The sequence below is a fragment of the Chenopodium album genome, chromosome 3, assembly GCF_948465745.1.
Source record: "Chenopodium album chromosome 3, dcCheAlbu1.1, whole genome shotgun sequence".
Taxonomy (NCBI): Eukaryota; Viridiplantae; Streptophyta; class Magnoliopsida; order Caryophyllales; family Amaranthaceae; genus Chenopodium; species Chenopodium album.
Genome location: NC_137836.1, coordinates 55,181,066 through 55,325,244, shown reverse-complemented (window position 1 = coordinate 55,325,244; position 144,179 = coordinate 55,181,066). Strand labels below are relative to the sequence as shown.

Below are 144,179 nucleotides of genomic sequence, written 5' to 3'. Positions count from 1 at the left end.
AAGAGGCCCCTGAAGGTTGGGGACGTTGTGCTAAGGAAAACAAAGGCAATTGATAGGGCGAATGAGCAAGGGAATCTAGCTAACCCTAAATTGGAAAGGTCCCTACCGAATCTATGAAGAATTAAGACGCGGCACCTACCGTCTAGAGATACTAGACGGCAGGCAGCTACCCAGAACTTGGAATGTAGATAGCTTACAAAAATACTACTTCTGAAATATTGTAATTCTTGAATTATTAATGAAAATCTGCCTTCATTTCCAAACTTGTCTTTTAAATATTCATAGAGCACCGCCTGCATGATGCGCAGACGGACCAAGCTCAACATATTATAGAGAGTCGCCTGCACAGGCTCTAGACGAAAATTTCTCGAAATGGTAGAACACTGTGCAGGCGGACCACATTCAAATTTTATGAGGTATCACCTGCACAATATGTAGGTGGCCTCATTCGCTTAAACATTTTGTTTAAAGGGACCGTATGCCCCCAACAGCAGACGTACCAAACCTATCAAAACGCATCGACTGCACAAGAGCATTCGTTCCTAACATTATTAACCATTAAAAAGCTAAGTCCCAAAGATTTAGCGGCTATCTATCCTTCAAAAAAGAGGACCAAGGCTGCATATAGTCTATTTAAACAGTCGTCTGCTCCAACCTGAGTACGATTTGTCTACTCTAATATGAGTCAAACAACCGGCGACGTCCATTCGGGCGAATTCGTCGAAGACAACATCTCCCGTTTGGGTAGAACATTATTACTCTATAAACAAAAAAAACAAGCGGCCCTACCATCTACGTTAAGGCAATGCTCACATTTGTTTGATTCAATCTAACTTGAAATCTAAAAAGCGTTGAGTTTTTCGGACTGTTCTAGTATAGGCGGAAAGCGGCTTCATTTTAGAGGCTATGATATACAAATTCTACAGCCTGTTGTTTCTCTGGAGCAATCCAGACGAACAGATTAATTCTTGAGAATTATAAGTGTTGACACCCAAACGTGTCTCCCCAAAACCAAACCAAATGATGAATACGTTTCACGTCATTTGATTTTCAAACAAAAAGAAAGTGTGAAAAGTCTAGTGATGTGGATGTTTTTTATTGAAAGATCTCTCTTTCTGTTTTCAAAAATATTTATTCTTACACTCTATTTATGAAAATAGCCAGTCCAATTTAGTTTGGTCCATGATAATGGACCAATAATAGTGTAGTTCGATTGGGCTCGAAAAGAGCTTTCCAAAGATATATTATTAGCCCAATTCCGATGAATAAAGAGGAAGTTATGGATTAAATTAAATTAGGCCCAATGGTTTTATATGTGGCCTAATGATTTAGAGGAGGGCCTATTAATAATTATTCTTAAAGTTATTAGGATTGATTTTAATTTTCTAGAAATATCTAGAAGGTTCTTTTTAGATTCTAAAGAGATTGGGATTGATAATTATATTTTAAAGATGTTTTACTTTGAATAAAATATGTGATTTGTAACGAATATAATTTTAATTAGCTTAACGCGGAAATAGTTGCTTAATCATATTACGAAGATGATTTTGCGTACAAAGCGCGTTTTAATTCTGGCTTAGCGCAAGACGACAAAGTTGTTGCCTGGCGCTGCTCCTGTCGTCTAGCGCTAAATCCTGTCGTTGGCGACAAGAGGAATTTTATTCCGAATATGACTTGATTTTATTCCGAGCTATTTTTTCTATAAATAGGGGTCGAATCTCCCCGATTTTGATCATTCAACAACCATCATCTTTCTCTATTTTCTCTCTAAAATCAAGAAGCTTTCTCTCTCTCTTTTCTTTTTTTAAACCTTACCCTCTCAAAATTCGTCATACATTAGCTTTAGAAACACCTAGCCAAGTTCGAAGTTGCCTTCGCCCTAGACGTTAAACGTTTAATATTTCTAAGGGTTTGGTCCCTAATCCCTATTTCAATTATTTAAAATAATTGTTTGATTTATTATTTTCCTTGAAGTTACTAACACGTGTATTTTGTTATTAGAAAGAGGTACGAGGCATCAAAGTAAGTAATTTAATTGATGTATTGATCTTTTGATATAGAAATCATGCTTAGATTATTTTGTTAATTCCTAGTATCATGTTATGATGTTTTATTGCTTCCTAATATCATGTTTAGGGTTAACTAATATTTCTGATATGCTTATGATGCTTCCTATTCCTTTCCTAATATCATGTTAGGCTAATGCTTTGATCTTTATTGTTTAGTGAAGAGCTAGGTTTTGTTATTAATCTTGTTAGTAACATGCCTAGGATCTTGCTATTATCATGCTTTTATTGTTAACATGATTATTATTATTTTGATGATGATTGTTGCTTGATGTTTATTATTTTTATGGCTTGATCACGCCTTTTATGCATGTTTAAAGGGAATTTGTACTTGTAATCACGCTAAATAAGATGATTCATCATCTTGTTTAGGCAAATATGATTATAATTTAAGTAATCGCAAATAATAGATTTGTTTGTGCATTAAATTCAACCAACAAAGATTAAACAGGTTTAGGGTTAACATATTGATTGCATGTTAGTCAAAAAGCGCACATGAATATGAGAAAAATAAGTAGAGGCCTATTATTAGGGCAGATTCAATCTTTTTTAGGTTGGATTTGTACCTTCATTCCCGAACTTTAAGTCATGGTTCCAGACCTCTTGGAGTTAACGATCTCTTGGATTGTTAAGGGGTGTAACCTTCACCCTGTGAATGGTTTACAAGTTCTTAAAAATTGTTGGAGACTCTTTTACTCTAGGTTCCTTTCCTTTGGACGCTACCATTTTTAGGTGTATGATCATAGTGGGGCTTAAGTGTTGGATGCTTGAAATATTCTCTACAATAAGCTAAATCCAAAAGCTTAGCTGCTTAAATAAATCCTCAAGAGGCCCTTAGCCGGATGCTCTCAGGCCATTAACCGTCTGCTCTACATGGCTGTCTGTCGCTTGGTTTGGGGCAATCACTATAGTGATTGATTGAATTAGAAACCATGCATACTCCCAAAAGTATCAATAATATCTAGTATACATGGTCTCTAAGACAATCAATCCATTTTTTGAAACCAACCGACATTCGGCTAGGGGCAAGGACATTTGCATAGTACATAGGTTAAATATAAAACTTAGAAAAAATATCTATGCATAAAAATTTGAAAGTTCTAAGAACTTTAGAGAAAAACACTAATATAAACGAAACGGTCAGAATGACTGCATGCTTCATTCACATAAATAAACAGCCGTCAAAATTGACGACTGCAAAAGTAAGTTGGTTGAGCTAGAAAGTGTACGCGTCGTTTGAAGTGCGCCTACGTTAAAACATGTGGTCATTATTCTTGGCACTCATAGGAAGTGGGAATTGACATAATAAGATTAGGGACAAGGAAAGTAGGGAGCCGCCAACAAGTTTATAAGGAACTTGTAAACCGTTCACGGATTATAAAAGGCAACCACGAAGAAAGGGACAACAAAAGGCAACAACGATTAACGCGTGACGGTTACACCCCATTTATAATTCATGAGATTACTAAATCCATATGGTTTGGAAACACAAAAGGAGGATCGGGGATGATGGTACAAAGTGAGTCATGGAGTCACATTCACCCGTATTGGCCTCTACTCGATTCTTATAGTGAAAAGTGATTCCTGCGATCTCAAAGGCATGCAAACAAAGATTCAATTTTCTCCAAACTATTATTATGAAAATTGGTTTAATATTAATGCAACATATAATTATAAAATATTAGTGACCACTTGATTAAACAACAACATTAAAAAGGAACCTAAAGCGGTCATCCAAATTATCTTATTAGGCGTGATTTTCAATTACATATTCCCTTTAACATGCTATATAGTGATCAATAAATATAATATAATAAACATTAATATTGGAAGTAATTTAACAATAATAGTGTTAGTCAAATCAAATATAAAACAACCAAATCATGATGCTAGAAATATTAAAATAAAATAAGAGTGATTAAATTAATTAATTACTAACATTCCACGCGTTCCTTAAAATTGCTATATCATGAATAAATTGTTAGTAACTTCAATAAAAAAATATAAATCAAATGAAAATTAAATTAAATAAATGTAGATTTGATTTGGTCCAAACCCTAAGTTATTTGTACCTTTCACGCCTTGGTTTAAGGACGGAATCTCGGGTTAAGTATGGACTCCTTTGAGTGCTTAAGGGAAGAATGGTGTAATTAGGAATATAGGTTTAAGGCTTAGAATATGAGAGAGAGAGAATAAATGATTTTTGGTGTAAAAGAGAGGAATAGAGAATGATTTGATGATCAAGCTTGTTGATGATTTAAAAAGGGGAGATATGACCTCTATTTATAAAGAAAAAGAAGGGTCGAAGAATTAAGAAAGATAAGAATTCGAATCGGAATAAAACTCTTGCGATAGATAGCAGTTTTGCGGTTTTTGTTTTTATCATATCTTTTGATCCAGATATTGGAATAAGATAAATAAGATATTGTTGGAAATATCTTGAAGTCTACCTTCTAACCCAATTGGATTCAGATTAAAATATTTTGTAGAATAAAATATATGGCCGAAATAGTAAGACAGGGTTTGTTTTGGATAGAGGTTGATATTCTCTTCATATCTTTTCTGTTATAGCTCGGAATTGATATTATAATATATCATTGGAAACTTGATTTCAGCGGCTATCCAACCATATAAAATTGAAAAAAAATGTGAGGCACGAAAATCATATCTGACTATCTTTGAACGTCTTTCAATTCGGGTAGAAATAGGATTTTCAAAAAGAAAAATTTTATTCAATTTCAAACTCTTTAATCTTATCTTTTCACAAAGGATAATTAAGATATTTTTAAAAACTTATAAAAGCTTCTAATTAATCCTAATTGGTTTAGTAATGGGATTAAATAATTTGGACCCTCCACATGATCATTGGGTCGAAGGTAAGGTGGGCTTAGGTTCGGTTTTGGCTCAGTTTAATATTTTGGTCATAACTTATTCGTTATAACTCGGATTTGGGCTTATAATATATCGTTGGAAAGATATTTTCAAACCCCATCAAACTATAAAATTATTGGACACAGATTATGGACCAAAATAAACTATATTAAACGTTTTTTTTATAAAAAGGACACAAAATGAATGATTTTAAAGGACACTAAATGAATTATTTTGGGTTTAAAGGCACGAAAAGAGGAAAATAAGTTATGGTTTGGGGAATGGGCTAGGAGTTGGGTTGGTTTATGAAATGGAAATATGGATTTAAGCACTCCAAGGTTAAATACTCAACCCGACAAATAATGGCGGTGAAAGGTTGTTCATCATCGGGTTTGATTTTGGGGAGACATTTTAAGGTGTCTTCAATAAGGATACATAATTACTTAGCACGCATGCCGGAAAAGCAAAATACTTGGCCAATAGGCCATAGAAACTACTATAAGCTTAAAAAGATCAGGGAAGGTCTTCAGCAGCAGCCGCCTCATCCTCCGACGACTACTCCTCATTTTTCTCCCCCTCCTTCTGATCCTCATCATCGCCCGAGAACGACTCATCTGAGGACTCAGACTCTTCATTGCCCTGGGAAACCGCCTCCTCTGCTTCCCTCAGTTTCCGGTTGTTAAACTCAGTGTTTGCCTCATCAAACTTGGTCTTCCATATCTGATAATCGGAGGCTGGGTGCAATGATCCCCATGCCATTCGCAAGATGGACTCATTGTCCTCCATCATTTGTTTAACTAGGGTCGTCTTCTCCTTCTCAGTCAAGGACCTGTACTTAGCCTTAAGTTGAGTGTCTTGATTTTGCAGCCGACCCTTGAGTTTCTAAACCTAGCCCTCCAAGCGGCCATCTTTATCTTCCGCTTCCTTGAGGAGCTCCAACTTGTCCTTGAGGCTCTAAACCTCATTCTAGAGCTCGAAGATCTGCCCCCTCGCTGCATCTAAGTTTTGACAGACTTGCAAATTGGCCAATGCTTGGAAATACATCATATCAAGAGTCGGAATCTCATTTTGGGCAATCTCAAATTGAGCTTTGTCTTACCTCTTTGGACTTGTCGCTAAGTGGCTTCTTAATCCCACTCACCCGTAGTATAGCCTACATTCGGCCAAAATAGAATAAGAAATCGGTATCAATCGGCCAAGCAATCACTCAAATGAAAAATTATAAGTCTTACCTCGCAGAGAAACGCAAGAATGGCGTCCATGTCGAGGGTCCCGACCCCCTTCACGGATGCCTTTTCATTAGGATCAATCGTCCTAAGCATTCATTTGGCCATCTGAAGGACAGTCGGCCTCTCCAAAACCTCTGTCAAATCAAGCAATATAAGTTAAGTTAATAATTCAGGAGAGCTAGTTCCCTTATTGGCAAGTGTAAGTGGGAGTTCGGCCGAATGATATTACCTTCCTCCTCCCCCCTGGCGGCTTTGCTGCCGCCTACTGCTGAGTCGATAGTAGTACTGAGTGGCTTGTCAATCTTCAATATTCCTTTGGGATCATCCGGCTTCATGGATAACTTGACTGGGGTGGAGGCGCCTGTGCCCTTCTTTGGTTTGGAGGCGATGTGCTTCCTGCTCCTGCCTGAAGCGCTGATATCGCCGCCCGTCTGATTTCGCAGCTTAGGGTCCGGCTGTTGGGAGGGAGAAGGCTTGGAAAAACCACCCTGCAAAGAGTTCACATGTTAGTTGTGACTTCAAAAAAAAAGAGAAGAAAAAGATATATGTTTCACCTTAGGAGTTCCGCCTGATGGCTGCTCCTTATTCGTCCGTTTACCCAAGATGGACAAACGGTAGAAAGCCGCAGAACGGTGGAAACATACAGCATGTTCAACCGGCTTTTTTCAGGGGGAAGCGTTGACATTGCTTCGTCTACACAACGCAATAATAGAATAAGAAACTTAGACAAAAAATAATGATTATAATGAGCAGCTAAGGAAAAAAAATCCACACGGCCTACTACCTCTCGGCTTCTCAGAGCTAAGGCCACAAGCGGCCAGATATGTCCCATCCGAGAGCCACTCGAATCGGGGAATATAGCTTAGGGGGTTACATCCTTAACCCCCATTTACTCATTGTTTTGAACGGCCACAAAGAAAAGGCCCTGATCCAATATTTGCTCCTACGCCTGCCTTGGAACAGGCGGAAAGGCTCTCTTCCCAACAAGGAGGGGAGGTTCTTTGTTCCAGCAATTGTACCGCCTGTTTAGCTGGAAGTGTGGGAAAGAGACTATGTAGAACTTTGCTCTCCACTCCTTTCATTTGTTCTCTTTCCCCAGCTTCATCATAAAACCTTTATGGCTAGTAAGGGTAAACCCGTCGGCCACACTTTACTAGGGAGTCCTGTTCAAATAATGCATATGAGCGAATGCCTCGAAGTTGGGGTCCACCTCCAGCATCTCACAGGCGGCGACATAGCCCAAGATGTTTACCCATGAATTGGGGGCTAGTTGCCAGATACCTAGTTAGTATCCTTTAAGGATCCTCTCCACAACCGGATGGAGAGGGAAGCACATGCCTGCCTGTATGGCCGCTTCGTAGCAACCGAAGCACTAGTCGCCATAGTTGGCCTTCTCTGGCCAGACGACTGTGTCCTCAGCATCTAGCACAGACAACAAAAAGTCATGTCCTATGACATGAGTGGAGATGAACTTGCCAAAGTCGATTGTCATTTTCTTCCGCCTATTTTTCGGGAATATGCAAAAAACAAGGAGCATCTTCCAGCCAACGCAAAGCAGACGGCTCCGCCTTTCCTTCGCCCTTTTCCACTGAGAGGGACTCTAAGGCATCAATTAATTTGGACTTCCCTCCTCCGAATCAACGGAGCCGCTAACAGAAGATGATGAGCTAGTGTCATCATTAGAACTTTCCTCTAAGTTGAGGGCCTGCTGACTAGTGCCTGCAGTGTCCTCCCCCATTTCCACATCCGGCACCAAATCACTCGGCCCGGGGGTTTGTTGATCATCATCCGACTCCTCTAGAATTGAGGTTCTCGGGGTACTAACGTTTCTAAGAGGATCTTGGCGAACATCCACTACTACAAAAACAAGCAAAGAGATCCGTCCAAATATGCCTTATAACCCCTTTTGAACCGGTCTTTATCTCAGAGGTCTGTTTGATAAAGAGACCTCATTTACAGAGAGGGTCTATTTTAAATAAAGAAAAGACCCGTTATCAGTGAAAGGGGGTCTGTTATACTCATTACTCAAAGAATATTTTAATGGGGGAAGAGAGCCGTCTTTGGAAAGATATGGTCTCTCATATTTTAATATGGGGTCTCTTTGCCTCCACAATTTTTTAAAAAAAAAAATTATATTTATTATATTTTACAAAACCCATAATATTTAGAATTATAAATATCAATATAAAAAATAATAAAATAGCTACGATATACGACTAAAATTTAATTGCTACTATACTTTACAAATATCAATACATACTTCACAAATATACGACTAAAGTTTATTTAAAACAAAGATCAATTAATATATATTTGCCACTATACTTTACAAATGTCAATACATACCTTCATCACCATTCATAAATCAAATCAAGAATCAGGACCTTTCAAAAAAAAAAAAATAATAAAATAATAAAACAAAATCAAGAATATAAAATCAAGAAGCAATTTTGGTCATACTTCCTCCAATCCGTTAGTACCACTTTTGATGGACGGATTCCTGGTGAAGGCGTTCACATCATCTTTACTCTTATACTAATTGTGAACAACCCACTTCTTCCTATAGACACGGTCAACGTTTCCCAAACAACCCCTAAAATAAACCACGAATAACCTGCTGGAATTTGGCATCTTTGAGCATAATTAAGCATTGATTGGATGTAACACTTGCTTCCAAGATCAAAATGAAAGAAGCGTTCAATCACGCAATGGACGCTCGACGAATCTGTGACACGAGTCGTTCTACTTTCCAGCGAGAGTTGGAGAATCTTCGTTAATGTCTTTTCTCTTTTGTTTCATCGAGATTCTATGGTTTTTTTACATGAGTGTGGCAGGGAAGTTGAATCCCATTTGCTCATGTAATATACGAAGCAAACAAAGATAGAAAGAAGTGCCCGCTACAACTGCTAATTTAAATTCGACTATTTGCAGATCTTTATGGAGTACAATAGAGGAAGGACGAGAAACGGCGGAGTATTATGAAAGTTTTTGGGTGGAGAGGTGAGGTGAGAGAATGACAAATGAAGATGATAAATAGAATATAGGAGAGCATCAGTTCGTTCGTGAACAAAGATAAGAGACCCGTTAAGTTATCTATGGGTCTATTATTTCTCATATTTTAATCCCATAGAAGGTGTGGGCCCTAATTGATTAACATAAGAGACCTGTTATATTTGTCGACAGGTCTAGTATCTCTCCTTTTTTTTTTACTATATTCAAAGATGTGGGCCCTAATACACATAACAGACCCGTTATTTTAAATATTGTATCTCCTAGATTAAACAAACCCAATATTTAAATAACGGGTCTCTTATTGAGGATTTCTTTTCCAAGTTTTGTAGTAGTGCTCAGAGACAGGCACCCTAACAGAGCCTTCTAAGTAGACTGTCGAACTCTCCAAATGGTACCAGGAACAATCCATCCTATACTTCCGCCTGGATTATTTAGTCCTTGCCATGGTGTCCTGCAAGGGCACAAACACTGTCGGATTGAAGAAGTTCTCAAAGGGGAGTCCTCGGACGAGCATTCAGCACTCCTAGTTCTAGATTCAGCCGTCCCTGGTGATCGGATGATCGCTAATCTAGGCCGTGCCTAGTGCGTTTGGGAAACCATTTTTGAAAAAGAAAAATGCAAAAATAAAAAAATGAAAGATTAGACAGTTACCTTAGAAGACGGTACTAGAGTTGCTTGGTCAGGATGTCTGCTACAGGCGGACGAACGGCCGAGTGTCGGATGCTGTCAGGAAGAAGTCAAGTTCTTTACAGTCAAAGATTCAATATTTTCTCAAGATTCACGCAAGTGTGAATCTAGGGGGAGGTTAACCCCTATTTATAGGTGAAAATCTAGGGTAAAACCCTATATTCCCCCAAACATTAAAAAGTAAGAATCCGACCAATGAAAGGACGACACCTGTCACAGGCGTCCTGTGGCGAGCCACGTCACCCCTGTGAGGAGTAAATGATTTGGGTATTTATAACCCTCCGAGTGGACCAATGAGAGGGTGACACGTGTCGCTCCAAGAGGTGTCCAAATGGACTCCCTAGATGACGAGACGTGTCACTTAGATATGCCTCCTGGGAATGGCGTCTTTCAAGACCCAAATCCCAAGGTGAGCCACAAAACGGCACTGCCCTAATTCCTAGGTCATCAAACCCTGGGACAGGGCACACTTTTCTAGGATCCTATAAATAGGGAGATTCCCCCAACAATTGGGGGACATTGAACTTTACGTCGTAATCATTAGGACATTTATTGCTCTAGAAAACAGAAAATGCCTGATCACGGAATCAAAGATGATACTTTCTTTCCGCACGTTTTTTTCCGAATCTGTACTAACTTAATCTTCTAATGTGGACCTCTGTTTGTTTTGCAGGTAAAGGCGCCCTTGCCCGATCTAGTCTTCGAGTTGTGACTCTCCAAAGGGACATAAAAACACCCGATACAACAGGTTTTTTTTTATTTCCTAAACTCTAACACATACTTGTACAATTTACTAGGCTTGGTAGTAGTGCCAACCCATATATGAATAATATCATCATAAGGGAAACACTTAAACATTTTGAACAAGTCACCATCATTTAAGAATGGCCAATGTCTCTCTTTATAGGCATAATAAAAGGTGGGGTTAAGGAGATCAAGTAAACGAACCGAATTAAGAGCACAATCCTCATATTCAATTACCAAATTCTAAAAGGAATGGAGTCCTTCAAACAAGTGTATTATTCTGATAGCGGGTTCAGAATTATTAGAAAGCTAATATATTCAGTAAGGTTAAGTGATCGGAATGCATGCGTGGAGGCCGCTTACGATCAGTAATATTAATGTATAATTAATATTACAGCTTAATCTTGACTGAACCCTTTGGGTCACACCCTAGCAAATATACGAACCGACTCGACGAATTAATTCGGAAGAAATTAATTCGTCGCCCGAGTGTTAAATATTTAGACGTCGGAAATTCAAGCTTAAAGCGTCGAAATCGAGCGTCGGAGAATCTCGAATGTCAAGCCAAAATTTAGGATTTGGCGAGACGGGAAAATGCTTCAAGTAACAAGTAAAATCCTAGCCACGCGAAAGGCTAGGAAAGCGCGCCCAATAGGTGCGTGCCACGTGACAGCACACATGGCAAAGCGCCATGTGGCAGCCACCACGTTGGTAGCCGCCAAGTGGCGGCGTGCCACATGGCAAAGCGCCATGGTGGCGACACGTGTGGCAAGAGGCTGTGGACCCGGGTGACGGGTCGGGCCAAAATAAAATGGCTTAACTGAACCCAACTTGGGGCTCAAGGTTGGGTGACATATGGTGAGTTAACATTGCATGTGAAATGCCTTGGGGACCAAGTGGGAAAGTGGTCGTCACCTTACCATGTGACACTTGTTACTTATTCCTTCGTTTATTTAACTAAGGATTGAATTCATCAATCTTTCCATGTGGGATCTTTTTGTGAAAAAGTCCCACATTGAAAAATGAGTGGAATTCACAAGCTATCCTTCCTTATAAATAGCCAAAGCATGGCTTGAGAATTCTTTGCTTGAGTGGGAGTTAGAAAGAGCATTGCATTTTGGTAAAAACTCTTAAACTCCATTAACACTTGGGTTTGGTCGGACCTTGCTACCTCCAAGGTAGCGGGCCTATAAAGTCGGTGTTCGTCCTTTGTGGGTGGATACTGTTGGAGGCTCGGTATTTTTGGAGCTAAAGCTTTCAAGTAAGAGCCCATTAGGTAGGGCGAAGCACGCGTCAAAGGTAAATTACGATTTTATCCTTTTATGTTTATTTGTTATGCTTTATGGTTTTATTAATTTCGAGTGGTTCTTTGGGTCGGGGTCGTTTCTGCGGTAATTTGGACTTATCAAACCCCAACAGCGGTATCGGAGCCACGCTCGTTTATTTTTAAAATCATAATATTTTTCAAGGTGATTTTTATGGCTTAATTTTTCTGGTTTAAGTTGCTAATTAGATTAGTAGCTCGTATTATCTTTTTTAACCTTGTAATTAAGCTACCTTTTTCCCCGAACCCAGATTTTGACCCAAAAATAGTGAATTTTGGGTGGAAAAGGAGTTATGGAAATGGTTTTACCCTTTTTAGAGCTCGGTATTTAGCCAAAAAAACGAACAGAAATGCACCTTTCGAGGTATTTTTCGTTTTGACAAAAAAATTTAAGTCTTTCTAACCTTGAAAATTAAATGCATATTTATGGTGGTTATGTAATTGGTTCAATACATATTTTATATGCTATTTTAAACCTCTTTAGGCATGATTACTTGGTAGTAATTTATGCTTGAATTCTTGGTTTTAATTTTTCACATAATTGCAAACTAATTGCATTAAGTGTGAAATTGTTGTTCTTTGAGGCTTCCAAGTATTAAAGATTCAATCTTTAATTATGTTAAGTGATTGAAACTTTATATTACTAAATTCCATGAATTTTTGTTAAACTTTGATTTAATAATTTTTTAGTTGATTGGAATCAGAAAATTTGAAACTTTGTGATAGAAAAATTGTTAGAACAATTGTTTATCTTCATATTCGAAGATATAATTTTTCAAGGATTCACAAGTATTAAAGTTAGAATCTTTATTGAACTTATGTTCATTTTTCCAACTCCTTCATATTTTGTCAAAAACTCAAGATTAATTTAAACTAATTAAATTAATAGTGAGTAATTTCCCTCTTATTATTTTTGTTGCACCAAGTTAAAGCAATTTAATTAAAGAATGGTTCTTGGGAATTATTTTGGTTAGATGCACTTTGAAAATTTTATTTTAAGTTAGACCTGTTTAAATTTTCATTTTTGCTCAATGAATTAATTCTAAAATTAATTTATAATTGATTAGAGATGTCACACAAAATTAGGAATTAATCCCGATGCACAAGCACACAAACCAAGGCACAATAGCCATGTGCATCCCTCGGCCAGCTGGGCTCGCACGGCCCGCATGTGGCTGCCGAGGGACGAGGCTGCTGCGCTTGGTGCGTATGGTGCTAGGAGTGTGCGAGGAGCTGTGTGCTGACTTGGTGCATGGGGGCGTGTGAGATGATGCTAGGCGTAGCAGCAGTGCTAGGAAAGTGCAGCTAGACAAGCATCAGCATCACAGCACGCAAGGCCGAGGCTGCTAGGCAAGCGCTCAGCACTTGCGTGCGTGTGAGTGCTCAAGGGTGCTAGCCTTGGGTAGTCAATGCACTTTTCTCTCGTTTTTAATTTTGCTTTTTGGCCGTTTTTTTATTTTAATTAATTTTAATTATTTTAATTAAAATTTTGGAGGCTAAGCCTCGGGTTTTGAGCGGCATTGGCAAAATTTATTTTGACAAATTTTGGGATTTACCGGCTTAATTAATTGGATTAATTAAGTTGGATGCAGAATTTAGTGGGAGCTTCAAATGTTAATTGCGCTTATTTACATAACCGGTTATTAATTGGATTTATTTAGGCGTGTTAATTGGATTAACCATCTAGATTAGTTACTAGTTCACAAGTGTTTTTGCATTGTTACTTGTTTATCGTTGTAAAATGCATGGGCCATTCACAAATATTGAATGGATGAATGGAATGTATATTCTCTCACAGGTTTTATGAAATGGCAAGTAGTGGGGCCCAATTAGGATAGAAAATACGGACTGCGATCCGTAATGTATTTTTGTAAATCTAGTTACGGTCTGCGTACCGTTGAGTATTTTTGTACCTTAATATTTAGATTAGTCCTAGTCGTAGATACTAGAAGTTGCATCTAATTATGGTAAAGTCTTGAAGATGGAGGTTCTTGGAAGACGTAGCCATGAAGTTGCAAATGAAGACCTTTTGAAGATTAGAAGATCTCAAGGGGTCATGCTAGTTGCCAAATGCATCTATATTTATGTTTTTCGATATATATATATATATATATATATATATATATATATATATATATATATATATATATATATATATATATATATATATATATATATATATATGTTTACGTATGGGAATTTTATGTTAGATGCATGTTTAGGATTTTGAATGTTGTGATGATTAATTAAGTTCACTTAATCAACCAACATAGAAACCCTAGGTCCCTAAATATTGAGTAAAACTTTCCATTCCAAAACAACACTTACCGGCCGAACGAGGGTGGTGGTGGGCTACGCCAAAGCGAGGCATCACTACCTCTCCTAGGAGCGTAAGGCATACCGGGTATGCATGTTGGTTTTGGTTGTACACAACGACATGAGTGATGGAGTCCTAACATGTCGTCGAAAAGTTAATAAATTGTTGAGAGAGCATTAGATGCGACGATTTATTCAACCAAGAGTGGCTTGGAGCCATTAACAAAGCATTGCTTACCTTAGAAGATTGAGTGTTAAGACAAGCCAAAGCATGCTTAAACACTCTTTATTTCTTTGGATCTTGGAATCGAGTTATTCTCGCTAAATGGGGACAATTTTAATGCGTGGATAAGACGTTTAATAAGATTAAAAATTTGCATGAATACCTTTTAATTTTCAAACTTATTATGTATTTACTTGATAAATGGTTATACTTTGCAGTTATATTTGTAGAATTCCAAATCAAACTTTATTGTTTTCCAAGATTGGTAAAGGAAATCTTTGAGAATGGTTCTCAAAAGAAAAGTAAAGCATTTCTAAAATACAATTCTCATAAATGACTTTTATAAAGTCCGAAAGGACGGTTGGACAGCATGTATTCAAAATACTAGGTAGTTTTGATAAAACATGAAGTATTGAGTTGAAAACTCAAATTGTGAATATTGACAACCAACATATCTTTTCGCTTAATTCATAGATGAGTAGGACTCATTGATGTAGTAATTCAAGCGTGAATTAAAGGAAAAGATGGAACTTCGTTTTACGGCGCATAAGATGCTTAATTATGTCTAACAAAGTATAAAAGTCAAAGACTCTTAAAGAAATGCTTCTTAAAGATTATGAGATAAAGTATGATAAAAAATATAGGAAACGAGGAACGAAGAAAAGGAATAAGATTCCATTTCAACCCATGAGTTCATGTTATTGTAGTTAACTTAGCAATTCGTTATCTTCACAAGTATCGGATACTGCTTGAATTTTCCACTTTGAAAGTGACCTCAAACTATTGAAGATAAGCTAAGTTATCGACTTACAAGCTAAGAATGAAGCAAGTGGTGCTACATCAGCTGTAAGGTCGTGTGCTTGGTTTAAAGACCTTTAAGCTAAGGTTGGAACAAATAAATGGTTATTGTGTTCCATAATCAGCAATTGATCCGTTTACACATGGAAAGACTCACATTCAAAGCAATGAGCAATAGTTGCAAATTTATTTAAATGTCATGGTTGTCTAAACCATGAGTCAAGAATGCTTGATTATAAACAAACATTATCTTAACATGATAAACTAGCAAAAGCTCAAATTCATGGGCATGATTTGCGTTCCGAACATCTTTAGCAATGTCACATCGACAAGAACGTACTCAAGGCTCTATTAGATATATAGGCTCTTGATAGTTAATCAATTTGGAATCGTTCTAAAACAAGCAAGTCTTACTTGTTGAAACCGACAAAGTAAAGCGTTATTGTTTTTGGTATAGACAATTGACTCTGAAAGCTAAAGAGGATTCATTTACTTCAACGTCTCACAAAGATTTTGAAAGAAATATGGCTATATTCATAAAATGTGAACAAAATTGACCTTGAATAGTTCAAGAGTCAGTGAAGTACATAATCGACTTGGCAAGATATCAAAACGTCTAGATTAGATCGAGTGATGTTTGCTTGAGCCAAGTGTGAACATCACAAAGAACATAGTATGTCTTCACGGAGACCTCGATGCCATTTAAAATGACTCGAACAATGATGGATCACATCCCTTCCTATAAAGTTCTTAAGATTAGCACGAAGGAATAATGTTACACTAAACAAAATGTCGAAGCTAAGCAAGGACATCATATTAAGTTAAGGATAGAATTATCTTCTAAATCTCTTTTCAAGTATATGTCTAAATTTCTTAGCCACAGTGGGAGTTCATTGGCTTAGTGGGAGCTAACTGACTCAGTGGGAGCTCACCAGCTTAGCAAGAGCTAGGTGGTTGAGTGGGAGCTTAATGGCTCATTAAAGGCTAAGATAGCTCAAGTGGGAGCTAACTGTTTGTTTCACAACGAACTTTTACCCAAAGACAATATACATGTCTCTTTTTAAACATTCTAGTGAGACCATGGGCATTACCTCCAAAACCTAATTGAGAACATAGTGTTTTTTGCTGAAAGTGGTGTCTTTTAGGAAAGTAACACGTTTCCAAAACGACAAGTGGGAGGAAAATGAACTCGATGACCATCGAGCTTAGCAACAAACTAGAACTGAGAATCTCAGAAGACCTTAAAAAGACTTCGTGAGAATGCTTGATCAAGAATACTCAAAAGGACTTTACAAGTGCCTTAAAAGAGAGTTCATTACTCACAAAACATCAGAAATGTTGGAGTAAGATCAACATAATAAAAGGGCTTTGGAAGCGCCTTGAAACTCAGTGTTTTATGCAATAACCCCGTGTATGTATAGAATTCACCAAAGGCATGGATTGAATCCTATAAATTTTCTATTAAGTTAGAAATAAACCTAAGACTTACAAGCATACTATTTACTATTAGATAGTAAAGGAATAATGTCTTGTAAGATAGCTACGACAAATCCAAATTCCGAATAATGGTTAGAGGCCATGAAAATCCGAAACAGGCCCCATGTTTGAAAAACATGTTTGAAACATGATTAATTTGCATAAAGGGTGAAAGACCCATCGATTGCAAATAAGTTTTCAAGTAGAAAACTAACAAATTTGGAAGTGTATATGCATACATAGCTAGATTGGTTGAAAAGGATACAATTAAATTCATGGAGTTGATTTTAATAAAAACCTATTCACCAATCGGAATGCTAAAGTCTTTTCGTGATTGTTTTAGCGAAATTGCTCATATGAAATATGGAAAAATAGATACCAACACTACCTTCCTAAAATAGGATTTTGGAAATGACTATGAAAATAGTCTAAGGGTTTTGAAAATCTAAATAATTCTTGTAGGGAATATTTCAAGCATTACCCAAAACATGAACCCCACTGTGATCATACACTAAAGTACGGTGGCGTCCAAAGGGAATGAAGATAGAGCAAAAGAGTCGCCAACAAGTTTTAGGAATTTGTAAACCGTTCACGAAGTGAAGGTTACACCCCTTAATGATCCAGGAGAACGTCAACTCCAATAGGTCTAGAACCATGACTGGTAGTTCGGGGATGAAGGTACAAATAATCCAACCTAAAAGAGAATGAACCTACCCTAATAATAGGCCTTTACTTTATTATGATCGTATTCATGTGCGCTTTCTGACTAACATGCAATCAATAGGATTACCCTAAACCTGTTTATCTATGTTGGTTGAATATTAATGCACTAATAAATCTATTATTGGCGATCACTTGAATTATAATCAAATTAACCCTAAACAAGATTATTAATTATCTTATTAAGCGTGATTACAAGTACCAAATTCCCTTAAAACATGCATAAAAGGCATGATCAAGCAATAAATAATAAATATAATCAAGCAATATAATAATAATAAAAAACAATTATTATAACAATCATAAAAATAATCATGTTAAAGCATAATAATAGCAAGATCCTAGGCATGATACTAACAAGATTAATAACAAACCCTAGCATGTCACTAAACAATAAAAACAAAGCTTTAGCCCTAACATGATACTAACATGAATAATAGAAAGAAATAGGAAGCATGATAACAATCATACTTGATTTAAGGAACTTATTCTTTATCCTAAACATGATACTAGGAAGCAATTAAACATCCGAACATGATACTAGGAATCAAAATAACAATCTAAGCATGATTTCTATATCATAATATCAATTAAACCATTAAAGTACTTACTTGGATGCCTCGTATTTTATTTCTAATAACAAAATACACGCGTTAGTAACCTCAAGGAAAATAATAAACAACAATTAAATTAAATAATTTAAATAGAGATTTAAGACCAAACCCTCAGAAATATCAAACCTTTCACGTCTAGGGCGAAGGCAACTTCGAACAATGCTAGGTATGTCTAGTGCTAATGCATGAGGAATTTTGTTTGTAAAAGGCTAGGATAGAAAGAGAGAGAGAATAAAGAAATTCTTGATGAGAGTTGATGATTTAAAGGGGGAGATATGGCCTCTATTTATAGAGAAAAAAGAGGGTCGAAGAATACGAAGAGAATCCGAATTCGAATCGAAATAGAACTCGATGGACAGCAGTTTTTGCGGATTTTGTTTTTATCATATCTTTTGATCTAGAACTCCAAATAAGGCATATGATATATCGTTGGAAAGATCTTGAAGTCTAATTTCCAAAACAATTAAAATCGGATTAAAATATTTTTTGATAAAAAGATATGGCCGAAATAGTAGGACGGTGTCAGTTTTGGATAGAGTTTAATATTCCATTCATATTTTTTCGTTATAGCTCGGAATTAATATTATAATATATCATTGGAAAGGTAATTTCAAGATATATCCAACCACATAAAATTTGGATAAAGATTATGAGGCACGAAAATAAAATCTGATTGTCTTTGAACATCTTTAAATTCGAATAGAATTAGGATTTAAGAAAAAGGAAAGTTTTTATTTAACTCAAATTATTTAATCTTATCTTTTCAAAAAGAAAAATTAAGATATTTTAGAAACTTATAGAAGATTCTAATTAATACTAATTAGTTTAGGAATAGGTTTAAACCTTTTGACCCTCCACATGATCATTGGGTCGTAGGTAAAATCCGGTTTGGGCCCAGTTTAGTATTTTAGCCATAACTTCCTCATTATTTATCGGAACTGGGCTTATAATATATCGTTGGAAAGGTCTTTTCAAGCCCCATCCAACAACACTATTATTGTACCCTTATCATGGACCAAAATAAACTGGAATGCACGTTTTTCAAAAATAGGGTAAGAAAAAGAAATATTTTCAAAAACAGAAAGAAGAGATATTTTAATAAAAACATCCTCATCACTAGACTTTTCACACTTTTCCTTGTTCGATAATCAAATGACATGAAAGGTATTCATCACTGGGTTTGGTTTTGGGGAGACACATTTAGGTGTCTACAATGCTAGATTTGAAAGCAAGCTCAAGGAATCCGTTATGGGATTTAAGGAAGCATTGCATATAGGAATTGGAACGTGTTTTCTCATAAAGTTAATAAGAGGATTGGCTTATGGAGAAAAATACAAATTCTTATGAATAAGAAGTTTAGTGGGAGCAAAATTAAAGGTCCAACGAGAAGTTTACGAACTCTATTGTTAAATAACTATCTAATGCTAAATGCTTTGATTTGAAAGTATTTTCGACAATGGACCAAACAAAAGACGATACTTAGTACGTATTTGGTATTAAGTTCTATTGTATAGACTTAGTAAAATGTTTGAACGTGTAAAGGAGTTTACCGTGTTAAATATGAATTGAAGGACTTTGAAAGACTTTCGACCCGTATGTATAAAACTAAGTAAATGTTTGAACTAAGTATAAGCTAGGCTAAATACTAATTCAAACATGAAGGAATCTAATAGAGACTTTCAACCATATCACACAAAAAACAATTTAGCAAAGATTCAGTGAAACTGAATGAACTAAAATGACAAACTGATGGAATAAGATTGAGAATTACTCTGCAATTTAATCCATCATGTACGTTGTGATATGGAATCGTCGCAGGACTTACTTGCTTAGAGCATGTGAAGTATGTATGTAGTACCAATAAACCTGAATCTATGTAATAGATCGTTAGATTATGGCCAAGAACATCCAAAATACTTGGATTGTGGAAACAAATACGATTTGAGAATTGATGTTGCAAGCACAAATCTTAACAAGGATTAGATCCTTAACAAGGAAGCCGTTTATGAGCACGAGCTAACAATAAGTCATGGCTTGAGAATGGTAACATGGACGTGGATCCATGTGTAATGTGCAGGAATTTAAGGAAAATTTTCCATGATCACAAGTGATTAGGGTATCCCAAATCATTGTGAGCCGTTTAGAATGAAACCCAAGCAAAGCATCATCAGGAAGTCTACTAAAATATATGTTGAGAATATTGTTGCCTTAATGGCGATAATAAAGAAGATGTTCTATGGAAAGTTCGTTGCTGAACGTTAATGATTGTAGGTTGACAAGTTGAAGGTCTCAATCTTGGAAGTGAGTGGGAGCCATCACTTGGACAATAAATCCTTAATCACATATAATCCATGACACTCTCAAATTTTATCATCCTATTATGAAAGTGATCAGTAATGAAGATGCTAAGATTAGCAAAGTAGTTATAACTAAACCTATGCAATGAGTGAACGACAACATTCACAATTGCATGAAAGAAATCAAGCATATTAGATATGGGTATGATTTCTGTAGATGTTTTATAAACTGTGATACTCTTAAAACATTTGGAAAAACCATTTATCATAAGATGAACCATTTAGGTTTTGGAGTAGTTTAAAATTTCATACAATATTATCACTCTGTTTGCTATTTAATTGTGGTTTAGAATTAAATAATGAGTCCATTCGATTCTTGGAATATTCAAAATATGGTATCAAGACCAGTCTTGGTAAGGAAACACGTATTAAGTGAATGTTGAATATTATATTGAAAATTATCCCTAATCGAGATCATTTAAACGATGGACGATTAATGACCAATTGAGATTAGTGTGTAGTCTGATTTATAGCACTGTTTCTTGTGCTACGAGGACATGATTGTCATAAATCATTTGCACAGGTATTGGTTTAGAACCATACTGGATCGACCTATGATAATACTTTAAGAGATTAAAATTCGTCATAAGTATACTTCTCATTATGGATATCAGAATCTATTTCCTTGACCATGAGTATTGTGAGTTCTCTTGTTTGAGTACTAGTCCGCTTTGATGTTGTCAAACGTCTGCCGTAATAGGGGATTATAACGGCAACACTCGGACGGCTAGGTCCTCTCAGTAAGAGCAGCTACATTACAAGACTGGAAATGTCCCCCTACTAAAATAGGGAAGATGTCTTTGTTGTATACAAGGCCTCTTGTAGAGCAAGACCGTAAAAATGCATGGTCGTGCTCGGATGGATTTTAGAAATCATCTGTTTATTGACAGTCGGACTCGGAATCGAGAAACACTTGTGGATGTAATAAGGATGACGAAATAATCTAACCTTATAGTTCATGAAGAGACATGAAGATACATAGGAAAGGGGCTATACATTAAATGCACACTTGTCCCGAAGGACTAGTGGGAGATTGAAAGAAATGGTGTCCTTCGAACAAGTGTTTTATTCTGATAGCGGGTGCAGAATTATTAGAAAGCTAATATATTTAGTAAGGTCAAGTGATCGAAATGCCTTGGTGGAGGCCGCTTCCGATCAGTAATTTTAATTTATAATTAATATTACAGCTTAATCTTGACTGAACCCTTCGGGTCACACCCTAGCAAATATACGAACCGCCTCGACGAATAATTTCGGAAGTAATTAATTCGTCGCCCGAGTGTTAAATATTTAGACGTCAGAAATTCGAGCTTGGATTGTCGAAACTGAGCGTCGGAGAATCTTGAATGTCGAGCAAAAATTAAGGATTTGGCGAGACGGGAAAATGCTTCAAGTAACAAGTAAAATCCTTGCCACGCGAAAGGCTAGGAAAGCGCGCCCAATAGTTGTGTGCCACGTGGCAACACACATGGCAAAGCCCCATGTGGCAGCCGCCACGTTGACAGCCATCTAGTGGCAGCCGCCAAGTGGAAACATGCCACGTGGCAACGTGCCATGGTGGCGACACTTGTGGCAAGAGGCCGTGGACCCGGGTGACGGGTCATGGACACGGGCCAAAATAAAATCGGCCAACCGAACCCAATTTGGGGCTCAAGGTTGGGTGACACATGGTGAGATCACATTGCATGTGAAATGACTTGGGGACCAAGTGGGAAAGTGGTCCTCACCTAACCATGTGACACTTGTTACTTATTCCTTGGTTTATTTAACTAAGGATTGAATTCATCAATCTTGCCATGTGGGATCTTTTTATGAAAAAGTCCACATTGAAAGATGAGTGGAATTCACAAGCTATCCTTCCTTATAAATATCCAAAGCATGGCTTGAGAATTCTTTGCTTGAGTGGGAGTTAGAAAGAACATTGCATTTTGGCAAAAACTCTTAAAATCCATTAACACTTGGGTTTTGGTCAGACCTTGCTAACTCCAGGGTAGCGGACCTATAAAGTCCGTGTTCGTCCTTTGTGGGTGGATATCGTTGTAGGCTCGGTATTTTCGGAGCTAAAGCTTTCAAGTAAGAGCCCATTAGGTCGGGCGAAGCACGCGTCAAAGGAAAATCTGATTTTATCCTTTTATGTTTTTTTTTATGCTTTATGGTTTTATTAATTGCGAGTGGTTCTTTGGGTCGGGGTCGTTTCCGCGGTAAATTGGACTTACCAAACCCCAACAAATCCAACAAACAACATGTATCCACATCCACATTAATATTTATATCTTTTACCATATAATGAAATCTGAACACCACATTACTGTTAACCATTTTGCAAAACAAGAGAACATCCAAACTCTTATAACATGCACCAACACATGATAAAAAATAACAACAATCAAATATTCTATGTTTTTTTTTATCATCATCATCATTTCAAATTCACATCATCAACTAACACTTCATCATTTACTATTTAGATCATCAACCAACCCAAAAGATTCTATTTTTCTATTATCATCATGCTTTATAACTTAATTTGCAACATAATCATCAAGCAAACAACAATTTGACTAGAAACATTATCCATAACATCGAAGTTTAACAACAAAACAAGAAAAGGGTTATGAATTACCTGGTAAGAGAGCAGATTTTCCTAGGATCTTGACACAATTCACGAATTCAGCATGCAACTGTTTATGCTAATTTTCGTTAGGTGGGATTGAGTATCAAAATCTAGGCTACGGATCAACTAAATAAAACTGTGAAATGAATAAATGCTGAAAATAAAGAATCGACACACGGAATTGTTGACGCGGAAAACCCAATGAAGGTAAAAACCACGGGTAGAATGAGGATCTACCTAACTTTCACTATGCAAAAACTACTTTTGGAAACGGTTTACAATGTAGGTTTAAAGTGTTCTAGTAGCTAGGTTGCGATATCCCCTTCTTCTGTTGATCCTCCTTCTTATATAGATTTTTTCTAGGGTTCTACCCTAGCCGTTGCAAAGAGATAAGCTTTGATACCTATTTTTTCGGAGCTTAGTTGCCTCATTCTCTTTTTAAACTCACCCACTAACGGTTGCCATTAGCTGATTATGACTTAGTCAATTATCCTTTATCTTCTCCTAGAATATAGGCTTCAGTTATTGACAACGTCTACCGTTTGGAGTTGTCATCTTTTCGTGCCAAGTCTTGGTCTTCGTCATAGTCTGGTTCCGTCGTTGACCAAGGCTGACTATCATTGACTTACAGAATTTTACCCATAACAATTTGCCCCTAATTGCTAAATATGAACATCTATGTACATTTTTTGCAATTAAAAATAAAATTCAAAAGAAAAACGAAAATAAGAAAACAGAATACAAAATGCATGAACTATCCTAAAGGGCATAACTGTCTTTTTGCTTGGGCGCACTTTATTACCTTTGAGAAGTTACTTCAACTTCCCACTCTTCTTCTAACCGTCATTTCAAGCCTTTATTACCGCTGCTAGTTTTCGCGCTTCCCCAAATTTCTACACACTCTCTCTCTTCTTTCTCTCTCATTTGGTCAAGCTTTCTGGCGATTTTAAAAGCGAACAGCGGTGTCCTTGCGGTTTCTTTCTCTTTCTTTCAAGTAATTACTTCAATTTCTTGCCTTAGTAGTTTGATTTCAGCGAATGTCGCGTAGAATTCCTAAAAATAGATCTAGGTTTACACTTAGATTTGTTGAAAAAAGGGGGTCAATTGTTTCAAAAAAAGAAATGGTGACAACGGTAGAATCGTCGATATCTCCGGCGATGAGAGATGAGTTAGTGAAAATGGCAGGGTTTTCCGATAGTGTCTTTGCTCATATTCCGGGGAAGGGTAAGAGAGTAGAATATTGTCCAGAGGGTTTCGTTGTGTTCTTTAAATACCCATTTGTGGAATTGAGAGCGACATTTCCTTTCAAGCCCTTAATTAAGTCATTTTTTGAATTACTGGGGCTGAGTCTAAGGCAGATTATGCCATCTAGATGGAGAATTCTGTTAATCGTGGAAAAGGTCACTAAAGACTGGGGAGATAAGTTTACATTAGAGGATTTGGTGGAAGCCTATGATATAAAGATAATGAACGGTCATTTTGTGAGTTTGTTTAAGAAAGGGGAGCCACTTGTTTTGAATACTGATGTGAATGATAGGGGCTAGGCTAACCACTTTGTATTTGTCAGAAAGACTTCTTTGGGTGTCGAAGGAGCATGGTTGACGGAAGGGTGACCAGAGGAGGTTAAATGGATTTTTCGTGATTTGGTATGCTTGGTCTGATGTGTTCTGAATGTTATATGGCTTTTGATTGTGTAGATCTTGCTCTTAACTTCCTAGAACCATCTGAGAAGTCTCAGGACAAAATTCGACAATTCCTCGAAGTCGACATTAAGAAGAGAACGTTTGTGAGGGTTAAACCATCTTTAGGTGACCCGTCGGGAAATAAGCAGAAGGATTCTCCGGTTGTGTCTCAGGGGATCGAGGATTCGGAAGAAACGATGTCCACTCGTAAGTTGTCGACATCCCTTCTGTCATCGCAAATGTCATTGTCAATTGTTTCTTTTAATGAGCTATTTGTTCATTGTATTTCGTCAGACTCAACAGTACATGGAACTCATCGTGGACGGAGCACATCTCTAGTTAAGCAGGATCTTAGGATGAGGAGAAAGCGGGGTCTTGCGCCTCAAGAGCAGACACAATCGTTGGCGGGCGATAGGACGAAGCATCCTCATACTTCGTCGCCAAAGGAGGTCGGAGATGCATCTGCGACGATCACTCTGTCTCCCCCTTGCAAATAACAAAAGAGTGAGGATGCGCCTGTAGTTCCTATCGTCGAAGCTCGCTTTCCAACAGACTTCTTTAGCCTTCACAAGGAGAAACATCAGTCCTTGTTCCCGCAGCTGGAGCAACTTTTGTTTCCTAGGTCCAGGGAAGGTTTGGCTGGGACTTCTGCTCTGGAGATAGCTTCAGAGGCTGCTACTTCTCACCTCTATGTACGTGTTGGTTCATTTTTCCTTGGTTTTCCAGTTTATTTCATTTTTCGTTCGTGACTTAGTGATGTGGGAGGTATTTGATCAGTGTTTGCAGAATTCACTGGTTTTGAGAGAGAGGGTGATTGGGTTGGCTAGGGAGATGAGAAGGTTATACAATGCTGCGAAGGATGCTGAGTCAAAACGCCAAACTGCTGTGAGGACGCTTCAGATGACCAAGACGAAGCTTGACGATGTAAAGAAGAAGGTGGAAAAGCTGGAAGGTTAGTTGGGGAAAAATCTAAGAAGGTGGATGAACAGGCTCAGCAGCTGGATGATATGGACAATCAATTAAAAGAGCAGGCTCGACAATTAGTAGACAAGATCACTGTGATCAAGGCGAAAGAGGAGGCTTTATCGTTGGCAGAGGAAGAGTTGTCGTTGGTGAAGCAGGAATTGGAGGATGTACTGGCTGATTATGCTGAGCTGGAAATTAAGGTTAAGGCTAGATTGATGAAGCAATATATGGACGGGAAGGCTTTAGAGTGGTGTCCTCAAGAGGAAGTTAATCGTTTCTTGGCCAATGGAGGTACCCTTGACGAGCTGAAGGACGATGCTGCAGTGGTTTCGACTGCAGACTTAGGGTTGGTTTCGCTGACCATTGTTCCTTTAGTTGTTGCCGTCATCGAAGCTCAACTTACTGTTGTCAAGGATCAGCTTGAGGGAATGCCGAGGTGTTACCTTTGACAACCGAGGGCATTGATGTCAATGTTCGCGCTAACGAGATCGCCAAGGACGTCATCGACGGGTTGAATGTCGACGGGGCTAATGTCGCTGATGAAGCTGGTGCTGATGCCTGAAGGCCATCTTTGGTGATGGTTCCAGTTTATGCTTGTACATTTCAATTAAATTTGCTTTTGCTGAAAAAACATGGTTTCTCTTGTCTTTTGCTTTTGTACTTTTTTCCACTTGATGGCAAGTGGTTCTTCGACTGTATCGTTGACGTTTGCTTTTTATGCTAAGAACTTTTTCTTTTTATTACATGGTATCGTTGCTGCGTTATTCTGTGAACTTGGGCTAAAAGCATAACTCAAAATTTAGTTTGAAAATATGATTAAGTAAACATGTTAAGAAAAAAGATGACATGTCAAGATTTCGCAAAAAATTTAAAAAGCTTCAGAAATGGCAATCTTTATTAACACTAGTAGAAAAAATGCTATTTGTAACGCCCTATTTGTAACCAACAATTTTTTATTAGTTACAAGTATTATATTTGTAACCAACATTAGCTTATGTTGGTTACAAACACATCCTATCTGTAACGGACAACATAATGTTGGTTACAAATACATATTATTTGTAACGGACAACATAATGTTGGTTACAAATACATTCAATTTGTAACGGACAATATATAGTCGGTTACAATTAGCTAGGATATTTTTCTATAACCGTCCAAAGCCCATTATTTTTTCCCTAACCCTAAACACGACTATTCTCTCTCCTCCTCCCTTCTATAGCCGCCACCCCCTCTTCTTTGTGATCTCTATTCTCTCTCCTCCTCCCTTCTCATCTTTCTCTTTCATCTCGATTCTCTCTATCCTCTTCCCCTCTTTCACTCTTCCTTCATTCCTTTTTCCTCTTGAATTTCTCTATCCTCCTTACTCTTTCCTCTTTCTCTAAATGAACCGATCTCTTAGCAATTATTCTTCCACGAGCATCCACGAGAATCATCAAGCACAAACCGCGCACCGCCCATGTATTGTTTCATCAACAACGTAACCAAGCTTCACATACTGTCAACCCACGAACATATATCCACCGTCAACGAACAACCGTGCTCACGACGCTTAACAACCAAGCATCAACCTACAACGCAAGCCTTTATTGTCAACCCAAGGTTTTTTGTTTTTAGATCTATCTTATTTTCATTTAGATTAGACATTAGATCTAGGTTGTTTAGTTTAAATTTCTAATTGTAATTATTATTTTTGTATGAAATTGCAATTTTAATATATAATTTATTGATAATTGTATAATTTTTATTCCTTTCGAATTTTTGGATTTTTTATGTATAATTTCGATTAATTATTGAATTTTTTGTTCAATTTTTTAGATAATTGTGTATTAATTACTTAATATTTGTGTATAATTTTAATTTTTTGTTATTGTATGATGGTTTGTTGTTTATGTGTGTTTGATGGTGGCGTTTGGTGTTTATTAGTGGTTTTTGTGGCGGTCATGGGAGGGGATCGGAGAAGGGGTACGATTTGTAGTGGGTGGCTGGTGGTGTGGGTCACGACCTCTCGAGGTTGGGGCCTGGTGATGTGGGATAGTGTCGTGGTTGGGGTAGTGTTGGTGGGTTTGGGTCATGGGTAGGGTATTTTCGGATTTGGGTTCAAGTTCAACTAGGACGTCTTAACCTAGCATTTTTGCTAGGTATTTTTTTTTTTTTCGAAAACAAGCATTTGTAACTAACAATTGATATGTCTGTTACAAATAGGTGCCTATTTGTAACGGACATATCAATTTGTCTGTTACAAATAGATGCCTATTTGTAACTGACAATTGATATGTCCGTTACAAATAGGTACATATTTGTAACCAACAATGTCCGTTACAAATGATTGGACTATTTGTAACCCCAGTAGTTGTAACCCCCAATGTTGGTTACAAAAAGCCCGTTTTTGTTAGTTACAAATAGCATTTTTTCTACTAGTGTAATCTTCGAAAAGTACTTAAACAAAAGAAATTATTAAAAACGAATGAGAATTTTTATAGCTATACAGTACTGTAGGGAATATTTCAAGCATTATCCCTAGCTTGAACCCCACTGTTATCATACACTAAAGTACGATGGCGTCCAAAGGGAAAGAAGATAGAGCAAAAGAGTCGCTAACAAGTTTTAGGAACTTGTAAACCGTTCACAGGGTGAAGGTTACACCCCTTACCGATCCAAGAGATCGTCAACTCCAATAGGTCTGGAACGAACCATGACTAGTAGTTCGGGGATGAAGGTACAAATCCAATCTAAAAGAGATTGAACCTGCCCCAATAATAGGCCTCTACTTTATTCTGATCGTATTCATGTGCGCTTTCTGATTAACATGCAATCAATAGGATTAATCCTAAACCTTTTTATCTATGTTGGTTGAATATTAATGCACAAACAAAACTATTATTGGCGATCACTTGAATTATAATCAAATTAACCCTAAACAAGATTATTAAATTATCTTATTAAGCGTGATTACAAGTACAAATTCCCTTTAAACATGCATAAATGGTGTGATCAAGCAATAATAATAAATATATGTATCAAGCAACATAATAAACATCATAAATGATAACAATAATAATCATAATAATAATATTTAAAATAATCATAATCATGTTAAAGCATAATATTAATAGCAAGATCCTAAGCATGATACTAACAAGATTAATAACAAACCCTACCATGTCACTAAGAAATAAAAAATCAAACCTTCAACCCTAACATGATACTAACATGAATATTAGGAAAGAAAGTAGGAAGTATCGCAGGAAACACAATTGTCATATTTGATAATAGAAATTATAGTTATTACCCTAAACATGATACTAGGAAGATCAAAACACCCTAACATGACACTAGGAATCATAATAACAACCTAGACATGATTTCTTTATCATAATAACAATGTAAACAACTAAAGCACTTACTTGGATGCCTCGTACCTCTTTCTAATAACAAAATACACGTGTTAGTAAACATGGGCACGGGCCGTGCCGGCACGCGGGCGGCACGGGCCCGGCACGACTCCGGCACGGCCCGGCACGGCACGGTCGCTGGCACGGCACGACAAGGCGGCCCACCTGTGGGCCGTTGGCCGTGCCGTGAATAAATTTGTGGGATTTGGCACGGGCACGGCACGTGGCACGCCGGGCGGCACGTGGGCCGGCACGCTGGCACGACCCGGCGGCACGGCACGTGGCACGGCCGGGCACGGCACGGCACGAGCCTGGCCCGGCACGGCCCGGCACGACACGGCCCGTGCCAAATTACCATTGGAAAACTAGCCGTTTATGGCCGTTTTCCAACAGCTATAAACGGCTAGTTTTCCACCCCTTTTCCCACCCAAATTCCCTATAAATACCTCATATTTTCCTCCAAAATTTTCACACTTCATCAACTCATCTCTTCTCTCTTATTCTCTAATTTTCTTACTCCCAAGTCCCAAATTCTCAATTCTCAAATTCCTACAAATCCTACAATCTTGCTCTCTTTTGTGAAAAAAAAAAAAAATTCCTACTCTCTTATAAATTTTACATTTTTACTATTTTACCTTTATTAGTCTAATACCAAAAAAAAAAAAAAAATTGTTATATTTACATTCGGGAAATTATAAATTCGGAAAATTATAAGTTCGGGAAATTATAAATTTGGGAAAGCATTGAAGCGTCATTGTAAGATCTAACTCAACTTTATTTTAATTTGTTATTGTTAGTTGTTAATCTTGTTATTATTATTATTATTATTATTATTATTATTATTATTATTATTATTATTATTATTATTATTATTATTATTATTGTTATTATTATTATTATTATTATTATTATTATTATTATTATTATTATTATTATTATTATTATTATTATTATTATTATTATTATTATTATTATTATTATTATTATTATTATTGTATTCTTGGAAGTTGGAACTACTTAATTATATAAAAACTACTTTCTATTTTAATTGTGGGTTATTTGGATTGTTGAAATCTGTCTAAGGCGGGACTTGGGCTCTGGACAACGTCGCTCCTAACCTCTCCTACCTGGGATCTCATTGATCCAAGTAATCTACTATTATTATAATTATTTTTAAAAATTTAATTTATATAAAAACTACTTACTAATTCTTATTGTTATTGTTATTATTATTGTTGTGAATTGTTATTATTATTGTTATTGTTACTTTGTTATTGTTATTGTTATTTGTATTATTATTATTATTGTTATTGTTACTTTTATTGTTATTATTATTAATTAATCATGGCATCAAACCCGAACGCTTCCTCCTCCTCTAGAAAAGCCAAGTCAAAACGTAGGGAATCACCAAATCCAAACACTTCAATGCCTATGCCCCCCCCCCTAACATGCCCTTTCCCTCCCCTAACATGCCCTTTCCAAACACTTCCACCCCTTTCTTTCATCCCCAAAACACGGGAGGGCAAGAACAAATGGATGATATGGCTCCTTGGACCCAATTTCAACAAAGCCAATTTCAACAACATGAATATCCTTTTCCTCCTCCTTCCCAAGGTAGTCAAACACAAGCCTGCGGGTCGAGTGAACCATCCACCCAAATGCCCAACACCCAAAATCCTAACATATTAGAGTGGTGTACCGAAGAGGATTTTGCTCAAACCAAAAGAAAGAGTGAAGTTTGGTCACATTATCAATTAAGTAAAAATGGACAAAAGGCCAAGTGTCGGACTTGTGGTAAAATTTTCTCGGCCGATACCAAGGGAGGGACGGGACACCTTAATAGACATACAAAAAAATGTGGTGGACCATCTAGTGATCCAACCCAACCCAAAATTTCTCAATTCCATCCACAAGGCTTCATTTACAATTACGAGAGAGATAGGGATGAACTTGGGAGAATGATTGTACATGCGGAACAACCTTTTCTTTTCGCCGAAAATGATGCCTTCAACAACTATATTAACCGAGCACTACAACCAAAACACAAAAAAATCTCCCGAAAAACCGTTCGATCTGCTGCCATGAAGAGTTATCTAGAGTACAAATTGAAATTAGTAAATGAATTAGCTAATCTTCCTAGTAGAGTTTCTTTAACCGCCGATGCATGGGATGGTGGTTACGGACTCCACTATTTATGTGTTACTTGTCATTGGTTAGATAATGAGTGGATGTTACAAAAACGCATCATTCATTTCAAAATGCTTGAATACCCTCATACCGGTCTTAACATTTCACATCATTTAATGGAAGCCATTGATGCATATAGTCTTAGGGATAAAATCATGTCAATGACTTTCGATAATGCAACTTCTATGACATATAGTGCGAATTTGGTCAAAAACCAATTGACCGATGTTATATTAGATGGAGATGCACTTCATGTTAGATGCATTTGTCATGTTCTTAACTTGTGTGTGAAGGATGGAACACAAGTAATTGGTCCATTTTATCACAAAATAAGGAATGCTATTATGTCTATTAATAGCTCTAACATGAGATATCAAGAATGGAAAGGTTTTTGCAGGCAACAACGGATAAAAACCATAAAAATAGCACCGGATTGTCCAACTAGGTGGAACTCCACCTATGAAATGTTGAGTCGGGCAATCGAGTACAGGGTTCATTTAACACTTTTTTATAATAATAAATTTCCACAAAATGCTTTACTAGAAGATGATTGGGTTAATTGTGAAAAATATATGCAGTTTTTACAATTACTATATGGTATGACACATTGTTTTTCTTCTGTATATAATCCTTGTTCTCATTCTTTTCTTAGTAATGCATGTTTACTTGCACAACTTTTTGCTGAACACCGATCTCAACATGTTTATCGTGGATATCTTCCATCCATGGAGGAAAAATGGCGTAAATATTACACCGATATTCCTATGATTTATATTTTTGCTTCTATTTTAGATCCTAGGCAAAAATATGATGGCACCTTTTTATTAATTGATATTTATTATAGTAACATGAATTTTGAAGATGATGTTGAAGCTTTTAAAAGTAAGGTGACAAATGATTTTTTTTCTTTATACTCCACCTATGAAAGTAAATATGGAACCGTGTCTCGATTTTCCCCTTCTCAAACATCCAAAAATGTAAGTAAACGGGCCAAAGGTTTATTTGCACAAGCTGCTAACATGATGTCCAAGTTTTCAGGTACGGAATCATCATCAAGTAAGAGAACACAAAGCGATGTTTCGGAGTTGCAAATGTACCTAAGTTACGACTTCATGAAAGGCATGGACGATGAAGAGAAGTTTGGTCTCGACATCCTCGATTGGTGGAAATCACAAACCGTGAAACATCCAATTTTGTCGACAATGGCTCGTGATATTTTTGCAATCCAAGTCTCCTCCGTTGCCTCCGAAAGAGCTTTTAGTGCGTCGGGACGAGTTTTAGACGATAAAAGAACAAGACTAAAATCCGAAACACTTGAAATGTGTGTTTGCTTCAAGGATTGGTTGGATGCCGAAACTCGTTCTCAAGATCGTACTTATGCACAAAACGACGACGATGAAGGAACGTCGACTTCTTTTAGTTCTCATACTTCTCAATCAACTCAATTGGCGGATGAACTTGAACCTCTAGAAGACGAAGACGAAGACGAAGATGAAGACGAAGGCGAAGACGAAGACGACCAATAATAATTACATGATTACATATTTACATTATACACTATTGTATTCTTTTTGTATTATCGAACTTCGTATTCCGTATAATAAATGAAGTTATTCAATATTCATACACTATTGTACGATTTTTAATTATCATTACTTATTTTGTATTATTGTATTATCGTACATTCGTACCGGCTACCGTCATATAATAAAATAAGTTATTCTTCAATTTTTTGTGTTTTCGGATTATCGCACTCGTATTTTTTTTTATTATATGCATTGTTGTTTTTTGCTAAATTAATAAAATTGTTTTTATTTTTTTAAATAAACTTAAACATAATTATTAATTAGATAAATAATTTATATAACCTAAATTAAAATAAAGTTGTTCAAAAAATGAAAACAAAATATATTAACATTAACATTTAACATAAACATAAATTAATCACATATATTAAGTTGTACTACAAAAAATATATATCGTTTAATTCGTTTTTTTTTTCATTTATTAAAAAAAAAAATAAATAAATAAATAAATAAATAAGCTGGCACGGTTTGGCCCGCGGCCCAGCACGGCACGGCCCGCAAGGCACGTGGGCCGTGCCGTGCCGTGGGTTGGGGTGTGCCAAATTCAGGCACGGCACGGCCGCCACCCCGGCACGGCCAGGCACGGCCCGCGGCGGCACGGGCACGACCCGTGCCCATGTTTACGTGTTAGTGTAGACACCTAAAAATGTCTCCCCAAAACCAAACCCTCAAACAGTTCTACCTTTCATGCCTTGACGTAAGGACAGAACCACGAGTAAAGTATGGACTCCTTGGAGTGCTTGAAGAAGGAATTTTGAAAGAATAATGGGTAGGCTAGTGCTTAGGCTAGAGCATAGAAGAGAGAAAAAACTAGAGAATTATTTGATGCCCCGTACATCATAAATGAGGGGGTATTTATAGAAAAAATGTGCTGAGGGAACACACGGAACCCTAAAATGATAAAAACCCTAAAAAAGTATCCCGCGACACAGCAAACTGCACCGTGACACGGGAAATCCCACTGTCAGACAGGAACCATTCCCGTGACACGGTGAAAAATTTGTGTGACGCTGGAAATATTTAGTAAACGGGGGAGAAAACGCGTTAAGGGTTTACGCGGAAAGGACACGGAAATTCCTGTGTCACAACAGATTTCCCGTGTCACGGGAAATCCCACCGTCAGACGGGAAAGTTTCCCGTGACACGGTGGAAAGCTGCCGTGGCGCGGGAATTTTCAGTCCGCTTTTCCGTCTAAATTCATTTTTCACCCTAATTTCGTTCAGCATTTTAAGTGCCGATTGATAATTTCGAGCCTTTTTCTGATTTATTGTTATTTGGGCTAAAATAAGGAAATAAGTAAATAAAATATATAAAAGGTTTGGGCCAAAAATAAATAATAAAACAATAAAATAAAAAAAGTTTGGGCTAAAATTAAATAATAAGTTTGGGCTGAAATTAAATCTATGCTTTTACCAAACATCAAGACTAATCCATGGACTATTCAAAAATACGAATTTAATTCAATACGATTTTTTAAGCACTCTCGGGATTAAATACTGAACCCGACCAATAGTGGCAGTGAAAGGTTGTTCATCATCGGGTTTGGTTTTGGGGAGACATTTTTAGGTGTCTACAGTTAGTAACTTCATGGAAAATATTAAATCAAAACAATTAAATTAAATAATTGAAATAGAGATTTGGGACCAAACCCTCATAAATTAAAACCTTTCACGTCTAGGGCGAAGGCAACTTCAAACTTGGCTAGGTGTTTTTTGGTCTTGTGAATGCGGAATTTTGTATGCAAAAGGGTTGGTTTAGAAAAAGAGAGAAATAAGCTTTAGCTTAGAGAGAGAAGAGAATTAGAAAACTAGAGAGTTGATGATATTTAATTAGAATTGATGATTGAAAACAGAATTTTAAGAGGCTATTTATAGAGAAAATCAGCCGGATGGATAAAAAAATGAATCAGAGTTTCAACGAGAATAAAACACGATTAGCGCCAGACTCTGGTCATTAGCGCCAGGTGCTGAAGGTTAGCGCCAGGCGCCAAGCCTTAGCGCCAGGCGCTAATGCTTGTCGTCAGACGCTAATAATCAGTTTCATGCGTTTTTGTTTTTATCATATCTTTTGATCCAGAAGTCCAAATAAGGCATATGTTATGTCGTTGGAAATCTCTTGAAGTTTTTTTTTCAACCCAATTATAGTAATATTAAAATATTTTGTAGATAAAAATATATGGCCCAAATAGTAGGACGGTGTCAGTTTTGGATAGAATTTCATATTTCATTCATATCTTTTTCATTATAGCTCGGATTTAGTATTATAATATATCTTTGGAAAGATAATTTCAAGATCTATCCAACCATATAAAATTTGGATAAAGGTTATGAGGCACAAAAATAAAATCTGAATATATTCCACTTCGTTCAATACAAGGATTCTAAAAAGGAGTAGTTTTATTCAATTTCAAACTCTTTGAAACATAATTACCAATCCTAACTCCATTAGGATTTAAAAGAACCTTATAGAATATTCTAGAAGAATATAATCAATCCTAATAGCTTTAGGAATGATAATTAATAATAGGCCCTCCTATAGATCATTGGGCTGCATATAAAAACCCAACGGGGCCCAGTTTAGTATTTTGGCCATAACTTCCTCATTATTCATCGGAATTGGGCTTATAATATATCGTTGGAAAGGTCTTTTTAAACCCTATCCAACTATACTATTATTTGACCCTTATCATGGACTAAACTAAACTGGAATGCACGTTTTTCAAAAATAGGGTAAGAAAAGAAATATTTTCAAAAATAGAAACAAGAGATATTTTAATAAAAACATCCTCATCACTAGACTTTTCACACTTTCGCTTTGTTTGATAATCAAATGACGTGAAATGTATTTATCACTGGGTTTGGTTTTGGGGAGACAAATTTGGGTGTCTACAGAAGCCCCCACTTTAACTGAGTTTGGAGAAACGCAAGTTTCGAAAACAGAAGTCAAAGTATCGATAGGGACGGAAACTGATTCAGAACGTTCTGCGATTCTAAATCATTTTTGTAACGCCGATACTTGCAAACTAGCATTAGTTAAAACAGATTAGAGAGTTAAGAAATGCGTATCTCGCACCGTCAAGCACACGTCTCTGGGGTAACTGATTTGCTGCTGTATTGCTGTTGTGACAACCTTCCGCAAGCTATGGAACGCCATCTTGCTTTTTTGATGTTCACTCGTCTCTGAACAATGGAGCTTTTTTTGATATGTCCACGCGCCTCTGAACAAAGAGCTTCTTTTTTGAGGATTGTTCACTCGTCTCTAAACCAAGAGCTTCTGAATGATATGCCCACGTGTCTCTGAGCAAAAGAGCTTTGAGAGAAATGTCCACGCGTATCTGAACAAAAGAGCTTGAAATGATATGTCCACGCGTCTTTGAACAAAGAGCTTCTTTTTCTTGAATCATAGTGACAACCTTCCCAATCATAGCAAAAGTCGCTGAAGAACGCCTAATCACGAACCGCCCTTCTCAAATCTCGGTGACAACCTCCACAATCTTAGAGAATGTCGTCGAAGACCGCCCATCTCGTGCTATCTTCTTAAATCTTGGTGAAAACCTCCATAATCTTAGCAAATGCCGTCGAAGACCGCCCATCTCGTGCTATCTTCTCAAATCTTAGTGATAACCTCCACAATCTTAGCGAATGCCGTCGAAGACCGCCCATCTCGTGTTGTCTTCTCAAATCTTGGCGACAACCTCCACAATCTTAGCGAATGCTGTCTAAAATAACCTGTCTTGAAGTCATCCTCAGTTGTTGCGATAATATTCCGAAGAAAACTACCGAAGACCAACGCTTGTCGATCCTTAAAGCTCGCTTGAAATTTGCTTTAGTCGGTGCGTCGGCGCTTCTGCTACTTGTAAACCAGTATGTCGGTGTCTTGGATTGTGAACCTGTATATCGGTGCTTCTAAACCAGTACGTTGGTGTCTTCTGAACCAGTATGTCGGTGTTTTGAATTGTATGAACCATTATGTTGGTGCCTTTGCTGCTTATGAACCATTACGTCGGTGCCTTTGCTGAGCCAATGCTTAGGCGCTTTAAGCTAAGTGAGATGATCATTCATCAAGTCGATCACTTATTGCGATTGTAATCAAGCCGACTACTTAACCATGTCAAATTGATTATATGGGCTAACTAGCGTACCAAGGAACCCGAAATTGCTGAAACAGGTTGAAATAATTGCTCTAAGTGGTTGAGTGTTCTGTCGCTGCAATTTGGCTCTGTTGCCAGACGCTGGGATTTAGCGCTAGGCGCTGAAACCTATTGCCAGACGCTGGACGTCGTTTTCTGGCGCTAGAGTCGGGTCTTCTCTATTCTGCTCTTACTGCCGATGTTGCTTGATTTCGCTTTGAACTTTGAACTTGGTCGTTTATTTTCATCCAAATCTTCTCAAATCTTTTGTAAATTAAAGCTCTTCATCTCTAATTTACTGATCCATGTAGCTCCTCTTATCTTGGAGGAATCCCATTTATCATATTCGCGGTTTTTTCGAAAAAAATCTGGGAATGTCCTCGTTTGCTAGGATGCACCTGCATTTATATCATCGACTATAGTAGTTTGATTATCTTTCTTTAGGGTTGACCTAAGACTTAGTGTTGCTTGACTCACTGACTTGATATGACTCAAGGTATAAACTTGACTCACTATGATTGATTGACTCGAGGTTGACTCGACTCGATGTGACTCGTGTGTGCGTAGTGTTGACTCATGAAACTCGACATGTTCATGACTCAAAATGCAGAAAAACAAAAATTCCCGTCATTTTTGTGGAGGGTACCGACTTTCTCCCAAAAAAGAAAGACGCAAAAAAAAGGTAGAAGCGAAGTTTTTGAAGGTGCATATTGAATGAGCTTAATCTATTAATGGTGTCTCTCATAGTACAAGGATTGTAACATCTTAGACAATCCTAGTTGACTCAATAATGAAAGTATGTAGGTAACTTAGGCACGGAGGCTAAGCACTTCATACTTCGTGATGCGATAACGATTACAAGTGATGAGATATTTTGATATTACAAGGCATGCTTTAGCGTTGTGTTAAGATTTCATGACAAAGGGTTCCTAAGGGAAGTATTTTTGGTCATGTATCTGTGATGTGTGTGATGGTGATACTAAAGTTAGGCCGCAGGGGCTAAGTGTGTTAAAAAAGATATTGAAAAGAGTCAAATGGTGACTGTTAGGCTGGGTAAGCTAATGATGTAAGCATCAAGCCCCCAAGTCTAGATCTAAATGAATAGGGATGAGCATTGGAGATCCTTTGATATGATCATGGTGTGAGTGTGTGAATGTGAATATGAATGCATTTTTATTACGGTCGCACCCCAATGTGAGGTTGCCTACGTATCTGTTAGGAATCAGGCCAAACGTAGCTCTAGCCGAACCTCGCACAAGTGTGTGTATACCTCAAAAAGGTCTTTTTAAGGGTTCTAACGTGGTTAGGCTAAAGGTTGAAGAAGAAGGGGATAAAAGGCTCAAGACCCTAGATAAGCCCCCAAGGTGTGCAACTTTGCTTTTGAATCTTTGTATTTTTATGCTTGAGGCTTTCTACTCTTTTTTAAGCTCTCTTTTCTTTTGCTTTAGCATTTATTTCATTTGGCATCACTCACTTGGAATTCATGTTTCTCAGGCACGGTACCGAGCACTCGATAAGAGACGTAATCTGAGACGTGTTCTTATCAAAGACATTTTCATATCAAAGACATTGGAACACTTACCCTTTTGTACACTTTATTTATTTATTTTTCTATTTTTGGTATTTTAATCTTTTGAAGTCACTCAAGATTTTTTTTTATTTTAATTTATTTATTTATTGGTTCAATGCCATGATCATATGCAAGGAAATAAATTCTCATTTTATTTAAAAAGTGAAGGGTAAAAATCAAACTCTAAGAAATAAATTCAGGGAGGATGAAGGGTGCCTATGCTAGACTTATTGGAGAAAGGGTTTGAAAAAAAAGAAGAAGAAAGCATGAAATCTTGGTGAGAAGCTTGCCTTGTGCATTTGTCTCATCGTTACCCTCCTTTTTTTTGTTTGTCAATCACATGACTCAAACTCGATTCAACATGCATGGATGGAAGAAGGTAGGAAGAATGAAGGTTGTGATATGGAGAAATCATGTATAGAATGGAAAAATGATGTAGATGGAGAGATATGAAAAAATTAGGAATAGAATGTACCCCAACTCAAATGACGGAAAATACCGACTCATGCATGAACCTAAGACATATTCATGGTGATATATACTCAAAGTGTGTGCTAAGACTAATGAGTGTAAGTGACATGTTTGACTCGTGTCATGACCATGTGGCTAGACTATGTGACTAGACTCGAACAAAGACTAAGTTAAGACCTCACGTATATGCATTAAACTGGACATGCTGTGGTATTTTAGTCATAACTTTTAATCTGTGACTCTGATTGAGATGAAAAAAACGCCAAATTAAATATAAAACTCGGGGCTATAGATCCATAGGCTGTACGACTCGTAGTTCTTTCTACAACTCCGGCTATGATCAAAACAAGTTGACACTTGTGCAGTATACGGGAATAAAAATCCGAGTTGACTCAAATGGACTATGACTCGATTTTAAGTATATTTTTTAGCTCAAATTAATTAATTAACTAATTAAACAAAGTCCTTTAGTCATTAATTAGTTTATTTAGGCTTAATCACAAGTAAAAAAAAAAACGGTTAGTTTAGTCACATAATAAATATGCATAAGTAAGAGATGCACAAGTAGTCAAGTAGTCACAACATGATGCAATGAGTTTGCAACCTAACCATGGCTCTAGTTCTCTAAACTTCGGGATATGGGTTAGTTAAAGAGGTACATGGTTAATTGTCCGGATGAACCGCGCGGAAGCCTAACCGTGAAGGGTTGGCGCGAGTGGATAGGACACCGCGAGTTAAGAAAAACTCGTTTCCATGGTTTGGTGAATGGAACATTCTCGGATGTACCCTTTGTTGCACAGAGCGTTCAATCAGGTAGATGGAGCATAAATTCCCATAGGGTTATGTCCATATGTAGAACATTAATGGGTTTCATAAAAGTGAGAAAAACTCAATCAGGAAGTAGGATCGAGCAAACAGTGCTAAAAACTGGTCAAAATTAGAACGCATATTTGTTGCTCGGTATTGGAAGAACTTGGCGCCAGCAAACAGAGGCCGGCGCCAACGATTTGGCTTTAGCGCCTGAAGACAGAAATTGTCGCTTGGCGCCAGAGTCAAATTAGTGGCGCTAAACTCTGTTTTCTGACGCTAGTTCCTACATGCCTCAGCAGCTTTCTGTGCTCGATAAAATTTTCCAATTTCGCGCAACATTATTTCGATTCTAGTTGTGAAAGATATTCCTCAAATTTCCTCCGTGTAAAAATCCAATGTTTTAACTCATTACGGATGGTCTTTCCAATGAGATCTTTTTTATGCATATTACAATAATTTTAATCAAAATTACGCACATGAAATACTTAGAACTTTCCGAGTCTCATCCACTCATTCTAAATCATTGCCAAAATAAATTTCAAGAATTAAAATAGAAATCCCCAGTGGAGTCGCCAAAAACTATAGGGGATATTTCAAGCATTATCCCTAGCATGAACCCCACTGTGATCATACACTAAAGTACGGTGGCGTCCAAAGGGAAAGAAGATAGAGCAAAACAGTCGCCAACAAGTTTTAGGAACTTGTAAACCGTTCACATGGTGAAGGTTACACCCGTTAACGATCCAAGAGATCGTCAACTACAATAGGTCTTGAACCATGAATGGTAGTTCGGGGATGAAGGTACAAATCCAATATAAAAGAGATTGAACCTGCCCTAATAATAGACCTCTACTTTATTCTGATCGTATTCATGTGCGCTTTCTGATTAACATGCAATCAATAGGATTAACCCTAAACCTGTTATCTATGTTGGTTAAATATTAATGCACAAACAAAACTATTATTGGCGATCACTTGAATTATAATAAAATTAACCCTAAACAGGATTATTAATTATCTTATTAAGCGTGATTACAAGTACAAATTCCCTTTAAACATGCATAAATGGTGTGATCAAGCAATAACAATAAATAAATAAATATATATATATATATATATATATATATATATATATATATATATATATCAAGTAACATAATAATCATCATAAATTATAACAATTATAACAATAATAATCATAATAATAATATTTAAAATAATCATAATCATGTTAAAGCATAATATTAATAGCAAGATCTTAGGCATGATACTAACAAGATTAATAACAAACCCTACCATGTCACTAAGCAATAAAAAATCAAACCTTCAACCCTAACATGATACTAACATGAATATTAGGAAATAAAGTAGGAAGTATCGCAGGAAACACAATTGTCATATTTGATAATAAAAATTATAGTTATTACCGTAAACATGATACTAGGAAGATCAAAATACCCTAACATGACACTAGGAATCATAATAACAACCTAGACATGATTTCTATATCATAATAACAATGTAAACAATTAAAGCACTTACTTTGATGCCTCGTACCTCTTTCTAATAACAAAATACACACGTTAGTAACTTCAAGGAAAATATTAAATCAAAACAATTAAATTAAATAATTGAAATAGAGATTTGGGACCAAATCCTCAGAAATTAAAACCTTTCACGTCTAGGGCAAAGGTAACTTCAAACTTGGCTAGGTGTTCCTTGGTCTTGTGAATGCGGAATTTTTTATGCAAAAAGGTTGGTTTAGAAAAATAGAGAAAATAAGCTTTAGCTTAGAGAGAGAAGAGAATTAGAAAACTAGAGAGAAGATATGGGACACCTCCATCGTGTGCCCTAGCTGGTTCTTGACCATTATGTTAACTAATCTCTGATACGTCGAACCTGTATTTTTTAGTCCAAAAGGCATAACTTTATAGCAATATATACCTTTGTCGGTCATGAAGGCTGTCATTTCTTGATTGTCGGGATGCATTAGGATTTAATTTTATCCGAAATAGGCGTCCATGAATGTTAGGAGCTCATGACCTGTTGTAGCACCTACCATGGCGTCGATATGCGGCAACGGGAACAGATCTTTTGGGCACGCTTTGTTAAGATCGGTGAAGTCAATATAGACTCTCCATTTACAATTTTTCTTGCTGACGACGACATTAGTGAGCCAATCTGGATATTTGACTTCCCTTATTTTGCCAGCTTCGATCAGCTGCTGCACTTCGTCATTGATGATCTTATTTCGCTTTGGAGAAAAATTTCGACGCTTCTGCTTCACTGGCTTATGATTTGGATCGACGTTCAGCTTGTGCGAAATGATGTTCTGATCTATACCAGTCATATCCTCATCAGACCAGGCGAAACAGTCTTTATTCTCTCGGAGAAAGGATAGGATGGTCTTTTTGAGTTCGGGTGCTAAATTAGCTCCGACACGGACGGTTAGATCTGGTTTTTCAGGATTTAGGGGTACTTCGTCGATTTCGAGTTAATTTGGGTTAACTGGTGTCGGGCCTTGCTGTAGTTGTTATGCGGTTCTCATGGTTAGCTTTAAGGTTGTTTTGTAACAGTGCTTGGCTTCACGAGGTTCACCTTTGATTTCTTGGATTCCCCATGGGGTCAGAAATTTGATTGACTGATGATAGGTCGAGGGAATGGCTTTTAATTTGTGGATCCGTGGTCTACCTATGATGCCATTATAGGCTTAGGGGAAGTCGATGACATTGAATTTGGTTTGAGGGTTTAAGCCGCCGGCAAAGGTTGGAAGGGTTATATCTCCGAGAGTCGACATAGTCTCACCACTGAAACTGACCAAGGTCGTTGACCTTCTGACAACGTCGCTATCCTTTAATCCCATATCTTCCATGGTCCTTCTGAACTAAACATTGGCGGAGCTACCTCCGTCGACCAGCACCCTTCGAAGCAGACAATTCCTGACCATCAGAGAAATCACCAAGGAATTTTCATGCTCTTTGTTGATGTTGTTGATGTCGTCATCATCGAAAGTAATGTCCATAAATTCCATATTCTTTTCCAGAGGATCTCTTAATTCTTCTGGGATATTTGAGTTCTGTGTTGACGACTTTGCCATCCTTTTAGCTGTAGAATAGGTCAGTCCACAAATATCTGAACCACCAAAAATTATATTAATTACTACCTCAGGGATAGGGGGCTTTGGGGGCCTGCTTGCTGCTGATGCTTTGGCGTCGCTGGGTACGTCGCTTTTCTTCTTTCCGAGCAAATGCTTGAGATTACTCCTCTTCAGCTAAAATGCACTTCTCTACGCATGGCATAACAATCTTCTGTCTTGTGACCATGGTCGCTATGGAACTCACACCACTTGCTCATATCCTTTTCAAAATCGGGCTTGTTGCTCTTCATCGGCCATCAAACTTTGCTGCCCAGGGGCTCCAACTCTTTCACCACTGCTACGATGTTCACCTCGAATCCATACTCGGATATCACTGGATAATGCGGTGCTTCGAGGATCTATTCTACCTGCACACTATTAACATAATGTGATCTACCTGTTGTTTCATAGGGCTGATGTCGCCATGATCCTCGCGGGGCGCTTGTGGCTTTGCGATCAGTCGAGCCTTTGACATACTGACCGGAGCTTCGATTGGCGATATCTTCGTCGAAACGCATCAGGGCCACAACTCTTGTCCAAACCTCTTCAAATGTTGAGCAGGGATATTTGACCACATCTTTGTACAGATCTGAATCTGTATGCAGTCCTCGGAGAAAGGCATTGATGGTAGTCCGATTGTCAACACTCTTGATTGACACCTTCTCTTTGTTTAAATGGGACCAATAAGTCCTGATGCTTTCCATGGGACTTTGGACGATCCTATACAAGTCGCTCGTCTGCTTGTCGAACTACTTGCTGCTTTTAAAATGGGAATAAAACTTGTTGATTAACATAGCAAAGCTAGTGATACTTCCTGGTTCAAGCTTGCCGAGCTATTTAAGGGCGGGACCAGTCAGCGTCGCACCGAAGGATTTGCACATGCACGCCTCCCAACACTCGAACGGGATTGAAGCTTGCCACATTCTTTGCTTATAATACTCGACATGCTGCTCTGGCAGGTCATCCCATCATAAAGCGACGTAAAAGTTGAGAGCGGCGATCTTCTAGGAATCCGGGCCCTGGACAACACATCACTGAATGGAGTCTCTGCTAACCCATCGGGAGCTTCTCTTTGGACGGGAATCCGGACATCTAGCATCCTCTTCATTATCGACAACACCTTGGAGTTCTGCCTCTCTAAGGCGACCAGCCTCTGGAGTAAGATTTCAGTCTGATTGGGCTCACGATTATTGGCATGCTGCTCTCCTAGAGTCTGGAAATCTCCTTGCTGGTCATTATTCCGGAGCGGAGGATCCATCTGCATTTCCCTATCGCTGGACTCAGTATCAGTATCTTGCGGGGACTCCACTACGTCCAAGGTTGGCATGCTCGGGATCAAACCCAGCTGCCTCGGCCGGCGATGACGGTTACTCTGAGTCGACTCTAGCTGCCGACGAAGATATAAAGCATCAGACTCTGACGCTTCTTTCTCCTTGCTAAGACGCTCATTGGATTCCCTAGCCGCGACGAGGTCGACTTGGGCTTTTTCATAAGCTTCTTTTAGCTGCTTCGGGGTCATTTCGTTGGAAGACATGTCGAAGGTTAGGGTTAGGGTATTTTTGGATTTTATCTAGTTGTAGCCCCACGGTGGGCGCCAAATTGTTTATGCTAATTTTTGTTAGGTGGGATTGAGTATCAAAATCTAGGCTACAGATCAACTAAATAAAACCGTGAAATGAATAAATGCTGAAAACGAAGAATCGACACAAGGAATTGTTGACGCGGAAAACCCAATGAAGGTAAAAACCATGGGTAGAATGAGGATCTACCTAACTTTCACTATGCAAAAAATACTTTTGGAAACGGTTTACAATGTAGGCTTAGAGTGTTTAAGTAGCTAGGTTGTGATATCCCCTTCGTCCGTCGATCCTCCTTCTTATATAGATTTTTTCTAGGGTTCTACCCTAGCCGTTGCAAGGAGATAAGCTGAGATCCCTATTTTTTCGGAGCTTAGTTGCCTCATTTTCCTTTTAAACTCGCCCACTAACAGTTGCTAGTAGTTGATTATGACTTAGTCAATTATCCTCCATCTTCTCCTAGAATATAGGCTTTAGTTATTGACCACGTCTTCCGTTTGGAGCTGTCGTCTTTTCGCGCCAAGTCTTGGTCTTCGTCATAGTCTGGTTCTGTCGTTGACCTGGGCTGACTATCATTGACTTTTGACTTACAGAATTTTACCCATAACAACAACAAACTCTAGAAATTAGTTCTAGATGATCTTTATGAATGGAACATGGGAGAGTTTTCTTCAGAGAAGTCTAATCGACATAAATGATGATTTAATTTGGTTAAATAAAGCAGTTGGAGGGGAAGGGTTTAGGGAAGGGTTTTAAAATAGGGGGTAGTTTAGTCTTTTTACTTCTTTTTTTTTTTAACTTAAACCTCGAAATTAAAGGTTTATTAACGTCTGATTAACAGATTAAGCACGTTGGTTAATAAAAATAAACCTGGGGTGCATCATTAAGAAGTCAAAAATTAAGTTGTGTACTACTGGGAAAAGTTAGAACTAGGAGTATACCAAAGGGAATTTCCCTTTAAACTATTACTAGCCTAGATATGGATTTACTTACATATAATAACAGGATGTAAAACAATTGTTGATCTATGGAATTTATTTATTCATTTTATTTTTTTTTTCCCGAGAATTATCATCCACGGATTAACAAACATGAAAATTAAAATGTTGCAACTAAAAGTAAAATAAACAAAGAATACTCATTGACCCAAAAAAAATAAAAACAATTTTTCTTTTTTCCAAATATGATCAATAACCCAAAAATAATTATAGCTTGAAACGTTTTATTGAGACAGTATAGTATTTTGCTCCATGATACGTTTTTTTTTTCCTTCTGATTTATTTGTTTTTAATAATTATTATTACTTCATAATTAATTTAAATTGTACTGATTAATAATTAAACAATTATGCAAATTATCAAAGCTACTAGCCTACTGTGGGTGGGACCAAATGATATGTATTATAAAAAAGAATATCCCATCTAAGAATCTAATTCTAAAACAACCCAGTGGATTTCGTATGTGGTCGTACACGTCCGTAACGTTACTTTCAATAACGCCTAAAAAGTTGATTGATTATACTCCGTCCATTTTTAACTACGTATTTCACTTTTCTTTTTCTACCATTTTTAAATAGTTAGTTCTTCCGTTTTTTTTAGTTGATACGGTTTGATTTTTACACTATTTACCCACTATACTTTGACTCGATTTTGTGATTTATATATACAATAAAACATAGTGTGGGATCTTATATAAATCTTCTCAATATGTATTTTATTAATATCTAATTTTTATAATTTTACATTGTAGATAATACGGAATAAGAGATATTTATTATTGAAAATATACGTTGGCAAACGTGATGATTGATGTGTCAACTAATAAAAAACGGTGGAAGTATATCATTTTCTTATTTGAAAAACTTTTTTAATATTTAATTAATTTATTTTACCAAGTGGACCCACCAATATTAATTCCATATTTTCTCTCCTTCAATTCTTTCCACTATTTTTGGTTTTTTACAATATTTTATTCATCCATCAACCCTCCTACCTCCACATTTTATTACATTCTCCATTTTTCCAATTTATGTTAAAACCCCGCGCATGAAAAAATAAAGTATTTAAAAACGGAGGGAGCAAATGATAAGGCAAACAACAGTATCAAACTTTCAACCTCTTTAGAAGAACTTAGCCTTTTTCATTTTTACCAACTTTTCTGTCCCAGATAATTCAACACCAGTTAAACTTCTGTACTATCTCATTTGAGGTAGGCCTTTTCTAAGTTTTTTTATCACATACATATACATATATATATGCTTCTCTGAAATCTATTTCCAACAATTATTCCCTTACAAAATCCACTTTGATACATTATTACACAATTTTGTGCAAACATTTAGGAGGGTAATAAGTGATCAATAATGGATCAAGCATGGTGGTTAGATTTCTTAAAGGGAATGCTGAAGCCGGTGGCGGCGTTGGCGGTTGTTCTGTTGGCGGTCGTGTTGTCGTATTTTCAGAAGCTGGAATTGGAAGGAGAGATGATCTACTCTATCTTCCGGGCTTTTGTTCAGCTTTCTATCATTGGTTTTGTTCTTCAGTTCATCTTTACTCAGAGCAATATTTTGTGGATTCTTGTTGCTTATCTTTTCATGGTTAGTCATTATAATTATTTCTCACTCTTTCATTATTGGTTAGATTATTTATTTTACTATGATCATTTCCGTAATTGCCTAGCTAGTCACCAACTCACCATGTCATATAATGAGGACACGACGTGGGGAAGTGATGCCCACTATTGCTAACAAGAATTTCAAGTATATTAGTCATTCAAAATAACATAAAACTGTAACTTATTGGGATAAAAACATAATCTGTCGTACTTGAGAACAAATATACATTTGTACCTTATAACCTTGATATTGGGGTTTAATTCTCACTCGAGTTACTTTGAGAGTGTATATTCCTAACCTCTTTCTTCTCGATCAATTTCAAAGATGTATTTTTGTACATAGACTACATAGAAACATGTAATCAGATTATTAATAAAACTAATTAAGGCCATGGTTAGAGATTGATCATAATGTATTAGATTAATTACGATTTAAAATAATTAAATGTCTTCGGGATCTTCTAGTTGGGGAATATTTTATTAGTTTCTCCATCACCATGATGACATATGTGATTTAGTCTGTAATATAAATTGTACTTGTAAGCAAAAGTCAAACTAGTTGTATCTTGAATGGATGCTTATGAGGTGCTGACATGTAAATGACTTGTTATTTCAGCTAAACATGTTTGTCACGAAATAATTTTCCGTAGTTTCATTAGAGAGTAGAGTATCGTATTTATACAAGTAATTAGGGCTCATGAAATAGGCCCGTTAACTATACATTATACACAGTAAATATAGGCCATAACACCCCCCCCCTCAAGTTGGAGCATGCAAATCACAAATGCCCAACTTGCCAAGTAAATACATGAATTGGCTTTTACTCAAAGCCTTGGTGAATATATACGTCAGTTGATCAGTTGTCTTCACATAAGATGGACTAATAACACCATCCTGAATCGCATCGCGGACATAGTAACATTCAACCTCAATGTGTTTAGTACGCTCATGAAAGACCGGATACCGTGCAATATACTGTGCAGATTGACTATCACAGAACAAACTCATTGCACGGGGATGCGAGACTCCCAAACTTAGAAGTAGAGCCTTCAACCACTTCAACTCATCAGTGGTTTTAGACATCGAACGAAATTTGGCCTCTGTAGAAGACATAGCCACAGTGTCCTGCTTCTTAGTCTTCTAAGATATTGGGGAAGCACCAAGAAACACCAACCAACCAGAAATAGATCGCCTCGTCAAAGGACAACTAGCCCAATCCGAATCACACCAGCCTGTAATGTGTAAATCACAATCTGAACTCAATAGGATCCCCTGACCTGGACATCCTTTCAAGTAGCGCACCGTACAAAGAGCGGCCTCCCAATGATCCTGTCGCGGTTGTAGCATAAATTGAGATAAAATATGCACCGCATAAGCCAAATCAGGTCTAGTAAAAGACAAATAAATCAAACGACCCACAAGCCGCCGATACATTTCCGGATCAGAAAGAATAGAGGACTCTGATTTAGCCAGAGTATGATTCTGCTCAATAGGAGTACCTGCAGGACGTGCCCTTAGCAAGCCAGACTCTGCAATAATATCAAGCGTGTACTTCCGTTGACATAAAAATATGCCTTCCGGATTTCGTGCAGCCTCAATGCCAAGAAAATACTTCAACACACCCAAATCTTTCATATGAAAACAGTCACTAAAATAGGATTTGAATGTTGCAATTACGGGAGAGTCATTGCCAAATATTATTAAGTCATCAACATACAACAGAACACTAAGTTGAATAGACCCAGTTTGCAGAGTAAAAAGAGAGTAATCAGAGTACTATTGCAAAAATTTGTACCTTTTCAAAGATGTAGATAATTTAGAGAACCAACAACGAGGTGCCTGGCGAAGACCACCATACAACGACTTGCAAAGACGACACACCATACCAGGTTGAGAGCCATGAAAACCAGGGGAAGGCTTCATATAAACCTCCTCATCAAGATCACCATGAAGGAATACATTGTGCACATCCATCTGATGCAATTCCCAATTCTTTACAGCAGCAACAGCAAGAAAAACACGAACAGTTACCATTTTAGCCACGGGAGCAAAAATCTCGGTATAATCAATACCCTCTACCTGATGATTACCAAATATGACCAGACGAGCCTTCAATCTCTCAAGTGTGCTGTCAGAATTAAGCTTAACCTTGTAAACCCATCGACAACCAAGAGCTTTCTTACCCGGAGGTAATTTTTCAAGCACCCATGTATCATTATTTTCAAGGGCATCAATTTCTTTTTGCATCGCCTCTTTCCACCCCTCATCTTGCATTGCCTCTTTGAAATTACGCGGCTCAACTACCGTATCAATAGCTGCAATAAACACATGGTGGCACATAGAAAATTTATCACAATTCAAAAAATGTGTTAAAGGATAAGGAGTACCTGAAGAGCTGGAGAAGATGATGAACTAGGGGGAATAGATGTACTTGAGAGAGATATAGTAATATGTGCAACGTAATCACGATGCCACCCTGGTGGATGGCGTGGCCTTTGACCACGACCCATGTCAATAGTAGAAGAAGAAGAGTGAGTGATGTCGGCTTACAGGAACCACATGCTCAATAGTAAAGGAAGAAGGAGGAGAGCTCGGGGCTGTGTTTGAGCTATTGGGAGTTACCGCAGGTGGCCTGCGGTGGGGACTGTCAAGGCTGCCAGCACGGGCAGGTTCATGTGGGGGGGGGGGGGGGAGGGGTAGCAGCAGTAGCGTGGGGTTGTGGTGGGGTTTCGGGCACAAGAGACCCTTCGCCAACCTCTAACACATATTCCAAATCTTCTAGAAAATCATGATTAGCACCAACATTGTCAATAGGCACACTTTTGGCACCCACATTAGTCTTAACCGAATCACCATCTTTAACAAACGAGAATTCATTCTCATGGAATTTAACATCACGGGAAACAAAAATATCACCGGTTTCCAAATCATATACCTTCCAACCCTTTTTGCCATGAGGGTAACCTACAAACACACATTTTCTACTTCTAGGAGCAAGTTTGTCACCCTTAGCCTTTTGGTTATGAGCAAAGCAAAGACACCCAAAAACACGCAAAGCATCAAAATCAGGTTGTGTGCCAGAAATCATTCCATATGGAGTTTTCTTGTCAAGTGAAAGACAAGGAGTGCGATTAATAACATAAACCGCCCCAAGAATACATTCTCCCCACAAATCAATTGGCAAATTTCCTTGAAATATCAATGCTCTACCGAAATTTAGTATATGTTGGTGTTTACGCTCTACCCGACCGTTTTGTTGAGGGGTACTGAATCAAGAGGTTTGAAAAAGAATACCATATTCATCAAAATACGGAAGCATAGGTTTGAATTCTGTACCATTATCACTCCGTACACACTTAACATTAACATCAAATTGATTTTTAACCATAGCAAAGAAAGAACAGAAAGAAGAATAAACCTCAGTTTTATCATTCAAAAATTAAACCTAAACACCTCTGGAAAAATCATCCACTATAGTAAAAAAATAATGAGCACCACAAGTAGAAGCTGTGTTGTACGGTCCACACAAATCGCAGTGTATCATTTCAAGAATACGACTAGCACGACTATTACTATCAGAAAAACTGGCTCGGGTTTGTTTAGCTAGAGGACAAATGTCACATGCTTTATTTAAATACTTAGGATCAAAACTACCTCGAATAGCAGGAAGCAATTTGACAATTTTCTCCGACGGATGCCCTAAACGAGGATGCCACAACTCAAATGTAGAAATCTCCGGTCCCGTAAGTGCACATACTTTTGGGAGACGCTGGAAATAATATAGTCCATCTATTCTTTCACCTCCTCCAATTAAGCTCCCCGAGGATTGATCATGTATAGCACAAAGAGAATTAGTGAATCGGACAAAGCAATTAGAGTCATCAATCAACTTAGAAACCGAAATCAAATTCCAATGTAATTTAGGAACAAATAGAACGTGTTCAAGAGTAATTACATCCGCCAAGAAAACACGACCCTCATTTGTTGCAACTGCTTGAGCACCATTGGAAGACTAACGGGGCATGGCGAAATTGGTTGAGTATCAAATAAAGAAGACTCGTCACCCGTTACATGATGTGAGGCACCCGTGTCAATTATCTAAGATAGTAGAAAAGAATCACCAGTGATACGATCGGAAGGAACATCAAATACCCCACACACAATTGGGGTAGAGTTGGCGGATTGAGTAGAGGAAGAAGTGGTGACAGCATACTTGTCAACTACCTCACCCAAAATAGGAGTAGTGTTGGCAGATTTATAAGAAGAAGAAGTAGCATCAGTAGGCGAAGTTAGAGCAGCGGCGGCAGGGAAGAGTCGCGGGATATTCCCGCGGCCTGGCAGAAACTACTGGGTTGTGGCAGCGACCGCAGGACAGGACCGCAGGCTATCCCCGCGTCTTGGTGAAGGTTGCGACAGTAGAAGCGGTAGAGGTGCAGCGGTAGATGAAACGATAACAACAGTAAAGTACGGTTTAGCACCCGCCGGAACAGTAACACCCACCGGAACATTAGCAGCAGCCGGAGAGGAAGAACGCCCTTTGTGTCCATACTAATCCTGCGACCAATCGGGGAGGCCGTGAACAAGAAAGCAACCGTCAAAATCATGTCCCGATCGATTGCAATGAGTACAATATAGTTGTGACGACTTAGCATGACGCTTCAATTCAGCAGATAAGAAAGAAGAAGATAATCCACCAGTCACCATTGTTGATAGATCGAATTGTAGGGTAGAATTAAAATTAAAAATTCAGTAATTTAGAGTCGATATTTCGTGAGAAAAAGTCAAAATTCAGCAATTTAGAGTAGCAATTAAGCAAATCGGCAATGTAAAGTAGAAATTTAGATTAGAATTTCAGAAATTTAGTGATTAGAATGTAGAAATTTAGGGATTAGAATTTGATTAGCTCCGATACCATGTCACGAAATAATTTTCCGTAGTTTCATTAGAGAGTAGAGTATCGTATTTATACAAGTAATTAAGGCTCATGAAATAGGCCCGTTAGCTATACATTATACACACTAAATATAGGCCCTAACAATGCTAGCTTCCTATCAGCTTATGTTATCAATTTTTGATAATCAATCAATTTGAGCTTATTATCAATTTTGAAAATTTGTTTGAATCATATCAAATTACCTACTTGTGTATGTTTCATGTAATGTACTTTAAATTTTGGAAATTATAAAATTATTTTTTGTTAACGATTACATTAACAAAATTGCTTTAACAAACACAACCTTTAAAAATCTTAAAGCGCTACTCTCTTACAAGAGTCACAAGCTCACATCCTCTAAATATAAAAGTAAAGATGATTTTGTAGTTGTAGATTAAAAAGCTGAGGATTCTATGAATTTGTATTTATTATTATTATTATTATTATTATTATTATTATTATTATTATATCTCAAAAACATAAGTCATACGACCTACAATAAATTAATGGAAAGCCGAGATATAATCTGGGCCCCCACTCCTCTAACTATAGCAAAACCTACCATATTATTATTATTATTATTATTATTATTATTATTATTATTATTATTATTATTATTATTATTATTATTATTATTATTATTATTATTTTTATTATTATTATTATTATTATATCTCAAAAACAAAAAGTCATACAACCTACAATAAATTAGTGGGAAGCCGAGATACAATCTGGGCCCCCACTCCTCTAACTATAGCAAAGCCTACCCTAGTAAAAATATGAGCTGCAGCACGTGCTCCAATGTCTTGCGTCGTCGAGAACCTCTGAATTCGCTTAAGCAACGCAACAGCCTCCTTCTCTAATTCACCAAACGAAGAAAAGGAGAAGGGAATGAACCCATATCCAATCGCCTGACAACGAGCCTCATACTTATCCCGCTTCCGCTGAGCTGCATCAGCCACAACCCGTCTAGGAATAAAGTCAGATAACCTTGACTGTGTCAAAGGAGAAGATCATGTCAAATCAACACAGACATCGCGACCACGATCCCAAGAATAAAGTAACACATCAGCAGATTTGAGGGCATCACCGTTCCCTCCAAACAACCCAATATCAACCTCTTTCCTTGCTGAAATCCCAGAACGATAGCAAACATCAACTAGGGTATCCCGAACAACATTATGTCTATGTTTAATACCCACGATACCAGCACACGACACCGCGTGATCGCCAAAAATATCCCCTGGAAAAACCCTCGAATAAGCAGAGCACGGTGTCGAGGTAGAGAACAACGGAACACCCAATCGGTAGCATAATACACATCGATAAGTCTTTGCGTTCATAATCTGGCCCAATCCTGAAATAGGAACGGCCCGAAGCCAAGCAGACGTGTGATCTCCCTGCTGAGATTTCCACAATGCTGATAGACGAGGGGATAATGAAAAGGTGGATTCTGCAGAATCGGTAACCTTCGTGAAATATATATCTGCCAATTTCTTCATATGTTTTGGGGCAGCGACCTCACTAGGATTACTTAAAAAATCAGACTCCACCACGCCATTAAACAAACCCAAGGCGTCTTCAAAAGCTCGACCATGACCAACAATGTCAGCATGTCGTAGAAGCTTTGTTTGCAACCCAGTAGACTGCAACCGAGAAGCAAGAAAAGCATAATGCCGAACATCACCTGCAGAATAAACACCAAGCCCTCCAAACGCAAATGGTAAAGTGGCAAGCCGCCACTGCCAATCGCCAAACCCAGGTCCTGAAGCAGTAACAATACGCTCCAAAGAAGATCGAAGAGCCTCGTCTAAAGTGCGCTGAGCCGCCTCAAAAGTACTAGGGGGACAAGTACGCAACGCAAAGTAGAGTTTAGAAACTCCGGTACAAGCCCTAAGTAACAATAGCTCACACTGAGGATCATCCAGCGTAGCAACCTTATCCATAAGCGCAATGGTCTTGGTCACCCTATGCATCACAAGCTCACTACTAAAACCAGAATCAGAACTAGCAGGACCACCAAGCAACTTAACACCACGCGAAGGTCAAGCAATGTTAGGTGGAAAGACACCCAAAAGCCTGCTTCGGGGGTCTTCTGTAGGCCAGAAAACTTCAGTTTTGTCCACGTTAAGATGTAACCCAAAAAGAGGCCCTTCCTCCATAATCAGCTGCAAAATTTTCCCCACCACCAACGTGTCACCAATAATAGTGCCATCATCTAAATACCAAGCCTGAAGACATACATCAAAAGTATCTCTGATTTTACACACCAAGGGTTGTAAAACCAAAGCAAAAAGCAGAGGACCAAGGGGATCACCCTGCTGCACCCCCTAAGACGACCATAAGGTGTGGTCCCCATAATACAATCTAGCTGGATTAGAGTAGCAGAAATCAACCCACCGCGAAATACCCGGACAACGACGACGGACCTCACGTAACATGACCGCACGATCAACTAGATTGAAGGCATTACGAAAATCCACCAACAACATTGAAAGACCAACATCAGATCCACGAACCTCAAGTAATCGATTCACAGCATGAAGAATGGCCTCACCGCCTGAAGAAACCCCAACGCCAAATTGAAGACCATCAAAGTAACTTCCCAAAGACTGCCCAACCATAACAGCGCCGACTTTCGAAACCAGACGCCGCCAAACGGTACCCACAACTATAGGACGAATTCCACCACCGGGCTTGACAAGGGGTGTGAGAGGAGCACTAGCAATATACTCTCCTAGTTCCATAGGACATCTATCTGCTAGAAACAGATTAACCACCCCGGTAATAGAGTCAACCAACTCGTCTGAGACAGCCACAGATGCACACTCAAGCAATCCATAAGGTGTTGAGCACGTAACCCATCCCTACCACACGATGTGCCACGCGGGAAACTCTGAATCCGATCTAAAACAACAGCAGAGGAAGCAACGAGATGAAGTTGATCAACAGGAATATCAGCAGGCAAGGAGGTGAAGAAGAAGGGTGTTTTGAAAGAAAATCCGCAAGAGTGACATCATTATACGGAGCAACACCTGAAGAAGAAAGAACCCGGACTGCAGCGGTGTAATGACCATCACAAATCTTCCTACGACACTGCTTGATATTACGCTCTTCCAAATCAAGGTCCTCATCATCAACCACCGACATAGTAGGAGCATCCTCAGCCAAAGTTTCCCTCACAAGCTGCACACTACCACCTGGTGCACCCCAAGAACAAATAGCCCAGGAAATACTTTCTTCTTGATGCCGACGCTTTACGGAAGACCTTGACTCACGACTACTCCGCGGCCGAAAGGTTTTAAGGGTGCAAAGAGGTAACACTAACAACGATACCCAACTAGAAATGTCATTAGGGTTAGAGATAACCTTATCTAGAGCACTTTTCACAATCCGAGAAAACCCCAAACGACACTTGGGAGGGATAGATTTCACAGTACGAAACCCCTTTGAGAGCAAAGCATTAATGAGAGCCACGTCAAAACCACAAAACTGATCTCGCGCCAAACCATCCACAAGTCCAATACGAGTCGAAGAAGAGGGAGCTTGTGGCTTGGAGAAATTATGAAGCACAAAACGAATAATACCATCTCCTTCATCAGGGGGTGATACATCCTCACCCCTCTCGTGACGACACCAAGAACGAAGCGTATGAGTTTTGTAACAAACCCCACAAAACCAAATACCCATACGCGTAAAAGTAACTTCCGCCTCAGTATAAACAACCAAATTAGAAGTAAGAGACTGACGTGTAACATCCCGCGCACCAGTACAACAATGACGATCATGAATATGCTTGATTAAAGAACGCCTTGTAAGCCCATTGCCACTCCCATCTTGACACCCACTAAGACCCACAAAGGGACAATGAAACTTCACCGACATGGCTACACAGCCACCACCAAAGTCGGAGCAAATACCAATCGAAAAACAGCACTTAAAAAACCCAAAAAATCCACCATAAACTTCACCCAAAAGCACAATAAAATGCACCCGAAATGACCAGCAAAATGCACCCAAAAAGCACGAAAACACCACCCAAACAGACCAGAAATTTGCACCTCAAAATAACCAAAGAAACTGACTAAGAAATTGGAGAAAAATGCACTCAAACAGCACCCAAAACAACCCCAAAATTGCACCAAACAAACCGCCTGAAAATTGCACCAGTTGACCCAAGCAACACCAGAATCTGATAGGAAAACAGCCCGAAAAATTGACCCAATAGCCCCCCGATTAACTGCCTGAAAAATGCCTGTAAACAGCCCCAAAACACCTCGAAAACTGCCTGAAAACTGACCCGATTACCTGCCTGTAAACAGCCCCAAAAACACCTCGAAAACCTGCCTCAAAGTCGCCGGAATCCAGCTATAAAACCACCTTAATTTCTCCTGAACACGGAGATGCTGCCTGAAAACTTGCGAGGATATTGCGCCTCAAAACTGCACCAAATTCGCCCAAAACCACCTTAATTTCGCCCCTAAAAAAACCGAAGACCCACCGGAACCACCTAGCCTGAACTCGCCTGACCCGATCGACCCTGATCGCTGAAAATTGTGTCGGAAAAAGGACGTGGAAGCCTACCCTAATCACCCCTAAACGAGAGAAATTCCCTCTAGTTTTTATTATTATTATTAGTATTATTATTATTTATAATTTCCTCTGTTTTTTGTCATTTAGGTGGGTTCTTGACATCGTATAAAAGATGAAAAAATCTACTAGATCATATTTAAAACATAGCATGCAAAGTCGTGTTGATCTTATTTGTTTACCTTAATGAATCGTTTATTGATATTCAATTCTGGAGTATTATTATTTCTTCATATACACAACCAAACATACATAAATGAATGCATTGTAAACGATTAAATGTGTGTATATAGTCAAATTGAGAAGACCATTTAGTAACAGAGAAAGTAAAGGTATTATTTAACAAATAAACTGAATTATTACATAAAGTGATTAACCAAAATGTTGATGATATTACAGTATTAGATTTATGAAAAATGGATGATAAGTGTGTCTTGGTTGAACAGGTAAGTGTGGCAGGATACACAGCAGGGCAGCGTGCGAAGCACGTGCCACGAGGGAAGTATGTGGCAGGTGCATCAATATTGATAGGAACAGCAGTAACAATGTTGACATTAGTAGCACTAAATGTGTTTCCTTTTACACCGAGGTATATCATTCCTGTTGCTGGTATGATGGTTGGCAATGCTATGACTACTACTGGTGTTACCATGAAGAGACTTCGAGATGATATTAAAATCCAAATCAGCTTGGTATGTTTTTTTTTAATGCAAGTGAGGTTAATTCCGAAGAAAATAAAAAACTTAAATGAAAACACAATTGAGAGATTAAGCGTGGTAATGTCATACCTTTAACAATAAAGATCGTGTAAGACTGAACACTTTCGAATATACTTCCTCCGTTTTTTTAGCTAATAATGTTTGACTTTTACACTATTCACACACTACACTTTGATTTGAATTTGTGATTTATAGATACGATAAAATATAGTCATGTGAGATCTTTTTTGAATTTTTTCGATATATAATTTATTAATATACACTTTTTATAATTTTACAATGATGATAATAAGAGTAATTAAGTGTTAAAAACATGTGTTGTCAAGCGTGATAATAGAAATGTGTCAACTTATAAAATGGAGGAAGTATGAATTCTTAATTTTTTAAGTGGCTCCTTGATTAGTAAGCCAATTTGGCACATGACTGTGTAGCATAATACGAAGTAATTGATATTATGTACATTTACATAAGATTGCAACTTCTAGAATTTGTAATTTCCTACATACATAATTTCAAAGCTATCAAAACAACATTATTTGTTCACCTTTCCATCTAAGATTTGTATTAGCAATTTCGTGAAGTTGAATTTAACAATAACACAATGGAAATGATTACTTAAAGGTGGATATAATGAATAATATAATAAAGTTTGGTTGATCTAAAATGTGATAAAAATAAGTAAGACAGTTAGATTTGGTTGTTTAAAAGTAAGTGTCCAACAAAGAAGAAATGAGACCATTATTTAGAAATAAGGTTGTTTTTAGGTAATAAAAACTATAATAGCGGATAAAAGACTAACTACAAAAAAAAAAAAAAAACGAATCTTATATAAAATAAAAAATAAATAACATAATTATTTAAAAAAAAAAAAAAAAAAACCTCATAAGTACATCCATTAATCTATATCTCACAACTGTCCAACTATTCATAAACAGGTAGAGACAGCATTAGCACTTGGGGCAACACCACGTCAAGCAACAGTAGAGCAAGTGAAAAGATCATTAGTAATTGCCCTCTCCCCGGTATTGGACAATGCTAAAACAGTTGGGCTAATTTCTCTTCCAGGAGCAATGACTGGTATGATTATGGGTGGTGCATCACCTTTGGAAGCCATTCAATTACAAATTGTGGTTATGAACATGTTATTAGGAGCCTCCACAGTTAGTTGTATCATATCTACCTATCTATCTTGGCCTAATTTTTTCACTAAAGCTTATCAGCTAGAAGCTAAGGTTTTTTCTTCGGAATGATGCCTTTTTTGTCATTGTTGACATTTGTAGCCCAGCCTCTACCACTTTTTGTGATTTCAATATAGATGGTTAGAAATGGTATTACCTCTCTCCATTTTTAAATGTTTATTCCATTTGGAAGCTTGAGGCTATGTTTGGATAACAAAAAATGAAAGGAAAGAAAGGGAAGGGAAAGGGAGGGAGACAAAATTCCTTGTTCCGATAATATGTTGGGGGAGGGAAGGGGAGGAGGAGGAGGGAGAGATCCATTTTCCCTCCTCCTTTAATAAAGACCATCCCTTCTAAATTGGAGAGATTTGGAGGGAAAATGGAGCTCATCATTTCCTCCACTTTCCCTTCCTTCCCCTTCCTCCTATTTCCCTCCCTTCCATTTCCCTTCTAATTTCTTATCCAAACATAACATGAGAGATTCTTTGAAAAATGAAATCTAAAGTTTACTTGCATAAGTAAGGAACTACGCAATAAAAACAAGTCATTAATGATTGATGTGCTTCATAAATACAAGGATTGTTTTGCATGGGAACATCATAAAATGGTTGGTATAGATCCTTCTATTATTCAGCATAGGCTTCTAATCAAACCAGGTTACAATCCTATAGTCCTAAACTCAAGACGTTTATCACCAGAATTAATTCCAAAAATAAAGGAAGAAATTGTCAAACTCTTGGAAGTAGGATTTATACAACCCACCAAATATGCAGAGCGGATAGCCAACATTATGCATGTAATTAAAAAGAATGGGAAGATTAGAATATGCTTAGAATACAGAGACATTAACATTATGTTTGGATAACAATATTGAAGGGAAAGGGGGAAGGGTGGGAAAAAGAGGGAAGGGAAAGGGAGGTGGGGGGGGGGGGGGGGGGAAGGAGAAGGAGACCTTCTATTTTCCTCCCAAATCTCTCCAATAATGGAGGGATTTGATTTATTAAAAGTGGAAGGAAAATGGATCCCTCCAATTCCCTCCCCTTCCCTCCTTACATTAGATATCCAAACAAAGAAGGTTGCATCCCTCCATTTCTCTTCTCTTCCTTTCCCTCCATTTCTCTCTATCCAAACATAGCATAACTGCCCATCCCAAAAAGATCAATACCCTATTCCTGTAGCAGATATGTTGATAAATATCACATCAAGACATAAGTTTGTAACACTAGATGGTTTTTAATTTGTCGGGTATCGCCAAATAAGGATCGACTCAAAAACTACATTAAGATTCTAGGTTCTTTGGGACTCTATGAATATGTAGCAGTGCCATTTGGACTTAAGAATGGAGGGGCAACGTATCAAAAAGCTATGAATCTCATATTTGATGAAATGATAGTCGATTCTTTGGAGATTTACATAGATGATGTTTTGGTGAAATCTCGGCCCATGACTAATCGAAACATTTAGAACATCCCATTCTTGCTTTTGAAAGAATGAGGAAGTTTAATCTAAAAATAAACCCTCAAAAGTGTGCCTTTGGGGCAGTTAAATCTAGTAACTTTCTAGGGTTAGTGGTTCATAAAAATGGTATAGAGTTGGACAAGACTAAAGCTAAGGTCGTTCTTGATTTCACTCAATTTTCTTCTTTATCAAGCCAAGTTCAATTTCTTTCTTTCTCTCTCTCACTTAAAATTTTAATTGACGAGTTTTCTACCTACTCTCAAAAACTTGAATTTTCAAATTTTCCATATAAATAGAAGATCTCTTGCAACCCATTCAAATGCTGCATATTGGTCCCAATGGTGAAGTTCATGGGGAAGAGGTATTCTACATCAATAATGTTCTCCATGGTCGTTGGATTACCCAAGTTAATGTCCAAACCATCATCTGTCTATGGATAGGCGGGCCAAGTGGAGAAGAAATTAAAGACATAGAACGAGGATCGGTCTCAAATAGAGAATTAACAAGCGATGGAATAAGAAACCTGCAATTCTCAAAGACAATAAGGGCCCCACTGGCCCTAGCGCCATCTTAGTGGGTGCAAATGCCGATCTTTATCCTCCCTAAGATCGTAGAAGACGAGGACAAAGAAAATGTTGTTGGGTTTTGATGAGTCTGACTCACCGCCGAAGAAAACCCGAACCAAGACCACACTCACAATTAATATAATCATAAAGTGTAAGTAACTTAAACAACAAGATTAAGAAAAAAATTAATACCTTTGGCGTGTGCTTCGCTCACGAAAAGAGCTCTTACTTCGAAAGCTCTAAGTCTCGCTCGCACGAAGACCTCCAATGGAAGTCCACCCGCAACTCAACCCCCAAAAATGGTCAAATGCTTAGAGGTTAGCTAAGCCCGACCTAAACCCGAGTAATTATATGTGTTCAAAGGTTTTCTCAATGGAGATGCCTTTTTAACACCTTACTCAAGTACTTTTCCCAATACCTCAACTTGAGAATTTATAGGGAAAAGCATGAGTGAGATTTGCTCTTCCATCAATGTGGGTGAATTGATTATTCCTTTTATTTTTTTAAATCAACAACAAAAGAAAAAAAACAACTAATAAATCAACAAGTGTCACACTTAGAGAGAGGGTTAGATAAGGACCACTTGGGAAGGGGGGACCAAACTTCCTCCTCAATCCTATCCCATAGCCAGCCACATGCATCCCACAAGACCAATGCAAGCGAGCCACGTAGCACCCACACTTGGGCACCAAGGCACCCCAAGTGTGGGCTTCTAAGCTGATGCCGCACACTCGGGCCAGCAAGCCACACATATATGTGCGGGCTGCTTGGCCAAGGCCTACTGCTAGTAAGTCGCAGCACATCACATCATGCTGCTGCTAGCTGCCGCGGGCTAGTGTGCCATGCGTGCTGGCCCTTGCGGCTAGCTGCTGCGACATGGTTGCTAGCACAAGCGCGCTTGGTGCTTCGGCCAACCTTACTAGCATTGGTGCGCTAGCACGCACTAGCCAGCCTAGGCTCGGCTTGGTGCGCTTGCTAGACACCTTGCTAGGCCATATGCCCCTAGCACTCGATTTACTCGAGGCATTCCGATGCTTGGGGTATTTTGGTACTTTTGTTGATTAATTAGTAATTTTCTCGTCTCGTCTTTTTATTATTTTTTACTTAACTTCCGATGCTCGGTTTTGACGCTCGAAGCTCGAATTTCCAACGTCTAAATATTAATTAATCGGGCGACTAATTAATTCCTTCCGAATTAGTTCGTCGTGTTGGTTCGTTAGTTTCTTGGATGTAACCCAAAGGGTTTAGTCAAGATTAAGATGTAATATTAATTATACATTAGTATTAATAATCGGAAGCGGCCTCAACCTAGGCATTCCGATCACCTGACCTCACTGAATAATTAGCTTTCTAATAATTCCGAACACTCTATCGGAATTATACACTTGTTCCAAGGACACCATTCCTTTCAATCCCCCACTTGTCCTTCCGAGCAAGTGCGCTTTTAGTGTATAGCCTTTATCCTATGTCGCTTAATGTCTTTTCATGAACTATAAGGTAAGATTTATTTGTCATCCTTATTATGTCCAGATGTGTTTCTCAATTTCAACTCTGACTGTCAATAAACAGATGATTTCTAAATCCATCCGAGCACGGTAGTGCATTTTTACAGTCTCGCTCTTTGAGAGGCCTTGTAAACAGCAAAGATATCTTCCCTTATTTAGTAAAGGGACATTCCCAGTCATGTAATTTAGCTTCTCTTACTGAGAGGACCTAGCCGCCGATTGTTGCCGTTATAATCCCCTTTTACAGCAGATGTTTGACAACATCAAAGCAGACTAGTACTCAAACAAGAGAACTGACAATATTCATGGTCGAGGAAATAGGTTCCGATAGCCAAAATGAAAAGTATACTTATGACGAATTTGATATTTAATATTCAACTTTATCTTATTTTATTGCTTTGTTTAATATTTAAGTTTGTTTGGATTGATTTTGATGTTTGATGCTTGATTAGTGTAGTTGTTCTTCATATATTGTTGATTCTTGATTTCTTTAGTTATTTGTTGATTAGATGATGATTTTAGAGTATTCGTTTGGCTAGGGATTGGGTGAAACTTGTATGACTGATTGGTTGTGCATAATTTGGGGATTGTGTTGATTAATTGTTGAGATTAAAGTGATTAATGGAAATTGTGCATTTGTGTAATTCGATAGGCCTTGAGAATTATGCTAGATTGCATTGTAATTGCTAATGATACGGACCATTGATTTAGGAATTGCAATTATCAATTGAGTTTGATTTGTGACGTTCCTAGTTATTGTCTCTCGTAGTTGGCGCTAGTTAGACCTCTAGGAGATAGCTTGTCAAGATCTTTTGATTGTTCTTACCATTAGTCTTCGCAACCATAGATTTACATCTTGTACCCGAATTGCTACAATTGTCATGATTACTTGTTGATCCCCGTTATTAGTGCTTTATTTGTTTGGTTTCTTTGTTTGGTAGTTTGTTAGTGTTCTCTCTTTATCTTTGTCTTCGACCTAGCTTAGGCGCATAATTTAGAGCACTTGAACATAACCGTTCCCTTGGGTTCGACCCTTGACTTGGCTCTATACTAGTATTTAGGTTGGTTAAGTGTTTATAAATTTAGTTTGACCGAGGGAGGATTAGTTTCAACGACCTAATTCACCACTCGTCAAAATGGCGCCGTTGCCGGGGAACAGTGTCTATGCATGTTGGAGTGTTATTTATTGCTTGAGTCTAGGTCTTTGTATATACTTTTATTTTATTTGATTTTTGTTTGCTTTATATAAAAATGGCATGTCTATCTTTTCCTCAATATGACAATGAGCTTTTTTGAGAATATTTCAATAAGCTGGAGGGATTTCTTGACTATAATCATTGTAGTCTTTGGGAGGCTTGTGATATTTGTTATTTTGGTTTGAATGTGCACACTAGGAATGAATTTGACATCATGCATAATGGTGAATTTAGAGCATTGTCAATTAATGGTGCTTGGGATTTCTATGTTTTGTTTGCTAGGGATGCTTATAATAGGGGTAGTCATGATTCTAACGTTGATGTGCAATGTCTTGATTCTTCTAATATTAGCATGATTTCCCATGATTTGTTACATTATCCCATTGGTTAACCTAGAACAAATGCTTCCAATTCTATTTCCCCTTTTGTTCATGATGATGAGGTGCATGCTCAAGTTGATGCTAATGGTGTGTTTCAATTTTCTCCATTATTTACCATGTCTTCTTGTGATGTGCTTCGTTCCCTTAATAACGAATCTCATATATTTGATTGTGCCTCCACTCCCCAATATGATGAATATTCTCAAGATTTTAATGTTGATTCTTCCAATCTTGATTGTACTTCTTCTTCTCTTATTGAGCCTGAACCTTCTACACCTTTTGAATCATTTGTTGATATATTTGAGTCTCAAATTAGGCGCATTGAACTTAGTAATGAGTTTGGACCTAGTAAGGTTTCGATTCTTAATTCTATGAGAAGTCAATAAGAGATAATAAAAAAGAATGAGGAGCTTATTAAGGAGGAAAAGAGAAGAAGACATGAGTTAGAAAGCTAATTGTCATCCTTGATGCTTGTATGTGAAAAATCCCTATCCAAAGTGTGTGTTGAGGATGATGATTTTGAGAAACAAAGAGAGGGTGAGGATCCTATTGGTGAGCATTTGAGTGATGGTGAAGGTGTTGAGAGCATAAGAGATAAATGATATGCTCATGGTAAAAAAGGGCAAGCCGTTCAAAATCTCACACAAGAAGAAGAAAGGCTTTAAGGGGAAGGGTAAGAAGAAGACCTTTCTGCCTAAGTCTAAAGCTACCAAAGACAACTAGGATAATAAGGTAGCATCCTATAAATCTGATTCCGAATGTTTCTACTGTAAGAAGAAGGGACATTGGAAGAGAGATTGCCTCAAGTTTAAGGAAGATAAGAAGAACAGAACCGTTGCTTCTGAATCAAGTATATTCGTTATAGACTTAAACTTCACTAGATCAACATCATGGGTATTAGATACCGGATGTGGCTCACACCTTTGTTCTAATTCTTAGGGTCTAAGGAACGTTAGGAAGCTAGCGAAGGGAGAGGTTGAACTCTGGGTCGGTAATGGAGCAAAAATTGCAGCCGTATCCGTATGAACTCTCAGTTTGTATTTTCCCTTTGGGGTTTTTTTGGAACTTAAAGTTGTTACTATGTTCCCAACATTACCAAAAACATTATTCCAATTTCGGCGTTGGACGCCAAAGGTTTTTAATTTTGAGTAAAGGACGATGAATGTTCGTTTTATCTTGATAATGTTTTATATGGTATTGCACATTCTAAAAATGGTCTTTATGTGCTTTCTTTAGACAAACAAGTTTATAATGTGAATAATACTACTAAAAGAGTTAAGACTATGGAGTCAAATCAGACTTACTTGTGGCATTGTTGTCTTGGCCACATTAACATCAAACGCATCAAGAAACTTCTACATGAAGGTATTCTTGACTCTTTCGATTTAGAATAGTTTGAGAATTGCAAGGGATGCTTACTTGGCAAGATGATCAAACAACCATTCTCCAAGTTGGTGGAAGGAGCAGGAGACTAATTAGGTCTAATACACACCGATGTATGTGGAGCAATGAGCTCCGCCATAAGAAATGGACATCGATATTTTATCACCTTCACAAACAACTATAGTAGATATGGCTATGTCTACCTGATGTCGCATAAATCTGAATCGTTTGAAAAGTTCAAAGAATTTCAGAGTGAAGTAGAAAATCAGCTTGGCAAGAAAATCAAAGCCATTTGATCGGATCAAGTTAGTGAATAATTGAGCCAAGAATTTGATGACCATCTGAAAGAACAGGGTATACTGTCAAACTGACACCTCAAGGAATTCCACAATGGAACGGAGTATCCGAAAGGAGAAATCGAACCTTGTTAGACATGGTACGATCAACGACGGGTCTTAGTGATCTTCCTATCTCTCTCTAGGGACACGTACTCCTAACTCCGGCACAAACACAGAACCATGCTCCATCAAAAGCTGTAGAAAAGACACCATTCGAGTTATGGACGAAGAAATATCCTAGGTTGTCTTTTCTAAAGATATGGGGGTGCAAAGCATATATCAAGAAATTGATTTGTGACAAACTGCATCCCAAATCAGATAAGGTTTACTTTATGGCCTACCCAAAAGAAACCAAAGGGTATTACTTCTACAACAAATTGGGGAACAAAGTATTTGTTTCTCGCGATGGTGTCTTTTTGGAGAAGGAGCACCTTACCAAAATGAAAATTGGGACGAAGTTCGTGAGGATGAGCAACAAAATCAGAATGACAGTCTAAGTGCTCAAACAACATTTGTTGACGAAGGTCAAAATGATCAAAATGTGCAAAGTCAAACCGACAATGAAAATGCTTAGTCCATTATCATACGTAGGTCTTAGAGGCCGAGATCTCAACCTGATAGATATCTTGGTTTTGTATTAATCGAGAATACGGACATCCTTTTCATGGATAGAGATTAACCGGCAACCTACAAGCAAGCGATGGCAAGAACCGACTCTGCTAAATAGCAAGAGGCCTTGAGACCTAAAATGCATTGAATGTTTGAAAATCAAGTCTTGGACTTGGTTGACTTACCCGAAGGTTACACACCTATCGGATGTAAGTGGATTTTTAAGTTAAAAACCGAGAAAGATGGAAATGTATTCATTTAGAAAGCTAGATTGGTAGAAAAAGGTTATATACAAGTTCATGGTATTAATTACAATATAAACTTTTCTCCAATCGCAATGCTTAAATCCGTTCGGATCCTCCTAGCGATTGCTACATATTACGATTATGAAATATGGCAGATGGACGTCAAAACCGCCTTCCTGAGTGGAATTTTTGAAGAAAATGTGTATATGACACAGCCTAAAGGTTTTGTAAACCAAAACAACGCTGGAAAGGTATATATGCAAGCTTAAGAAGTCCATTTATGGATTAAAGTAAACAAGCAGGAGTTGGAATCTACGATTCAATGAAGCCATCGGTATGTTTGGTTTTATCAAGAATCCAGATGAGTCTTGTGTTTACAATAAGGTCAGTGGGAGTGACATGGCCTTCCTAGTTTTATATTTCGATGACATATTATAGCATTCCGTTGTTAGAGTCTGTAAAGGCTTTGTTTGGAAAATGCTTTTCAATGAAAGACTTTGGAGAGGCTCAGTACATACTAGGCATCAAGCTAGATCTATAGGGATAGATAAAACAGGATGATAGGATTGAGTCGAAGAATCTATATTGATAAGGTACTAGCTCGATTCCAAATGGAAAGGGCCAAGAAAGGTCACCTACCCATGTCACATAGCATAACACTAAGCGAGTTTCCAAAGACACCTAATGAGTTAGAAAGGATGAATCAGATTCCATATGCTTCACTTATTGGATCGATCATGTATGCCATGATATGTACTAGGCTAGATGTATCGTATGCCTTGAGCACTACGAGCCGATACCAATAAGACCCAGGAGAGGCGCATTAGACTGCGACCAAGAATATCCTAAAGTACCTGAAAAGGAACAAGGATGAATTCCTGGTCTATGGTGGCAAACATGAATTGGTTGTTAAGGGATACACCAACGCAAGCTTCCAAAGAGACATAGACGACTCCTAGTCACAATCTGGGTACATATTTTGTCTCTATAGAGGAATGTTTAGTTGGAAGAGTGCAAGAAGAGTACAACTGTATATTCTACAACTGAAGCCAAATACTTAGCAACTGCTGAAGAAGCTAAGGAAGCATTTTGGGTTCGCAAGTTTGTTGGTGAACTTGATGTTGTACCCTCCATTAAGGGTCCAATAACCCTCTATTGTGATAACAATGGAGCTATTGCTAACGCCAGAGGGCCAAGATAACATCAGAAGGTCAAACATGTCAAGTGGTGGTTTCACATGATTTGTGAATGGAAATCAGAAGGTGAAATCAGAATTTGCAAAGTCGTAACGGATCAAAATGTAGCTGATCCACTTACTAAACCTTTGCCTCAAGTGAATCATAACAAGCACGTTAAGGCAATGGGAATGAGGCATGTAGGAGACTAGCTTTGATTTTCTTGTTTAGTGTTTTAGTTAATCTTGACAATTTAATGTAAGACTCTATGAAAAACCGTTCGTGTTTTTGGAGTAATATAAATTTCATGCAACATTTTATCACTCCGTTTGCTGTTTAATTGTGGTTTAAAATAATAAGTCCATTCGATTCGTAGAAAATTAAAAATAAGGAATCAAGACCAGTCTTGGTAAGGAAGCACCTATTAAATGAACATTGAATATTATAATCGAAAATTATCCCTAATCATGGTCATTTAAGCGATGGACGATTAATGACCATTTAAGATTAGTTTGTAGTTTGATTTATAGCACCGTTTCTTGTGCTACAAGGACATGATCGTCGTAAATCATTTGCAAAGGTATTGGTTTAGAACCATATTGGATCGACCAATGAGAATAGTTTAAGAGATTAAAAATCGTCATAAGTATACTTCTCATTATGGCTATCGGAACCTATTTCCTCGACCATGAGTATTGTAAGATTTCTTGTTTGAGTACTAGTTCGCTTTGATATTGTCAAACGTCTACCGTAATAGGGGATTATAACGACAACATTCGAGTTGTTAGGTAATCTTAGTAAGAGAAGCTACATTACAAGACTGGGAATGTCCTATTATTAAAAATAGAGAAGATGTCTTTGTTGTTTACAAGGCCTCTAGAAGAGCGAGACTATAAAATGCATGGCCGTGCTCGGATGGATTTTAGAAATCATCTGTTTATTGACTGTCGGACTAGGATTTCGAGAAGCACTTCTGGACGTAATAAGGATGACGAATAATCTTACCTTATAGTTCAAGAAGAGATATTAAATGACATAGGAAAAGGGCTATACACAAAAAGCTCACTTGTCCGGAAGGATAAGTGGGAGATTGAAAGGAATGGTGTCCTTTGAACAAGTATATTATTCCGATAAGGGGTTCGAAATTATTTGAAATCTAATTATTCAGTGAGGTCAAGTGATCGGAATACCTGGGTGGAGGCTGCTTTTGATCAGTAATATTAATGGATAATTAATATTACAGCTTTATCTTGACTGAACCCTTTGGGTCATACCCAAGCAACTAACGAGCCAAAGCGACGAATTAATTCGGAAGTAATTAATGAGTTGACCGAGTAATTAATATTTAGACGTCGAAAATTTGAGCTTGAAGCGTCGAAATTGAGCGTCAGAAGTTGAGTCGAAAACAGTAAAAGACGAGACGTGAAAATACTATTAAATTAACAATGACCAAAATACCCCTAGCATCGGAATACCGAGTGCTAGGGGCACGCCCATGATAGCAGCCTACACCAAGTGCGAGGCTTGGCTAGCCTGCCGCAGCTAGCAGCCCGCACCAATGTACGAGGCACCCTAGTTGCCTGCATATTGTGCGCGGCGTGCTGGCACCTAGCCTCAGCCAAGTAGCCCACACTTGGTGCATGGCCTGCAAGGTCGTAGCACATGGCAGCCCACCTTGGGTGCCTTGGCGCCCAAGTGTGGGTGCCACGTGGCGCAAAGTTATTGGGATTTGGGGTATTAAGTTTGCCGGTTTTGGGAGAAGGAGTGGGGAGCAAGTTTGGTCCCTCCATCTCCAAATGGTCCTCACCTACTCCGTCATGTGAGCTTGCCACTTGTTGATTTATTACTAGTTTGATTATTAATTTTATTTTAGCTTTAGAATAAAATAGGAAAATCAAATTCACCCACATTGATGGGAGAGCTTTTCACACTCATGTTCTTCCCTATAAATACCCGACTTGGGCTTTTGGGAAAAGCACTTGAGTAAGTGTTGAAAATGGCATCACCATTGTGAAAAAATTTGAACACATTTATTACTCGGGTTTTGGTCGGCCTTGTTAACTCCAAGGTATTAGAATCTTGTCTGTGGTCGGGTTGTGGGTGGACTTCCGTTGGAGGTCGTCGTACTTTCGAGACTTACTTTCGAAGTAAGAGCCCCTTGAGGTCGGGCGAAGCACGCGTCAAAGGTATAATTACTATCCTAATCTAGTCATTAAGTTAATTATGCTTTGTGGTTTTATTTATTGCCAGTGCGGTCTTGGTTCGATCGGGTTTCCTTCAGCGGTGAGTCGGACTCACTAAGCCCCAACGCGGATTTGGGCTTATAATATATCGTTGGAAAGATATTTTCAAGCCCCATCCAACTATTCAATCATTGGACCCAGATTATGGACCAAAAAAAACTAGACTAAACGTTTTTATAAAAAAGGACACGAAATGAATGATTTTAAAGGGCACGAAATGAATTATTTTGGGTTTAAAGGCACGAAAAGAGGAAAATAAGTTATGGTTTTGGCAATTCAAAAAAAAAAGTTGTGGTTTAGGGAAATAGGCTAGGAATTGTGTTGGTTTATGAAATGGAAATATGGATTTAAGCACTCCAAGGATTAAATACTCAACCCGACCAATAATGGTAGTGAAAAGTTGTTCATCATCGGGTTTGGTATTGCGGAGACATTTTTAGTTGTCTATAGAAGCCCCCACTTTGACTGAGTTTGTAGAAAGTTCAGTTTTGAAAACGATAGTTAAAGTAGTTGCTAGGGACAGAAAATGATGTAAGACATTCTGCGATCCTAAATCACTCATTAATACACCGATACGTGCAGAAAAATGTTAGTTTTATAGATAAAAGAGTAAAGGGATAGAATGCTTATCTGAAACTAGTGTATCGGTGGCAAATATGTTCGATAGTATTTAACACTAGTGTATCGGTGACAAATGAGTTTGGTAGCTTTCTATGCTTGAAGAAATCCACCGAATGATGTTTGTTGAGATACTTTCCATGCTTTGGGAGAGTCAACTAATGAATTTTGCGGTTTTCTATGCTTGAAGAAATTCACCGGTTAAGATACTTTTCATGCTTGAGGAAAGTTGCCTGATGAATTGATGCTTTTCTACGCTTGAAGAAATCCACTTGTTGAGATACTTTCCACGCTTGAGGATAGTCGACAGATGAATTTATGGTTTTTTATGCTTGAAGAAATCCACCGGTTAAGATACTTTCCATGTTTGAGGAAAAACATGTCTGATAATGAGATTGCAAGTCTCTGTGTATCGAGAATTTTGCCTTGAGAATCATCTTCGCTTGGGATATGATCACTTAAAAATGATGATGGTTCGCTTTTCCCCGAACGTGGGCTTTAGTTGGTTCACTTGTCCCCGAACGTGGGCTGTAGTTGGTTCACTTGTCCCGGAATGTGGGCTGCAAATGGTCCGCTTGTACCCGGACGTGGGCTGTAGGTGGTTTGCTTGTCCCCGAACATGGGTTATAATGGGTTCGCTTGTCCCCAAACGTGGGATGTAGATGGTCCACTTGTCCTCGAACGTGGACCGTAGATGGTTCACTTGTCCCTGAACGTGGGCTGCAAATGGTCCGCTTGTCCCCGGACGTGGGTTGTAGATTGTTCGCTTGTCCCCGAACGTGGGCTGTAAATGATCCGCTTTTCCCAGGACGTGGGCTGTAGATGGTCCACTTGTCCTGGGACGTGGGCTGTAATTGAGACCTGCGAAATAAAATTTGCCAAGGGACTTGTATAGATTGTGATTGAATTGACCAACTAACTTGACCATGTTTGACTTGTCACGACATGACATGTATATAACTTGTGGTTGTGTGTGTATATTGTGTGTATGTGCAGACACAAGCAATCGAAAATGCAAAAGCAAAAATTTTTCGTCATTTTTGTCATTAGACGAGTGGAGGGTACCGACTTTCTCCCGAAAAAGAAAGACGTGAAACTAAACTTTTATTTTCGAATTTCCCTCGATGAGAAAATTTTGAAAAAGTCTTTGAACTTCCTCAAAAGAAAAGACATGAAAAAGGGAAGATGTTTTGAAGTTACTTCTTGAGCAAGACGAAATGAATCGCATAGATTGAATTGCTTATCTTGAAAATAATGTATGCATGATGCATGTTCTTAGGCCAGGAAGCTAAGGACAATTACATCATGTGACACGATAGATGAATGAACTTAGATCATGGAGCTAAGCATCATATATGGTGTAAAGAAGCAATCTTGAACGTCATTTAGGCTTGAAAGCTAAGCACGTATATAGGCCCTGTTTAGTTTTATGTAAACGGTTTTCATGGAAAGTTCATCATTAATGATGGAAAACATTTTCCTTCCCAAAACAAGGGAAGCTATATTTTCCTCTCTTTTCCTTACCTCCTTTTTTACTTCCCTCTCATTCATCCTTACATTTCCACTCTTATTATTTTTTTTTTTGGACATTTCTTGTATGCAACCAAACAAAGGAAAACTAATTTGTAATTGCGTTTTTCCTTGAAAATATGTTTTCCATGAAAACTAATTTTCCATTAAAACAGTATTACATTAAACTAAACAGGACCATAGATTAAGTGAACAATGATTATTGCATAACGAATGTTGCTTAGGTGGAAGTGGCATTTATGCCACTCTTTTATCCTTTTTCTCTAAGGATTCTCCCCTCATTTGCACTTGTTTGGCCCTTTTTCTAAGCATTTTTACCTAGTTTTGTTTCCTCCTTTCGTTTCTCCTTTATCTTCCCTTTTCTTAGTCTTCTCGCCTTCTCTTTATTTTGGATTTCCATGCTTTTGTTTTGTAGGTATTTTGTGCTGAAAGAAAGAGGATTTCAAGGAGCCAAGCAAACAGTTCTACGCGGCATGCTGTGTGGCTGTTGCGCGGGCGCGCACCTTTGGCTGTGCGGGCGCGCATCCCTGTCAGTTTCTGCGCAGCCAGGCTGAAGAAACAGAGCCTAACCAGAGAGTTTGCGCGACCTATTGTGCGGCTTCTGTGCGGGCGCGCAGGTTTACTGTGCGGGCGAGCTTGATTTACCAGTACCCTCAAAGTTGCGGCCGCGTACTATGCTGAGAGGGTGCACACTTCAACTGCGCGGGCGCGCATATGTCGTGTGCGGGCGCGCACCACAGGGTTTCTGATTTCCTTGCGCCTTGTTGCCCAAGTTTCTTTCTTTGGGGGGGGGGAGCCACATATATATATAGACGGGAATCTTTGTAATAGTGGACACTTAGTACTGATTCCATAGGACATTAGCCTAATCTAGAGAGAGAAAGTAGATTATTATTCAAGCATCCTTTATTGTATTCAACTTTGCTCAAGTTTTAATCTTCAATCAATCAAGCAAGAATCTAAGTTTTCATCTTTCATTAATCCTTTCTTTAGTAATCTCTTCTCCTTTCCTTTAGTATTATCTATTTGTTTTATTGTTGCTTATTCTTGTTAATCTTATTAGTTCATCTAGTTGTTATTGATTTTATTGATTTTAATCATGTTTTGTTTTGAGTTTCTTGAGTTTATTTCTAGTTTTGATATTATGTTTAATCTCCCTTCTCTAGGCTAAACTTTTAGCTAGGGGAAGGGGGTAGAAGATATGAGTTGATATTAGATGAATGATGATGGTTGGATTGAACTTATGACATAAATTGATGAAAGACATGATTTTTATTTTCTTGTTATTATTGTTGCACTCTTTTTTATGCTTTCTAGTTTAAATGCATGAAAGTGATTTGAACTAGATCAAGATCATCTCTATTTTAATGATTGCATGAGAATGAGTTATTAAAGTTGAGTTTTTATGGATTGTGCTTCTTTATTCTCTTGATTTGATTGTAACTAATAGGATGCATGAGAATGATCCTTATTTGTGTAGACCTCTTTCATTGATCTGCATATACTATTGCATGAGAATGAATTCTTTAGGTAGAATCTTGTGTTCTTTGGCATGTGTTTCATGATAATCGCCATTATTCCCCTCTTTCTAATCATATTGGACACCCCCGTATCCCTAGCGTTATTTTCCCTTGATTTTAATCATCATTTTCTCGCTTATTTGTAGTTTTAGTGTTCTTACTCAACAAAACAAACAAAAACAATCCCCTTTTCACTCTTGCATTAGTGATTATTGATGTTGAATTAGTGTTGTGCTTCCTTAGTGGTTCGACCCTTTACTTGACACTAACTAGTTTAGTGTAGGGTTAGGTATTATAAATGATTAATTTGATTAGGGTAGTAGCTTAATGACCTATCTAACCCTTGATCAAATTTTTGCGCCGTTGCCGGGGAGGCGGCTTGTTTAGCGTCTATTATTGCTTTTGGTAGAGTCATTTTACTTCCTTTTCTTTTTGTTTTTTTGTTTTATCATCCTTATCATTGCTAATAGTTTGCTTAGCTTTGGTGAATGCTTTGGAGGTCTCAAGGAGCACCCTCACATCAAATTGACCACGAAATCAACCGAACCTTGAGATAAGTCCGTAGGCTTTATCAAGACGAGGGAAGAGGTTTTGGTGATATAGTTGATAGTGAGAGTGATACTTACTCTTCAAGTTCACCAAGCGGATCAATGGCGGGACAAGAAAATGATGTTTTGTTTCGTGAGTTCGGAAATCCAGAGGATTATGAGCTCACGGGAGGGATTTTGCTACCCGTCACGGAAACCAACTTCTTAATCCATTCACAATATAATAGAATGGTACAATCGGAGCAATTTTCCGGAAGTTCAAGTGAGGACCCTATTAAACATTTGGACCGATTTCTTGAATTGTGCACAATGATGCAAACCAATGAAGTCAGTCAAGAATACATTCGTATGCACCTTTTCCGGCAATCTCTCACCGGACGAGCAAAGAAATGGCTAAAGCAAGTAAAGCCTAACACTCTCACAACATGGAGGGAGGTAGTAAAGGCGTTCTTAAAGCGATTTATCTCCGAGGAGAAGACCGCCAAAATCAGAAGGAAAATCGCATCATTTGAGCAAGATGCCGATGAAAGTCTTGGTGAAGCATGGGAGAGATTCAAAGAGTTGGTACAAGCGTGTCCCCACCATGAGTACAATCTAGGGTTGCTCATGCGGTTTTTCTACGACGGATTGGAGCCCATGTCAAGAGCCAATTTGGATGCGGGAGCGGGTGGTCAATTAATCAAAATCCCTCAAAATCAAGTTGAAGCCACAATAGAAGAGGTAGCAAAGAATTACTCTTAGGGGGGGGGGGCGAAGAAGAAATGCTCCAAAGAAAGGTGGTATTTACGAATTGGAGAAAGTTGATCATTACAACATCAAATTGATCAACTAACAAAAGGGCTTTCCGAGTTGAACACGTGTGTGAATGCACGTTCAAGCGGTGGAGCAAGCTCCTCTCAGGTTAACTCTTTCTCTTGTCAAAATTGTGGAGGAACGAACCATGATACATCTTATTGTGGTGGTTTAAGCCCCGATCATGTAGCGGCATACAACACAAGGCAAGAGGGATTTAGAGGAAGCGGCGGTGGAGTAGCTTGGAGACAACCACCACCGGGGTTTGTACCTCAACCTCAACAATGGAACCAACAAGCTCAACCTTCCTACAACTCCAACCCTCAATATCAAAATCCTCCATCTCAACCCAAAAACCCAAGAGGAAGCTATCCAAGGAACAACCAATACAACAATCATACCCAAGCACCTCAAAGAAATCATCAAGAACAAGCACCTCAAGCGGAGCTAACTCAAACTCAACTCCTCCAAGCCATGCATGCGCAAATGCAATCTTTTGGGCAACAAATGCAAGAGATAAGATCTCACAACAAGATGGTTGATTCACAACTAGCTCAATTGGCCGAGAGAACTCCTTTCAATTCACCATCTACTCTACCCGGACAACCACAACCTAACCCATCTCACAACCCAAAACCCGATACATGCAAGGCGATCACATTGAGGTCGGGAACTTCCTATGAAGGGCCAAATAAAGGGGATAGTGAGGAAAAGAAGGGAGGAGAGGAGAGTGTGAATGAAAACAAGGGAGGTGAGAAAGAAAAGGGTGATGAGATAGAAGGAGGTTCGGAGAAGAAGAACCTTGAAAATGAGAAGACAACTTCAATTCCTAGTGAGGCTAGGAATCTTGATGGACCAGTTCCTTTTCCCGGTTGGCTTGCGGAGAGGAAGTTGAATGACAAATTTGCAAAATTTCTTAGTGTCATGAAGAATTTGCAAATCAACCTCCCTTTACTTGAAGTTATGACACAAATTCCATCTTACTCCAAGTTCCTCAAAGATATTCTCACCAACAAGAGGAAGCTCAATGATAAGATTATCACCCTTCCACATCAAGTGAGTACTCTTGTCCAACATAAGATGCCCAAGAAGGAAAAAGACCCGAGAAGTTTCACTTTGCCGGTGAAAATTGGGAACATGGAAGCTAGGGGCGCCTTAGCCGATCTTGGAGCAAGTGTTAGTTTAATCCCTCTATCCATTGCTCAAAAACTCAATATAGAGATGATCCCTACAAGGAAGATAATTCAATTGGCCGATCGGTCGGTGAAATTACCTTGTGGAGAGCTTGAAGATGTTCCAATTCAAGTGGGACACATCTACATATGGAGGAAGATGTTAACACTCCTTTGATTTTGGGACGTGAAGCTCTTAAAACTTTGGGGGCGGTCATAAATTGCAAGAACAACACCATCACATGTGAGGTGGCCGATGAAAAGATTGTCTTTGAGTTTTCTAAGTTGCTCAAGACCCCCATGGTTGAAAAATGCTATAGAGTTGATGTTGTGAATGAGGAGCTAGATTGCTTGGGGAGGGTCGTGATGAGGCCTCTAGATCCAATGATAGAAGCTCTTACATGCAAAGAAGAGTTCCACTCTGAAGAGGCTAAAGAGTTTGTCATGGCAATGGAGGAATCCTCAAAGGAGGAAGTTGAACAACAAGTTGAGATCGAGCTTGAGTCCAAGGAGGAGAAATTAGAGGAGAGTTCTAAGCCTCCTCCCAAGGTAGAACTCAAGCCCCTTCCCCCTTCTTTGAAATATGATTTTCTTGATAAGGAGGGAAAATACCCTATTATTGTCAATGCTACCCTAGATGGTCTTAATTTGGAAAAACTTCTGGATGTTTTGAGAAAATATAAGGATGTGATAGTGTATAGCATTGATTATATCAAGGTATTAGCCCTTCTTTATGCATGCATCGTATTCATCTTGAAGATGATCATTCCACCTCCATTGAACCTCAAAGAAGGTTGAACCCCAACCGTCAAGAGGTTATGAAGAAAGAAATTTTGAAACTACGTGAGGCGGGCATCATCTATGCTATCTCCGATAGCAAATAGGTTAGCCCGGTTCATGTAGTTCCAAAGAAGGGTGGAATGACCATAATCAAGGATGAAAAGGGAGAGGAAATCTCCACCCGGACGGTGACCGGGTGGAGAATGTGCATTGATTATAGGAGATTGAACAAAAACACCAAGAAAGATCATTTTCCTCTCCCTTTCATGGACTAAATGCTTGAAAGGCTTTCTAACCATGCTTTATTTAGTTTCTTGGATGGGTACTCCGGATTTTTCCAAATCCCTATCCATCCAGGTGATCAAGAGAAAACTACTTTCACATGTCCATATGGGACATTTGCATACCGAAGAATGCCATTCGGATTATGCAATGCTCCCTATACTTTTCAAAGATGCATGACTTCCATTTTCTCTGAGATGCTTGAAAAAGAAATTGAAGTTTTCATGGATGATTTTAGTGTTGGTGTCTCGTCTTTTGACACTTGTCTTTTTAACCTTAAAAAAGTTTTGAAAAGGTGTCAAGAGACGAGTTTGGTTTTAAATTGGGAAAAGTGCCATTTTATGGTGGAGGAGGGCATTATCCTCGGCCATAAGGTTTCAACAAATGGCATTGAGGTTGATCCGGCCAAAGTTTCGGTGATTGAAAAGTTGCCCCCTCTTACTTCCATCACGGGGGTACGAGCTTTTCTTGGGCATGCCGGTTTTTACCAGAGGTTTATCAAACAAATTTCATCAATCGCCAAACCTTTGACCGAATTACTACAAAAGGAGGTTGTTTTTAGCTTCAATGAGGCTTGCCTTGAGGCATTTCGTAAGTTCAAGGAAGCTCTCATTTCTTCTCCCATTGTGTAAGCTCCGGATTGGAGCTTGCCTTTAGAGCTAATGTGCGATGCTAGTGACTTTGCAGTAGGTGTCGTTCTTGGTCAAAAGAAAGAAGGGAAATAATGTGTCATCTACTATGCAAGTAGGACTCTCGATGAGGCTCAAAAGAATTATACAACAATGGAAAAAGAGATGCTAGCGGTAGTGTTTGCATTCGATAAGTTTCGGTCTTATCTTATATGCTCAAAAGTTATTTTGTACACGGATCACATCGCGGTGCGATATCTCATGACCAAGAAAGAAGCAAAGCCTCGCTTGATCCGTTGGGTTCTCTCTCTCCAAGCCTTTCACATGGAAATGAGGGACAAAAAGGGAGCGAAGAACTTTGTAGCGGATCATTTGTCTAGGCTACCTTTTGAGAACAAAGAGTATGTACCGATGAATGATGAGAAGGGTTCGAGGCACTCATGGCTATGGTGTCAACTTCTACCCCTTGGTATGCGGATATAGCCAACTATCTTGCTTGTGGATTCGTTCACCTGGAGTTTTCTTCTCAACAAAAGCAGAAGTTTTTCAAGGAAGTGAGGAGGTACTTTTTGAACGACCCATACCTATTCAAGCAATGTGGAGATGGCCTTTTTCGGAAGTGTATTCCAGATCATGAAATTCAAGGAGTTCTTGAGCATTGCCACTCACTACCATGTGGAGGACATGGTGGTGTTGACAAAAAAGTGGTAAAAAACTCTCAAACTTTATTTTGGTGGCCGACAATGCATAGAGACGCCCACAAATTCGTTGCGCAATGTGATAGATGTCAAAGGAGCGGAGGCATTACCAAGAGGGACGAAATGCTCCAACAAAGTGTTTTAGAAGTTGAGGCATTTGATGTATGGGGAGTGGACTTTATGGGGCCTTTCGTTTCTTCTTGTGGAAATCTATATATCATGGTAGCGGTTGATTATGTGACAAAATGGATTGAAGCCATACCCTCACCTACCAATGATCACAAGGTTGTGCTTAAGCTTCTAAAGAAGATCATTTTTCCTAGGTTTGGGGTTCCGAGGGTGCTAATTAGTGATGGAGGCTCCCATTTCGCCAAAAAGAAATTTGAAGCTCTTCTCAAGGGGTATGGCGTTCATCACAAGGTTGGATTAACTTACCACCCTCAAACTCAAGGACAACTGGAGGTCTCGAATCGTGAAATCAAAAATCTTCTTGAAAGGATGGTGAACAAATCAAGGAAAGATTGGTCTCTCAAACTTGATGACACACTATGGGCTCTTAGGACGGCGTACTAGACTCCAATCGGCATGACCCTATAGGTTGGTCTATGGAAAGGCTTGTCACTTGCCGGTTGAGTTAGAATACAAGGCTTGTGGGCCATCAAAGAGCTCAATATGGATTTATCGTTGACCGGTGAGAAGAGATTGCTTAAGCTCAATGAACTTGAAGAGCTTAGAGATGATGCTTATCAGAGCTCAAGGTAATATATGGAGAAGACCAAAAAGTGCCATGACCAACATATTCGAAACAAGAGCTTTAAGGTTAGAGACAAGGTTTTGCTTTTCAACTCAAGGCTTCGTTTATTTCTGGGTAAATTCAAATCAAAGTGGTTGGGTCCTTTTGTGATATCAAAGACTACTCCTTATGGCTCCTTTGAGTTAGATGCGGATGGTAACAAGTTTATGGTTAATGGTCATTGTTTAAAGCATTACTTTTGCAAGGAAGAAGTTAGTATCATAAAATGTATAATGCTTGATCCTTTGGATCCCAAGCCTCTCACTTGAAGAATTTTCCTCATGGTCAAGCTAGTGACTTCATAAAGAAGCGCTTCTAGGGAGGCAACCCGAGTTTCTAACTCCTTTCTATATTTTTTTCAATATTCCGATTTCACTTTCTTTTTTTTGAATTTGAATTTTATTTTTCCCCTTTTGGTTGATAGGTGTTTGGATGATGAAGGAGTAAAGGATTTTCTATATCGAAGATGAGAGGAGAAAGAAATTGAAGTTTTTTCTGCGCGGCCTTGTGCCCGACATATGTGCGGGCACACAGTGCAAAGTGTGCGGGCGCGCAGCCCTGTCAGAACCCGCACACTTTTATTTAAAATTGGAGATTTAAGACAGAAGGTTTGCGCGACCTAGTGCGCGACCTCTGTGCGAGCGCGCAGGGAAGGGTGTGCGGGCGTGCAAGCACTGTTAGAACCCGCACACTTTTATTCAAAATTGGAGAATTGAGGAAGTGAGTCTGCGCGACTTAGTGCGCGACCCCTGTGCGGGCGCGCAAAGCTGGGAAAATCGGGTTTTAACCTCTTTTTCTCCATTTCGCCCTCATATTTTCACAAACCTTTTTTCATGCTCTCTTCTCTCTCCTTACAAACTCAAACCCTAACCTTCCAATTTCACCCATTTCTCTCAAATTCCATTGATTTTCCTTCAAATCCATCAAAAATTTTCACTCTACTCACAAATTTACCCACTTTCTCTCTCCAAAATACCAAAAAATCCTCCATTTTCATGGTGTGCAAGCTTAGTTGAAGGTGGAGTTCTTGGGGGTTCTTAGTGGTGTTCAAGCTTCTACTAAGTGGTATAACTCTAAATTTTGCTATTTTATTGCTTAGTTTCACGTGTTTATGCAAAATTTTTAGTTATTAAGCATGGATTAGCTTGAGTGAGTTTCATGTGATTTTGATTTTCTTTGCTAAGGATTTGTTGGTTGTTAGTGTGATATTTAGTGATTTTGGGACATTGTTGTTAACATTATTGATTTGGAAGCTATTTTCATGAAATTAAGTTGAGCAATTTTGTGTTAGTATTGATGATAATGCAACTATTTTCATAAAAATTGCTTATTATGATAATGTATTGTGATTGAGTGCTTTGTTGTTGATTCTAGTTGTTTTTGGAGCTATATTTGTGTGGTTAGTTGTTGGTACTAACCTTTTTGTAGATTGTTAAGGCTTGGGTTGTTGTTATTGTGTTTCAACTAGAGGTTGAGTTCTAAGGGAGTTCTCTTTTGGTTTGGTTGTTTGAATTGCTTGAGGCCACAATGAGCAAAAGGAAGAGTAGAAAAGAGCCCCGGTTAAGGGTTGAGGAACCGAGTACTCAAACTCAACAAACTCAAGCTCAAGGACCAAATGTTCCCCCTCGATTGAAATTCTTGAACAAGGTCCATGCTACTTTCTTTAATGACCTTCAAGGACGAAAGCTAAACCCCTCGAGACACTATGACCAATGCTCCATGAGAGCTTTAGGGATTGACGATGACATAAGGTCGCTCCTTGACAACTTAGGGATGAATGAGTTCATCAAGCATCAATTTCGAACATATAAAGAGCCCACCTTCGAATTCTTGGCCTCATTTGAAAAGGAGCCTTATGGGAACAACAACTTCCAAATTTCCTTCCAACTATTCAACAACCAGCACACTATGACTCTTAGTGATCTCAATACATTGTTGGATTTGAACCCTGAGGCGGGCCTCCTTGCCCCTTCATTGAGCCTATTCCCAGAGTACGATGCATTTTGATGGTGGCAAACGATTACCAATTTTGAAGAGTTCAGCACTAGGTATTCGGTGGCCAACCATATTATCTACCCTGTTCTCTGTATCCTTCACCGCATTCTGGGGTTTGCGGTGTTTAGCAAGCAAGACTTGAGTAAGCTCTCGCATGAAGAGCTCTTTACTTTGTGGGTTGCTACTAGGGAGGAATTGAGAGGGCGGCTCAACATGGGGTACTGCTTCGTCATGTGCTGCAAGGCAATCAAGTCGGGTCATAAGACGGGAGAAATTGCCCTTGGTTGGATGATCACAAGGATTGCCAAGAAGCTTAACTATGAATGCTTCTTCCCCTCATGCACTCAAATTGGGTCCGACAAGGATCTATTCATTGACATACAACAAATGAGAAGGTCGGGGTTCCTCCAAGGAACTTCAGATGCCAAAAATTTTCGTGCTTGGATTGTTGACCGCGAGCACCATTGTTTCTTGCCTTACCCTAGTCGTACATTCTTGGAGCGGAACGCTAGGAATGTATGGAAAATTCCGCGAGACAATGGTGTGTTACCCACTGCTTTGGGTGGCGCAAGGAATATGGTAGTCGATCAGCAATAACAACAAGAGCAATAACAACAACAACAATAACAACAACAACAACAATAGCAGCAACAACAACAGCAGCAATAACAACATCAGCAACAACAACAACAACATCATCAACAACAGCAAGAACATCAAGGCATGAGTAGCCTTGAACAACAAATGATGAGCATGCAACTTGGCATGCAGAGCCTGATGGAGAACCAACAGCGTATGTTTATGCAAACCCAAGCTCTCTATGGTGCGGCTGTGAATAAGGGTGAGGTCACCCCCCTGGTCAATTACCCCTATTGGCCACCCCAACAAGGCCCGATCCCTTAGTGGCAGGGATCGCAACCTACTTGGCCCTATTGGAAAGGGCCCTCCTCCCACGGTGTTTCCCGGGTAGACTACCCGACGGAAACCGGTTACAATTATCGTGCCTCGGGGGGGGGGGGGGAGCGATTTTAGGGGTGAACCCAACTATCCATATGTCGACCCTACCCACCCTTCCCTTCTTCAGCTTCCCGCCCCTTTCGACCCGTTGCCTCAATGGTAACAAGACCTTTTTCGAGGTCACTATGGTTGTCCTCCGGGTTTCACTGGTGGTTGGGACCTACACGGCATCCCTCTGGACGGTTTCTCTTACGACACCGAGGATGATGGAGATGATGACGAAGCCGGCCCTAGTGGCCGCTAGCCCCCCTTGTTCTTTATTTCTTCCCTTTGCCCCCTCCCAATGTTTTGATTTGGCGCACCACGGACGATGCATTGTTTTAGTGTGGGGGGGGGGGGTGTGTAAGAAGCAAAGGGATTTTTTTTTAGTGTGGGGGAAGTCTTATCATCATGCTAGTGTGGAGGGGATTTCATTGTAGGTGGTAGAGCTCTCGTGGTTCGGTTGGCTTTATCATGTTTTGATGTTGATTTATCTTCTTGATTGTGATGATGATGTCTCTGGGTGATTTTGATGAGCTTTTACTAATGAATTTTCAAGTGTTTGTGTAGGTGATGGCGCTCCTTTGAAGAAAAATCTAAACTCCCGATAGTCCAAATTTCCCTTAATCCAATTTTTTTTTTAGATTGTTTTATTTTATTTCTATTTCTTCATTTTGTTTAAAGTCTTAGTTTCCTTCTTTGATTTTTAACTTTTTTATTTATTTTTGTTTTATCTCAGTCGTTTCTTTCGTTTTGGCTCACTTTTCAAGCTTGGAAATGGAGATAAAGGAAGTTAAGGGGCAAATCGAGCCCCCTCGGTGAGATTGCATAATTTATCTTGTCTTCATTTCAAGCGATGTTTGGTGAGACCTTTCCTCTCTTTTACTTTATTTTTCTTTGGGTGTTTAGCTTAGGTTTAGCTTAGGAAAAAGTTCAATGATTCGAGGTTTTTTGCTTTTGGTTATATGGAACTTGGGATCGTTGATGTTGTTATCGAACGATCACTTGTATGACGATTGGGATTTAATAGGATTATATGCCTCATATGTGAACCTTTTTTATTTCTTCCTCTTTCTTTTGTTCTGTTTTCCCCTTTTTGTGTTACAAGCATAATTTTGACAATTTGAAATGATTTTTGATTTGTAATTTGCTCACTCTTTTGGATTGGTTTGCCTCTAATGACGATGTGTCTTTAAAAGCTTATCTTCCTAGTTGATGAGGGTTTACACGGTTTGAGAATGTTTTGGGTTGAATTAGACACATTGTAAGCTAAGGTAGCCCGGTTTAGAACTATTGAGGACGTTTGAACCCATAGTTCACGGGAAAGTGGTAAGATGGTGTTGCTCTCTATGGTGGATAGGATTCCCCTGGTTGGTATTTGCTATATTTCTTATCCCGTGTGAGCGTCATTTGTTCTAGCCTTCATCATTCTTGTGAGCGGCATTTAGGATCCTTAACTATGCATATCTTAATCTTTGTGTTGGTGTCTAGCTCCTAAGATCGTGACCATATAACTCTAGAGGAGGAAGAGGGCATTTCTTCTCATTTTTCTTTGTTTTCTTTGTGTTTTGTTACAAATTTGGTTTTCATTTTTACATTCACCCACTTGCTAACCAATTTGAGCCTTATTTCCCCTTTCTTGTCTTAGCCATATTACAAACCTATCGGCCTATGTTCTACCAACCCTTGTAGTTAGTGAAGCATTGGCTTGTGAGGTTCGACTTTGATAATGTTGAAATTGAGCAAGAAAGTTGTGTAATTTGGTTCAAGTAAGGTTTTGAAAGATTATTCATGAAAAGAGTATGCAAAAAGGTTTGGCAAGAAAGTTGAAACTCATGAAAACCAAGCAAGCAAAAAAAAAAAAAAAAAAAATTGAAAAAGATTGAAGTAATGTGGTGTGGTTTGTTTTGAAAGGTTGTAAGTTTGAGAATAGGTTAAATTCTTAGGATGTTCTTGAGAGATGGCCACTCTTATGCTTCACTTAGGAATTGCCACCAAAATTTTCAAATTGTTTCCCAACCTTAACCCCTAGCCATGACATTACAACCCTACTTAAGACCCTTGGATTTTAGAGGGGCGTGGTCAAAGAACGGTGGAGGGAGGTAGATTTCAACCCTATGGAGAAAGTATGCATAGTTGAGATGTCGGGATGACCTTATAATTCCACATAAAAATTTCTTTTTCCCGTTCCCTTGAGGAATCATGAGGAGCTAGCTAGGGGATAAATTGAAGCTAGTGGAGAGAACACGGACCCGTCTTGGTTGGGGCTAAGGAGGATAATGAAATCATTATTAGTTCTCTATGCTTAGCTTAGGTTTGTCTTTTTTAACCTTGAGCATCTTTGAGCGTGTTTTCCCTCTTTGAATTGAGAAAGATAAGTATTCTTTGGTGCATTTATTTGCATGTGAGTCCAATTGGAGCATTTCATTACCTTGAGGCATGATTAGTTTTGCTAAAACCTTGTCATGTTACGTTTGTTGTGTTTGTCTTTTTGTTCCAGTTTTCCTTGCTTGAGGACAACCAAGAGGCAAGTATGGGGGATTTTGATGAGTGGCATTTATGCCAGTATTTTATCCTTTTTCTCTAAGGATTCTCCCCTCATTTGCACTTGTTTGTCCCTTTTTCTAAGCATTTTTACCTATTTTTGTTTCCTCCTTTCGTTTCTCTTTTATCTTCCCTTTTCTTAGTCTTCTCGCCTTCTCTTTATTTTGATTTCCATGCTTTTGTTTTGTAGGTATTTTGTGCCGAAAGAAAGAGGATTTCAAGGAGCCAAGCAAACTGTTCTGCGCGGCATGCTGTGCGGCTATTGCGCGGGCGCGCACCATTAGCTGTGCGGGCGCGCAGCCCTATCAGAACCCGCGCAGCCAGGCTGAAGAAACAGAGCCAAACCAGAGAGTTTGCGCGACCTATTGTGCGGCTTTTGTGCGGGCGCGCGACCTACTGCGCAGGCGCGCTGGTTTACTGTGCGGGCACGCTTGATTTCCCCGTACCCTTAAAGTTGCGGCCGCGCACTATGCTGAGAGGGCGCACACTTCTACTGCGCGGGCGCGCATATGTCGTGTGCGGGCGCGCACTGCTGGGTTTCTGATTTCCTTGCGCCTTGTTGCCCAAGTTTCTTTCTTTTTGGGGGAGCCACATATATATAGACGGGACTCTTTGTAATAGAGGACACTTAGTACTGATTCCATAGGACATTAGCCTAATCTAGAGAGAGAAAGTAGATTGTTATTCACGCATCCTTTATTGTATTCAACTTTGCTCAAGTTTTAATCTTCAATCAATCAAGCAAGAATCCAAGTTTTCATCTTTCATTAATCCTTTCTTTAGTAATCTCTTCTCCTTTCCTTTAGTATTATCTTTTTGTTTTATTGTTGCTTATTCTTGTTAATCTTATTAGTTCATCTAGTTGTTATTGATTTCATTGATTTTAATCATGTTTTGTTTTGAGTTTCTTGAGTTTATTTCTAGTTTTGATATTATGTTTAATCTCCCTTCTCTAGGCTAAACTTGTAGCTAGGGGAAGGGGGTAGAAGATATGAGTTGATATTGGATGAATGATGATGGTTGGATTGAACTTATGCCATAAATTGATGAAAGACATGATTTTTATTAGCTTGAGATTATTGTTGCACTCTTTTTGATGCTTTCTAGTTTAAATGCATGAAAGTGATTTGAACTAGATTAAGATCATCTCTATTTTAATGATTGCATGAGAATGAGTTATTAAAGTGGAGTTTTTATGGATTGTGCTTCTTTATTATCTTGATTTGATTGTAACTAATAGGATGCATGAGAATGATCCTTATTATTGTAGACCTTTTCATTGATTTTCCTAGACTATTACATGAGAATGAATTTTTTAGGTAGAATCTTGTGTTCTTTGGCATGTGTTTCATGATAATCTCCATTATTCCCCTCTTTCTAATCATATTGGACACCCCCGTATCCCTAGCGTTATTTTCCCTTCATTTTAATCATCATTTTCTTGCTTATTTGTAGTTTTAGTGTTCTTACTCAACAAAACAAACAAAAACAATCCCCTTTTCACTCTTGCATTAGTGATTATTGATGTTGAATTAGTGTGCTTCCTTAGTGGTTCGACCCTTTACTTGCCACTAACTAGTTTAGTGTAGGTTTAGGTATTATAAATGATTAATTTGATTAGGGTAGTAGCTTAATGACCTATCTAACCCTTGATCATTAGGTCAAGGAGCTAAGCACAATATGCAATGCATGAAGCAAATCATTAATATATAAATGTTGCTAAGCACATTATGGATGTGTGAAAACAATGAACATTTCTCATGTAAGGAAGATAAGCAAGTATACAATGTTTCTTATAATGAATTTTGTCTTGAAAGTTGATGAAGAATATGTAGTAGGGAAACAAGATTTCATGATAAAGGGTTCCAAGATGATATGGCTCTGTATGTGTGAAATAAGTGTGTGAAGGTGATACTATGGTGAGGCTGCAAAGGCTATGATGATGGAAAGAGATATGAGAAGAGTCGAAATGGTGACCCTTCAGGCTAGGTAGGCTAAATGATGTGGGTTTAAGCCCAAAAGTCTAGATCTAGATGGATAGGGTCATAGGAATAAGCATTGGATATTCTACGACTCGATCATGCATATGAATGTGGTCGCACCTCAATGTGAGGTTGCCTATGTATCTGTTAGGAATCAGGCCGAACGTAGCTCTAACCAAACTTTACACAAGTGTATGTACACCTCAAATAGGTCTTTCAAGAATTGTAATATGGTTAAGTTGATGGTTTAAAGAAAAAAAAGGGTACAAGGCACAATACCCGAGATAACCCCCAAGATGTGTAATTGTGAATCAATGTGGAAAATCTCGGATCATACGGTCAATCACTCACTTAGCATTCTTGTTTCTCAGGCACAGTATCAAGCACTCGATGAGAGACGCAATTTGAGACGTGTTCAAATCGAAGACATAAGAACACTTTCCATTAGACATTTTTTTTAGCTTGCTTTATGACTGTTACACAAATTACACACCCTCCCATCCCAGGGTTAAGTGAATGTGGGTTGAATAAATAAGGTCAATCATTGGACGAGGCTCAAAGTGGTTGACGAAGAAATGGATATGTGATTGAATGGTTAATAGGGAATGAAAGCGTTGCAAAGGTGCCTCAAGTCATTGGTGTACCTTGAGTTTAGTTTGGTAATTGATTTTTTTTTTTTTGTGCTAATAACATGATCTAATGTAGAAAGAGATGCTTTTTTATGAAGAAGGTAAGAAATGTGACACATAGACACATGGATAAGGAGAATCTATGCTAGACTTTATAGGTGAAGGGTTTGAAACAAAAGAATCAGAAAACATGAAATCTTGGTGAGATGCTTGCATCATGCTTTGTCTTCATGGTTGTTTATGAGTTACTTCTTTCCTCCATGTGAGGAAAAAAGTTTGTTGTTGTTCATGATTTAATTGGAAGGAAAGAAGGAAGCAGTGATGTTCCCCTTATTCTTCTAACTATTGCCTAGTGATTTTAGACTCAAGTACTGTGTAAGGATGAACTCACTTAATGCAATAACTCAATTCTCGAATTATAAAGAAAGAGTGTATGAAACAATTTTGAAATCTGATGGGAAATACTCCACTCATTCCTATTACGACAAAAACAACGCATGCATGGTCCCAGTATATGATCATAAACAATATAGTGCATTACTCGAAGACAAAGTGTGTGCAATGACTCAACATGTGTGATGAGGTGAGTTTATTAAGACTCTTGGTATGATCGCATGGCTAGATATGAGGACGTTGTGAAAAACAAAGGAGTAAAGGACCCAAGGACCAAACAGCACGGAAGACTAAAAGACAAACTAACTTCATTAATTTTGTCCAATTTTAATGTTTGTGAAATTTACTAGGTGGAAATTGTCCATTGGAAATCGTTAATTATAAATAATATCAACCACAATCAAAGACAATGAACACATGTTAAGGTTAGCACAAAAAATCACAAGAAACTAGGAAAAAGGACTAGAATTCTAGAAGAGTTAGGACTCATGGATATATACAAAAAAAATTAAAATAAAAATCTACATTCCTATGTTATACGAGTTAACATGGATTAAAGGACTTAGCAAAGACTAGCTTGACACGAAAAGATACACCAAAAAAAAAAAAAAAAAAAGGAAAGTTGACGCTAAAAAGACACCTAAACTGGAGAGTCTATAGTATATCGGTTATAACTTTTATTTGTGACTCTGATTTGAACGAAACCAACTCCAAATGAAAGATAAAACTTGGGGCTACAAATCCATAGGTGGCACGACACGTAACTCTTTCTAGAACTCCAGCTATGACCAAAACAAGTTGACTCTTGTGCAGGATAGGAGAATAAAAATTCGGGTTGACTCAAATTAAAATAAAAAATTCTATGACTTGACTATGCAAAAAAAAGGGGGGGTTTGATAAAAGAAAAAAATAATTTACAAAAAGTGAATAAAAAAATGCACATATAAGAACATCGCCAAGCATGATGCAATGAAGTTCGCAACCTAAAGTCAAGATCTATGTTCCACTATGGTCAAGCTTTTGGGTGTCAAAGGGTACCATGGTTAAGAGTTTGGACGTGTTAGCATGGTAGCCTTCCTTGAGGGTGTATGCTAACGGGCGGCTCCGCGAATTTGTGATGAAATCGAACTCGACTCCATGGTTTGGGTGGACTTAAAAACTCGGATCAAACCTTATTGCCATAAGCGTTTTCGGGTTCATAAGGCTTAAATCCCTCGGGCTATCAATGTACGTAAAACACGTACTATTGTGGAAAAATAGGTAACCTAAAAAGCATATATATGAATATATGACAATTCCAATTAAATCACAGGAATACAATTCAAGAATCTTTTAAGTCTCATCCACTCATCTTAATTAAATACCGATCACTCAAATTGATAAATATAACCAAGAATCCTCCCCAGTAGAGTCGCCAAATTGTAAGCGTCTTTTGAAGTGCGCCTACGTTAAGTATGTGGTGAATATGATTGACACTCATAAGAAGTGGGAATTGACGTATACGATTAGGGACAAATGAAGTAGGGAGCCGCCAATGAAAGGCTAAAGTCGTATAACCTAATCAAAAGTAATTCCTAAATCCTCTAACTAATGTAGATAGGGAAGTAGGGTCGAATCCACAGAGAAACGAGTCTTTCTATTCCTAATTAATTAAAATAATCTAGATTATAAAGTAACCAAAATATTATAATCGAAGGAAACTAAACTACGAAGATTACGAATAAGGAGAAAACAATGAATAAAAGGCCTAGGGCATAGGTTCACCAATAAATAATATTCCAGGGTAAAACATAATAATCAATCATCAATGCATAAATTAATAAGATCATAAAGGGCTTTCGCTACGTATTACAATCACACAATTAATCTACCGGTATAAAATCTCCTCTCTCGAATCTCGACTTAACCATTTATAAATTAACATGCCTATTGAAACTAGACCTAAACATTAATTCTCATCTTTCGAATCTCGAATCAATATTGTCAAACTCATGCATAAAGATCTGCGCAAATCTAGTTACAGTGCATTAAATCAATCAATAGGAAATTTATCCAGCATTGACAATTAACAACAATAAATTACCCCTTCATATTATTTATGGATCCCCAAGAACCCTAGAAATAAAACTACTCACACATAATAAAAACTAAACTAATCAAAGCAATAAAAAAAGACATGATCAAAGGAATAAAATAAATAACTAAGATTAAGAGAAGAGAAATCGTTACCAAAGAAATCTGGAATTAAGAATAAAATAAAGAACAAAGTATAAGAGAGAGAAACTAATCTAAAAGCTAAGTAGAGAGAGAAAATCTAAGAAAGAATTAAGAAAGAGTAAAAGGAGATGCTAAACTCGCTTAACGGAAAAGTATTTATACTAAGCAAAAATCCTAAACTAAAACAAACTTTAACGTTGATAATTAACCCCTAATAATAACACGCGCCCGATCAGGTGAGGCACCGCCCGATCGGGCGCGCCTTTTTCCCTTAGATGTACTTCTTCGCGCCGGCCGGGCGCGAGATCGGGCGCCAGCCTTGCCTCCCTTGCCCGGCCGGGCGCGCCTCCAGGCGCCAGCCTCTTTGGCCGGGCGGCACTCTTGGGCCACTATTTGGACTTCGATTGGGCTCCAATTCTTCGGCCAATCCGGATTTCCTCTTCGGGTCTTGCATACTTGGTCCAAATGCCCCGGTATCACCTATAAAGAGCCCTTAATCACCGGTTCGATGGCACTAACCGGCCCTGGGCTTCAAAGATGGTCGTGCTTCTTCAATGCTCGTAATTGCTCTATAATATCTAGGGAAAATGCTCCAAAAGCGCAAATCCCTATAAAAGTCAACAAAATCAACGAAAACACTAGAAAACACCAATTAGTAATAAAAGTGGCTCAAAAGAGCCAAAAACACTACCAATTATGACCAAGGGATGGGGGTAAAATACTATATCAAATAGACACATCAAACTCCCCCAAGCCAAACCTTTGCTTGTCCCTAAGCAAAGATCTCATCAATGAATAAATAAATATGCTTCACCCCAAAAGTAAAAATCAAGCATAAACGATTCAAGGTAAATCAAATAAACATGCTTCAAAATCAACTAATCAAATCCATACAATTACCTTTCCTCCCTAACAATTGTCAAAGAGAGCAAACCACAAGAGCATATAGAATTCAAGACTAGTGCTCACACACGCAACTCTCATTTATGTGGCTAGTAAAAGATGTACTCGATCGCTATCCAACCAACCCCTTTATTGTGAACAATGCCCTCCCAACTCACACTCTCGTGTGTATAAAAAGATGTACGCTCAACCTACTAGTCGACTCCAAATATGTCCAATCGTAACTTGCATTGATAAACAACACTTTCACATTCATACAACTCTATGCACAAAGGTCGGAAGGTCTTTAAAGCTTGTAATGTAAGACTAGGGTAAAGGGTAGGAATCATTTGGGAACAAGTGAGAGAAAAGCTATGCTTAAGGGAGTAAATCCTAGTAAAACCCATGATCAAAATAAATAATGATCAACAAATCTCCAACATACTCAGCTCCATAAAAAATTCACCAAACACACTCCAATTATAAACAACAATCCCAACACTTACAATTTCATTCATAAGATATAATAATGAAGAACTGGAGTGAATAAACAAACTTTATTTTCCAACTTGAATTTTTCATTGAAGCTCAATTTTTTTCTTTTGATTTTTTTCTATTGAAGTTCACTAATTTTTTTCATTTTTTTTTTCTTGAACTTCTTTTTTTTTTTCATAACATCATGCTTTATATTTTTTTCTCAAGAAAATATAACTTTCAAACTCATCAAAAATAAACATGATCAAGAACAAAATAACTCCTCAAAACACACCCAATTATTGCAAATAATAAGCACACTACAAACTCCCTCACCTCACTCACTAATAGCTCCCCCAAGCCAAGCTTGGGACTGATAGAGGAATAAACTAGTCGTTAATTGCCTATCCCAAAATCAAACACTATTTATAAAATCCTAAACCAACCTAAAACAAGTATAGGTAAGTATAGGGTCGAACCCAAAGGAGTTAGTTGGTGTTATCTTTAGCCTAAATCAAGCTATTTCGGAGATTTAAGTGACAAAATGGTTGGTGTTATGATAGCAAAATTAGACTAGTCAAGTAATTCAATAAGATAAATGCTAGGGATATTGGTTCCACATGCTAATTCAATAATCGTGCTAATCGACAATTTCTTCGTTTGATTCAAGCATTGCAAAGGACAAACAATAGTAGCAATCAAGATAGTTCAAGAGCTATCTTCTAGAGGCCAAACTAGGGGTCACTATGAATGGCTAATCAAGGAAATTCACAATCAAACTCAATCAATTAAAGCAATTCTCAAATTGATGGGTCATGTCATTAAGAAATGCAATGCAATCTAGATTAATCTTATAGGTTGATCATTCCTAATCTAATTAATCACATGCAAAACTATGTCAACCAATTTAATTGCAACAATTCAATCAATCAAAGATCATCAACTAGCACAAATTATCAATCAAGCATGCTTCCCCTTCTCCCTAGCAACTAATCTACTCACTAATCATGGTAAAACTCAAGAACAAATCACTAGAATTAGCATTGATCATCATTCTAAATCAAAATCAAGAGAAAGCAATATCAACTACAATATCCAATTCAAATCCAAGCAATACAAACAATCAAAGATGAAACTAAATCAATCAAGTAAGAGATGAACTAGAAGAAGAAAATCTTACTAACATTAATGATTGAAAACGAAGAAATCCAAGCTCAATTGATCCAATGTTTAAATACAAATACAATACCAAGAACTTCTCTCTCTAAAATTAAGCTAATGAAAATTATCTAAAAGTTATCTTCAAAAAGGAATTACAAGTGTATTTATAGGCAAAGAAGAAAAACGGGATTCCCGCGCCCTCTCCAATAAACCCCGCTCCCATGAAAAATAGGTACGGAAGCCATTAAAAACTCCGCGGGCTTTCTAGGAAACACCCGCGCCCGTGGGTCTTCTAGCCCGCGCCCGCGGCAAAAGCACCCGCGCCCGCGACAAAAGCGCGGCGAATCCCCTGCTCCCAAAGGGTGATCAAACGGCCGCGGTCTCTCTGGTACGAGCGGGCTCTCCAAACTACCCGCGCCCGCGACAAGCCCGCGGCCAGACTGCGGAGAGTTCCTGGTCGAAATCTGCCAATTTGGTGCATAAGAGCCCGCGCCCGCGGTCTTCAGTACCCGCGCCTGCGGTAGACTGGCAGGGCTTGATGCCCTCTCCATGCCCTCTCTAAGCCCTCTCCAAGCCGATTATTTCTTCCTTGCTTAGTCAATATAGCCCATCTTGATTCCCTTGCAGAAACAAATCCTAGGTACCTACAAAAACAAACAACGAAAAGGAATAAAATGGAAAAAGAACCAAATAAAAGGAAAACACGAAGAAAACACGAAAAACACAAGGAAAGAAAGAAAGAAAGGAATTAAAGGAAAAAGGACAAAAAATAAGATAAGAAAGCATAAAAAGGAAGATGAAATCATCTTAAAAGACTACCCTATGAGTGTCATCATCAGGGACTAGTAACCAATGAGGCAAAATAGGCTTGTAATGTGGCAAATAAACAACAAAAAGTCAAGGCAACAACATGGGTAGCAAGAAGGGAACAAATGTATCTACAATCATCTGGAGGGTACCTAAGAGAACAAATGCCTTCGTCCTCCTCAATGTGCATAATAATGAGTCATATAAATATTACTTATAGTTGCAAACCAATACTCAAATTCATTGACATACCAGGAACTATCACACATTCCTAACCAAATCAACTAGTCAAGCACTATATTCACAAGTAGTTGGACAAAATTGACGCATGTTTAGGTTTCAAGGCAATCAAACATCAAATCATGATCAACTAATCCAGCGTGCTTATCATCATATACCAAGAATCAAAACAATTTTCTCAAGTAAGGGGCACAGGGAAGCATGATTTACAATTTGTTGGAACCTATTTTTGGATTTTTGTTTTTTTTTTTTTGCATTTTTTTTTTTTTTGCATTTTTTTTTTTTTTTTTTTTGCATTTTTCATATATAAGAAAGCAATAAAACTAACCTAGAAATCAATAAATCTAAACTAAGAAAACACACCAAAAACAAAAAAAAAGAGAGAAAGAAAGATACCAAATCAAAAATCTCCCCAAGCCAGAATCAAACAATGTCCTCATTGGCTCGGGAACTAGCCCAACATAGCTAGTCCTGATCATCCTCATCCATGGAGCCGAAACCACCACCTCCACTGCCGCCTGCACTACCTGCACCACCAGAAGAGCTACCACCAAAATAATCAACATGAAAACTCCCCCCCGTCGGTCCCCCGAAAGGAATGTCCTGGCCGTACCAATGGAAGGATCATTCGATCTCAGGATCGAATGGAATGTAACCTGATCTGGAACACCTGGGAATAAACAAAGAAAACTAAAAGAAAATATGAGACTTGCCTCAAAGAACTAATATTCTCTGAGACAAAAAGAAATAACCTAGACTACAAAAATAATCAAAAATAAAAATAAAATCGTTTCCCCGGCAACGACGCCAAATTTTGACAAGCTAAAGTCGTATCACCTAATCAAAAGTAATTCCTAAATCCTCTAACTAATGTAGATAGGGAAGTAGGGTCGAATCTACAAAGAAACGAGTCTTTCTATTCCTATTTAATTAATATAATCTAGATTATAAAGTAACCAAAATATTATAATCGAAGGAAACTAAACTACGAAAATTAAGAATAAGGAGAAAACAATGAATAAAAGGCCTAGGTCATAGGTTCACCAATAAATAATATTCCAGGGTAAAACATAATAATCAATTATCAATGCATAAATTAATCAGATCATTAAGGGCTTTCGCTACGTATTACAATCACACAATTAATCTACCGGTATTAAATCTCATCTCTCGAATCTCGACTAAACCATTTATAAATTAAACTACCTATTGAAACTAGACCTAAACATTAATTCTCATCTTTTGAATCTCAAATTAAAATTGTTAAACTCATGCATAAAAGATCTGCGCAAATCTAGTCACGGAGCATTAAATCAATCAATAGGAAATTAATCTAGCTATCATTGACAATTAACAACAATAAATTACCCCTTCATAATATTTATGGATCCCCATAAACCTTGGAAATAAAACTAATCACACATATGTACACTAAACTGCACAAGTTGTAGTATTTTAGCCATATATTTTGTCTTCGAATTGGACAAAACCAACACCAAATGAAAGATAAAACTCGGGGATTTAGATCCATAGGTTGTACGACTTGTAATTCTTTCTAAAACTCCGTCTAAGACCAAAACAAGTTGTTGTTTGTGCAGTATACGGGAATAAAAATCGGGGTTGACTCAAAGGAACTATGACTCGATTTTAGACATATTTATTAGCTCAAATTAATTAACCAATTAATTAAGAAAAGTCCTTTAGATTTTGGTTAGTTTGTATGAGCATGTTGCTGGTGTATAAGGGGTGGGCTAAAGAAATCAAAGCAATTTTTCCTCATTCATTCCATAGGGAATTGGAGGCAAGAGCTGACGAGTCTATTTAATATATTTTTTATTCCCCGTCCCACTGTCATATTTGTGCTTATTTGAGCTTTGCAAAGCTATTTTTATTACCAATATACATTTTCTAATGTTTTTGCAGAGTTGGTATTATTTTGTAGGAATTTGCAGATTTATGATAATTCACGAGCTAATTGAACCACTACAAAGATATTAAAGTTTGACTATATTCTATGACAAAATATTTGAAGCACGTACAAGATCGAGCTAATTAAATTTGGTTCGGTGATTATGGGTTTGATTCGTTTGAAGTACTATTTTTACTACAAGTCCAAAATATATTAGGAAGAACGAAATAACGGACCGAGAATAAGGCCACGGATCATAAGAAAAAGATTAATTATAGGTCCATGTGGAAAAGAGGCCAAAATTACAAATAGTCTTGCTGGGCAAAGATAGACGAGCCCGATCGGCCGCCCAATGTCCAATCGAGTGAGCGCGAAAGTCAATTAGTCTTAGCTGCACTCTAGTGTAGCTATAATAGCTGCACCACTGCCTATAAAATAAACATGTAGTAAAAACTTTATGAACACATAAAAATAAATGAACATTCAGAATTAAAAAAGCGAACACGTTAAAAAAATTGAACATTCAATATTTAAAAAGTGAAAATGTTAAAAAAAAAAAAATTGATAATTCAATATTAAAAATAAACATGATAATCATTAAATTGATGGACCACAACCTTAAAAATGAACATGTAGTGCAAAAGTATTTATGAACATGTAAAAAAAAAAAAAAAAAAATGAACATTTGTTAAAAAAAAAATGAACATGTACTCCCTCCGTTTTAAAATACTTGCTCCATTTCTATTTTTTGCATTATTCATTTGTCCTACTTTCACTATTGTTTGTGATTTATACATAAGAAAAAATATAGTCTTGTGAGTACTTGTTGGAATCATCTTAATGAATAGATTATTAATTTTGAATTGTTAGAATTTATAATTATTGATAATTAAAGATATTAGTGATTAAAGATTAGCACCGGCATGTGTGTACAAGAGAAATGCAGCAAGTAATTAAAAATGGAGGGAGTAATAATAATTACGGACATTAGCATATTAAAAATGAACATTTATCATACAATAATAGAATAACTAGACCACATCAATTGAAATGAAGATTTCATAAAAATATATGAATATATTAATAAAATGAACATTTAGTATAAAAAAACGAACACATGAAAAAAAATTATGAACATTTAGTATATTAAAAATGAACATGATTTTCTTTTATTCATATAAATTCAAATTCATTGTACATAATTTTTAACGGAAAAAAAAAGATAAGATGAATCATTAAAATATGTTCAAATTTTATAATGTTCATTTTTAGTGTACTTAATGTTCATTTTTTACTAAATGTTCATTTCTTTTCCTTCCCAAAATTATGAACAAGTATTAGCAACTCAATAAAAAAACGAAATTTATTATAACAAACAAATTAAAGATGCAGCAATTCAATAATTCATCACAAAAACTCATTAATTAAATTAATATTCATAAAATATTCAATACTAGATTTATTAAAAAGTCAATTAAAATTCATCAAAATGTGAAATTCACTAATTATAAAATCATAAAAAACAATAACAATTTTAGCCCAAATCTAACCTAATTAAAAATTAACAATACAAAAACTAACATGCATTGATGATCTCTTTTGAATTATACTCAAATCCATAAATATTGTAGAAAACCGAGGAAAAAGAAAATGGTGACGATCGCGATGAAGATGATGGAGAATGCTACAATGGAGAGGAATGGGAGAATATTCAAAATAGGAGGATAAATAAGTTTACAAATTGAAGGAAAGTGAGGTAAGAAAAAAAAATTACTTATAAAGAAAGAAAAAAAAAAAGAGGAGAGAGAAAATTTAAAATGGAGAAGAAAACAAAGAGAAAATTATTGGAGGTAAGGAAGAAGAAAAAGAAAGGGGTAAATATAATGAGAGGAGAAGAAAACAGATAGAGAAAATTAATGGAGGTAAGGAAGAAGAAGAGAGAGAGGGGTAAATATAAAGAAAGGAGAAAAAAAAACGTATGTTCATTTTTGAAGTAGTATATGTTCATATATAAGGTTGTCGCAGCTTGGTAGCTACATAAAAATGTAGCTAAGAATTTGTGGGCGGAAGTTCCGTATGCTGTAAACCAACTTCGATTTGTGAAGTTCGGCCTGTTGTTTTGGGCATTGTCGGTTTGGTGGGATTATAACCAACTAACACAACTTCTTGATATAATTAGTTTCTCTAGTCATAGTTTGAGTGGGAAAAAAGTTGACCTTGAATAAACTTTCCTTTTCTTTTCCTATATAAGTGCAGTAGTAGTAGTATGTAGGGGAGGTTAGTTTTAGTTTTTAGTTTGGAAATTTTGTGAAGAACTACCCTTAAGATATGGTTATTTGTTAACAACTACCCATTTTTATTTTATTTGTTTAGAAATACCCACAAGTTTGATTGAAATTGTTTGGGTAGTACTACCCATTAACATTTTGCGTCCAATGAAGACAATACTGGATCCCACTTTTTTCACTTTTACCACCCAATTAACTCTCCCAATTTGTTTAAAGGTTTTAATATACCCTAATTAACCTAATTAGGGTTTTTATTAGAATTCACTTTAGGGTTTATGAGTTTAGTAATATTTGGGGATTTTGATTTCTATGGTTTAGGGGTTTAATTGAATTAGGGTTTTTGCTTTTTTTAACATTAATTGACCAATGTAATTAATAAAAGTGAAAAATTGGGCCAAAATAACGTTTTAATTGGACAGAAAATGTTATTTGGTAGTGCTAACCAAACATTTCAAAACTTCCGAGTAGTTCTAAACAAATAAAAAAAATGGGTAGTTGTTCACAAATGACCCTATTTTTAAGGGTAATTCTACACAAAAATTTAAGTTTTTGTCCTTTTAGTTGTTTAGTTTTGTATTAGGTTTTTTTGTTTTTTGTTTTGTTTTGTTTTGTTTTGTTTTGTTTTTGTTTTTGTTTTTTTTATTTTTTTTTACACATTTTCATCTTAGTTATAGGTTTAGTTTTCATCAGTTTAGATTATTGTTTTAGTAATAAAATATTTTGCCTTTTTTTTTACGAGATTTGTTTTCCTTATTTTATTATTATTGTTTTTAATTTAATTCTATTTATTGTTTTCTTCTTAGTTTTCATTATTATTGCTTTTTACCCTCGTATTATTATTATTGTGTATATTATGTTTTCTTTAATTACTTTGATTAGTTTAGATTTAATCATATGCGAGAAGTTTAGTTTTAGGGTTTTTTGGGGATCCATAATTAATATGAAGGGATGAATTATTATTGTTGATTTCTAATGTTGTGGGTTAATTTCCTATTGATTGTTAAAATGCTATGCAATTAGATTTGCGCAAGTTTGATTGTATGAGTTATGCAATACTGATTTGAGATTCGAGAGATGAGAATTGATGTTTAGGCTTAGTTTCAATAGACAGGTTAATTTATAAATAGTTAAATCAAGATTCGAGAGATGCGATTTAATACCAGTATATTAATATTGTAACTATGATACGTAGTGAAAGCCCTTTATGATCTGGTTTATTTATGCATTGATAATTGGTTGTTATGCTTTATCCCGGAGTATTAATTATTTGTGAACCTGCGACCTTAGGCTTTTTATTATTGATTTCTTCCTAATTTTCTCCTTAATTTAATTACCTTAAAAATAATTTGGTTACTTAATAGTTTAGATTATATTACTTAATTAAGAATAGAAATACTTGTTTTCCTGTGGATTCGACCCTACTTCCATATCTACATTAATTAGAGGACTTAGGTAATACTTTTGATTAGGTAATACGATTTTAGCCTGTCAAGAACAATCCTTTTTTCCAAGCGATATTACAAAGTCCAAGTAACTCGAGGGACAAAAGGGGAGATGCACACTTTAATGTACAAGTGTACATGTTAGTTATGGGACGAGGAGATCATTGATAATCACAAAATTAACTTGCTACTCTTAGAGCCTAGCGATGATGAATTAGAGGATTATCTTGATAATCTCGGACTACAAAAAGATGTAGTAAATATTCAGGATGATCCTAGCCTCCTAGGTATAAGAGGCAACACATTAAATATGTATATCAATGTATATATTTAGCCTTAACCCTTAAAGAGCATACAAAATTCAAAACTATTAAGTTTTGAAATGCTCTACTTTTGCAAATTTCTAATTTTCGCATAAATATGAAGTAAATGTTTGATGTCTTGCGTTTTATTATTCGCAAAATTAAAAACGATACTTATCCTTACTACAAAATAAGGTAATAATTTGGTTGGTTTAAAACTCCATCAACAACCCAAATTAAGGGGGTATTTGCTACCCCTAAAAATCAGATGTTTGACTTTTCTTGACATTTACCCTATTGATTGTGTAAAATGAACCTTAGAGTTAGTGAAATGTTCTGAGTCCAACCAACAAGGATAAGTGAATGTGGTCTGGTATAACCTGAAGGCCCAAAATGAAAGAAAAACAACTTAGAGCTGAGGTAAGACAGACAATTAAATTTTCAAAGAGAGTTGGCGCCAAGAAACATAAACTGCAAAAAAATTATGGGAGTCAGGCATAGCCGCTCTAATTTGTCTATAAATAGAAGGATTAAGGGCAAAGGAAGGACATCAGCATAATAATTAACAACAAGCACTTCATTTCTTTTTAAGCTTTCTTAGTTTCTCTTGGCTTAGTAGCCCAGTGATAGTGTAATATTCTTAGCATGTATTGAAGATCGTCCGTTCTTTTCCAATTGTATGAATATAAAGGTAACTCTGTTAAATTGTGACTCGAAATCTAGTAGGGCTGACTTTGAACGATTATATCTCTCAAACTACAACTGATTTTGAGGTAATTCAAGTTGGAGGTGATATCTTGGTCCAAGATATTTCCAACGATAGGTCATATGCCCAATTCCGATAAGAAACGAGAAAGTTATGACCGTTTTACAAAAACCTGACGAAGCTGGAAATTTGCAACGAGGCTGCGAGCTATAGCTCTATGCGAGTGAGCTATAGCTCGGCCCTATGAGGACTTGCGGCAGGCATGAGCTAGCTGCCGAGCTATAGCTCGGTAGTTAGGTTATTCTAGGATAATTTATGGAATATTTTCCTAAAATTATATCTTTTCTATGACGGCTATTTGAGTATACTTGGGGAACAATCTTAGGGTTTTATTAGGGTTTCCTTGTGTTATAAAAGGGCCCTTTAGTTGATCAATTAGATCATACCTTTCGAGCCATTAGATTTAAGACTCCTTGTATTATTCCCTTGTTTCTTTCTCCATTATAGTGAAGAAGCTCTCGAATCCCCCACCTATGGATGTAGGTCTATTTTGACCGAACCACGTAAATCTTTGTGTTTTTTGTCTATCTTCTTTATTGCTTTACTCGTTCTTAATTTCATTGACTTGTTCCGCATTAATCAAATACGATTACACCCTAATTTCCTAACAAGTGGTATCTAGAGCCAAGGTTTTAAGGTCTTAAGGTTTAGGTGTTTATAGATTAGTTTGATTAAATTATGCCAATGAAATTTGATATTGAGAAATTCGATAGGCAAGTAAACTTTGGCCTATGGGAATTGAAGAAAAGCCATCTTGGTTCAAAGTGGCTGTCACAAGGCTCTTGAAGGTGTATCCAACACGCCTTCGGGCATGACGGTGGATACGTGGGAGGAGATCGATTTGAAGGCTCTTTCGGCAATGCAATTATGTCTCTCCGATGATGTTTTGAGAGAGGTTGCTAAGGAGACGACATCTGCGGGTTTGTGGTTGAAGTTTGAGTCACTTCATATGACAAAGAGCGTGACCAACCGTCTACTACTCAAATCTAGACTTCATGATCTTCGTCTAGAAGAAGGTAAACCGCTTAAGTCTTATTTAGATGAATTCTTCTCTATTATTATGGATTTGCAAAACATCGATGTTGAGATCGATGATGAAGATATGGCTATTAGGTTGTTGTGTTCTTTACCGCCTACTGTAGGGAATAGTTTCAAGCTTTAATCCCACTAGCTTGAACCCCACTGTGATCATACACTAAAGTACGGTGGCGTCCAAAAGGGAAGAAGATAGAGCAAAAGAGTCGCCAACAAGTTTTTTAGGAACTTGTAAACCATTCACGAGGTGAAGGTTACACACCTTAACGATCCAAGAGATCGTCAACTCCATAAGGTCTAGAACCAAATAAGGGTTCGGGGATGAAGGTACAAATCCAACCTAAAAGAGATTGAAACTGCCCTAATAATAGGCCTCTACTTTATTCTGATCGTATTCATGTGCGCTTTCTGACTAACATGCAATCAATAGGTTTAACCCTAAACCTGTTTATTTATGTTGGTTGAATATAATGCACAAATAAATCTATTATTGGCGATCACTTGAATTATAATTATATTAAACCTAACAAGATTATTAATATCTTATTCAGCGTGATTACAAATACCAATTCCCTTTAACATGCACAAAAGGTGTGACCAAGAAATAAAAATAAATATAATCAAGCAACATAATAAATAATCATGATAATAATAATCATCATAAAATTATAATCATAATCATGTTCATGTTAATATTAAAGCGTAATAAACATAACAAGATCCTAGGCATGATACTAACAAGATTAATAACAAACCCTAGCATGTCACTAAGCAATAAAAATCAAATCTTTAACCCTAACATGATACTAACAATTATTAATATTAGGAAGAATATAGGAAGCATCGTACTTTTAATCATACTTAATATTAAAATTACCCTAGACATGATACTAGGAATCAAAATAACAATCTAAGCGTGATATCTACATCATAATATCAATTAATCATTAAAGTACTTACTTTGACGCCTCGTACCTCTTTCTAATAACAAAATACACACGTTAGTAACTTCAAGGAAAATAATAATCAAACAATCAAATTAAATAATTGAAATAAAGATTTGGGACCAAACCCTCAGAAATTAAAACCTTTCACGTCTAGGGCGAAGGCAACTTCGAATATGGCTAGGTGTTTCTAGATCTTGCGAATGCGGAATTTTGTATTAGAAAACCAAAGTTTAGAGGAAAGATGAATGAGGGAGATGAATGAAAGAATGCTAATTAAAACTAATTGTTGAGGAAAACATGTGAATGAGGAGAATTCGTGAATTAATGGTGAATGATAGATGTAGATGATGAATGATTGTAGGTGAATGAAAACGGAATTTTTGATACGATATTTATAGAGAAAATCAGCCAAAAAAGATAATTTAACAAAACAGAGTCTGACGCACGCAAAACGAGGTTGGCGCTAACCCTGGCTAGCTGGCGCCAGGCACCAATGGCTAGTGCCAGGCGCTAATGGCTAGCGTCTGGCGCCAAGCCTGGGGTTGGACGCCAGTCTTGATTTTAACGCGTTTTCGAAAATCTGATAAGTTTACCGTACTGGAGGATAAAATAATATAATTTCTTCGAAAATGCTATTTGATTTTGATTAAAACTCTGAAAAGTCGACAAAGTCAACTTATCAATGCTAATTGAATTAGGAATGAAAAGAACCTTCTAGAAGATTCTAGAAGACTATAATCAATCCTAATAGCTTTAGGAATGATAATTAATAATAGGCCCTCCTCTAAATCATTGGGCCGCATATAAAAACCAAATCGGGCCCAGTTTAGTATTTTGGCCATAACTTTCTCGATATTCATCGGAATTGGGCTTATAATATATCGTTGGAAAGGTCTTTCCAAGCCCCATCCAACTACACTATTATTGGACCCATATCATGGACCAACCAAACTGTATTGGCTGTTTTCTTAAAATAAAGTTTTCAAAAACAGAGAGAAAGAAAAGAAATAAAACTATCCGCAACACTAGACCTTTCCACACTTTCGTTTTATTCGATTATGATTCGACGTGAAAGGTACTCATCACTGGGTTTGGTTTTGGGGAGACACAAATGGGTGTCTACACCTACGTATAAGCATTTTCGAGATACTTTATTGTATGGTAGAGATGATTTGAGTTTGGAGGATGTTAAGGATGCCTTAACCCAGAGAGATTTAATTGACAATAAGTTGTTTAATAAATCTAATAATCCTGCTCAAAACAATGCTTTAGTTGATCATGGTTGTAATAAGAATTTTGGTAAAGGAAAAGTTTGTAACTATTGTCATGTGAAGGGTCATATCAAGCCGAGTGTTGGAAATTTAAGAAGAAGAATGTGGAGAAGTCCAATAAGGACAAATCCGCAAATATTGCCAATACCGACGATGATGATGATTATGCACTTTAGGGTTACGAGCTTTGGGGTTGCGGTTTCTACGATCTCTTCATGATAATTACCCCTTTGAGATCTCTTGGTAAAACGAGAAACCGTGTGGATTTTTGGTATGGAGTCTATGATAGATTGCTTTTGATTTTCGTTTGTAATAAAGTAGCAATCTTGGTTATGCATTAGATTTTTTTCTAGTTATGCTATTTCTTATCTCAATTTTGGTACTTTTGTGATTTACTAAGTACAATTGCAATTTAGAAATTCTTGATGTAATTTTTATTTTTCTAGAATTGCTTAAGTTTTCTTTGGTTTGAGTTTTGAGATGAAGAAGTGTTTGAAGAGAGTTTGGTCAATTTTGATAAGCATGCTTGGCATCGGGACATTATACTCTCAATCTAGGCCATGTGATGGTTTTGTGTACGAAATTTTGTGTTTGGAGACGCACCGGTTCACAAGTTATGGAAGATGTCCGTTTGGTGATAGCCTAATGTCAGTAGGCTTATGGAATTTTTTTAAGGTGGAGGTTTTATGTTTTATTATGAGCATTACTTCTTGGTTTTTGGTTCAAGGTGGAGTTACCTTGTTTTTGGTCGATTTCAAGTCAAGGTGGAGATTGTTAAATTGTGACTCGAAATCTAGTAGGGCTGACTTTGAACGATTATATCTCTCAAACTACAACTGATTTTGTGATGATTCAAGTTGGAGGTGATATCTTGGTTCAAGAGCTTTCCAACGATAGGTCATACGCCCAATTCCGATAAGAAACGAGAAAGTTATGACCGTTTTAAAAAGAACCTAACGAAGCTGGAAATTTGCAACGAGGCTGCGAGCTATACCTCTATGCGAGTGAGCTATAGCTCGGCCCTATGAGGACTTGCGGCAGGCATGAGCTAGCTGCCGAGCTATAGCTCGGTAGTTAGGTTATTCTAGGATAATTTATGGAATATTTTCCTAAAGTTATGTCTTTTCTATGACGGCTATTTGAGTATACTTGGGGAACAATCTTAGGGTTTTATTAGGGTTTCCTTGTGTTATAAAAGGGCCTTTTAGTTGATCAATTAGATCATACCTTTCGAGCCATTAGATTTAAGACTCCTTGTATTATTCTCTTGTTTCTTTCTCCATTATAGTGAAGAAGCTCTCGAATCCCCCACTTATGGATGTAGGTCTATTTTGACCGAACCACGTAAATCCTTGTGTTTTTTGTCTATCTTCTTTATTACTTTTCTCGTTCTTAATTTCATTAACTTGTTCCGCATTAATCAAATACGATTACACCCTAATTTCCTAACAAACTCCTTCTTCAATTCATGCAATTGTAGACCCGAATCTATCCTTTAATTAATGGAATGCATTGGTAGCTTTTTGTCATATAATCGTCTAGTCGCTTTTTTAAGCAATCTAACTTGTTTTACTTTCTTTGGGAAAACTTCCTTTATTACTTTGTTTTGTTACGTTAGCAAGGTTATCAGTCTTTAAAACTAGTAACTCTTGGGGTATCCCCCTAATACTCTGGAACAAGATAGGTGATGATGAGTGTCATTTATGGCACTCATAGGGTAGTCTTTTAGGGTTATTTCTTTCCCTTTTTCATGCTTTCTTCTCTTATTTTTTGCCCTTTTTCCTTTAGTTTCTCTTTCTCCTCTTTTCTTTATGGTTCTCGTGTTTTTCTCGTATTTTCCTTTTATTTGGCTCTTTTTCCCTTTTATTTCCTTTCTTTGTTTGCTTGTGTAGGTACTTGGAGATTCACCTTTGCAAAGGAATCAAGTTGGGACCTTAATGACCAAGCAAGGAAGAAGCATTTGGCTAGAGAGGGCTTAGAGAGGCCTTGGAGAGGCCTCGGAGAGGTCTCCAAGGTATTGCCAACAGGCCGCGGGCGTGGGTCAGTGAGGCCGTGGGCGCGGGCTTAAGAAGCACAAATGGCCAGATTTTGGCAGGAACTTCCCACGGTTGCCCTGCGGGCTCTCCGTGGGCGCGGGAAACTTGGAGAGGGCGCTCCGTCTCAGAGAGCCCGCGGGGCAACCGCGGGAAGTTCCTGCCAAAATCTGGCCATTTGTGTTTCTTTAGCCCGCGCTCGCGGCCTCACTGACCCGCGCCTGCGGCCTGCTGGCAATACCTTGGAGACCTCTCCGAGGCCTCTCCAAGGCCTCTCTAAGCCCTTTCTAGCCAAATGCTTCTTCCTTGCTTGGTCATTAAGGTCCCAACCTGATTCCTTTGCAAAGGTGAATCTCCAAGTACCTACACAAGCTAACAAAGAAAGGAAATAAAAGGGAAAAAGAGCCAAATAAAAGGAAAATACGAGAAAAACAAGAGAACCATAAATAAAAGAGGAGAAAGAGAAATTAAAGGAAAAAGGACAAAAAATAAGAGAAGAAAGCATGAAAAAGGGAAAGAAATAACCCTAAAAGACTACCCTATGAGTGCCATAAATGACACTCATCAAATTCCCCCAAGCTAGACTTTTGCTCGTCCCGAGCAAAATAAAGGATAAAAAGGAAAAAGAAGGGCTTATTCGAAGCAAAAAGAAAAAGAGGGGCGAGAATTTACACCAAGACTCACTGTCGTAGGAATCACGGTTGTTTTTAGCTACAACAAGCCATTTAAACCCCTAGATCGCCTTAGAGGACGAGTGATGCTCTCGTAAAGGTTTCCTAAGAGATTAATCCATAACTCTCATAATAATACAAACAAGTCAAAGCATAAAGAAGGAAATCAAAAGAAAAGAAGAGCAAACACATGTTCATGAAAGGACTTTTTAAAATGTACAAGCACAAATGAATGCAAATCTTTCTAAATAAGTAAGGGAGTGCACGCTCTAAGATACCTAAGGTTGATTGAAACATAAATATGCTAAGCATAGGAACTAGTTATCACACTCCACTTTCATCCCAAACGGTCTTACCGCGTTCCCCCTACTAATATCATATCTCCCCTTAGTGAGCGTCTCATAGATTCCACGAAGGAACCGGAAAAAGATCAAATTTTTTGCTTACTCGACATCTTGACTTCGCATCCCCTTTCCTTAGGCTATAACCCATGATTCCCTCCACCGAAGAATGACTCAACCCCTAAGTCAAAAGGTCTTCCCAAAGGTTGTAACGTAAGGCAAAAAGGGTTAAGGTAGGCTAAATTTAAAATTTGGTTGTTAACCTAAATTGTGAAGCAAAGATTGCGCATTTCTTTACACCATAACCAAGTAATCACCAAACAAAAATACCAACACCCCCAAGCTTATTCAAAGCTAAGATCACAAACATATACACAAAAAGCGTGAGAACGCTTCCCCCCAAGCTTAAATGGAGCATTGTCCTCAATGCTCAAAACGGAAGAATACTCACATAAAAATATTTTTGCATTTTTCACTTTATTTATTTTTTTTTTCATACTTCTTTATTAGTGCTTTGTGCTCGCCTCTTTTAACTATGGACGACTTTTTCAAATTTGCACTTGCTTTGTCCTTGCCTTTGTTTTTTACTTTGGACGGATTTTTCATTTATTCACTTGCCATTATTCACAAAATATACACAACACAAACTTGCTTTCAAGAGAACCAAATATCCAAACTCCTCCACCACAAACTCCAACAATAATGAACAATTGCTTCACAAAAACCAAGAATGGAAACGAAAATGAAACAAAAGGCTCAAGATCTAGAGATGTGGCTTTAAAAGAAGGGAAAAGGCTCAAAGGGTTAGCAAGTAGGCAATGTAAACCCAAAAACCGAAGAAAATGAAAACTATCCTAGAAAAGAAAAATTATCACCCCGAAAAGATTCCTTTGTCCTCCCTAGGTGGTTCGGTCTCGGTCTTGGGAACCATAAGTCAAGATTCTAGATTAGGTCCGCAATAGTCAAGGATCCATGACGCTCATGCAAGTAAATGTTGAAGGCTTGAAAAATAATGAACCTCACACGGATGTAGCCAAAAACTCAATATGGGTGTCAAATCGACTATAGGGAGCAACTACCAATCATGCCACAAACAAGTAGAATCCGACTTCATGATCCCCCTAGTTCTGGACAACTACCTTAGCATGCTTTATCCTAGAATCAACCAAACGTAATCTCAAACCGTGCACACCACTACCATTTAGGAAGAAAAGCATTCAAGTATACAAGTCCAATTGTTATTATGTCCAAAGCAAGAACAAAACAAAACATATTGAAAATTTGCCTTGATAAAAACAAAAATCTTTTTGGAGTTTTTCAAAATATGTGAACATGGAAAAGCATATGCAAAGGTGCATGACATAAATGAATCAACATTCCACAAAACATGATAGAATACCCTCCCCCAAGCTGGAATGAGACAACATGCTCAAACATAAATCAAATATTCCATGGGAGGGGAAAAACAAGGAGATTAATCCAATCAAACCAACATATGTCTAACAAGTCATCATCCACTAGAGAAAGAGGAAGGAAGGATATTACCGGATATTAGGTGGGTGTAAATACCCGCAAATGACCCAATTTTAACCTTTCAAAGCTAACAACCTCTAATATTGAATCTTGCCTTCTATATGCTAGTAAATGTGGTGCCAATCTTCCCTGATTGTCGATCCAAATAGAAGCACCGAAGTAAATCAAGTCATGTACCTAGCAAAAGGAACACAAATATTTCCATGAGAGAAAATCTATTCTAAAATGAAAAGAAAATGAAAGCAATAAAACACGGGTTACTTCCCGAGAAAGGCTTGCTTAAGGTCCAAGCTTGACCGCTCTAGAAAATAATAATTCAATGCGCGCAAGAGCTTGTCAAATGCACTACTACACATTTCATAGGAAAGTAAGTATGCACATGACAAAATAAAGGCATGCAACAAGATTAGTGCACACCTATGGAGTTGAGAAGAAGTATGCCAAGAAGAAGAAAGAGAGAAGGGAAAAACAAGAATATAAGAAAAAGGAAGAGAAATAAAAGAAAAAGAAGAAGGCATACTCTTCTCAACAAAATATTTTTGGTTGGAAATCCCACCATCGTCCTCAAAAGTCATCAATTGAGGCACTTGGGGGAATAAAGGCTTTTCAAGAGGAGGGGATATGAGAAAAGAAGGTAATGACATGGGATAGGAGGGAATAAGATCAAGCTTTCTTGAAAATGAGGTGCAAGGTAAAGAAATAGGAATTGGTTGTTCACTTACACCACTATCTATTGAAACACAAACTCTCTCATCCAATGAACTCACGTCCAAAGGGATCTTCTCCAACTCGTCATTATTCAAATTTAGCTTATTCTCAATCACACCCTCCTTAAAAACTTCACACCCTAAATGAGCTCTCAAAAGCTTCAAATCATCATCAAGGTTCAAAGGAAGCTCATCAAAGGGTTGAGGGTCAAACTTGGGAGGTAGCTCAAAATAAACATGAGAAGTACAATCTCCCTCTAAAAAGGCCTCACCATTCTCAATGGTGGAAAATGTAGAAGAGAAAGGATCATCAAAGGTGAAAGAAGAAAGCAATGGTTTAAGATTTGAGATAGGAGTTGGAGACTCAACCTCACCAAACACTTCACTCTCATCTTCATAATCATCAAAAGTAGGCTCTACCTCCTCAACCTTATCATAAAGGTCCTTTTCTTCATCAAAATCTTCTAAGCTCAAGGCCTCACCCTCAAAGCAACCATGGTTATTAATCAAAGGAGGTGGGGTGGAAGAAGGTTGGTTTTTAAAATTAAGGAATGGAGAAATGAAATCACAATCAAGGGAGGTGGGTGGGAGAATTGACTCACCAATTGGTTTTACAACACTCAGAACCTCTTGGTCCTCATCACCCTCAAACATCCAATCTCCCATGGAGACTACTTCATCCTCCTCGTCCTTACTCTCTTTCCTCACAACTTCTTCACGCTTCAAAAATTGCAATGTCCCATTCTTCATAACTTGAATTACCATTTCCTCAAAATTAAGAGAAGCCAACATTTTTAGTTTCTCTTCAACTCCATCTAAAGGCTCAATGGAACGAAATTCAAATTTGGAAGGAGGTTCAAAATGCAAACTCTCTTTAGGAACATCCATCTCTACACCCTTTTCCTCACTCATGGGCTCTCTAACATCCTCCTCACATACTTTGGAGCTCTCAAAACAATCATCATCATCGTCTTCCATACCTACCAATGTGGTAGAAACTTCATTTACATTCAATATTGATGACAATTGACTCTCCATCTCCTCATTCCTCCTAAAAACACCCTCATTACTGTCTTCCAACTTTTTCAACATTTCCATTTGGTTTCTCACATCATTTGGTTCCAAATTGGAACTCATCTCCAATTTTCTCAAAGAACCACCAATTTGATTATAAGAAAACTCAAAGGTAGGATCTAAAGATTGGAAAGATGAAGAGCATTGAGGAGCATCATGGGGGAAAGAATTATGTGTAAGCATGCAAGGATCAACATTAGAGATATGAGTGGCATCATCAAATTGGGGAATGGGGGCACAAGTAGGCATGCAAAGTTCATCATTCATGGAACATGGACCATAACAATCATCAATGGAAGCATGTGAATAACCATGACCACGATCACAACTATCTCTAGCAAACCATACATAAAAGTCCCAAGCATCATCGATTGACAATGCCCGAAATCCACCATTAAACATGCTTTCAACAATGTCTCTAGTTTGCTAAATCAAATTATGATAACAAATCTCGCAAGCCTCCCAAATATGACAACCATGGTAACTAATGAAGTTCTCTAGTCTATTAAAGTACACCCAAAATGGTTTATCCTCTAATTGAGGAAATGAGGTATTTTCCATTTTATACAAAACAAACAAAAAATCAAATAAAAGAAAAGTATACACAAAGACCTAGACTCAAGCAATCAAAAACACTCAAACATTGACACCGTTCCCCGGCAACGGCGCCATTTTGACAAGGGGAAAACTAGGTCGTTATCTAAGCTTCCCTCGGTCAAACTAAATTTATAAACACTTAACAAACCTAAATACGAGTATAGAGGCAAGTCAAGGGTCGAACCCAAAGGAACGGAAATGTTCAAGCACTTTCAATTATGCGCCTAAGCTAGGTCGAAGACGAAGGTAAGAGAGAATACTAACAACTAACAAAACAAGTAACCAAAGAAATAAAACACTAGGAACGGGGATCAACAAGTAATTATGTCAATTGCAACAACTTGGGAAGAGCATGCCAATCAAAGGTTATGAGGACTAATAATAAGAGCAATCAATAGGAATCAAAGAGCTATCTCCTAATTATTAAGCTAGGGTTCACTATGAATAACAAACTAAGAGAATCAAAATCAAAACCAATCGATAATTGCAATTCCTAAATAAATTGTTCATGTCATTAGCAATTACAATGCAATCTAGCATAATTCTCAAGGCCTAATTGAATTACACACATGCAAACCTTCACTAATCACTTTAATCTCAACAATCAATCAACACAATTCCCAAATTAATCACAATTAATCAATCATACAAGTTTCACCCAATTCCTAGCCAAACAACTATTCAAGAATCATCATCTATAAACTAACAACTATGGAAATCAAGAATCAACAAAATATCAAGAACAATTACACTAATCAAGCATCAAACATCAAAATTAAACCAAACAAACATGAAATTAAACAAAGCATTAAGGAGAGATAGAGTTAAGAATGCTCATTGATAATAGAGAAGATCTTGAACACAATTGTCACCCTTGTATATTCAATTTCTCAATCACCATTGAAATCCTTCACTTTCTCTCTCTAAAACTACTCCTAAACTAACCCTAAAACTAGAGAGAGAAGCTCTCAACTAAGCTAAGAAAATATGGTCAAAAAGTTGGTTTCAAAAAGGAATTACAATTCTATTTATAAGCAAAGAAGAAACCGGCAAATCCCACGCCCTCTCCCGATGAACCTGCGGCAGCGAAGAAATGGGTATGGAACCTTCCGCGGGCTATCTGGGCAACACCCGCGCCCGCGGCAGTATAAAACCGCGCCCGCGGCTAATCCCCTACTCCCAAAGCTCAATCAGGGGGTCGCAGTCTCTCTGAGACGGAGCGCCCTCTCCAAGTTTCCCGCGCCCGCGAAGAGCCCGCGGGGCAACCGCGGGAAGTTCCTGCCAAAATATGGCCATTTGTGCTTCTTGAGCCCGCCCCGCGGTCTCCTTGACCCGCGCCCGCAGCCTGCTGACAATACCTTGGAAACCTCTCCGAGGCCTCTCCAAGGCCTCTCTAAGCCCTCTCTAGCCAAATGCTTCTTCCTTGCTTGGTCATTAAGGTCCCAACTTGATTCCTTTGCAAAGGTGAATCTCCAAGTACCTACACAAGAAAATAAAGAAAGGAAATAAAAGGGAAAAAGAGCCAAATAAAAGGAAAATACGAGAAAAACACGAGAACCATAAAGAAAAGAGGAGAAAGAGAAAATAAAGGAAAAAGGACCAAAAATAAGAGAAGAAAGCATGAAAAAGGGAAAGAAATAACCCTAAAAGACTACGCTATGAGTGCCATAAATGACACTCATCAAATTTATCTCTCAAAAAAAAAAAAAAAAAAAAGTGAAAAATGCAAAAATATTTTTATGTGAGTATTCTTCCTTTTTGAGCATTGAGGACAATGCTCCATTTAAGCTTGGGGGGAAGCGTTCTCACGCTTTTTGTGTATATTTTTGTGATCTTAGCTTTGAATAAGCTTGGGGGTGTTGGTATTTTTGTTTGGTGATTACTTGGTTATGGTGTAAAGAAATGCGCAATCTTTGCTTCACAATTTAGGTTAACAACCAAATTTTAAATTTAGCCTACCTTAACCCTTTTTGTCGTACGTTACAACCATTGGGAAGACCTTTTGACTTAGGGGTTGAGTCATTCTTCGGTGGAGGGAATCATGGGTTATAGCCTAAGGAAAGGGGATGTGAAGTCAAGATGTCGAGTAAGCCAAAAATTTGATCTTTTTCCGGTTCCTTCGTGGAATCTATGAGACGCTCACTAAGGGGAGATATGAGATTAGTAGGGAGAACGCGGTAAGACCGTTTGGGATAAAAGTGGAGTGTGATAACTAGTTCCTATGCTTAGCATATTTATGTTTCAATCAACCTTAGGTATCTTAGAGCGTGCACTCCCTTACTTATTTAGAAAGATTTGCATTCATTTGTGCTTGTACATTTTTAAAAGTCCTTTCATGAACATGTGTTTGCTCTTCTTTTCTTTTGATTTCCTTCTTTATGCTTTGCCTTGTTTGTATTATTATGAGAGTTATGGGTTAATCTCTTAGGAAACCTTTACGAGAGAATCACACGTCCTCTAGGGCGATCTAGGGGTTTAAATGGCTTGTTGTAGCTAAAAACAACCGTGATTCCTACGACCTTGAGTCTTAGTGTAAATTCTCGCCCTTCTTTTTCTGTTTGCTTCGAATAAGCCCTTCTTTTTCCGTTTTAGCCTTTGTTTTGCTCGGGACGAGCAAAAGTCTAGCTTGGGGGAATTTGATGCGTGTTATTTATGGCACTCATAGGGTAGTCTTTTAGGGTTATTTCTTTCCCTTTTTCATGCTTTCTTCTCTTATTTTTGGTCCTTTTTCCTTTAGTTTCTCTTTCTCCGCTTTTCTTTATGGTTCTCGTGTTTTTCTCGTATTTTCCTTTTATTTGGCTCTTTTTACCTTTTATTTCCTTACTTTGTTTGCTTGTGTAGGTACTTGGAGATTCACCTTTGCAAAGGAATCAAGTTGGGACCTTATTGACCAAGAAAGGAAGAAGCATTTGGCTAGAGAGGGCTTAGAGAGGCCTTAGAGAGGCCTCGGAGAGGTCTCCAACATATTGCCAGCAGGCCGCGGGCGCGGGTCAGTGAGGCCGCGGGCGCGGGCTCAAGAAGCATAAATGGCCTGATTTTGGTAGGAACTTCCCGCGGTTGCCCCGCGGGCTCTCCGCGGGCGCGGGAAACTTCGAGAGGGCGCTCCGTCTCAGAGAGACCGCGACCCCCAGATTGAGCTTTGGGAGAAGGGGATTAGCCGCGGGCGCGACATCTTTGGTCGCGGGCGCGGGTTTAAACTGTCGCGGGCGCGGGTGTTGCCCTGATAGCCCGCGGAGGGTTCCATACCCATTTCTCCGCGGCCGCGGGTTCATCGGGAGAGGACGCGGGATTTGCCGGTTTCTTCTTTGATTATAAATAGAATTGTAATTCCTTTTTGAAACCAACTTTTTGACCATATTTTTCTTAGCTTAGTTGAGAGCTTCTCTCTCTAGTTTTAGGGTTAGTTTAGGAGTAGTTTTAGAGAGCGAAAGTGAAGGATTTCAATGGTGATTGAGAGATTGAAGATACAAGGGTGACAATTGTGTTCAAGATCTTCTCTATTATCAATGAGCATTCTTTACTCTATCTCTCCTTAATGCTTTGTTTAATTTCATGTTTGTTTGGTTTCATTTTGATGTTTGATGCTTGATTAGTGTAATTGTTTTTGATATTTTGTTGATTCTTGATTTCCATAGTTGTTAGTTGATAGATGATGATTCTTGAGTAGTTTTTTGGCTAGGAATTAGGTGAAACTTGTATGATTGATTAATTGTGATTAATTTAGGAATTGTGTTGATTGATGGTTGAGATTAAAGTGATTAGTGAAGGTTTTCATGTGTGTAATTCAATTAGGCCTTGAGAATTATGCTAGATTGCATTGTAATTGCTAATGACATGAACAATTGATTTAGGAATTGCAATTATCGATTGGTTTTGATTGTGATTCTCTTAGTTTGTTATTCATAGTGAACCCTAGCTTAACAATTAGGAGATAGCTCTTTGATTCCTATTGATTGCTCTTATCATTAGTCCTCACAACCTTTGATTGGCATGCTCTTCCCAAGTTGTTGCAATTGACATGATTACTTGTTGATCCCCGTTCCTAGTGTTTTATTTCTTTGGTTACTTGTTTTGTTATTTGTTAGTATTCTCTCTTACCTTCGTCTTCGACCTAGCTTAGGCGCATAATTGAAAGTGCTTGAACATTACCGTTCCTTTGGGTTCGACACTTGGCTTGCCTCTATACTCGTATTTAGGTTTGTTAAGTGTTTATAAATTTAGTTTGACCGAGGGAAGATTAGATAACGACCTAGTTTTCCCCTTGTCAATAGGGTTATTTACTTGATGACAAAGAACAATATTTGCCTCAACATACATACAATGTATGTTTAATTAGGGGCTATTCACATTTTACTATGATGATAAAAACATGCTTCTTCTTCTTCATCTTCTTCTTCTTCTTCTTCTTCTTCTTCTTCTTATGGTATAATGTTGAATATTTTTTTTCAGTTTTAAAAACTAAGTACCATCCAAATTAAGTATATTAAATATTCAAGATCAGGTATCATGTTTTGTAAATATATTTGGATTAGGTATAATATAAAGAGAATATTACATCTTTATTTAAGAAACACTAACTTTTATAAATTATGTACAATACTTATACTAAATAGAGGAATATTATATAAAGTGTACATAATTTTTTCTTAATATAAAAGTTAAATGGTATGATCTATGATATTTTAAGGAAATCATATGGGATCTCACCCTTTGGTATAATAATTTATGATATTGTTTCTATATAAGCAATCATATTGACTCAATTACTATAAAAAGTTAAAATTCATTATATATTCTCATGTGCTAGTTTGTGGGCGAGAAAATAAAAATCCCAAATCAAGAATTTTCTTAGAAAAAACCAAACATTTTCTTTTCTTAAAATAACTATCCACTCACCAAATGATATTCTAATCAATGGAACACATTGACATTCTATTTATATAGTAACCTTGAAATATCAAATGAAATATTACCTAATTTTAGAGACTTTTTTTTTTTATCAATACAATATGTAATAAATGTTCACATATACTAATTATAGGTACCACCACAAACATTTTGGCAAATCTCTAAGAAAACAAAGAAAATAATTTTAGAATAACTATCTGATTTTGGGAATTTCTTTTATGAAGATGTTATTCAGGACACGTGAAGTTTTTCTTCATGTCCTGCTCATTTCAATTTATTTCTTGACGATTAGGGTGCATTCTCACTCACGTATTTTTGATCGTTTTCACCATCAACACCATGGATCAATGAAGTATCACCCATGGAGAAGACATGGAGCTCTTTCTCATGAGTTTCTTCTAGCGCATAATAATGTTCGTGCCAAGTACGGAATGCCCCCATTAATATGGGACAAAAGACTAGCGCACTATGCTCGCCGACATGCTTCAAAATTGGTCGGGAATTGCTCCATGGTGCATTCGGTAGGCCAATATGGAGAAAATCTATTTTGGGGTAAACTAGAACATTGGACGCCATCTCGTATAGTTGAAGATTGGGCTAAGGAATCCGAATTTTTTGATCTAAAGGGAGGAAAATGTACAAAGGATTGGACAGAATGTGGACATTTTACTCAAATTATTTGGGCAGATACTACACGAGTCGGATGTAATCGTCTTAAGTGCGTTGGATTAAACAAAGGTTATATTGGAATATGCAACTATGATCCACCGGGAAATGTGGTTAACCAAAGCCCCTTCATTCGAAATATTAAATCATCAGCTAATATTAATGTCAATTCTTCATCACAACAAATATTTCATTCATAAACATGTATATTTTTTTATTGAATTTTATTGAACTTTTGTAGTTTAAGAACATATTATATTATAAAGTAATTATAGATGAATAAAGATATAATTCACCATATAACTTGTTACAAATACAAAAAAAAAATAAATAAAAAAATATACACAGCTTGGAGATTGATTGTATCTCCCCTATATTATTTTGTTCAATTATTAAACTACTGTAGGATTCTTGTTTATAGAAAATTTGATAAATGTGAGTTGCTACAAAAAAATATTAATTAAATAAATTAACTGATAAAAGTTATCATTTAAACTACTATTAAATACTTATAATCTCATTTGTTTTATATATATATATAGAACTTCCTTACAAAGTGTCATTTTTTATAGGAAGGAAGGCATGTCTTGACACTTCCCTAGGTAAAAAAAAACGAAATTGGCACCGGTTAAAAACCCCTTAATGCTACCGGTTTGAACCGGTGCCAATGTGGGGGGTGCCAATTGCTAGCTTGAAAAGCCATCGGTTCAAACCGGTGGCAAAAATGGTTATTGGCACCGGTGAACCAGTGCCAAAAATGGGCAAAAAAATTTTATCAAATGTTTTTGGCACCGGTTAACTGGTGCCAAAAGTGCCCAATTTTTTTATTTATTTTTTTCACTTAACAATTAAATCAACCAAAAAAAATAACAACATCACAATATAAATCAAATTGGTTTCAATATAATCCAAAATTTACAATATATAATCAAATCAAAAATTACAATATAGATCAATTACAACATATAAATAAAAAAAAAAAATTACATTATAAATCATAAAAAATTACAATATACTCGTTAATAAAATAATTACAATATAAACATGTTGTGGGTAAAAATACCCCGTATACGTGGACCAATCCCATAGTGACACGTGGCCCAGTTATTGGGTGACACGTGTCACCACGGGAAGATGCCACCTAATTCAGAGCCCTTAAGGCCGCAGGCCAGTCTCGTCGCGACACGTGGCCCAGTCAGAGGGTGACATGTGTCGTCATGAGAAGATGCCATGTGTTAAGGGCATCTGTTCCCTTAATAATCAACATGCCAGGAAACCCTAACAACGTCAGGGCCCAAATCCCGAGAGATATCAATGAAAGCCGCAAAACGGCGCCCCCAGAGTAGCACGTGGCATTCACTGATTGCACAGCCAATCACGTCACGCAAATCTAGGGTATAAACCCTAGAGAGGGGCACGAGTCCCACCCCTATAAATACCCCAATCATTTATGATGGGAAGGGGGGAGTAAGACATTTACAAACAACAGAGCATTAAATAGCTCCACCTTCTCTCTACTTTCTCTCTCTAGCCTTTTCCGTTCTGATTAGTGACTTGATCGTCGGAGGCAAATATTCCGTTGATCGGAATATTCGTTGTTTTGCAGGTTGGACCGTCTCGTTGCCTGAAGAGCGTGACCAGTATCCCAGGGAATCCAAAAAACACCCGAAACATTTGGCGCCGTCTGTGGGGATACTCGTACGTTATGGCAATAGACGGTCAGACACCTAATCCAGGCGAGGATGGACGGGTAGAGGATTTAATCCCTACGATCCGTACTAGCGATCCTCTGATAGCCACATTTGAAGAAGCTGATGACCCTCCTGTTACCGCTGCCTCTCTTAAGGCCTGGCTTAACAAACTCAGAAAAGAAATTTAAAATGGAGCCTCTACCTCTAGGCAGCCGCCCAGGAGAGAGGAACAGAGGGCTCCAAAGAAGACACACAGCAAAGCAGTCCATGCAACGGACGCTGGAAACACTCCATTTCGAAGGCCGAGTGGAAGGTCCCCGAGAGTACCGCGCACTAATTTCTGACTTGCTGGCGAAAACGCAGTCGGCTGGGGGGAGGGGTAGGCAGCCTCGAAGAGAGGAGCCTGAGCCGTCCAGACGATGGAAGGACGCAAGAGATTACCTTCGGCATAAGCAGCGGGAGCGCGCCGCCTACTCGGACACGGCCTCAACCCCGACTATGCCGGATGATTTTTCACATCATTCTCTTTCCCAGCATACCAACACGACCATCTCCAGTGGAAGTCAAGCAGTTCGCACCCCAACTCCTATTCAAGTCTTCCATGCTGCAACTCCTATTCCAGCCCAATCACTGCAATATCAACCTCCTCAGGGGTTCAATGGCTTGATGCAGCCAAACCCCCAAGCATACGGACAATATGGGCCATATGGGCAGGAGTACGGACAAGCTCCCTATCTTGCTGGACCGTCCGTGCCACCGCAACCCATCGATTGGCAGATGCGCCTACTTACTCTGGGAGATAAGCCGCCCCCGTTTTCGCAAGATATCTTAAGTGCCCCTCAGCCACCAAAGGTGAAGAGTGTACTTGTGGGAGCTTATGATGGCACGGGCAACCCAGAAGAGCACATCACCTCGTACAGGAACCTGATGTACTTGCAAAGCGTAGATGATGCTACTTGGTGCAAATGTTTCCCGGCCACTCTGAAAGGTGTGGCACAGGATTGGTTCAACAGTTTGCCGGCCGGTTGTATCAATTGTTTCATACAACATACCGCCTCGAAAGACTAGCCTTAACTTGGCGACAATCCTCCAAGAAAAAAATGAGGGCTTACGCTCGTACGTCCAGCGATTTAACCAAGAAAAAGCCCCAATTCATAATCTGCCGAACGAAATGGCTTACTCTGAATTTCTCCGGGGATTAAGGCACAATGGTTTTAAATTTGACTTGGTAAGGAAAAAGATTCGGACATACGCAGGTGTTCTGCGGGAAGCCGAAGCTTATATTGAGGCGACGGACTTTTGTTCGCTCACAAAAGCAGAAGCGCCGGCCAAGGGGGCTGAGAAGAAACCTTCTCAGCAAGACTCGGCCGGCCAAAAGAAAGAAGGAAAAAAGAGAAAGGAAGTCTGGGTGGCTGATGGCCAGCCACAGAAGTCCAAGAAGGTCAAGGCGTACGAGCCTCAGTTTGAATTCAACAAGGATTGTTATTCTATCTTGATGGAAATCAAGGATAAGTTTGAGTTTGAGAAACCACAGCCGCTGAGAGGCCCAGCTCAGTAAAGGAACAAGAACAAGTATTGTCATTACCACAAGAACGTGGGACATGACACAAATGATTGTATCAACTTGAAGAGACCGCTGGACAAGTTAGCCGAGAAGGGCATGCTGAATTCATATGTGATGAAGTCCAAATTCACTTACACACGAACAAACAACACGTCCGAGCAAAGACAGAAGAATGATAAGAACAAAGATAAAGAAGATGATGGCAACAACACTGATTCAGGCTTTGTGGCCGTGATATCAGGAGGATTTGCCTCAGGCGGTCCCACTATGAAAGGGATCAAGCAGGACGCCCGGAACCTGGGAAAGGTGATGCAGATGGATTCAGTGAAGGCTGAACCCTTCCCCGAAGTAATCATCAGTGAGGCCGATTGGGGGGAGGTCAAAGCCTTGCACAATGATCCCATGATATTCATTATGAAAACAGCCAATTTGAAGGTCGGACGAATATTGATAAACACGTGTAGCGCGGCTGATATCATCAGCCTAGCTGCCTTGAAGAATCTAAGCTTCCCAGAGGATGCTCTCCAGAACATCACTCACCCGCTGGTCGGATTTGGGGGGAATGTCATCCACCCAGTGGGGCGGATAGACTTACCTGTCCAATTCGGGCAAAAAGGGGAAGGAAGAGATATGGTTGTCCGCTTCTTGGTCGTGAAAGAACTGACTGGATATAATGTCATACTCGGCCGTCCTACACTGAATGCAGCAAAAGCAGTCATTGTGCCTCACCTAATGCTACTAAAGTTTGAAAGGAAAGACGGGAAAATAGGTACAATCCAAGGAAGTCAGATGGCTAAGGAATGCAATCAGTTGGCGGTTAAGCCTACAGCGCGCAGACCAAAATCGTCCGAGCCAAAAGAAGAAGGAACCTCACTCCCAACACACCAGGTCGGCCAGAAGCGTAAGGCGACCAAGATAGAGCAAGCATAGCAGCTAATGACTGTCGGACGGCCAGAAGAGCTACGCCCCCAGCCGGGCGGCAGTCACCATGATATAGTGCTTGACCCCGATCAACCAAGTCGGACGGTTAGTGTGGGCACTATAGCTTTGGGTGTGCTTGGGGATGAGTTAATTCAATTATTGAGAGAGTTCAAGGATGTATTCTCCTTTGATGTCGGCGAGATGCTAGGTATAAGCCCAGACCTGGCCGTGCATAAATTGGCTGTAAACCAGGCTATTAAACCTGTCCGCCAGAAGAAAAGGAATCATGGAGAAGAGAGGAATCAAGCGGCCGCAGCAGAAGTCAAGAAGCTTCTGGACGCCGGTTTCATTCGGCAATGTTATTACCCAGAATGGGTGGCCAATGTGGTCCTTGTCAAGAAGTCGAATGGAACTTGGAGAATGTGTGTGGATTACACCGATCTAAACAAGGCATGCCCTAAGGATAGCTTTCCCCTGCCCAAAATTGACCGCCTGGTTGATTCGACGGCCGGGCATGCCCTTATGATTTTTATGGACGCATACTCCGGATTCCATCAAATTCCGTTATGGGAAGAAGACCAGGAAAAAACAGCGTTCGTGACTGAGCAGGGGTTGTATTGTTACAAAGTTATGCCATTCGGCCTTAAGAATGCTCCAGCTACCTTTCAACGACTTGTTAATACAGTCTTCAGAGATCGGCTCGGCCGGAATATGGAGGCGTACATTGATGACATGATTGTCAAGTCAAAAGAGTCGGCCGACCATTTGAAGGATCTACGAGAAACTTTCACCGAACTCAGGCGACATAAGATGAATGTTAAATCCAAAGAAATGTGTCTTTGGTGTCGAGTCCGGTAAATTTCTCGGATTTTTAATTGATCAACGTGGAATCGAGGCCAACCCTGAAAAAATCCAAGCTGTCATGGACATGAAGTCACCAAGGACAATTAAAGAAGTCCAATGATTGACCGACTGTTTGGCCGCACTTGGTAGATTTCTGTCAAGATCAGGGGATAAGTGCCGCTATTTCTTCCAAACCATAAAAAAGAAAGCCATGTTTGAGTGGACAGAGGAGGCCGAGGAAGCATTCGTACAGCTAAAAGGCCATTTACATACATTGCCTCGGCTTGTCAGTCCACTTAAGAGCAAGAAGCTATTTATCTATCTTGCTATCTCAGAACACTCCTTAAGCGCCGTCCTACTTGCTGAACGGGACGGCCGCCAGATCCCTGTCTACTTTATTAGCCACGTTCTACATAACGCTAAGCTAAGGTATCCCCCCATTGAAAAATTTGGCTTGGCATTGTACATGGCATCAAAAAAGCTGCGGCCATACTTCTTGGCACATTCAATTGTGGTCTACACAGACCAACCTTTGAAGAAGTCATTTACAACGCTAGAGGCAAGCGGCCGTATGCTTAAATGGGCCTTGGAAATGAGAGGCTGGGATATTACATTTGAGCCAAGAAAAGCAATCAAGGGGCAAGCCTTTGCTGATTTTTAAGCTGAAATGACTCTGCCGGATCTTCACACGGCCTGAGATCAAATCTGGAAAGTCTTCGTGGATGGTAGCGCGACAGCTACTGGTTGCGGTGCAGGTGTTATATGCTAGTCTCCTGAAGGAGATAAGTTTGAGTACGCCCTAAGATTCCAGTTTCAAGCCTCTAATAATGAGGCCGAGTACGAAGCCCTCTTGGTCGGCCTAAGAATGTGTAAGGCGGCAGGAGCGACAAAAATTGATGTATACTCGGACTCTCTACTTGTAGTCGGCCAGGTGAATGGAGACTTCTAGGCGAGGGAGCCGGCCATGATAAAGTACTTGAAGATTGTAAAAGAGGAGGCTGAGAACCTAGATCATTTTACTCTACAGCAGGTCCCTCGTTCGTCCAATCATCAGGCGGACGCCCTCTCTAAGTTAGCATCCTCAGCATCATGTGATACTCCCAGGTTAGTGTTTTGGGAAGTGAAAGAGAAGAGGAGTATTGACGCTGAGCCAGTACACGCCATTGATAGAAGGTCCACTTGGATGGACGAGATCATATCTTACCTAAAGGACGGATTACTCCCTGCCGATCCTAAAGAGAGCTGGTTGATGAAAAAGAGAGCGGCCTGGTTTGAAATTAAGCAAGGAGAGTTGTTCAAAAAGGCATTTGTAAAGCCGTACCTGAAATGCATCACTCCTGAGAGAGGGCATGATGTCTTGGATGATCTTCACCAGGGCAGTGTGGTTCTCACATTGGAGGACGAGCTTTGGCTGAAAAGGCTGCCCGCCTGGGTTACTACTGGCCGAGCTTAAAGTCGGACGCAGTGGAAATGGTAAAGAAGTGTGACAAGTGCCAGAGGTTCGCAACATTAATTCATCGACCCGCCAACAGTCTTTCGGCCAACAGTAGTCCGCTCCCCTTTGCCAAATGGGGGATGGACATTTTAGGACCGTACACACCAGCGTCCGGCCAGAGGCGGTATGTGTTTGTAGCAGTAGACTACTTCACAAAATGGGTAGAGGCCGAGGCCGTCCGGGGCATCAAGTGAACGGATGTTTCAGCTTTCATATGGAAGAGTATCATTACACGCTTTGGCGTTCCTCAGTCTATGGTGTTTGACAACGGACCTCAGTTCGATACGCCTCAACTCAAAGAATGGTTGGAAGACTAAGGCATACCTCATTGCTTTGCTTCAGTCGGCCGTCCACAAGCAAATGGTCAGGTAGAGGCATACAACAAATTGATCTCCAATGGAATTAAGCGCAAGCTTGAAAGAGCAGGCGGCTTATGGGCTGACGAGTTAGTTAATGTGCTGTGGTCCATACGAACCACGGCCAAGAGTTCCACAGGAGAAACTCCTTTCTTCTTAGTCTATGGTGCCGAGGTGGTCCTTCCAATTGAAATGTATGAGCCCACCCTTAGGGTGATGCTATATGATGAAGCGGCTAATTGGGAAGCCATGAAGACCGCCCTAGACTTCCTTCCTGAAGCTAGGGGCAACGCGGCGCTTAGACACGAAATCTATCGTCTTCGGATGACAAGGGCATACAATCGCTGAGTGCAAAGCGGCCGATAAAATTGGGAGATCTGGTCCTAAGAAAGATGGAGGTTGTGGGACGAGCAAATGAGGATGGCAAGCTGACCCCAAATGGGGAAGGGCCGTATCGAGTCAGGGAAGAGGTCCGAGATGGGACTTACCGTCTTGAAACCATGAACGGCCGACCCATCCTGCGTACATGGAACACTGACAATCTGAAGAAATATTATGTTTAATTACTTAGCCAAAAGCTGTGTATACAGCTAGGTCTGTTGACCGAGCAATGTAAGCCGTACGGCCACGACAATGTAATTTTGACAAATTAATGAAAAAGTTAAACATTATTATAATTATTTTTCCATTTAATTTATGCTTATTTGCACAGTCATAACTTATACAGATAGGCCGCGTGAATGTTGCAAGTTGGTTGCTTGCAACATAGCAACTCGGTCGCAGAACAAAAGTAAATTAAATAAAATAAGAATGGGCAACTTGATCCCAAAAGTCACATGAATGCGTCCGCCCTTAATTAATGCGGACGGTAAGGGTAAGGTACCCTGCGAAACCCATATAATGGGGCAAGGGCATACCTAGGCATTCTAGCCCAGCCGAACATGAAAATTTTAAGTTGAGATCACAATTGGAATTTTCAGAGTGCGTCCGAGCGATAGTTTCAACGGACAAACTCACATAAAGCCAATTGAACGGCCAATTAATGTGTTGATTCGGCGTACCACCTAGTCCAAGGGCAATCATTATTATGATTTGATTAACTTGGTAGAAGTCATACCACCTAAGGTATAAATTCGACCAAGTCAATCAAACCACCTAAAGTATGGACTAGGCGAACGCCGAATAAAGGGGCATACCCCCCGATTGTACGAAGATACAAAAATACGCGTACATAAAATCGCTCAAACGTGAAAAAGAATGCATACAAAAATGCAAAAACTTAAGTGCAAAATTTTCAATGTATGAAGCAAAACCTGAAAGCTGAATTAATAAAAGGACCGCTCTAAAGGCGGTAAAATATCTTACATAAAAACCACTCGAAAAGGCGGTTGAAAAAGTCAAGAAATATATACATAAATAGAGCTTAAAAACAGAGAAAGCTGAAAGTCAGGGGGCGGCCGGGGTTGAAGCTGAATCATGGACTGGGATGGGATCCTGAGAAGCTGCAGGAGAGGCGTCCTCAGCTGGCACCTCTTTGCTCTCCGCTTCACCATCATGGCCGACCGCCACTTCATTTTCCTCATCCTCTGAGGTTGTTGGTGTAGCGTCCAGCTCTGGAGAAGGCTGTCCAGCCTTCTTAGCTTCTTCCCTGAGGCAGACGAAGTTGAGGCGCTTAGTGAAGCGATCTGGAAAATAGGCGGCCTCCCCATCGTCCACCATGAGCTCGAACGCCTCAAAGAAGTGACTCTTCAGCCTATCCTCAGCGTTTTGCTCAATGCGGACGACCTCGTCTGCGCTAGGGGCCCGAGGCATCTTCAGCTGGAGAGTCAAGTCCTCAATTGACTTCTTCAAGGTCTCCACCTCGGCCCTAAGTGCGTCCGCCTCGTCCAAGGATTCTTTAAAATGCTTCTGGGCCAAGGACACCTCACTTCTGAGCTTCTCTGAAGCCTCAAATCCCCCCTTCCAGCGTTGGCCGTCTAGGAGGGCCTGATCCCTCTCCTGCCTCATAGTGTCCCTGGCTAAGGCCTCCTGTTCGAGGGCCTTACCCAGTTTCACCAGATTCTCCGCCTGCCGCGCTGCCTTGTCGGACAGCGCATTGATCTGGGTATCAAAATATCGGCGCTGGACGGCCAGTTCCCCAGTAACAGCATCCTGGGCCTTCTGGACGTTTTCCCAGGCGCGCTTCAGCTTTTCGTTTTCTTTCTCCTTCCATTTAAGGAAGGCGGTCAGTCGCAAGAAAAGCTGCGCACAAGAAAAAAAGGGTAAATGTGTTAGCAAAGTAAGAGTGAAAAATTGACTAAGTGCATTTGAGGGGAAAAGTTACCTCAGCGCTGCAATTGATCATGCGGCCGAGGAAGCCCTCATGTATCCCCCGCAGCTTATGTCGCTGCTCAGCAGGGACGGCCCGGGCCATGGCTTCTCGTAGAGCCTTTCTGTCCGCCCCAGTAAGGGACTGGCCGGGCGTCTTCATGTGTAGCTCCTCTGCAATATATGTATGCGGACGCAAAGAGTTTAATGTAAGCTCAGTAAAAAAGAGAAGCTTGGAGGGGTAGGAAGGTTAAGACTGACCGTTAGAGAAGCTTGGAGGGGTAGGAAGGTTGAAAGTGAATGGCGGGGGCGGCGCAGGCTCGTTATCCTCTTCCCCCGTCCGGCCAGGCTGATCGCCGGCCGACTGACTGACATCAAGCCAATCAGATTCATTCACTCTTTGGGGCGTAGTCACTTCTGGCCCGGTCGGTTTTACCGGGGTCGACATACCCCTATCGTCCGATCTCTCAGACCTAACATGACCCGGCATGGCAGACGGATCTATGGACTTGGAGGCCCCGCTATCACTCAGCCGGGGTTGTTCTCCTTTGGACTGCTTAGAGACAGTCCGCTACGTCATCTTGGCCGCAGAAGTGGAAGTGGTCTTGGACGCGACCGTCTTCCTTTGTTTGGACGCCTTGCCGTCCCGATCCGTCTTGGACGCAGGGGACGACTGCTTCCGTTTGGACTGAGGGGTTGGAGTGGCCAGCTGTAGGGGCAAAAGTTAGTAAAAATAAAGCAAGATAATATAATTGATGGGCCGTGCCAAGTTAGGAAGAAGATCTCTTCAGTAATACCTACGCGGACGAATTGATGGGCGGTGCCAAGTTAGGAAGAAGATCTCTTCCGTAATACATACGCGGACAAAAAGAAGAGATCAAGAAGGGTTTACTTACTCCTTTAGTTTGCTCATACAGCTTTTGGCGAGCCTTATACCGAGCCAAGTCAATCTCGGTCATGTTGACCTCCCCTTTCTGCTCTTGGTCCAGCATCTTGTACGCCTCAGCTGAAAGAGAAGAGCAAAAAGAGTTAAAAAATTCTTCAATATCAAATAATCTGTGTATGTGTAAGAATATGTGTCCGTGCATCCACCTTGGGGCAGGTTCTTGTACAGGCCATAGGCGGACATAAAGGTGGGATCCCGCAGCCAGCTGGATAAAGGGACCCATTTACTTGGAACGCGCTCAGTTTTTCCGTTCCTTTTCACCCGCTTGACTTTGAAATATTCAAGCTGGTACTCCTGGCTGGGGTGGACGGGTGGCTTATCGGGCTTGAGGTCCCCACGTCCAAGTTGAATTGGCTCAGCATTGAACCGATTCATCCCCAAGTTAAATTCAACGTCCTTGGTTTTGATGCGGTAGAATCGGTGCTTCCAGTCACGCCACTTAGAGACGCGGTCCACCACCATCATATAATCTCTAGTGGTGCTTAAGATGAACCAGCCGTCCGTGTCCGCGTCTAGCTTAGTCAGTGAGTGCATCTCACAGAAAACCGCAAAGTCTGGCTTGAAGCCTTTGCAGATGCACGTCACCAAGTACCCAAAAATGTTCAACCAGCTGTTTGGCATCAGCTGGAAGAGGGCTATGTCATACTCGTCTAACATTGTGCGGACGAAAGGATGGAGGGGGAAGCGCAGTCCGACGTCTAAGGCCGCCCTATAGACGCTAAAGGATCTTTGGCTCGGCCTCTCTTCTTCCCAAGCGGCCACGGCGCGGGACTTCCATGGGGGCTGCATCTCGAATCCCTCCCCAAGATGGAGGAATGCCTTGTAATCCTCAAATTTGTAGTTTAGGTAGCCCAAGGCTGTGCCACCCACCGTGCAGGCGTACGGATCCTTGAAGTTGTCAATGTTGGCAACATTCTCCCCGGCAGCCTCTTCGCCCTCTGCGGCCGCCTCTCCACCCTCGGCCGCATTCTCAACTTCATCCTCTTCTCGCTGAGGAGCACTCCCAAACTCGGAAGACAGCACTCTGTCCAGGTCGGCTGCCTCCGCCGAGCTGCGGCTCCTAGAACTATGGCCGCCTCGGGGAGAGATAATGTCTTCAAGTGGCCGTTTGCCCTTATCTTTGGCACCGGCCGCCTGACTCCCAGTAGGAGGAGCTCTGCGAGGGAGCAGGTCGGACGGTTCATTAATTGAAACCCCCGTTCTTGGTCTGTCCGACCTGCCATATCGGAGATAGAGTTCTGAGGGAGTGGGGACGGACGCATCAGCGTCCGCCCGAGAAGAAGAAGGAGGCCCCTCACAGAGCAGCAACTCGGCCCCATCCATGACCGAGCTGGCATATTGGGGGAACCTCAACCCCGGAGTTCGCCCGGACGTTCCCCCATAGTAGAAGCGCCTTGAGTTCTTTGACGCTCCTCGAATGAGGAAGTTACTTCCACGGCCGAGCAGTGAGTGCCCGTGGAAGCGGTCGTAGGAGTGGTGGAAGGGGTCTCTAAGTTAACATTATTTGGGTCATAAGGAGGCCTAGGGTTTACCAGACTTCCGTCTGGATTTCTGGCCGCATGACGATCGTGCGTTTGCATCGTCCGTGCCATGTTCGACTGCAGGTACAGAGAAGAATGGGTGGATCTGAGTTGGTACGCACTAGAAATGGACCCACTCCATGAAGGAGACAACTCGTCTCCGTCCACTCTAGACTCCTCAGTCCCAGGCGAACGGCCGGCCTCATGAGGAGAAACGGACGAAGCCGAGTGTTGAGCCAGCTTTTAAATAAACAAAGAAATATAAATGCAAGGAAAAGAAAAACAGGCGGCCTACCTCTGTACGTGTTGAAAACTTGGAAGCCTTGAAGATTGATCGGAGAATTCAACAAATGTCACCGGAAAACTCAAACGCACGGCGGAGCTCTTGAAGATTCAAAGGAAAACACACTTTATCTCTCTAGAAGCTCTGACTTCTCTCTAGAAAATGTAAAGTTCCAAAGTGCCAAAATGAAGTCAAAACCCTTGTATATATAGGGAAAATTTATGAGGGTAAGAGAGTAAATTCATCTTTCCCGCCTAACACAGCTGAACGGTTACAATTTGAAAATGTGACCTAGAATTTTGAGGGACAAGGAGCAACTCCGTTAAATTAGGCGGAAAAGAGGATGACCTAATAAACGGCGCGTCCAAAGGGATGTTGGCAGAGCTAAACCTCTCTCCGCAGTGGCAAGACGGCCGCATCTCCCAAAAGTAAGACGACCTATCTTCGTCCAGGAAAGTTGGCAGAGCTAAAGCCCTCTCCGCGATGGCAAGACGGCCGCATCTCCCAAAAGAAAGACGGCCTATCTCCGTTCGCGCCATTAGTATAGATAGGCGTTCGCTCTAAAATTGTCAGGCGGACGGAAAACTGACAAAACCATAATACACCTGTACGCACTAAGGCTACTTGAGGTTAGAGGAGACGGCCTGTAAGCGTACGAGCCACCCCCTCTGAGGGGCAAATGTTGTGGGTAAAAATACCCCGTATACGTGGACCAATACCATAGTGACACGTGGCCCAGTTATTGGGTGACACGTGTCACCACGGGAAGATGCCACCTAATTCAGAGCCCTTAAGGCCGCAGGCCAGTCTCGTCGCGACACGTGGCCCGGTCAGAGGGTGACATGTGTCGTCATGAGAAGATGCCATGTGTTAAGGGCATCTGTTCCCTTAATAATTAAAAAAAACCAGAAATTCAAACCCAGGAAAAAAAAACCAGAAATTGAAATCGAAATTAAAAAAAATCGAAATCGAAAAAAAACCAAAATTGAAATCGAAAAAAATGAACAAAAAAATCGAAAAAAAAAACCAATTAAAATGAAACCCAAAAAATAGATTCAAAATTGAAACCCAAAAAACCAAAATAAAAAATAAAATCCCTGAAATCGAAAAAAAAAAAAACCAAAATCAAAAATCAAAATTAAAATTGAAACAAAGAAAACCAAAATCGAAAATTTTTTTTAGAAATCGAAAAAAAAAACTAAAATCGAAAAAAAAACCAAAATCGAAAAAAAAATTAAAAACCGAAATAATAACCAAAATCGAAAAATTGGAATCGAAATAAAAACCAATTAAAAAAAAACCTGAACTAAAAAAAAACCCAAAAATGGAAATCAAGTAAAAATCGATTAAAATAAAAAGAAATTGAATAAAAATCTATTAAAAACTTAGAAAATGGTGTTGCATGTCTTCGTGGTGGTGTTCATGGTGGAAATCGAATTCAAGAGCTCATGGTAGAAGGAGATGAGAAAGAGCTCGTGGTGCATTCAGTGAGCACTGAGCTCGTGGTAGAACGAGGAGATGAGAAGGAAAGAGGAGGAGAGGAGAGGAGAGAGAAAGAGAAGGAAATAGGAGCATGAGGAGAAAGAGCGTAGAGTTTGGGGGGGTTTATGGGGTGGGTTTTTTTTTTTAATATTAAATGGCACTGGTTCACTTGAACCGGTGGGCTTTATGTTTTTGCCACTGGTTTGAAGTGAACCGGTGCCTTATATACTGGTTCATTAGGCCGCCAATTTTTTAGCCCATTTTTGCCACCGGTTTGGACTTAACCGATGGCAATAAGGGGGTGTCTTTTTGATATTTTCTACTAGTGCTTGTGTCGATAATATATGCTCATCCTTTGTAAAATTGTAGGAAGTAGTAAATATAAAGGGTTCAATTTCCTTTTCAAAATATTGAATTAGTACTTCAATGTTACATTTTCAAGCATAAGTTGTTAAAAAAATTATTTCTACAAAGAAAAAGAATAACCATATTTGTGTCAAATTTTAATTAATTGATTTTAATTTTCCATGATCATCCCAGTCTCTATTTCTTTCAACCTTAAAATTTAAAATCCTAAAGCCAAGTCAGTATATTTTCGTATTCCATTAAATCAAAGTTTCAATTATATTCTAGGTTAAACCTTTTACTACCTCTGATTTTATTTAGTTGCAATTTGGAATATTTGATGTCTCCCAAATAATACCCTAAAGTTACAACTAAAAAAAAATTGGAGGTAGTAATTGTTTTTGTAAGGATAAATTTCACTCATTTTCTTAATTAAGTTGCATCAAATTGAACATAATATAAGTTGAAAAGATTTTTGAATTTTTTGTTTGTGATGTACAAGTTAAAAAATCTTATATGTTATTATATTCTTCACTTTTGTTAAAGTAAAGGACATTGCGAAAATACACCACTCACCGACCATATGGCAAAATTTATCTTTTCAACAAGTGTTTAATTTATGTCGTAAATTTTCAGTGTTTAAAAATATGTTTGATAGTATTTATTCAATTAATATTTATGAACTACATCATATATTATTAGAGCATGTACAAATTAATATCAAGTACTCAAGACGTAGTATATGTATGTGAAAGAAATGATGTCCTTTGACAAGCGTGACTATTAACCTGTTCAACTTGGCTTACAGTATAGGGCCCCAACGAAATGAGCCTTAAATTTAAGTTTACACAATTGGTGTTGGCTGCACTCTAGTGCAGCCAAGATAGCTACAACAAGTGAGGCCCAAAACGTGCGGCTTAAATAAAAAATGAACATTTAGTTAAAAAATATGAACATAAAAAAAGAAATGAACATTTAATAACAAAAAATGAACACGTAAAAAAAATGAACATTTAATACTAAAAAGTTTACATGTTATAAGGAAATGATCATTTATTAAAAATGAATCTGATTATCATATAATCATAAATTTGCTAGACCACGACCTTAAAAATGAAAATTTAGTTAGAAAAATGAACACATAAAAAAAAAAGTAAAAAAAAGAATATTCAATAATAAAAATGAACATGTAAAAAAATGAGCATTCAGTAATAAAAAGTGAACATGTCAAAAAAAAAAAAAAAAAAAAAAGAAAAAAAAAAGAAATGAACCTTTATCATACAACCATAAAATTGGGATCATATACATCGGAAATTCTCCAACTTAAAGGCAAATTCGTTGCAATATCATATACTTCTTCATCACTTCTTACTTGTTTCTTCACTAATTCAGAGTCTTTGTCTTCTACAAATACAATTAATCTGTACTCACTAAAATATAACAAATAATCAAAATTCATAATCATCACAACATATGTTCATAATAATTATTTAGAATGTTCATAATATATAATCATCAATATAGTAGTTAAAAATATAAATAATTATCACTCTATATGTCATTTGTGTTCATAATCAATAACAGATATGTTCGTAATTTAATGAATAACGAAACATATATATTCATAATAAATTGTTCAGCTTTTCAACACTAAATGTTAAGATAATTTAACTTTCAACGTATTATATTTTACTTTCAACCTAATAAAAATGAACATTTAGTATTAAAAAATAAACACTTATAAAATGAACATATAACCAAAAGTTATGAACATTTAGGATATTAAAATGAACATGAATTTCATAAAGGTTCAAATTCATTGTACATACTTATTAATGAAAAATAAAGATAAAATAAATTTTTGAACTATGTTCATTTTTTATGTATTTAATATTCATTTTCGGTGTACTAAATGCCCATTTTGTAAAAGATGTTCATATTTAAATTCCTACGTGTTTATTTTTTTTTTTACAGAAATTATATTCAAGATCAATTGTAATTATTGAAACTCTAAAAAATTGAATATACACCTTAAATGTAATATTGATTCATCTTAGAGAAATTAATTATTGATTTGTAACATGATTAGAAATCAAAGGAAAAAAAATCAAAAGAAAAAGAGAGAGAGAGAGAAAGAGAGAGAGAGGGGGGGGGGGGAGAGAAAATAACTACAAATTAAGCAATACAATTGATATTCATTAACAATTAAGCAATTTAATTGATATTCATCACAAACTAATAATAATTTCAAACAATCAAACAATAAATCATCATGCATGATCAACTAAATCATACAAAATACAATTACAAATTAATAAAATCTAACCTCCATTGTTTTCTTTGACCTTCAACTTTCTCTCTCCTCCATTTTTTTTTCTTTCCTCTTTGATAAAGCCAAATGATTGAATCAGAAACTCATAGATTTAGAAAGAAAGAAGTATACCCATTAAAACACGAATTAGTAACTCAAAAATTTATATAAAGAAGAAGAAAACTTTAAAGATTGAAGGGAAATGAGGTAAAGAGGAGAGAGAAAATGTTAAATTGAGAAGAAAACTGAAGAGAGAGAAAAGTAATAGAACTAAGGAAGAAGAAGAAAGAGAATTAAGGTATAAGGAAGAAAAAAAAACGTATGTTCATTTTAACGTACTATATGTTCACATTTAATGGTGTTGCAGCTAGCTTGGCTGCACTAGAATGCAGCCTAGAATTTGGAAAGTTTATATACATATATACTACAATATATAAATTGCACGCTATAAGAAAGCCTCAAATGATAAGCGGTTTCATAATGGTAGCTAGTGTCTTGTAGTTTTTACAAGGGAAGAGGTTCGAATTCCATCATCCTCTTTTCATTTCTATTTTTTTCTATTTTTTTTTTAAAACTTCGTCTATTTAAGTTATTTTATATCTAGAACTCAACTACTCTTATATAAGTATCATTCTCCCTATTAATGCAATTTGACAACTTGCAATTATCACCTCTAATACGTAGCAATGCAACTATCATTTCAAATCCGTTAAATTGAAATTATCCCCTCAAAAAATTTAGTAATCAATTAATTTCCTCGATGATTTTCCTTAATTTTTATTTTTAATTAACTGATTTTATTCTCTATCTCAAATTAAGTTGTCTCTTATATGTTGAGAGGCCTAATATTAAAAATTAGCATAGGGCCTCCTTAATACTTGAGCGGCCATGTCGTTCGAACAAGTGTATTATTCCAACAGTGGGTTCAGAATTAATTACAAAGATAATTATTCTGCAAAGTTAAGTAATCAAAAAGTCGGGTTAGATGCCATCTTCAATCAATAATTAATCTCACAGCTTTCCTTTGACTGAAACCAACATGTTACACCAAAGCGTGCAACCAAACTAAGGCGACGAATTTGAAGGTATTAATACATCAATACATAGATTTCATACTTTTAGACACCAAATTGTGTCTCTCCAAAAACCAAACCTAGTGATGAATATCTTTCAAGTCATTGATATCGAGCAAGACGAAATGTTGAAGAGTCTCGTGAATTCTTCTTTTTTTTTTTAAAATGTTTTAATAAAAATAATCCATTTATGTTTTCGTAAATAATTCATTTTGTATCCTATATATGAAAAACGTCCAATCCATTTTAGTATATTCCATAATCAGGGTCCAATAATTGTGTATCTGGATGGGGCTCGAAAAGAGCTTTCCAACAATATATTATAAGCCCAATTCCGATGAATAATGAGGAAATTATGGCCAAAATACTAAACTAGGTCCAAACTGGATTTTATATACGGCCCAATGATCAAGTGGAGAACCCATTAATTATTAATACTAAAGTAATTAGGATTTACTAGAATAATTTAGAAGGTTCTTTTAATTTCTTATAAGATTAGTATTAATAATTATATTTTATTTGATTTTCAAAAGATAAATGATTTTATTTGGAATAAAACAAGTGCTTTAAGGATTAAATTTGATTTAATAAAATATAAGTACGGAATCTCCTTACACAAATTCCATTGGAAGAAGGACTTCATACAAATTTAATTTCATCGTACAACATCTATCGCGTCACAATAAGATCCAGGCCATCGCGTCGCGATGGCGGTGTAGAGTTTTGATGAAGTTCGCTTTGCGATAACTCTGTTGCGTCACGACAGAACCGGTTTTACTCGGAGTCGAATTCTGACTCTTTTATGTCGTTTTCGAATCTCTATAAATAGGGTCGTATTTCCCCGTTTTCAAATCACCAACAATCACCATCCTCTCTCTCTTTAAGCTAAAGCTTATTCTTTCTTTCTCTCTCTTGATTTCTAATCCTTGCCTTTTCAAAACACTATTTCTCCATCATGAGACTTAAAAACATAAAGCAAAGATCAAAGTTGCCTTTGACCTAGACATGAAAGGTTGATAATTTATTAAGTTTGGTCCTGAGGCGTCATTCAAAGTGCGCCTACGTTTAGTATGTTGTGAATATGCTTGGCAGTCTTAGGAAGTGGGAATTAACATATACGATTAGAGAAAAATAGAGTAGGGAGCCGCCAACAAGTTTTTAAGGAACTTGTAAACTGTTCACAGATTATTTAAGGCAACAACGATTGAGTCGTGAAGGTTACACCCCATTCATAATCCATAAAATTTCTAACTCTATATTGTTCGGAATCACAAAAGGAGGATTGGGGATGATGGTACGATGTGAGTCATGGAGTCACGTTTGCCTGTATTGGCCTGTACTCAATTAGTATAGTGAAAAATGAATCCTGCGATCTCAAAGGCATGCAAACAAAGATTCAATTTTCTCCAAACTATTATTATGCTAAATTGGTTTAATATTAATGCCTTGGTTTAAGAACGGAACCTCGGGTATTGTGTAGACTCCTTGGAGTGCTTACCGAAAGTATTATGGAAGAGTAAAGTGGCTACGGTTTAGGCTAAAGCAAGAGAGAAAGAGAGAAGAGATTGATTGTTGCTGTAGTGGGAGAGAGAATGATTTTTTGGTGCCCCGAACTGCAGAAAAAAGGGGGGTAGTTATAGAGGAAATTATTTGGGGATCACACAAAACTCTAGAAAAGATAAAAACCCTAATTTGGGGCACCATAACACGATTAAAGGGTGTCGTGACACGGTACAGATTGCAAAATTGCGGTTCATTATTTTTCCCTAAAATGATAAACTGCGTGTAGTGTGTACGCAAAGAAAACACAAAAAAATCCCGTGTCATGGCATGTGTACCATGACACGGAAAAAAATGACATGCTGCAACATGTGGCGTAGTGTTATGGTGAACAATTTTCCAAATTTGCATCTAGGTTCATAAGCACGTGAGAAAAGGAACGCAAAATGACACGAGAAACACCGTGACACGGTTAAGAATACCGTGTCATGGTACCAGGTCTTGTGCCATGTCATCATCCTACGCGACGCGACAATTTTAGCTAATGTGCGGTAATTCCAGTTTATTACATGTTTTAAAAACTATGATAACTTTTGATTTGTAACTCAAATAAGGTATATAATATATCATTAGAAATCTTGTTAAGTCTACTTTCTAACCAAATTATAATTAGGTAATAATCATTTGTAGATTTTATGGTATGGCCGTTTTAGTGAAAGGGTGTCGATTTTGGTCATATCTTCTTCGTTTTTGATCGGAATTGGCTTATGATATATTTTTGGAAATATTATTTCAAGGCCTATTATACCAAATAATAACTGGATCAAAATTATAGGGCCACAAAATCAGTTTCTCTCGGTTTTGTGATGTGGACACGAAAATTGGAAAGTAAGTTATGGTTTATTGAAATAAGCTAAGAAATAAATTGGTTTATGAAATGTATTGGGAATGATTATGGATTTAAGCACTCCAAAGGTTAAATACTCAACCGGACCAATAATGGTGGTGAATGTTTGTTCATCATCGGGTTTGGTTTTAGGGAGGCATTTTTAGGTGTCTACATAAGCCCTCACTTTGACTAAGTTTGCTGAAACGTCAGTTTCGAAAATGATAGTTAAAGTAGTTTCTAGGGATAGAAAATGATTTAATACATTCTGCGATCCTAAATCACTCATTATACACCAATCCCTGCAGAAAAATGTTAGTTTTATAGATAAAGGAGTAAAGGGGTAGAATGCTTATCTGACACCAGTGTATCGGTGGCAAATGTGTTCGATAGTATCTGACACTAGTGTATCGGTGACAAACGAGTTTGGTAGCTTTCTATGCTTGAAGAAATCCACCGAATGATGTTAGTTGAGATACTTTCCATGCTTGAGGAAAGTCGACAGATGATATAAATGCTAACTTATTCACCTTAAGAGGTGGCAACGGCCGACAATTTTCCATGCTTGAGGAAAAACTTGTCTGATTATGAGATTGCAAGTCTCTATGTATCAAGAGCCTTGCGCCGTGAATTGTCTTTGCTTGGGAGATGATCACTAAAATGATGATGGTTTGATTGTCCCCGAATGTGGGCTGTAAATGGTTCGCTTTGGGCTGTAGATGGTTTGCTTGTCCCCGAACATGGGCTCTAGATGGTTCGCTTGTCCCCGAACGTGCGCTGTAGATGGTTCACTTGTCCCCGATCATGGGCTGTAAATGTTTCGCTTGTCCTCGAGCGGGCTGTAAATGGTTCGCTTTTCCCCGAACATGGGCTATAGGTGAGATCTGCCAAATAAAATTTGCCAAAGGACCTGTATAGTTTGAGATTCACTTGACCAACTAACTTGATCAAACTTGACTGGACATGACATGTGTATGACTTGTGATTGTGTGTATACGTGTATTGAGTTAGTGTGTGCACAAACACAAGCAAACGAAAATGTAAAATTAAAAATTTTCCGTCATTTTTTTCATGAGTGGATTGAAAAAGATTTTGAACTTTCTCCAAAGAAAACACATGAAATAGGGAAGAAGTTTTAGACTTCATCGTTGAGCAAGATGAAATGAATCTTATGGATTGAATTTCTTGTCATGAAAATAATGTATGCATGATTCATGTTCTTAGGCCAGGAGGCTAAGGACAATTACATCGTGTGACACGAGAAATGAATGAACTTAGGTCATGGATCTAAGCATCATATGTGGTGTAAAGCAACGATCTTGAACGTCACTTAGGTGTGGAAGCTAAGAACGTATATAGATGAAGTGATTATTGCATAATGAACGTTTCTTAGGTCAGGGAGATAAGCATGATATGCTTTGTATGATTACAAATCATTGATATATAAATGTTGCTCAACACATTACGCGATGGTTGAAACAATGAATATTTCTCTGGTAAGGAAGGTAAGCAAGTATACAATGTTTCTTTTAATAAATGTTGTCTTGAAAGATGATGAAGCATGCGCGGTAGGGAAACAAGATTTCATGATAAAGGGTTCCTAAGGGAAAGATGATATGACTATGTATGTGTGAAATAAGTGTGTGAAAGTGATACTACAGTGAGGCTGCAAAGGCTATGGTGATGGAAAGAGATGTGAGAAGAGTCGAAATGGTGGATGTAGGCGTCGTTCGAAGTGTGCCTACGTTAAAGCATGTGTGAATATGATTAGGGACGACGATTAGGGACAAAGCAAAGTAGGGAGCCGCCAACAAGTGTTTAAGGAACTTGTAAACCGTTCACGGATCATAAAAAGAAAACCACGATTAGGGACAACGATAGGCAACAACGATTGACCCGTGAAGGTTACACCCCATTCATAATCCATGAGAAAACTAACTCCATATGGTTCGGAACCACAAAAGGAGGATCGGGGATGATGGTACGAAGTGAGTCATGGAGTCACATTCGCCCGTATTGGCCTCTACTCGATTCTTATAGCGAAAAGTAATTCCTGGGATCTCAAAGGCATACAAAGAAAATATTCAATTTGCTCCAAACTATTATTATGTTAAATTGGTTTCATATTAATGCAACATATTATTCTAAAATATTAATGATCACTTCGATGAATAACAAGATTAAAAAGGAACCTAAACCGGTTGTCCAAATTATCTTATTAGGCGTGATTTTCAATTACATATTTCCTTCAAACATGCAATATGGTGATCAATAGATATAATAAAATAAACATCAATATTGGAAGCAATTTAACAAAAATAGCGTTAGTCAAATAAAATATAAAATAATCTAATCATAATACTAGCAATAAGATAATAAAATAAGAGTAATTAAATTAATTAATTACTCACATTCCGCGCGTTCCTTTAAATTGCTACATCATGAATAAATTGTTAGTAAATTCAATAAAAAAATATAAATCAAATGAAAATTAAATTAAATAAACGTAGATTTGATTTGGTCCAAACCCTCAGTTATTTGTACCTTTTGTTAGGGTTTGGTGAGTCCGACTCACCGCGGAAACAACCCAGACCCAAGGAACCACTCGCAGTTAATAAAACCATAAAGCATAACAAATAATCACAAAAGGGTAAAATCGGAATTTACCTTTGAAGCGTGCTTCGCCCTCAAAGAGGGGCTCTTACTTGAAAGCTCGAGCTTCGAAAATACGCGAGCATCCTGCGGTAATTCACCCACAAAAACTACTAGCGTCTTTTAGGTCTGTTACCTCGAGGTTAGCGAGGTCCGACCAAAACCCGAGTATTATATGAATTTCAGAGTATTAGCTAATGCAATGCTCTATTGAACTCCTACTCAAGCACTCTACCCAAAAACCCAAGATGGGTATTTATAGGCAAGAGTGAGAGTGGGAATTTCTATCCCATCAATGTGGGATCATGAAATTCCTCATTTTATTTTAAAGCTAAAATAAATTAAATAAGCAAGCAAGTAATAAATCAACAAGTGTCATCATTGTATGTAAAGGGAAGTGAGGACCACTTGGAGAGGAGGGGACCATACTTGCTCCCCACTCCTTCCTCTCCTTGTGCCACTTGTCCCTTACACTTGAGGACTCCCTCACATGCTCCCCCATGGACGATGGCCCTACCTACCCGGCCCAGCCAAGCCTCGCACATGCGGGCTGCTTGCTGCCAGCCTCTTCGGCCAACATGCCCACGCACGCTTGTGCGGGTTTCTGCTACCGAAGGCTGCTGCTAGCAAGCCTCGCACATGTGCGGGCTGCTAGCTGCAGCGTGCCAGCAAGCCACGCATTATGTGCGGGCTGCTGGCCGTAGCTTGCTAGCATGCCTCGCACATGGTGCGGGCTGCTAGCTTGCCTAACCCCTAGCACTCGGGGTTCCGATGCTAGGGGTATTTTGGTCATTGTTGATTTATTACTAAATTTGCCGTCTCGTCATTTACTATATTTGACTCGACTTCCGACGCTCGGTTTCGACGCTCTAATCTCGAATTTCCAATGTCTAAATATTTAATACTCGGGCGACGAATTAATTTCTTCTGAATTAATTCATCGAGTCGGTTCGTTTACTACTAATGGTGTGACCCGAAGGGTTCAGTCAAGATTAAGCTGTAATATTAATTATGCATTAATATTACTGATCGGAAGCGGCCTCCACCTAGGCATTCCGATCACTTGACCTTACTGAATATATTAGCTTTCAAATATTTCTGAACCCACTATCAGAATAATATACTTGTTCGAAGGACACCATTCCTTTCAATCACCCACTTATCCTTCCAGACAAGTGCGCATTCAGTGTATAGCCCCATTGCTATGTCTCTTCATGAACTATAGGGTAAGATTAATTCGTCATCCCTGTTACGTCTAGAAGTGTTTCTCAAAATCCGAGTTTTACCATCAATAAGCAGAGGATTTCTAAAATCCATCTGAGCACGACCATGCATTTTCACAGTCTCGCTCTTCGAGTGGCCTTGTAAACAACAAGACATGTTCCCTATTGTTAGTAGGGGGACATTCCCAGTCTTGTAATGTAGCTTCTCTTACTAAGAGGACTTAGCCGCCTGATAGCCGTCGTTATAATCCTAAATTACGGCAGACGTTTGACCGACATAAAAAACGAACTAGTATTCAAACAAGAGACCTCACAATACTCATGGTCAAGGAAACGAGTTCTGATAGCAATAATGAGAAATATATGATGATTTTGAATCTCTTAAAGTATTTTCATAGGTCGATCCAGTATGGTTCTAAACCAATACCTGTGCAAATGATTTACGTCCTTATAGGACAAGAAACAGTGTTGTAAATCATACTCTACACTAATCTCTATTGGTCATTAATCGTCCACCATATAAATGACCTTGATTAGGGATAATTTTCGATTAAAATATTCAATGTTCACTTAATAAGTGTTTCTTTATCCAAGACATTGTCTTGATACCCTATTTTGAATATTTTATAAAATTGAATGGACTCATTATTTAATTCTAAACCACAATTAAACAGTTTTGTGGAATGTTTAGAAAAGTTTTATTCCACTATGAAACTTCACCATGTTTCATCTTATGATAAATGGTTTTCCTAAATGTTTTAAGAATAGTACTCTTCATAAAAAATTTATAGAAATCACACCCATATCTAATATGCTTGATTTCTTTCACGCAATTTGTGAATGTTGTCGTTCACTTATTGCATAGGTTTAGTTATAATTACTTTGCAAATCTTAGCATCTTCATTATCGACCATTTCCATAATAAGATGATAAAATTTTGAGAGTGTTAATGAATTACATGTGATTTAGGATTTAATGTCCAAGCAATGGCTCCCACTCATATTCATGATTTGCGACCTTCAGCTTGACAACCTACAATCATCAATGTTCAACAACGAATTTTCCATTTAACATCTTCTTTACTATTGCCTTATAAGGCAACAATATTCTCATCATATACTTTAGTAGACTTCTTGATGATTCATTTCTTGGGTTTCACTCCCAACGGCTCACAATGATTTGGAATACCCTAATCACTTGTGATCATGGAAATTTACCTTAAATTTCCGCACATTATACATGGATGCACATCCATGTTACCATTTCTCAAGGCACGACGCTTCTTACCTCGTGCTTACAAATGGCTTTCTTATTAAGGATTTCATCCTTATTTAAGGCTTGTGCTTGCATCATTAATGCTAAAATTATATTTGTTTCCATGCGTCAAGAACTCATCCTCTAACTCATCCAAGTGTTTTGGACAGATGTTCTTGACTATAATCTAATACTTATATTCAAGTTGGTTGGTACTATATACGTACTTCACATGCTCTAAGCAAGTAAGTCGTGTGACGATTCCATATCATAGCTTTACATGATGGATTTAATTGTAGAATGATTCTAAATCTTTATCTCATCAATTTGACATTTTAGCTCATTCTTTTTCGCTAAGTCTTTGCTAAATTGTTCGCTATGTGATATGGTTGAAAGTCTCTTACTAGAGTCTTTCTTGTTTGACTTAGTATTTAGCCTAGCTTATACTTAGTTCAAACATTTACTATGTATGGGTCGAAAGCCTTTAAAAGTCCTTCATGTTTAATATGATAAATTCCTTTACTCGTTTAAACATTTAATTAAGTCTATACCATAGAACTTAATTCCCAATATGTATACTAAGTATCGCCTTTAGCTTGGTCCATTGTCAAAATACTTTCAAATCTAAACATTTAGCATTTGATACCTGTTTCACAATAGAGTTCATAAACTTCTCGTTGGACCTTTACTTTTTCTCCCACTATACTTCTTATTCATTAGAATTTCTATGTTTCTCCATAAGCCAATCCTCTTATTAACTTTATGAGAAAACACATTCCAATTCCTATATGAAATGCTTCCTTTAATCCCATGACGGATTCCTTGAGCTTGCTTTCAAATATAACATTATTTAGATTTTCAAAACCCTTATACTATTCCATAGTCACTTCCAAAATCCTATTTTGGGAAGGCGGTTTTGGTATCTATTTTGCCATATTTCAGATGTGCAATTTTGCTAGACCAATCACGAAAAGACTTAAGCATTCCGATTGGTGAATGGGTTTGTGTTAAAATCAACTCCTTGAATTTAACTATAACCTTTTCAACCAATCTAGCTATGTATTCATATACATTTCCACATTTGTTAGTTTTCTACTTGAAAACTTATTTACAATCGATGGGTCTTTCACCTTTCATGCAAATTAATCAAGTCTCAAACATGATTTTCAAACATGGAGTCTATCTCAGATTTTTTTATGGCCTCTAACCATTATTCGGAATTTAGATTTGTCGTAGCTATCTTACAAGGCATTATTCCTTTACTATCTAATAGTAAATAGTATGCTTCTAAGTTTTAGGTTTATTTCTAACTTAATAGAAATTTATAGGATTCAATCAAAGCCTTTGGTGAATGTTATACCTATACGGGGCAACTGCATCAACCACTGAGTTTCAAGGCGCTTCCAAAGCCCTTTTATTATGTTGATCTTACTCCAACATTTCTGATGTTTTGTGAGTAATGAATTCTCTTTTAAGGCAGTTGTAAAGTCCTTTTGAGTATTCTTCATCAAGCATTCTCACGAAGTCCTTTTAAGGTCTTCCGACATTCTCAGTTTTAGTTTGTTGCTAAGCTCGATTGTCATCGAGTTCATTTTCCTCCCACTTGTCGTTTTGGAAACATGTTACTTTCCAGAAAGACACCACTTAGAGCAACAAACACTATGTTTTCAATTAGGTTGTGGAGGTAATGCCCGTGGTCTCACTTGAATGCTTACAAAAAGACATGTATATTGTCTTTGGATAAAAGTTTATTGTGAAACAACCAATTAGCTCCCACTTGAGCTATCTTACCCTTTATTGAGCTATTAAGCTCCCACTTAGACTAAGAGCCTTATACATATACTTGAAAAGACGTTTAGAACTTATTTCTATCCATAACTGAATATGGCGTCCTTTCTTAGCTTCGACATTTCATTTAGTGTAACATTAGTCATTTGTGCAAATATTTAAGAACTTTATAGGAAGGGATGTGATCCATCATTGTTCGAGTCATTTTTAAATGGCATCGAGGTCTAAGTGAAGACACACTATGTTCTTTGGGGAGTTATTTATGAAAATTTCAATTTCATAACTTTATGATGGTCACGCTTGGCTCAAGCAAATATCTCTCTATCTAATCTAGATGTTTTGATATCTTTCCAAGTCGATTCTTTACTTCACTGAACTCTTGAACTATTCAAGGTCAACTTTGTTCACAGTTGATGAATATAGCCATATTCTTTCAAATTATTTGTGAAAGGTTGAAGTAAATAAATCCTCTATAGCTTTCGAAGTCAATTGTCTATACCAAGAACAATAGATCTTTGCTTTGTCGATTTCAACAAGTAAGAGTTGTTTATCTTAGAACGATTCGAATCGAGCAACTATCAAGAGCCTATCTCATAGAGCCTTGAGTACGTTCTTGTCGATGTGACATTGCTAAAGATGTTCGGAACGTAAATCATGGCCATGACTTGAACTTAGTAAGTTTACCATGTTAAGGAAATGTTTGTTTATAATCAAGCATTCTTGACTCAACGCTTTGATAACCATGCCATTCAAAAAAATTTGCAACTATTGCTCCTTTACTTTGAATGTGAGTCTTTCCGTGTGTGAACGAATCATTTACTGATTATGGAACATAATAATAACATTATTTGTTCCAGCCTTTTTGCTTTAAAGGTCTTTAAACAAAGCATACGACCTTACAACTTATGTAGCTCTTCTTGCTTCATTCTAAGCTTGTAAGTCGATAACTTAGCTTAACTTCAATAGTTTGAGGTCACTTTTAAAGTGGAACACTCAAGCAGTATCCGATACTTGTCAAGATAACGAGTTGCTAAGCTAACTACAATAACATGAACTCATGTGTTGAAATGGAATCTTAATCCTTTTCTTCGTTCCTTGTTTCCTTTATTTCTTATCATACAATATCTCATGACCTTACTTTAAGAACCATTTCTTTAAGTACCTTGACTTTTATACTTTGTTAGTCATAATTAAGCATCTAATGCGCCGTAAAATAAAGTTCCATCTTTTCTTTTAATTCACGCTTGAATTACTACATCGATGAGTCCTACTCATTTATGTGTGAAGCGAAAAGATATGTTGGTTGTCAAATATTGACAAGTTAAGTTTGGAACTTGTAGACACCCATTTGCGTCTCCCCAAAACCAAACCCAGTGATGAGTACCTTTCATGTCATTTGATTATCGAACAAAGCGAAAGTGTGAAAGGTCTAGTGATGACGATGTTTTTATTAAAATATCTTTTCGTTCTGCTTTTGAAAATATTTCTTTTCTACCTTATTTATGAAAACGTGCATTCCAGTTTATTTTGGTCCATTATAAGGGTCCAATAATGGTTTAGTTGGATGGGGCTTGAAAAGACCTTTCCAATGATATATTATAAGCCCAATTCCGATAAATAATGAGGAAGTTATGGCAAAAATACTAAACTGGGCCCGATTTGGTTTTTATATGTGGCCCAATGATCTAGAGGAGGGCCTATTATTAATTATCATTCCTAAAGCTATTAGGATTGATTATATTATTCTAGAATATTCTAGAAGGTTATTTTAAATCCTAATGGAGTTAGGATTGATAATTATGTTTTAAAGAGTTTGAAATTGAATAAAACTACTTCTTTTTAGAATCCTTGTTTTGTACGAAGTGGAATATATTCT

At 38.1% G+C, this 144,179-nt stretch overlaps 2 protein-coding genes, 1 long non-coding RNA gene and 1 other non-coding gene across 4 annotated transcripts; 3 read left to right on the top strand and 1 right to left on the bottom strand.

The window, feature by feature from the left end:
- Positions 1–23,661: 23,661 nt before the first annotated feature.
- Positions 23,662–26,456, top strand: LOC145614007 (uncharacterized). The gene is made up of 3 exons (XR_014107036.1): positions 23,662–24,940; positions 25,028–25,425; positions 25,511–26,456. It is a non-coding gene; the product is annotated as an uncharacterized LOC145614007 (long non-coding RNA).
- Positions 26,457–46,734: 20,278 nt separating this feature from the next.
- LOC145614001 (protein ALUMINUM SENSITIVE 3-like) lies at positions 46,735–58,724 on the top strand. Its single transcript, XM_081669016.1, has 3 exons — positions 46,735–47,156; positions 57,143–57,388; positions 58,351–58,724. The coding sequence occupies exons 1-3, from the start codon at positions 46,923–46,925 to the stop codon at positions 58,663–58,665; spliced, it is 795 nt and encodes a 264-aa protein (XP_081525142.1). The 5' UTR covers positions 46,735–46,922; the 3' UTR covers positions 58,666–58,724.
- A 15,666-nt stretch (positions 58,725–74,390) lies between these two features.
- Positions 74,391–74,497, bottom strand: LOC145625680 (small nucleolar RNA R71). The gene has a single exon (XR_014110589.1). It is a non-coding gene; the product is annotated as a small nucleolar RNA R71 (small nucleolar RNA).
- A 26,394-nt stretch (positions 74,498–100,891) lies between these two features.
- On the top strand, positions 100,892–116,063 carry LOC145625128 (uncharacterized). The gene is made up of 3 exons (XM_081678207.1): positions 100,892–101,193; positions 103,228–103,372; positions 115,422–116,063. Exons 1-3 carry the CDS (start codon positions 100,892–100,894, stop codon positions 116,061–116,063), a joined length of 1,089 nt encoding a protein of 362 aa, XP_081534333.1.
- Positions 116,064–144,179: the final 28,116 nt, after the last annotated feature.

Excerpts from the sequence above, each read along its gene's own strand:
- LOC145625128 (XM_081678207.1), top strand. The coding sequence starts at position 100,892 with ATGACGGTGGATACGTGGGAGGAGATCGATTTGAAGGCTCTTTCGGCA. Across the intron at positions 101,194-103,227 it reads GATGAAGATATGGCTATTAG|AGATGATTTGAGTTTGGAGG; the intron begins GTTGTTGTGTTC and ends ATTGTATGGTAG. Across the intron at positions 103,373-115,421 it reads AGAATTTTGGTAAAGGAAAA|ATGTTATTCAGGACACGTGA; the intron begins GTTTGTAACTAT and ends TCTTTTATGAAG.
- LOC145614001 (XM_081669016.1), top strand. The coding sequence starts at position 46,923 with ATGGATCAAGCATGGTGGTTAGATTTCTTAAAGGGAATGCTGAAGCCG. Across the intron at positions 47,157-57,142 it reads TTGTTGCTTATCTTTTCATG|GTAAGTGTGGCAGGATACAC; the intron begins GTTAGTCATTAT and ends TTGGTTGAACAG. Across the intron at positions 57,389-58,350 it reads TTAAAATCCAAATCAGCTTG|GTAGAGACAGCATTAGCACT; the intron begins GTATGTTTTTTT and ends ATTCATAAACAG.